At 36.5% G+C, this 144,179-nt stretch overlaps 1 protein-coding gene and 2 pseudogenes across 2 annotated transcripts; 1 reads left to right on the top strand and 2 right to left on the bottom strand.

The window, feature by feature from the left end:
• Positions 1-31,544: 31,544 nt before the first annotated feature.
• On the bottom strand, positions 31,545-123,537 carry LOC111167557 (guanylate cyclase soluble subunit alpha-2). Of its 2 annotated transcripts, XM_089915484.1 has the most exons (5): positions 122,767-123,535; positions 89,273-89,334; positions 81,504-81,625; positions 40,676-41,394; positions 31,545-39,233 (listed from the first exon to the last, which is right to left on the bottom strand). In XM_089915484.1, the coding sequence occupies exons 1-5, from the start codon at positions 123,049-123,051 to the stop codon at positions 39,222-39,224; spliced, it is 1,200 nt and encodes a 399-aa protein (XP_089771610.1). In that variant the 5' UTR covers positions 123,052-123,535; the 3' UTR covers positions 31,545-39,221. The 2 variants fall into 2 exon arrangements, with proteins under 2 accessions (XP_089771610.1, XP_022416222.2); XM_022560514.3 differs by having other exon boundaries at positions 31,545-41,394; positions 122,767-123,537.
• On the bottom strand, positions 51,417-68,707 carry LOC149748798 (palmitoyltransferase ZDHHC7 pseudogene; annotated as a pseudogene).
• On the top strand, positions 95,580-97,833 carry LOC111167559 (large ribosomal subunit protein uL30-like; annotated as a pseudogene).
• Positions 123,538-144,179: the final 20,642 nt, after the last annotated feature.

Below are 144,179 nucleotides of genomic sequence, written 5' to 3'. Positions count from 1 at the left end.
GTAGCAATTCTCATATCAGACAAAATAGACTTTAAAATAAAGTCTATTAGGAGAGACAAAGAAGGACATTACATACTGATCAAGGGATCGATCCAAGAAGAAGATATAACAATTGTAAATATTTATGCACCCAACATAGCAGCACCTCAAAACATAAGGCAAATCCTAACAGCCATAAAAGGGGAAATCGACAGTAACTCATTCATAGTAGGGGACTTTAACACCCCACTTTCACCAATGGAGAGATCATCCAAAATGAAAATAAATAAGGAAACACAAGCTTTAAATGATACATTTAACAAGATGGACTTAATTGATATTTATAGGACATTCCATCCAAAAACAACAGAATACACATTTTTCTCAAGTGCTTATGGAACATTCTCCAGCATAGATCATATCTTGGGTCACAAATCAAGCCTTGGTAAATTTAAGAAAATTGAAATAGTATCAAGTATCTTTTCTGACAACAACGCTATGACTCTAGATATCAATTACAGGAAAAGATCTGTAAAAAATACAAACACATGGAGCCTAAACAATACACTACTTCATAAGCAAGTGATCACTGAAGAAATCAAAGATGAAATCAAAATATACCTAGAAACAAATGAAAATGGAGACACGATGACCCAAAACCTATGGGATGCAGCAAAACCAGTTCTAAGAGGGAAGTTTATAGCAATACAATACTACCGTAAGAAATAGGAAACATCTCGAAAAAACAACCAAACCTTGCACCTACAGCAATTAGAGAAAGAACAACAAAAAACCCCCAAAGTTAGCAGAAATCATAAAAATCAGATCAGAAATAAATGAAAAAGAAATGAAGGAAACGATAGCAAAGATCAATAAAACTAAAAGCTGGTTCTTTGAGAAGATAAACAAAATTGATAAACCATTAGCCAGACTCATCAATAAAAAAACGGAGAAGATTCAAATCAGTAGAATTAGAAATGAAAAAGAAGAAGTAACAACTAACACTGCAGAAATACAAAAGATCATGAGAGATTACTACAAGTGACTCTATGCCAATAAAATGGACAACCTGGAAGAAATGGACAAATTCTTAGAAATGCACAACCGGCCAAGACCGAATCAGGAAGAAATAGAAAATATGAACAGACCAATCACAAGCACTGAAATTGGAACTGTGATTAAAAATCTTGCAACAAAAAAAGCCCAGGACCAGATGGCTTCAAAGGCGAATTCTATCAAACATTTAGAGAAGAGCTAACACCTATCCTTCTCAAACTCTTGCAAAATATAGCAGAGGGAGGAACACTCCCAAACTCGTTCTACGAGGCCACCATCACCCTGATACCAAAAGCAGACAAGGATGTCACAAAGAAAGAAAACTACAGGCCAATATCACTGATGAACATAGATGCAAAAATCCTCAACAAAATACTAGCAAACAGAATCCAACAGCACATTAAAAGGATCATACACCATGATCAAGTGGGGTTTATTCCAGGAATACAAGGATTCTTCAATATACGCAAATCAATCAACGTGACACACCATATTAACAAATTGAAGGAGAAAAACCATATGATCATCTCAATAGATGCAGAGAAAGCTTTCGACAAAATTCAACACCCATTTATGATAAAAAACCTGCAGAAAGTGGGTATAGAGGGAATTTTCCTCAACATTATAAAGGCCATATATGACAAACCCACAGCCAACATCATCCTCAATGGTGAAAAACTGAAAGCATTTCCACTAAGATCAGGAGCAAGACAAGGTTGCCCACTCTCACCACTCTTATTCAACATAGTTTTGGAAGTTTTAGCCACAGCAATCAGAGAATAAAGGGAAATAAAAGGAATCCAAATCGGAAAAGAAGAATTAAAGTTGCCACTGTTTGCAGATGACATGACACTATACATAGAGAATCCTAAAGATGCTACCAGAAAACTACTAGCTGATCAATGAATTTGGTAAAGTAGCAGGATACAAAATTAATGCACAGATATCTCTGGCATTTCTATACATTAATGATGAAAAATCTGAAAGTGAAATCAAGAAAACACTCCCATTTACCAATGCAACAAAAAGAATACAATATCTAGGAATAAACCTACCTAAGGAGACAAAAGACCTGTATGTAGAAAATTATAAGATACTGATGAAAGAAATTAAAGATGATACAAATAGATGGAGAGATATACCATGTTTTTGGATTGGAGGAATCAACATTGTGAAAATGACTCTACTACCCAAAGCAATCTACAGATTCAATGCAATCCCGATCAAACTACCACTGGCATTTTTGACAGAAGTAGAACAAAAAATTTCAAAATTTGTATGGAAACACAAAAGACCCCGAATAGCCAAAGCAATCTAGAGAACAAAAAATGGAGCTGGAGGAATCAGGCTCCCTGACTTCAGACTATACTACAAAGCTACAGTAATCAAGACAGTCTGGTACTGGCACAAAAACAGAAAGATAGATCAATGGGACAGGATAGAAAGCCCAGAGATAAACCCATGCACACATATGGTCACCTTATCTTTGATAAAGGAGGCAGGAATGTATAGTGGAGAAAGGACAGCCTCTTCAATAAGTGGTGCTGGGAAAACTGGACAGGTACATGTAAAAGTATGAGATTAGATCACTCCCTAACACCATACACAAAAATAAGCTCCGAGTGGATTAAAGACCTAAATGTAAGGCCAGACACTATAAAACTCTTAGAGGAAAACATAGGCAGAACACTCTAAGACATAACTCACAGCAAGATCCTTTTTGACCCACATCCTAGAGAAGTGGAAATAAAAACAGAAATAAACAAATGGGACCTAATGAAACGTCAAAGCTTTTGCACAGCAAAGGAAACCATAAACGAGACCAAAAGACAACCCTCAGAATGGGAGAAAATATTTGCAAATGAAGCAACTGACAAAGGATTAATCTCCAAAATTTATAAGCAGCTCATGCAGTTTAATAACAAAAAAACAAACAACCCAATCCAAAAATGGACAGAAAACCTAAATAGACATTTCTCCAGAGAAGATATACAGACTGCCAAAAAACACATGAAAGAATGCTCAACATCATTAATCATTAGAGAAATGCAAATCAAAACTACAATGAGATATCATCTCACACCAGTCAGAATGATCATCATCAAAAAATCTAGAAACAATAAATGCTGGAGAGGGTGTGTAGAAAAGGGAACACTCTTGCACTGCTGGTGGGAATGTGAATTGGTACAGCCACTATGGAGAACAGTATGGAGGTTCCTTAAAAAACTAAAAATAGAACTACCATATGACCCAGCAATCCCACTACTGGGCATATACCCTGAGAAAAGCATAATTCAAAAAGTGTCATGTACCAAAATGTTCATTGTAGCTCTATTTTCAGTAGCCCAGAGATGGAAACAACCTAAGTATCCATCATCAGATGAATGGATAAAGAAGATGTGGCACATATATAGAATAGAATATTACTCAGCCACAAAAAGAAACGAAATTGAGCTATTTGTAATGAGGTGGATGGACCTAGAGTCTGTCATACAGAGTGAAGTAAGTCAGAAAGAGAAAAACAAATACCGTATGCTAATAAATATATATGGAATTTAAGAAACAAAAATGTCATGAAGAACCTAGGGGTAAAACATGAATAAAGAGACAGACCTACTAGAGAATGGACTTGAGGATATGGGGAGGGGTAAGTGTAAGCTGTGAGAAAGCGAGAGAGTGGCATGGACATAAGACAAGCAAAATCTAAGAGAAGTTAGGACCACAAAACGAGCATTACAACAAATGCTAAAAGAACTTCTATAGGCAGGAAACACAAGAGAAGGAAAAGACCTACAAAAACAAACCCAAACTAATTAAGAAAATGGTAATAGGAACATACATATCTATAATCACCTTAAATGTAAATGTATTAAATGCTCCAACCAAAAGACATAGACTGGCTGAATGGATACAAAAACAAGACGTGTATATATGCTGTCTACAAAAGACCCATTTCAGACCTAAGGATACAGACTGAAAGTGAGGGGATGGAAAAACATAGTCCATGCAAATGGAAATAAAAGAAAGCTGGAGAAACAATTCTCATATCAGACAAAATAGACTTTAAAATAAAGACTATTACAAGAGACAAAGAAGGACACTCCATAATGATCAACAATCAATCCAAGAAAAAGATATAGCAAATGCAAATATTTATGCACCCAATATACAAACACCTCAATACATAAGGCAAATACTAACAGCCATAAAAGGGGAAATCAACAGTAACACAATCATACTAGGGGACTTTAACACCCCACTCTCACCAATGGACAGATCATCCAAAACGAAAATAATTAAGGAAACACAAACTTTAAATGATACATTAAACAAGATGGACTTAATTGATATTTATAGGACATTCCATCCAAAAACAACAGAATACACTTCTCAAGTGCTCATGGACATTCTGCAGGATAGATCATATCTTGGTTCACAAATCAAGCCTTGGCAAATTTAAGATAATTGAAATTGTATCAAGTATCTTTTCCGAACACAACACTATGAGACTATATATCAATTACAGGAAAAAATCTGTAAAAACTACAAATGCATGGAGGCTATACAATACACTACTAAATAACCAGGAGATCACTGAAGAAATCAAAGAGGAAATCAAAAAACACCTAGAAACAAATGACAATGAAAATATGATGACCCAAAACCTATGGGATGCAGCAAAAGCAGTTCAAAGAGGGAAGTTAATAGCAATACAATCCTACCTCAAGAAATAAGAAAAACCTCAAAAAACAACCTAAACTTACACCTAAAACAATTAGAGAAAGAAGAACCAAAAAAACAGAAAGTTAGTGGAAGGAAAGAAATCATAAAGATCAGATCAGAAATAAACGAAAAAGAAATGAAAGAAACAATAGCAAAGACCAACAGAACTAAAAGCCTGTTCTTTGAGAAGATACACAATTGATAAACCATTATCCAGACCCATCAAGAAAAAAAGGGAGAAGACTCAAATCAATAGAATTAGAAAGGAAAAAGGAGAAGTAACAACTGACACTGCAGAAATACAAAGGATCATGAGAGATTACGACAAGCAATGATACGTCAATAAAATGGACAACCTGGAAGAAACAGACAAATTCTTAGAAAAGCATAACCTTCTGAGACTGAACCAGGAGGAAATAGAAAATATAAACAGACCAATCACAAGCACTGAAATTAAAACTGTGATTAAAAATTTTCAACAAACAAAAGCCCAGGACCAGATGGCTTCACAGGCGAATTTTATCAAACATTTAGAGAAGAGCTAATACTTATCCTTCACAAACTCTTCCAAAATATATCAGAGGGAGGAAGACTCCCAAACTCACTCCACGAGGCCACCATCACCCTGATACCAAAACCAGACAAAGATGTCACAAAGAAAGAAAACTACAGGCCAATATCACTGATGAACATAGATGCAAAAATCCTCAACAAAATGCTAGCAAATAGAATCCAACAGCACATTAAAAGGATCATACACCATGATGAAGTGGGGTTTATCCCAGGAATGCAAGGATTCTTCAAAATACACAAATCAATCAGTGTGATAAACCATATTAACAAATTGAAGGAGAAAAACCATATAATCATCTCAATAAATGCAGAAAAAGCTTTCAACAATATTCAACACTCCTTTATGATAAAAACCCTCCAGAAAGTAGGAATGGAGGGAACTTACCTCAACATAATAAAGGCCATATATGAGAAACCCACAGCCAACATCATTCTAAATGGTGAAAAACTGAAACCATTTCCTCTACGATCAGGAACAAGACAAGGTTGTCCACTCTCACCATTATTATTGAACATAGTTATGGAAGTTTTAGCCACAGCAATCAGAGAAGGAAAAGAAATAAAAGGAATCCAAATCAGAAAAGAAGTAAAGCTGTCATTGTTTGCAGATGACATGATACTATACATAGAGAATCCTAAAGATGCTACCAGAAAACTTCTAGAGCTAATCAATGAATTTGGTAAAGCAGCAAGATACAAAATTAATGCATAGAAATATCTGGCATTCCTATACACTAATGATGAAAAATCAGAAAGAGAAATTAAGGAAACACTCCCATTTACCATTGCAAAGAAAACAATAGAATACCTAGGAATAAACCTACCTAAGGAGACAAAAGACATGTATGCAGAAAACTATAAGACACTGATGAAAGAAATTAAAGATGATACAAATAGATGGAGAGCTATACCATGTTCTTGGATTGGAGGAATCAATATTGTGAAAATGACTATACTACCCAAAGCAATCTACAAATTCAATGCAATCCCTATCAAACTACCAATGGCATTTTCCACAGAATTAGAACAACAAATTTCACAATTTGTATGGAAATACAAAAGACCCTGAATAGCCAAAGCAATTTTGAAAAAGAAAAATGGAGCTGGAGGAATCGGGCTCCCTGACTTCAGATTATACTACAAAGCTACAATAATAAAGACAGTCTGGTACTGGCACAAAAACAGAAATATAGATCAATGGAACAGGATAGAAAGCCCAGAGATAAACCCACACACCTATGGTCACCTTATTTTTGATGAAGGAGGTAAGAGTATACAGTGGAGAAAAGACAGCATCTTCAATAAGTGGTGCTGGGAAAACTGGACAGCTACATGTAAAAGAATGAAATTAGAACACTCCCTAACACCATACACAAAAATAAACTCAAAATGGATTAAAGACCTAAATGTACGACCAGACACTATAAAAACCCTAGGGTAAAACATAGGCAGAACAGTCTATGACATAAATCATAGCAAGATCCTTTTGGAACCATCTCCTAGAGAAATGGAAATAAAAACAAAAATAAACAAATGGGACCTAATGCAACTTAAAAGCTTTTGCACAGCAAAGGAAACCATAAACAAGATGAAAAGACAGCCATCAGAATGCGAGAAAATATTTGTAAATGAAGCCACTGACAAAGGATAATCTCCAAAATTTACAAGCAGCTCATGCAGCTCAATATCAAAAAAAAACTAAACAACCCAATCCAAAAATGGGCAGAAGATCTAAATAGGCATTTCTCCAAAGAAGATATACATATTGCCCACAAACACATTAAAGGAAGCTCAACATCACAAATTATTAGAGAAATGCAAATCAAAACTGCAACGAAGTATCATCTCATACTGGTCAGAATGGCCATCATCAAACTATCTACAAACAATAAATGCTGAAGAGGGTGTGGAGAAAAGGGAACCCTCTTGCACTGTTGGTGGGAATGTAAATTGATACAGCCACTATGCAGAACAGTACAGAGGTTCCTTGAAAAACTAAAAATAGAACTAAAGTACGAATCAGTAATCCCACTATTGGGTATATACCCTGAGAAAACCATAATACAAAAAGAGTCGTGTACCACAATGTTCATTGCAGCTCTATTTACAATAGCCAGGACATCTAAGCAACCTAAGTGTCCATCGACAGATGAATGGATAAAGAAAATGTGGCACATATATACAATATCTTTTTATGGCTGAATATTACTCAGCCATAAAAAGAAACAAAATTGAGTTATTTGTAGTGAGGTGGATGGACCTAGAGTCTGTCATACAGAGTGAAGTAAGTCAGAAAGAGAAAAACAAATACTGTATGCTAATAAATATATATGGAATCTAAATAAGAAAAAAGAAAAAATTGGTTCTGAATAACCTAGGGGCAAGAATAAAGATGCAGACGTAGAGAATGGACTTGAGGACACGGGGAGGGGTAAGGTTAAGCTGGGACGAAGAGAGTGGCATTGACATATATACACTACCAAATGTAAAACAGATCGCTAGTGGGAAGCAGCCGCATAGTACAGGGAGATCAGCTTGTGCTCTATGACCACCTAGAGGGGTGGGATAGGGAGGATGGGAGGGAGACGTAATAGGGAGGAGTAATGGGGATATCTGTATATGTATAGCTGATTCACTTTTTTAGAAAGCAGAAACTAATGCACCATTGTAAAGCAATTATAGTCCAATAAAGATGTTGAAAAAAAGGAATATCATTAGAAAATATACAAACAAAAAACATTTAAATACACAATGACAAGATAATGAATCTATACAATGAAAAGCTGACTCATTCAAAATGCATTTTTAAATTAAACTTCACTGCATTTCCGAAAAGAGTTTGAATTAAACAATATAATCTAGAAGAATATATTTTTAAATATAAAAGCGGAAATGTCCTGCATGTGGAAAATTTAGTAGTAGCCCAAAGCATGCTGTTTCATGGAGCAATAAATAGAAGAATTGTAGGTGAATGTCATGTATTATAAATTAATTCAGACAATTAAAGGACTTGTGCTTTGTCTACATAATAGCAAATTAATAGTTACAGAGAGATATTTCAAGTAACCAGTTGTTTATCTTGTGTTAAAAATATTTTCCTCCCCATTGAATTGAAATAAAGTATTTGTAGCCAATTCCATAAACACAGAATAATGAGTACTTCTACGAAAACCTTCTGATAATCTGATAGACCTTCAGCCCACAAAATTAACTGTGTACCAGATTTTTCGTATTAGTAATTCAGGGGGTTCATGGAGCTCCTGAAATACATCTGTACGTGCAAATTAAGAACCTATGATATATGTAGTCAATCAATGTATGATATCTGGTAACTAATGTAATGTTTTGATAAAAACCAAGCATAATCATCTATTAATCTATTAGCCATAATTACATGACTCAATTTAGCAAAGATAGTAATAATAAAATATTTATGTTCAAATAAACATATAATATCTATCTTAAATCAGAAGGACTCTGGTGTTTCTAAGACTAAGCTTCTTTTTTTTGAATAATTTATGAAAACATCTGCTATATCTTCAGATTTTCTGTATTCTTCCACAGCACATTTTAAGAAAAGGCATGAAATTTATTTTCATCACCAATTTTAAAAAAATCATTGTTTATTCTTACCCTTAATCGAAACACCATGCAAGTAATATCTTTCCAAAAAGCTACTGTAATTCTTCTAAAGGAGACAACTGGAAATCTTAACATTAATGAAAATAAATAAATACTCTTAGTGCTATGGAATTTAGGGACTTTTCAAACAAGAAAGTTGCACTTTCAAGATCAAACAGAAGGAACAGCTAAACAAAAAGAGCACATCCTCTTTTTTCCTTGGATATCCTAGGCCTAGAGATCTCATACTTAAAATATGGTCCTCAGACCTCCAGGAATTTTAGAAATCATGTCAAGGAATCCATAACATCAAAACTGTTTTCAAAAATAATATCAAGAATGACTTGTGTTTTTCACTGTGCTGACATTTTCACAAACATTGCAAAGGCAATGATGGATCAAACTACTGGCACCTTAACACATATCTAGGAAGTGGCCCCAAACAGGCATCCAGGAGTGTCAGTTTTCCCTTATAGTCATGAAAGCATTTACATATATCTTTCTTATGAATCTATGACCTGCAAAGACTGTTCAAATATAAAAACTAACACAACTTCTAACATGTGTCCAATGACTTATTCTGTCCTAAAACTCTAATATCATTCTTTAGAGTGTAAACTTTCAAAGGAGAAAAAAATAAATTTTAATTTATTGTATAATATTAAATAGATGTGGCCAAAGTCCCAAGCACAAGAGAGTACTAAATAAATATTATTTAATAATTATGACATTCATTGAAATTATAAAAAATTTCCATTACCAATTTCTGAAGCTTTTCACACCCAGAGTCAGTTCATTCTTTTCTCTAATGCTGTCTGACCATATCCAATTTTCTCAGTTCACTTGCACTGCCTCCCTATCTTGATTCAATCTAACTTTGACCCTTAGTGAACTGTCTCTAGAGAAACAATAATATGGAATTTCTCTGTATTACATTTCAGCTTACATGACCTATTATGGCATTATATTGCACTGAAACATAAAGGCAAGGCCACCAGTAACCCTTAAGGATTTCCCTTGGAGGCCAGTATATTTCTCTTTACACCAAAGTATTTTTTTCCTATAGCTTTCTCAAAATCAATTTGGATTTAACCAGAACCAAACTTCCTTTACAGACAAAACTATGAATCCTTGGTCAGGGTTCATTTTAAACTATCATATTTCTCAGGCCCTGGTGGAATTTGTAGCTAACTACCCAAAGGCAAGAGAGGTTTTTATGACTTAGCTAGCTAGTTTGAAATTGCTAGATACCACTCAAATGAAGATTTGCGACTTTTCTGACTTATTTTTAGAGAAGTTTTAGGTTCACAGTAAAATTGAGCGGAAGATACAGAGATTTTCCACATATCTCCTGCCCCACTGATGCATAGCATCCTCCATTATTAACATCTCTTACCAAAATGGTACATTTATTATAGCTGATGAATCTACATTGACACATACATTGACACATAATACTCAAGTCCATAGTTTACATTACAATTCACTTGGTGTTGTACATTCTATAGGTTTTGACAAATGCACAGTGACATGTATCCATGATTATCGTTTCATACAGAGTATTTTCACTTCCCTAAAAATTCTCTGAGCTCTACCTGTTTATCACTCCCTCCATCCTCCACCCCCAGCTCCTGGCAACCACTGCTCTGTCTCCATAATTTTGCCTTTTCCAGAATGTCATATAGTTGGAGTCTTACAGTATGTAGCCTTTTCAGATGGGTTTCTTTCACTTAGTAGTATGCATTTAAGATTTCTCCATGTCTTGTCATGGCTTGATAGCTCATTTCTTTTTATTGCTGAATAACATTCCATTGCCTGGGTGTACCTCAGTTTATTTATCCATTCACCTGCAGAAGGACATCTTGATTGCTACTACATTTCAGCAATTACAAAGGAAGCTGCTATAAACATCTGTGTGCAGGCTTATGTGTGAATATAAGTTTCAACTCCTTTGGGTAAATACCAAGGAGTGTGATTGCTGGATCAATGGTGTGTCAAAATTATGTTTAGTTTATGTAAGAAACCTTCAAAGTGTCTTCCAAAGAGACAGTACCATTTTACATTCCCACCAGCAATAAATGAGAATAGAATTTTTTAAATAAAAATTCTGATTATCTATTGTTATCTAAATAACAAAGGAGACAAAGAAACTGCCAAGGGCAGGGAAGATGCTAGAAAATGACAAAGGGCTTTCTATGAAGTGTATTACTTCTCTTCTAAATTACCATCAAACTAGAGTATGGTCACAATTGGGTAAAACTGTCTATAATTTCTCGCAAGCCTTTTTGTAAGGATACTCACAACACGGTACACCATAATTCCCAGCTAATAATGTAGAGATGGCATAGCTAACATGGAACATTTTCTTAGAGGATAAGAAGCATTTTTCTAATCCAGCTCTAAGCCCTTTTTTATATTACAAACTTGACAAAATAATGGAATCGAAAGTAACCAGAATTATTTTCTCCTTCACTAGACAGAAAACTATCAAGTAACTGTCAAGTTACTCACAGCTATCATAGTTTAAACCTAAGGTTATTTCTAAGCAATCAAACTTAGTTGATACTGAACAAAAAGCCAGAACTACATTTTAAAAGCTAAACAAACTATCCTGCACTTGACCTACACCATCCTCAGAGCAAAGCAGTAGTAACATTTTCACAATGTAGAGTGGAACTCTGCAGGACTTTACCTGCATCTCATCCAAAATGGAGATGAGTAATATCCTGAAAGTGTTTACCACAAAATTTTCACTGCTTTCCTTACCTCCAATGATAATGGAAGTGTTTAAATTACTATAATATTATCTCAATATTCCATCATGTTGACTAAATAAATGTTTAGAATGTGTAACCATTGATTATTTTGTTAGTAAACATGTCTATCCCAGTAACTCAGAAGTTTTCATGAACCCCTTTGGAGAAGTTTATCATAATTATTATTTGAGAAGCACTTTAAAAATCAATTTCACAATGTTTCAAATTCTTACATAAATTAATTTTGATATGAAGGAGTCTTTTTTAGTTGTTTTATGATGTATAACAAATATCTACCCATCTGTTGTCCTAATATGTTTCAAGCACTGAGGCAGGTGTTAAAGATAAATAAATATAAAATTTCTTTTCCATACTTATGACAAAGCCTACCTTTTATATAAGCCCCAAATCTACTAAAAATTTAGTATATTCAATCTGAGAATTAAGTCTCAAATATAGATATGAGAAACCATCAGATTGCTACGACATATCCCCTTGACGAAAAAACATGTATGATGCTGATTGATTTGGAAAGAAAGTGCAATTATCTAATTTTCTAGGTGACTCTGACTCCTTAAATGGCCCCTGCATTAAAATATATATATATTAAGATGCATAAGCAATACTATTTTGGATTTCAGACACCTAGCTTACTAAGTGTCTCAGGTGTCCTAATTGAATTATATAGTGAAATAATTTTATATCCTGATATCAGAAAAAACAGGAAATGATACATAAAGCCTAACCATCTTATAAGGCACTGGCTAGAAAAAGAGCAGCTATTACTTCATAAAGTAGTTCATTAGTAGTCAGAAAACATGGAAAGATATGACCAATGTCTCATTTACTCTAATGCCGAAACAACCTACTAGAAGAATAGACTGTTATAAAATGATTTCTAATGGAAAGCTGACTTATAACTTTATCTGGCAGAGCATTAATTAATATGGCAATCACTCTGATGTCAGACTTAGTGACTTAGTCAGCTCAGGCTGCCATAACAAAACACCATAGACTGGGTGGTTTAAACAATAGAAATTTATTTTCTCATAGTTCTGGAGGTTGGAAGTTTGAAATCAGGGTGCCAACATGGCCACGTGTTGGTTAAGGCTCTTTTTCTGTCCTGCAGGCAGCTGCATTCTTGCTGTGTGGTTCATATGAGCAGAGAGAGCAGAGCAGAGCAGTTCAGAGCAGAGAGAGAGCTCTGGTGTCTGGCTTCTAGTTCTTGTAAGTGCACTAGCTTTATAACTCTAAACTCTACTCTTATCACTTCACTTAACTATAATCACCTCCTTAAAGACCCAATCTCCAATACAGTCACATGAGGGGTTAGGACTTCAATATATTAATTCAGGGTGTGGGACATAATTAATTATAACATAGCACATAGAGAAATAAGATCAAGCAGACATCACTGGCAAAATGAAGTCCAAATAAGCTAAGACCCATTTGTTTGGGACTATTCCAGCTACAGCTAAGACACACAAATGGTTATCTTTATGCAAATAAGTTTATCCACACAATTTCAAGAAGGTGTAAATTGGATTTCAAATCCTTTTGTCAGGCTTCTACAATTGAAAATTACACAATACAATAATAAGGGAACATTTATAAGTATTATAACAGAAATCTATGCATTAGTATTATGATAACGACCTAAGTATTAGTTCATGTACAGTAGTATGCACCAAAAATGCAACAAAAATAATTAAAGCATGAAAACTAAAAACATCATCAAAGAGACATTAGGCAAATAACACCAGGTTCCCTTGTTAAAATCTCAGGAGAGGAAAGAGACATACACACTATCAAGTAAATTATCTATCACTTAGACCTTTCCTTACAAGGAACGCACTAAACACAGTGAAGAGCTCAATTTTTTCTCAAATTAATCTAAAAATTCAGTGTAATTCTAACAAAGATTCAAGTTAACTACTTTAAAGAATGTCATAAACTCCTACTCAAATTTATATGGAATACCAGAGATCCACAAATAATTATTTTATTTAAACAGATATATGACATAAATAGCACAATAATGTTGATGTAAATGTGAAAAACACACAAAATGCTACACATTTAATAAGGATACACCTATACATAAAAGAGAAAACAAACATGGAATGTGGAGTAGGGGAGTATGAGCCCGTTATAAAGAACCAAACAAAAAGAAAAATGAAAAGAAGGTCCTGGCATAGAGTGATGATGGACAAGTGTTATAAACAGAGGATGCAAGGAATATCATTAACTCATTTCTCCCATTTAGAGCAATTTGAAAAAAAAAAAAGTAACTAGGAGGAGACCTTCAAGATGGTGGAAGAGTAAGACGTGGAGATCACCTTCCTCCCCACAAATACATCAAAGATACACCTACATGTGGAACAGTTCCTACAGAACACCTACTGAACGCTGGCAGAAGACCTCAGACCTTCCAAAAGGCAAGAGAATCCCCACATACCTGGGTAGGGCAAAAGAAAAAAGAAAAAACATGGCTTCCCTGGTGGTGCAGTGGTTGAGAGTCCGCCTGCCAATGCAGGGGACATGGGTTCGTGCCCCGGTCCGGGAAGATCCCACATGCTGCGGAGCAGCTAGGCCCGTGAACCATGGCCACAGAGCCTGCGCGTCCGGAGCCTGTGCTCTGTAACGGGAGAGGTCACAACAGTGAGAGCCCCGTGTACTGCCAAAAAAAAAAGAAAAGAAAAGACAGAGACAACAGTATAGGGATATGACCTACACCACTGGGAGGGAGCTGTGAAGGATGAAAATTTTTGACATACTAGGAAGCCCCTTCACTGGCAGAGATGGTGGGGGGTGGGGGGAGGGAAAGCTTTGGAGCCACAGAGAAAAGCAGAGCAACAGGAGTGCAGAAGGCAAAGCGGAGAGATTCCCACACAGAGGATTAGTGCCGACCAGCACTCACCAGCCTGAGAGGCTTCTCTGCTCACCTACCAGGACAGGTGGGAGCAGGGAGCTGAGGCTCCGGCTTCGGATTTCAGATCCCAGAGAGAGGACTGGGGTTGGCTGCGTGAACACAGCCTGAAAGGGGCTAGTGCACCACAGCTAGCTGGGAGGGAGTCCGGGAAAATGTCTGGAACTGCCTAAGAGGCAAGAGACCATTGTTTCAAGGTGCGTGAGGAGACGGGATTCAGAGCACGGCCTAAACGAGCTCCAGAGATGGGCGCAAGCTGCGGCTATCAGCGCAGACCCCAGAGACGAGCATGAGACGCTAAGGCTGCTCCTGCAGCCAAGAAGCCTGTGTGCAAGCACAGGTCACTATCCACACCTCCCCTCCTGGGAGCCTGTGCAGCCTGCCACTTCCAGGGTCCCATGATCCAGGAATAACTTCCACAGGAGAACACACAGTGAGCCTCAGTCTGGTGCAATGTCATGTTGGCCTCTGCCACCACAGGCTCACCCAGCGTTCTGTACCCCTCCCTCCCCCTGGCCTGAGTGAGCAAGAGCCCCCAAATCAGCTGCTCCTTCAACCCCATCCTGTATGAGTGAAGAACAGATGCCCTCAGGTGACCTAAACACAGAGGCAGGGACAAATCCAAAGCTGAACACCAGGAGCTGTGAGAACAAAGAAGAGAAAGGGAAATCTCTCCCAGCAGCCTCAGGAGCAGCAGATTAAATCTCCACAATCAACTTGATGTACCCTGCATCTGTGGAATACCTGAATAGACAATGAATCATCCCAAATTGAGGAGGTGGATGTTGGGAGCAAAGATATATATATATATTTTTTTTCCTTTTTCTCTTTTGCTGAGTGTGTATGTGTATGCTTCTCTCTGTGATTTTATCTGTATAGCTATGCTTTTACCATTTGTCCTAGGGTTCTGTCTGTCAGGGGTTTTTTGTTTGTTTTGTTTTGTTTTTTTCGTACAGTTTTTAGAGCTTGTTATCATTGGTGGATTTGTTTTTTGGTTTGGTTGCTCTCTTATTTCTTTTTTTCTTTCCTTTTATATTACTTTTTAATTTATTTTAATAATTATGTTTTATTTTTTATTACAATAACTTTATTTTATATTTCTTTCTTTCATTCCTTCTTTCTTTCTTTTGTTCTCCCTTTTACCCTGAGCTGTGTGGATGACAGGGTCTTGGTGCTCCAGCCCAGTGTCAGGCATGTGCCTCGGAGGTGGGAGAGCCAAGTTCAGGACATTGGTCCACAAGAGACCTCCCAGCTCCAGGTAATATCAAACAGTGAAAATCTCCCAGAGATCTCCATCTCAATGGCAAGACCCGGCTCCACTCAACAACCAGCAAGGTACAGTGCTAGACAACCTATGCCAAACAACTAGCAAGGCAGTAACACAACCCCACCACCCACTAGCAGAAAGGCTGCCTAAAATCATAATAAGGTCACAGACCCCAAAACACACCACAGGACATGGAACTGCCCACCAGAAAGACAAGATTTGGCCTCATACACCAGAACACAGGAATTAGTCTCCTCCACCAGGAAGCACACATGACCCAGTGAACCAACCTAAGCCATTGGGGGCAGACACCAAAAAACAACAGGAAGTATGAACTTACACCCTGCAAACAGGAGACCCAAACACAGTAAGTTAAGCAAAATGAGAAGACAGAGAAACACACAGCAGATGAAGGAGCAACGTAAAAATACACCAGAACAAACAAATGAAGAGGAAATAGGCGTTTACCTGAAAAAGAATTCACAGTAATGATGGTAAAGATGATCCCAAATCTTGGAACTACATTGGAGAAAATAAACGAAACGTTTAAGGACCTAGAAGAACTAAAGAGCAAACAAACAATGATGAACAACACAATAAATGAAATGAAAAATACTCTAGATGGGATCAGTAGCAGAATAACTGAGGCAGAAGGACGGATAAGTGACCTGGAAGATAAAATAGTGGAAATAACTATCTCAGAACAGAATAAAGAAAAAAGAATGAAAAGAATTGAGGACAGTCTCAGAGACCTCTGGGAAAACATTAAACACACCAACATTCGCATTATATGGGTCCAGAAGAAGAGGAGAAAAAGGAAGGGCCTGAGAAAATATTTGAAGAGATTATATTTGAAAACATCCCTAATATGTGAAATGAAATAGTTAATCAAGTCCAGGAAGCCCAGAGAGTCCCATACAGGATAAATCCAAGGAGAAACACTCCAAGACACATATTAATCAAACTATCAAAAATTAAATACAAAGAAAAAATATTAAAAGCAGCAAGGGAAAAAACCCAAATAACATACAATGGAATCCCCATAAGGTTAACAGCTGATCTTTCACCAGAAACTCTACAAGCCAAAAGGGAGTGTAAGGACATATTTAATGTGATGAAAGGGAAAAACCTACAACAAAGATTACTCTACCCAGCAAGGATCTCATTCAGATTCGATGGAGAAATTAAAACCTTTATAGACAAACAAAAGATGAGAGAATTCAGCACCACAAAACCAGCTTTACAACAAATGCTAAAGGAACTTCTCTAGGCAGGAAACAAAAGAGAAGGAAAAGACCTACAATAACAAACCTAAAACAGTTTTTAAAAATGTAATAGGAACATACATATTGATAATTACCTTAATTGTAAATGAATTGAATGCTCCAACCAAAAAATATAGACTGGCTGAATAGATACAAAAACAAGATCCATATATATGCTGTGTACAAGAGACCCACATCAGACCTAGGGACACAAACAGACTGAAAGTGAAGGGATGGAAAAAGATATTCCATGCAAATGGAAATCAAAAGAAAGCTGGAGCAACAATTCTCATATCAGACAAAATTGACTTTAAAATAAAGACTATTACAAGAGACAAAGAAGGACACTCCATAATGATCAAGGGATAGATCCAAGAAGAAGAAATAACACTTGCAGATATTTATGTAACCAACATAAGAGCACCACAATACATAAGGCAAATGCTAGCAGCCATAAAAGGTGAAATCGACAGTAACACAATGATAGTAGCGTACTTGAACACCCCACTTTCAGCAATGGACAGATCGTCCAAAATGAAAATAATTAAGAAAACAAAAGCTTTAAATGATACATTAAACAAGATGGACTTAATTGATATTTATAAGACATTCCATCCAAAAACAACACAATACACCTTCTGCTCAAGAGGTCATGAAACATTCCCCAGGATACATAATATCTTGGGTCACAAATCAAGCGTTGGTAAAGTTAAGAAAATTGAAAAGGTATCAAGTAACTTTTCGAACCACAATGCTATGAGACTAGATATCATTTATAGGAAAATATCTAAAAAATACAAATGCATGGAGGCTAAACAATACACTACTAAATAACCAAGAGATCACTGAAGAAATAAAAACGGAAATAAAAAAATGCCTAGAAACAATTGTCAATGAAAACACGATGACCCAAATTCTATGGGATGCAGCAAAAGCAGTTCAAAGAGGGAAGTTTATAGCAATTCAATCCTACCTCAAGAAACAAGAAAAATGTTAAATAAACAACCTTATTGTACACCTAAAGCACTAGAGAAAGAAGAACATAAAAAAAAAAAACCCAAAGTTAGCAGAAGGAAATAAATCATAAAGATCATATCAGAAATAAATGAAACAGAAATGAAGGAAACAATAGCAAAGATCAATAAAACTAAAAGCTGGTTCTTTGAGAAGATAAACAAAATTGATAAACCATTAGCCAGACTCATCAAGAAAAAAACGGAGAAGACTCAAATCAGTAGAATTAGAAATGAAAAAGAAGAAGTAACAACTAACACTGAAGAAATACAAAAGATCGTGAGAGATTACTATAAGCAACTCTATGCCAATAAAATGGACAACCTGGAAGAAATGGACAAATTCTTAGAAATGCACAACCTGCCAAGACTGAATCAGGAAGAAATAGAAAATATGAACAGACCAATCACAAGCACTGAAATTGAAACTGTGATTAAAAACCTTGCAACAAAAAAAGCCCAGGACCAGATGGCTTCACAGGCAAATTCTATCAAACATTTAGAGAAGAGCTAACACCTATCCTTCTCAAACTCTTGCAAAATATAGCAGAGGTAGGAACACTCCCAAACTCATTCTACAAGGTCACTATCACCCTGATACCAATACCAGACAAAGCTGTCACAAAAAAAAGAAAACTACAGGTCAATATCACTGAAGAACATAGATGCAAAAATTCTCAACAAAATACTAGCAAGCAGAGTCCAACAGCACATTAAAGGATCATAAACCATGATCAAGTGGGGTTTATTCCAGGAACGCAAGGATTCTTCAATATATGCAAATCAATCAATGTGATACACCATATTAACAAATTAAAGAATAAAACCATATGATCTATACAATGGAATATTACTAAGCCATAAAAAGCAACGAAATTGGGTTATCTGTTGAGACGTGAATGGATCTAGAGACTGTCATACAGAGTGAAGTATGTCAGAAAGACAAAAACAAATATCGTATATTAACCCATATATGTGGAACCTAGAAAAATCGTACAGATGAACTGGTTTGCAGGGCAGAAATTGAGACATAGATGTAGAGAACAAATGTATGGACACCAAGGGGGGAAAGTGGTGGGCGGGTGGAGGTGGGGGTGGGGCTGTGATGAGTTGGGCGATTGGGATTGACATGTATACACTGATGTGTATAAAATTGATAACTAATAAGAACCTGTGTATAAAAAAATAAATAAAATGGGCTTCCCTGGTGGCGCAGTGGTTGGGAGTCTGCCTGCCGATGCAGGGGACACGGGTTTGTGCCCCGGTCCGGGAAGATCACACATGCCGCAGAGCGGCTCGGCCCGTGAGCCATGGCCACTGAGCCTGCGTGTCTGGAGCCTGTGCTCTGCAACAGGACAGGCCACAACAGTGAGAGGCCTGCATACTGCAAAAGAAAGAAAGAAAGAAAGAAAATAAATAAAACTCAAAAAAAAAACCCCACCATATGATCAAGTCAATACATGCAGAAAAGCTTTCAACAGAATTCAACACCCATTTAAGATAAAAACCCTGCAGAAAGTAGGCATACAGGGAACTTTCCTCAACATAATAAAGGCCATATATGACAAACCCACAGCCAACATCATTCTCAATGGGGAAAAACTGAAAACATTTCCACTAAGATCACGAAGAAGACAAGGTTGCCAACTCTCACCACTATTATTTAACATAGTTTTGGAAGTTTTAGCCACAGCAATCAGAGAAGAAAAGGAAATAAAAGGAATCCAAACCGGAAAAGAAGAAGTAAAGCTGTCACTGTTTGCAGATGACATGATGCTACACATAAAGAATCCTAAACATGGTACAGGAAAACTACTAGAGCTAATCAAACAATATGGTAATGTAGCAGGATGTAAAATTAATGCACAGAAATCTCTTGCATTCCTATACACTAATGATGAAAAATCTGAAAGAGAAACTAAGAAAAAACTCCCATTAACTTTTCAAGTAAAAGTATAAAATACCTAGGAATAAACCTACCTAAGGAGACAAAAGACCTGTATGCAGAAAATTATAAGACACTGATGAAAGAAATTAAAGATGATACAAATAGATGGAGAGATATACCATGTTCTTGGACAGGAAGACTCAACACTGTGAAAATGACTATACTACCTAAAGCAATCTACAGATTGAATGCAATCCCTATCAAACTACCAATGGCATTTTTCACAGAACAAGAACAAAAAATTTCAAAATTTGTATTGAAACACAAAAGACCCCGAATAGCCAAAGTAATCTTGAGAAAGAAAAGTGAAGCTGGAAGAAGCAGGCTCCCTGACTTCAGACTATATTACAAAGCTACAGTAATCAAGACAGTATGGTACTGGCACAGAAATAGATCAATGGAACTGGATAGAAAGCCCTGAGAGAAACCCACGCACATATGGTCCCCTTATTTTTGATAAAGGAGGCAAGAATATACAATGGAGAAAAGACAGCCTCTTCAATAAGTGGTGCTGGGAAAACGGGACAGCTACATATTAAAGAATGAAATTAGGGGCTTCCCTGGTGGCGCAGTGGTTGAGAGTCCGCCTGCCGATGCAGGGGACGTGGGTTCATGCCCCGGTCCGGGAGAGTCCCACATGCTGTGGAGTGGCTGGGCCTGCGAGCCATGTCCACTGGGCCTGCGTGTCCAGAGCCTGTGCTCCGCAGTGGGAGAGACCACAGCAGTGAGAGACCCGTGTACCACAAAAAAAAAAAAAAAAAAAAAGAATGAAATTAGAACACTCCCTAACACCATACATAAAAATAAAGTCAAAATGGATTAAAGACCTAAATGTAAGGCCAGATACTATAAAACCCTTAGAGTAAAACATAGGCAGAACACTCTATGGCATAAATCACAGCAAGATCCTTTTTGACCCACCTCCTAGAGAAATGGAAATTAAAACAAAATAAACAAATGGGACCTAATAAAACTTAAAGGGTTTTGCACAGCAAAGGAAACCATAAATAAGACGAAAAAACAACCCTCAGAATGGGAGAAAATATTTGCAAATTAAGCAACTGACAAAGGATTAATCTCCAAAATTTATAAGCAGCTCATGCAGCTCAATATCAAAAAAACAAACAACCCAATCCAAAAATGGGCAGAAGACCTAAACAGACTTTTCTCCAAAGAAGATATACAGATTGCCAACAAACACATGAAGGGAAGTTCAACATTACTAATCATTAGAGATTTGCAAATCAAAACTACAATGAGGTATCAACTCACAGTAGTCAGAATTTAAAAATCTACAAACAATAAATGCTGGAGAGGGTGTGGAGAAAAGGGAACCCTATTGCACTCTTAGTGGTAATGCAAATTGATACAGCCACTATGGAGAACACTATGCAGATTGTTTAAACAATTAAAAATAGAACTACCGTATGACCCAGCAATCCCATAATTCAAAAAGTGTCATGTACCACAATGTTCATTGCAGCTCTGTTTACAATAGCCAGGACATGGAAGCAACCTAAGTATCCATCACCAGATGAATGGATAAAGAAGATGTGGCACATATATGCAATGGAATATTAGCCATAAAAAGAAACGAAATTGAGTTATTTGTAGTGAGGTGGATGGACCTAGAGTCTGTCATGCAGAGTGAAGTAAGTCTGAAAGAGAAAAACAAATAAGGTATGCTAACACATATATATGGAATCTAAAAAATATATATATATTCAGAAGAACTTGGGGGCAGGATGGGAATAAAGATGCAGACCTACTAGAGAATGGACTTGAGGACACGGGGAGGGGGAAGGGTAAGCTGGGAAGAACTGAGAGAGTGGCATGGACTTATATGTACTACCAATTGTAAAACAGATAGCTAGTGGGAAGTAGCCACATAGCACAGGGAGATCAGCTGGGTGCTTTGTGACCACCTAGAGGGGTGGGATAGGGAGGGTGGGAGGGAGGGAGATACAAGAGGGAATAGATATGGGTATATATTTATATGTATACCTGATTAATTTTGTTATAAAGCAGAAAGTAACACACCATTGTAAAGCAATTATACTCCAATAAAGATGTTAAAAAATAAATAAATGTCAATAAAGATGAAAATAAAAATCATCCATAATTTTTTTAAAAAGTAAAATCAGTATCTTTTTTGATAAGAGAACACTTTTAACAGCATTTCTTACTGACCTCCAGCATACAAATCAGTTCACTATGCACTAATACAACCAGTGCTAAACTAGTAGTCCTTTGGTAATTACACTATAGTTGAAGAAAACAAAAACAAAAATTTAAAAATCAGGCTTAGGTCAGAGCTACCGTAGAGATACATCAGTGAAAGATGTGTGATCATGTCCAAACAAAATGGCTAGAGGATAAATAAATATTTTTGTAATTGCGATACATATTGCACTGCAAAAATTACTAAAACATAAAAGAAGAATATGGGGGCAGGGAAACAAGGAAACGTTTCAGCTGTATACTGAATGAATACCTATTGGCTAGTAATAGTAGAAAGAAAGGGACAATTTCCTAATTATATTACAGAAAAGTCATCAAAGAACACAACTTTTATTATATAGAAATTACTAAAGCTACATGATAAATTTCATACATCATTGTTTTTAATAAAACGTTTTATTTTGAGATGATTGTAGATTAATATTCAGTTGTAAAAAATAATAGAGATCTCATATGTCCTTTACCCAGTTTCCCCAGTGTTAACATCTTGCAAAATTACAGCACAATATCACAAAATAAATACTGACATTGATACAATCCACCACCAGTCTTGCACTAAAGATCTCCCAACTTGGATTCAATGATGTGTGTATTTAGTTCTATGCAATTTTATCACATGTATATAGGTTTGTGTATCCACCACCAGTCAAGATGCAGAATAGTTCCATCCTCACAAGGATTCCTTGTGTGGTCCCTTTATAACCATATTTGGCGCTGCTTGCCCCTCCCCTATCCTTAAACCAAGGCAACTACTAAGCTATTCATTTTTTTTTCTCACTTCAAAAATTCATATAAATGGAATCATGCAACATTTTATCTTTTGGGGTTGTCATATTCACTCAGCATAATTCTTTGAAGATTCATCCAAGTTTTGCACTTATCAACAGTGTCATCCTTTTTATTCCATGATATGGATAGACCACAGGTTGTTTAACCTTTTGCTCATTAAAGGACACCTAGCTTGTTTCCAGTTTTTAGCTACTATGAATAAATTCTCTATTAAAATTCCTGTATAGGGCTTCCCTGGTGGCGCAGTGATTGAGAGTCTGCCTGCCGATTCAGGGGACACGGGTTCATGCCCCGGTCTGGGAAGATACCACATGCTGCAGAGAGGCTGGGCCCATGAGCCATGGCTGCTGAGCCTGCACGTCCGGAGCCTGTGTTCCACAATGGGAGAGGCCACAACAGTGAGAGGCCCGCATACCTCAAAAAAAAAAAAAAATTCCTGTATAGGTGTTTGTATGAGGATAATTCTTTGTTTCTCTGGGATAATATTCAAGAGTGCAAATGCTGGGTCATCTGGCACAATTATTACTGACATTGGGAAGGTATATTGGTAAAACTTCTTTGAAATAAAATTAACAATATATATTAAGAACCTTAAATATATCCATACCCTTGAGTCACCAAGTTTACTAAGATAATAAACAGAAAGGCAGGCACGGATCCATGTATAAAAGTTATTCACCAAAAAAATAATAAAAATGGAAATATCTTCAACTCCATCGATAAAAGAATGATTAAATAAATAACGGTGAATTCTTATGATAAAAATCAATACCGATGGGATCAGCACTGTGAGCAGCATGAGGGGTGGAACCTCAGACACTCCAGTATCCTGACGAGTTGTGGCAGGAAAGGGGAAGATGGGGGCCACAGCTGCTACTTCTAGATGCCAGGAAATGCAGCTGGACCTGGATCCAAAGCAGTCTCTCCATATCAACCAGGACTGGAGGACAATGCCTGGCAGGAGGACAATGCCCGGCAGGAGGACTGAGCAGAGTGCAGAAGTCTGGCCACCCTGTGCCTTTGGATTGGAGAATTTAACTCATTTACATGTAAGCCATGTGGCTGACAGGATCTTGGTGCTCTGGCCGGTGCCAGGCCAGAGTATCTGAGGTGGGAGAGCCAAGTACTGCACCTTGGACCAACAGGGACCTAGGAGCCCGACGTAATATCAATCGGTGAGAGCTCTCCCAGAGATCTCCATCTCAACATTAAGACCCACCTCCACTCAAAGACAAACAAGCTCCAGTGCTGGACATCCCATGCCAAACAACCAGCAAGAAAGGAACACAGCCACACCCATTAGCAGAGAGGCTGCCTAAAATCATAATAAGTTCACAGGCACCCCAAAACACACCAGCGGACATGGTCCTGTCAGACACAAAGACAAGATGCAGCCTCATCCACCAGAACACAGGCACCACTCTCCTCCCCCAGGAAGCCCGCACAACCCACAGAACCAACCATACCCACTGGAAGCAGACACCAAAAACAATGGCAATTGCAAGCCTGCAGGCTGTGAAAAGGAGACCCCAAACACAGTAAGTTAAACAAAATGAGAAGACAGAGAAATACACAGCAGATGAAGGAGCAAAGTAAAAACCCATGAGGCCAAACAAATGAAGAGGAAATAGGCAGTCTACCTGAAAAAGAATTCACAGTAATGATAGTAAAAATGATCCAAAAGCTCAAAAATAGAATGAAGAAAATACAAGAAATGTTTAACAAGGACCTAGAAGAACTAAAGAGCAAACAAACAATGATAAAAAACACAATATACGAAATTAAAAATTCTCTAGAAGGAATCAATGGCAGAAAGACTGAGGAAGAAGAACGGATAAATGATCTGGAAGATAAAATAGTGGAAATAACTACCACAGAGCAGAATAAAGAAAAAAGAATGAAAAGAAATGATGACAATCTCAGAGACCTCTGGGACAACATTAAATGCACAACATTCTAATTATAGGGGTCCCAGAAGAAGAAGAGAAAAAGAAAGGGGCTGAGAAAATATTTGAAGAGATTATACTTGAAAACGTCCCTAACATGGGAAAGGAAATAGTCAGTCAAGTCCAGGAAGCACAGAGAGTCCCAGACAGGACAGATCCAAGGAAAAACATGCCAAGACACATTAATCAAACAATGAAAAATTAAGTACAAAGAAAAAATATTAAAAGCAGCAAGGAAAAAGCAACAAATAACATACAACGGATTCCCCTTAAGGTTAACAGCTGATCTTTCACCAGAAACTCTGCAAGCCAGAAGAGAGTGGCAGGACATATTTAAAGTGATGAAAAGGAAAAACTTATAACCAAGATTACTCGACCCAGCAAGAATCTCATTCAGATTCGATGGAGAAATTAAAATCTTTACAGACAAACAAAAGCTAAGGGAATTCAGCACCAACAAACCAGCTTTAAAAAAAATACTAAAGGAACTTCTCTATGCCGGAAACACAAGAGAAGGAAAAGACACACAATAACAAACTCAAAACAATTAAGAAAATGGTAATAGGAACATACATATTGATAATTACCTTAATGTAAATGGTTAAATGCCAACCAAAAAACACAGACTAGCTGAATGGATACAAAAACAAGACCCATATATGCGCTGTCTACAAGAGACCCAAATCAGACCTAGGGACACATATAGATTGAAAGTGAGGGGTTGGAAAAAGATATTCCATGCAAATGGAAATCAAAGGAATTCTGGAGTAGCCATTCTCATATCAGACAAAACAGACATTAAAGACTATTAAAAGAGACAAAGAAGGACACTATATAGTGATCAATGGATCAATGCAGGAAGAAGATATAACAATTGTAAATACTTATGCACCCAACATAGGAGCCCCTCAATACATAAGACAAATGCTAACAACCATAAAGGGGAAATCGACAGTAACACAATCATAGTAGAAGACTTTAATAACCCACTTTCAGCAATGGACAGATCATCCAAAATGAAACTAAATACGAAAACACAAGCTTTAAATAACACATTAAACAAGATGGACTTAATTGATATTTACAGGACATTCCAACCAAAAACAACAGAATACACTCTCCTCTCAAGGGCTCATGAAACATCCTCCAGGATAAATCATATCTTGGGTCACAAATCATGTCTTGGTAAATTTAAGAAACTTGAAATCGTATCAAGTATCTTTTCCAACCACAATGCAATGACACTATATATCAATTACAGGAAAAAAAACTGTAAAAAATACAAAGACATGGAGCCTAAACCATATGCTACTAAATAACCAATAGATCACTGAAGAAAACAAAGAGTAAATGAAAAAATACCTAGAAGCAAATGATAATCAAAACACGACAACCTAAAACCTATGGGATGGAGCAAAAGCAGTTCTAAGAGGGAAGTTTATGGCAATACAATCCTACCTTTAGAAACAGGAAACACCTCAAATAAACAACCTAACCTTACACATAAAGCCATTAGAGAAATAGCAACAAAAAAACCCAAAGTTAGAAGAAGGAAAGAAATCATAAAGATCAGGTCAGAAATAAATGAAAAAGTAATGAAGGAAACAATAGTGAAGATCAATAAAACTAAAAGCTGGTTATTTGAGAAGATAAACAAAATTAATAAACCATTTGCCAGACTCATCAAGAAAAAAAGGGAAAAGACTCAAATCAACAGTAGTAGAAATGAAAAGGGAGAAGTAACAACTTACACTGCAGAAATACAAAGGGTTGTGAGAGATTACTACCAGCAACTATATGGCAATAAAATGGACAACCTGGAAGAAATGGACAAATTCTTAGAAAGGCACAACATTCTGAGAGTGAACCAGGAAGAAGTAGAAAATATAAAAAGACCAATCACAAGCACTGAAATTGAGACTGTGATTAAAAATCTTCCAACAAACAAAAGCCCAGGACCAGATGGCTTCACAGGCAAATTCTATCAAACATTTAGAGAAGAGCTAACACATATCCTTCTCAAACTCTTCCAAAATATAGCAGAAGGAGGAACACTTCCAAACTCATCCTATGATGCCACCGTCACCCTGATACCAAACCAGACAAAGATGTCATAAAAAAAAGAAAACTACAGGGCAATATCACTGATGAACACAGAAACAAAAATCCTCAACAGAATACTAGCAGGCAGAATCCAACAGCACATTAAAAGGATCATACACCATGATCAAGTGGGGTTTATCCCAGCAATGCAAAGATTCTTCAATATATACAAATCAATCAATGGGATACAACACATTAACAAACTGAAGGATAAAAAACATACTATAAGCTCAATAGATGAAGAAAAAGCTTTCAACAAAATTAAACACCCATTTATGATAAAAAAAAACCCTCCAGAAAGTAGGCATAGAGGGAACTTACCTCAACATAATAAAGGGCATATATGACAAACCCACAGCCAACATGGTTCTCAATGGTGAAAAACTGAAAACATTTCCACTAAGGTCAGGAACAATACAAGACTGCCCACTCTCACCACTATTATTCAACATAGTTTTGGGTGTTTTAGTCATGTCAATCAGAGAATAAAAAGAAAAAAAAGGAATCCAAATCGGAAAAGAAGAAGTATAACTGTCATTGTTTCCAGATAACATGACACTTTACATACAGAATCATAAAGAGCCTACCAGAAAACTACTAGAGCTAATCAATGAATTTGGAAAAGTAGCAGGATACAAAATTAATGCACAGAAATCTCTTGCATTTCTATACACTAATGATGAAAAATCTGAAAGAGAAATTAAGGAAACACTCCCATTTACCTTTGCAACAAAATGAATACAATACCTAGGGATAAAATTACCTAAAGAGACAAAAGACCTGTATGCAGAAAACTATAAGACACTGATGAAAGAAATTAAAGTTGATACAAACATATTGAGAGATATACCATGTTCTTGGATTGCAAGAATCAACATTGTGAAAATAACTATACTACCCAAGACAATCTACAGATTCAATGCAAGCCCTATCAAACTACCAATGGTATTATTCACAGTACTAGAACAAAAAATTTCCTAATTTGTATGGAAGCACAAAAGACCCTGAATAGTCAAAGCAATGTTGAGAAAGAAAAACGGAGTTGGAGGAATCAGGCTCCCTGACTTCAGACTATACTACAAACCTACAATAATGAAGACAGTACGGTACTGGCACAAAAACAGAAAATATAGATCAATTGAAGAGGATAGAAAGCCCAGAGATAAACGCATGCACATATGGTCACCTTATCTTTGATAAAGGAGGCAAGAATATACAAAGGAGAAAAGACAGCCTCTTCAATAAGTGGTGAAGGGAAAACTGGACGGCTACATGCAAAAGAATGAAATTGGGACACTCCCTAACACCATACACAAAAATAAACTCAAAATGGATGAAAGGGCTTCCCTGGTGGCGCAGTGGTTGAGAGTCCACCTGCTGATGCAGGGGACACAGATTCATTCCCTGGTCCAGGAAGATCCCACATGCCGTGGAGGGGCTGGGACCGTGAGCCATGGCCACTGAGCCTGCATGTCCAGAGCCTGTGCTCTGCAACGAGAGAGGCCACAACAGTGATAGGCCCATGTACCGCAAAAAAAAAAAAGGATTAAAGACCTAAATGTAAGGCCAGAAACTATCAAACCCTTAGAGGAAAACATAGGCAGAACACTGTTTCACATAAATCACAGCAAGATGCTTTTTGACCCACCTCCTAGAGAAATGGAAACAAAAACAAAAATAAACAAATGGGACCTATGAAACCCAAAACTTTTGCACATCAAAAGAAACCATAAACAAGCCAAAAAGACAACCCTCAGAATGGTAGAAAATATTTGCAAATGAAGCAACTGACAAAGGATTAATCTCCAAAATTTACAAGCAACTCGTGAAGCTCAATATCAAAAAAACAAAAAGCCAATCCAAAAATGGGCAGAACACCTAAATAGACATTTCTCCAAAGAAGATACACAGATTGCCAACAAACACATTAAAGGAAGTTCAACATCACTAATCATTAGAGAAATGCAAATGAAAACTACAATGAAGTATCACCTCACACCAGTCAGAACAGCCATCATCAAAAACTCTACAAACAATAAATGCTGGAGAGGGTGTGGAGAAAAGGGAACACTCTTGCACTGTTGGTGGGAATGTAAATTGATATAGCCACTATGGAGAACAATATGGAGGTTCCTTAAACAACGAAAAATAGAACTACCACACATCCCAGTAATCCCACTACTGGGCATATAACCTGAGAAAACCATAATTCAAAAAGAGTCATGTACCATAGTGTTCATTGTAGCACTATTTACAATAGCCAGGTCATGGAAGCAATGTAAGTGTTCATCGACAGGTGAATGGATAAAGAAGATGTGGCACATATATACAATGGAATATTACTCAGCCATAAAAGGAAATGAAATTGAGTTATTTATAGTGAGGTGGATGGACCTAGAGTCTGTCATACAGAGTGAAGTACATCAGAAAGTGAAAAACAAATATCATATCCTAACACATATATATGGAATCTAAAAAAAAAAAAAAAAACGGTTCCGATGAACCTCGGGGCAGGACAGGAATAAAGATGTAGATGTAGAGAGTGTACTGAGGACATGGCAAGGGGGAAGGTTAAGCTGAGACGAAGTGAGAGAGTGGCATTGACATATATACACTACCAAATATAAAATAGATAGCTAGTGGGAAGCAGCCACATAGCACAGGGAGATCAGCTCATGCTTTGTGACCACCTAGAGGGGTGGGATAGGGAGGGTGGAAGGGAGACGCCAGACGGAGGGGATATGGGTATATATGTATACGTATAGCTGGTTCACTTCGTTATACAGCAGCAACTAACAGAACAATGTAAAGCAGTTATACTCCAATAAAGATGTTAAAAAATAAATAAAATGAAATAAAACTGTACACTCTCAAAAAAAATACAATTCAATAATAGGGAGACAAAAACCACAATTAACAATGAACTAAAGGGCTTCCCTGGTGGCGCAGTGGTTGAGAGTCCGCCTGCCGATGCAGGTGACACGGGTTTGTTCCCCAGTCTGGGAAGATCCCACATGCCACGGAGCGGCTAGGCCAGTAAGCCGCCGCTGCTGAGCCCATGTGTCCGGAGCCTGTGCTCCGCAACGGGAGAGGCCACAACAGTGAGAGGCCTGCGTGCCACAAAAAAAAAAAAAAAATTAACAAAATATTTGACTAGACATACAACAACAATAAAATATACCACTAGCTAATAAGCACAAGAAAAGATGCTTAACATCATTAATCATTGGGGAAATGTACATTAAACACCCATCACTCAGCACCCAATAGGATGCTTATGATCAAAAAGAGTGACAATATGAAGAGTTGGTGAGGATGTGAAGAAACTTAAACCCCCATACATTGCTGTTCAAATGTGAAATGGCACAGCCTCTTTGTTAAACAGTGTAGAAATTTCTTTAAAAAGTTAAACATATATTTATCATATGACATAGTAATTCCTCTGCTAGGAATTGTCCCAAGAGAATGTAAATGTATGGAAGAAAAACTCTTGCATGCATTGCAACAGTACTCATAATAGCCAAAATGTGAAAACAATCCAGTGTCTATCAACTAATAAATGGGTAAACAAAGTGTTGTATATCTATGCAATGGAATACTGTTCAGTACCAAAGAGGAACAAATTGTTCATACATGCTATGACATGAATAAACCTCAAAAACATTATGCCAGGGCTTCCCTGGTGGCGCAGTGGTTGAGAGTCCACCTGCTGATGCGGGGGACGCGGGTTCGTGCCCAGGTCTGGGAGGATCCTGCGTGCCGCGGAGCAGCTGGGCCCGTGGGCCATGGCCGCTGAGCCTGCGCGTTCAGAACCTGTGCTCCGCGGCGGGGGAGGCCGCAGCAGTGAGAGGCCCACGTACCGAAAAGAAAAAAAAACATTATGCCAGACAAAAAAGACTACATATTTGTATGATATATTTATTAGAAATGATATCTTATAGAGATGAAAGTAGACCGGTGGTTGCCTGGGGTTGGGAGTTAGAGCAGGGATTGACTGCAAATGGGCACAGGATACTTTGGGGTGATAAAGTGTTCTAAAACTGAATTGTTGTGATAGTTGCACAATTATGTATATTTACTAAAAATAATTGCACTGTTTACTTATAAAAAATGTTAATATAAATAAAGAGAGCACCATTAAAAATTGGGAGGTAGACAACACACTCAAAATAGCTCTTCAGATTTTAATTTACTGAATCTGAAAGCTACCAGCTAAAAAAAATTCTAAGTTAATTATAAAAGGAACAATTAAAGAAAGATTCTGAACAAGTTTTAATGAAAGGGGCTAATTTCCCACTCATCAGAACCTACACTAGAACTAAATAATGTCTGATCTACAGTAGGGTCACTTTCTTTTGTAAGTTCAGAGTTGCAGTCTTTCCTGCTAACAAAAATAAAAACATGGCAAAATGTACACTTTAAACATGAGGATTACTGTAAGGAATATATTATTGACCATGTAATCATCTACCCTGTCCTTTATATATACAGAATACAGTAACTGTATAGTAACAAAACACTTACTCTACAGTAATTTTAACATTACAGGCATTAAAAAAATCAAGAAAGAAAGCCAGCATGAACCTCAGTAATATCTGCATCAGAATCTCAATTTGGAAGCAGTGAGATCAAGATGACAGAGTAAGAGGATGTGGAGTTCACCTCTCCCCACAAACACATCTAAAGTAAATATATATGTGGACCAATTCTCACTGAAAACTAACTGGAAACTAGCAGAAAGACTCCTGTTCAACCAAGACTGTAAGCAAGAAACATATAATTGGGTAGGAAGGGAAGAATAGCAATTGGGTTGGGACCTGTGTCCTTGAGAGGGGACTCAGAGGAAAAGGCAATTACTTGAACAGACACTCAGGTGAGTACCCTGGGGAGTGAGCAGGCAGAGCCACAGACTGGGCGTTCCAGTCCTGGGGCCTATGTGGAGAAGACACACCCCCTTGTATAGTTGGAGGTCCACTGCAACAAATAGAAGGGTAGGGAAAAGACTGGGCTCAGCTCCTGAAAAGTGAACATATGCTGGCTAGCCCCAGAGGCAGGTCAGAGACAGGTCTGCTCTGGCAGCTGCTGGGGATCCTGCAACTGCCTCTCAGCATGCCCCAGCATGAGTCAAGTGAACACCCAGCCCCACTTACTCCATGCCATGGCATGGCACTGCATCTAAGGTGGGAAGGACCAGAGAAGACTTGACCATGGGACACAGAGGCAACCCAGTCCCAGGGGGAGCTCAGGTGGGGCAGAGGTGGCCATTTTGGCACTTACTCAAGCAGCACCTCAGAAGCAGCCCAGGTATCTGATGGCCTCCACTCAACCACAGCTAACCTTCCAGCACACACCAGGAATCTACCCAGGACCCCATCAGCCCAGGAGAGAAGCTTCACACAGGATGGGGGTGGTGGAAGCAGAGGACAATGACCACCTGTGAGTGACAAAGGGGGCTTGCAGCTGAGGCTGCATCTCAGTAGAGCTGTAGACACCTACACATGCTGCGCATCAGACCTCTGCCCCTGGACCCTACTACTTCGGCTCCTCTGAGGCAAAAGTCCCTGGGCAGAGAGAGGGAAAAAATACACACTTAAAAGGAACAGAGCCAGCTCAAGGTCAACCCTCAGGGCTTCTGCTCCAGGAACTTGAGATCAGACCCCCACCTCTGACAGGGCAGTGATGGCCACTGAGCAGAGAAGAAGTCCCACCTCATGTCCAGTGCTGGCTCTAGCCCCTCTACCTGGATCCCCATCCACTGTCAAGGTGATAGTTACCAGCACACACTGAGGAAAGACGTAATTGTTGTCCATGTCAAGTCCAGCCCTCCCATCAAAGGCCTTGGGCACACATAGTCTGCATAAAGATGATTCCACATAAGAAAATCCCTAAATCCCTTCAAGACTGAAATAGGTAACTGTTTCAACTAAATTCATAGGAGTAGAGAAAGTTAACTAAAATGAAAAGGCAGAGGAACTACTCTCAATTGAAAGAGCAAGAGAAAACCATTGAAAAAATAAATAATGAAACAGAAATAAACAATTCACCAGATAAAAAATTCAAAACATTGGTAATAAAAATGTTAACTGTATTAAGGAGAAGAAATTTTCTAAACAAGGAACTAGGAAATATAAAAAGACCCAATCAGAAATGAATAATTCAATAGCTCAAATAAAAAACACACTACAAGAATGAGTAGCAGACTAATTGATACAGAAGAACACATAAGTGATCTGGAAAATAGAATAATAGAAATCACCCAATGAGAACAGCAGAGAGAAAAACTAATCCAAAAATAAAAAAATCAATTTAAGAGATCTTTAAAATAACATTAAGCATTCCAAAATTTGCATTACAGGTGTCCAGAAAAGGAAAACAGGGAGAAGGGGATTGAAAATGTATTTGAAGAAATTATGGCTGAAAACTTCCCAAACCTAAAGAAGGAAACAGACATCCAGATGCAGGAATCACAGAGAGTTCCAAACATGCTGAACCCAAAGAGACCTACACCAAGACATATCATAATTAAAATAGCAAAAGTTAAAGATAGAGAATTCCAAAGATAGCAAGAGAAAAACAAAGAATTATATACAATGAAACCCTCATAAGTCTATCAGCTAATTTCTCTGCAGAAATTTTAAAGACCATAAGGTGTAGCAGGATATATTCAAAGTCCTGAAAGGGAAAAATCTGCAACCTGGGATACTCTACCCAGCAAGATTATCATTTAGAATAGGAGAAATTGAAAAAAAAAAAAACAAAAAAACTTCATATAAAAGCAAAAACGAAAAGAATTCATCAATACTAAACTTACCCTAAAAAAAAGTTGAAGGGTATTCCCTAAATGGAAAAGAAAGAATCTATAGGAAAGGGAAAATCCCACTAGGAAAGACAAATATACTGTACAAATTGAAGATCAACCACTTAAATAAGCCAGTATTTAGATTAAAAGACAAAAAATTGTAAAAGCAACTATAACTACAATGAGCAGTTAAGGGATAAGCATGAAGGTGTAAAATGTAACATCAAAAACACAAAATTGGGGGAAGGGAATAAAAAAATGTAGATTTTTAAAAATGTGTTTGAGCTTAAATGACTACCAGTTTAAAACAAGTAAATATAATTATTGGTCAATATATGTGAATCTCATGATAACAACAAATTAAAAACCTACAATTACATATACCAAAATCAAAAAGAAACACAAGCATGTTGCTAAAAAAAAATCATCAAACCACAAGGGGAGGAAACAAACAGAAGAAATGAACAAGGAAGAACTACAAAAACTACCAAAAAACAAGTAATAAAATAGCAATAATTACATACTGTCAATAATTACTTTATGTATCAATGGTCTAAAACCTCCATTCAAAAGACACAGGGTGGCTGACTGGATTGAAAACAAGATCCTTCAATATACTGCCTACAATAGTCACTTCAGGGTGAAAGACACACACTGAACTGGAAGTGAAGGGATGGAAAAAGTTATTTCATGTAAATGGAAATGACAAGGAAGCAGGGATGGCAATACTCATATCAGACAAAATAGACTTAAAACAAGGGCTATAATAAAAGACAAAGAAGTGCATTATATAATGATAATGGGATTGATGCAAGAAGAAGATATTACACTCATTAACATATATGCACCCAATACAGGAACACCTAAATATAGAAAGCAAATACTAACAGTCATAAAAAGGAGAAATTGACAATAATACAATAAGAGTAGGGCACTTTAACACCCCACTGACATCAATAGACAGATCATCTAGATGGAAAATCCATAAGGAAAAAGTGTTCTTAAATGACACACTAGGCCATTTGGACTCTATAACTATAGGACATTACATCCAAAAACAGCAGAATACACACTCTTTTCAAGTGAACATGGAATGTTCTCCAGGATAGATCACAAGCTAGGCCACAAAACCAGTCTCAACAAATTTAAGAATAGAAATTATATCAAGTAATTTTTTCTGACCATAAAGGTATGAAACTAGAAATCAATTACAGGAAGAAAAATGGGAAAAACACAAACATGTAGAGATTAAACAACATGTAACTAAAAAGCTACTAGGTCAATGAAGAAATCTAAGAGGAAGTAAAAAGATAGCTCAAGACAAAGGACAATGGAAACACAACACTTCAAAACCTATGGGAACAATTCAGGAAAAAGACAAGGATGCCCACTCTGACCACTTCTATTTAACACAGTATCAGAAGTCCTAGTGACACAATCAGACAAGGAAAATAAATAAAAGGAATGCAAATTAGAAGGTAAAAAATTAAAACTGTCCCTATTTGCATATGATATGATTCTTTACATAGAACACCCTTAAGACTCCACCTAAAAACTATTAGAACTAATAAACTCAACAAAGTTACAGGATACAAGAGCAACATACCGAAATCTGTTGCATTATATACACTAACAATGAAAGATCAGAAAGAGAAAGTTAAAAAAAAAAATCCCACTTAAAATTGCAGCAAAAAGAATAAAATAGCTAGGAATAAACTTAACCAAGGAGCTGAACAACTTATAGTATGAAAACTATAAAACATTAATGAAGGAAACTGAAGATGATACAAAGAAGTGGAACGATATCCCATGCTCTTGGATTAGAAGAATTAATATTGTTAAAATGGCCATACTACCCAAAGCAATCTACAGATTTAACATAATCCCTAACAAAATACCTATGATATTTTCACAGAATTAGAACAAATGATTCTAAAATTCATGTGGAACCAAAAAAGACCCCAAATCTCCAAGGCAATCTTCAGAAATAAAGAACAGACCTGGAGATATCACCCTCCCAGGCTTCAGATTATACTACAAAGCTACAGTAGTCAAAACAGCATACTACTAGCACAAAAACAGACACATAGATCAACTGAATAGACAGCCCAGAAATAAACCCACACTATGACAGTCAATCAATCTATGACAAAGGAGGTAAGAATATACAATGGAGAAAAGACAGACTCTTCAACAAGTTGGTGTTGAAAAAACATGTAAAACAATGACATTAGAACATTTCCTCATACCATATACAAAAATAAACTCCAAAAATGAATTAAAGACCTAAATGTGAGACTGGAAACCATAAAACTCCTAGAAGAAAACATAGGCAGAACACTGACATAAATCGAGCAATATTTTTCTGTATCTGTTCCCTAAGACCAAAGAAATAAAAGCAAAAATAAACAAATGGGACCTAATAAAACTTAAAATTTTTTGTACAGCAAAGGAAACCATCAACAAAATGAAAATACGACCTACAGAATTAGAGGAAATATTTGCAAATTATATGACCATCAAGGGGTTAATATCTAAAATATATAGACAGCTCATACATCTCAGTATCTAAAAATCAAGCAGCCCAATGAAAAACTGGGCAGAAAACCTGAAAAGACATTTTTTCTGAGAAGACATACAGATGGCCAATGGGACATGAAAAGATGCTCAACGTCACTACTTATTAGAGAAATGCAAATCAAAATGACAGCAAGATATCACCTCACACCTATCAGAATGGCTATCATCAAAAAGTCTACAAATAACAAATTTTGGAGAGGATGTGGAGAAAAGGGAACCATTGTAAACCATTGGTGGTAATGTAAATTGGTGCAACCACTATGGAAAACAGTCTGGAGGTTGCTCAAAAAACTAAAAGTAGAATTATCATATGATCCACAATTCCACTCCTAAGTATATAAAAATGAAAACACTAATTTGAACAGATACATGCACCCCAATGTTCATAGCAGCGCAATTTACAATAGCTAAGATATGGAAGCAGTTCAAGTGCCCATGAATAGAAGAATGGATAAAGAAGATATATACAGTGGAATATTACTCAGCCATTTAAAAATAAAATAAAATTCTGCCATTTGCAGCAATGTGGATGGACCTAGAGAATATTATGCTTAGTGAAATAAGTCAGACAAAGAAAGACAAATACTACATATCTCCTATATGTGGAGTCTAAAAAATACTACAAACAAATGTATATGCAAATGAAAATAGACTCACGCAGAAGGAAAAGAAACTAGTGGTTACCAAATGGGAGAGGGAAAGGGGAGTGGCAAATTGGGGGTACGGGATTAAGAGATACAAACTACTATGTATAAAATAGATAAGCACCAAGGATATATTTTATAGCACAGGGAATTATAGCCATTACCTTGTAATAACTTTTAATGGCATATAATCATAAAAATACTGAATCACTATGCTGTACACCTAAAACCAATATAATACTGTAAATCAACTATACTTCAATTTAAAAGAATCTAAATTTGTCTAACCTACTTTAAAAGGTAGTTTATGGTCAGGGAGAAATTCTAGAGAAAATAAACATAAAAATTAAAATTAAATATCTCATTTATAATTATAAGAGCAAAGAAAACTCCAGATAATTTTGATCGAAGTTATTGCACATCTATGTTCTATAGTGCTCATTTATAGAAAAAGTCCTAGTGTCATTTTGTCCATCACTAAAATATTGTTCAGTATTTGAAATTCTCTAATAGAATATTATGATCTGAACAGAGAAGGAATGCTCACATTTTCCCAAATTAAATTAATTTTAAGTTGAAGTCAAATAATGTATTCTTAACAACTGGATGAAATTTGTCTCTCAACAGCGTCATCATGGATTGGTAAGATTAATAAATATATTTTAAACTTTTCAATCACCATGTCAGAAAAATAATGGGCACATGTCTAGAAAAGATAAAGGAGCATTTTGGAAACCGATTTGACCACAGAAAATCAGAGGTTAAGTCTTCCTTTAGTCTTTTAAAATTATCTCCTGATATTTGTTTTGCAGCTTCTAATTAATAAGGCAAAATGTGATGATATTTCTGGGGATTGAAAAAGAAATGTGTTGTTGTTATTATGCTTTTCCTAAGTTCTAACCTTGAGAACAAAAGTGAAGATGAATAGCATGCCATTGCTGTATCATAGGGATGATGTATTTCAAATGCTGGACTCCTTCCACAATGTTCTTTGAAACATTGCTACTAAGGAAAAAAAATGTTAAAGGAACTCATTTATTGATTCTCAAATCCATTGCTGTTTCAGGTTTTGCCTAAGCTAACCAGTCCATTTTATTTTGGAAGCCACTGACACAACAAAGTGCTGTAACAAGTGAACATAAAATATATTAATAGACACAGGTAATAAAAACTTGATTCCAAACTTTAGTGAATTTGAAAAAGAGACTAGGGGTTTTAAAACAATGATAGCCTATAAATAAAAAAGCAGATTCAAACAAAGCTCCTACAGGATTTGTGACAAATGGTCTTCTAGTCATTATTAAGAAGACAAACCCAAGTCGTATTTTGTGAAGATGTTAGGTAGAGTTGATATTTCTCTAAAATTATTCAACCTACTGATTTCAGTACTAACTTCCATAAGGCAAGAAGAGAGGATAGGAGGAATGTGACAAGGGGAAAGGAACAATAATAATAATAATAGTGGTAGAAGTAACAATAATGAACATTTATTCAACACTTAACCCTGAAGCCAAAGATATAATAAGAATTTTACATGGATTGTGTCATTTAATCTTCACAAATAACCTTCCGAGGTAGGCAGCCTAATTTGTTAGAGAATTATTCTAACTTAGTATTGATAAAAGGATGAGATTTTCATGGTTGAAAACTCAGATTCCCCTTTGCCTCTCTTTGAAAATGCATCAGATGCCTCTCAATGATATTTTTGCTTCTGGTAACAAACACTTATGTCTTTATAACTCATTACTGCAGAATCGAGATGTAAATTCTTTGAAACTAGGATGATGGCTACCTCACCAAATTGCTTACAAGAGTGTTCTACCTCTAGTTATATAGTTAACACTACTGACAACACAAAATGACAAAGATCATGGTTTAGCAAAAGCATTACAGTTCACTCTGCAAATGATTTACCATCATTCAGCTGTATGATTAGCTCTTGTTTTTGTTGTTTTTCTTTTTGATGGCAGGGGTGGTAGTCCATTGGTATTAAGTGCAGAGCTAAAATAGTTAAAGTAAAATGAAAGCCTTCACTGTAGACTAAAGAATAAATATCTTACATTATTGAAAATTAGAACTTTCTTATCAAAGCCCAATACAAAATTAGAAACTTCAGATAACATGGAGTTATTAACAAGACCAGCAATTATGGGAAAAATAATGAATATCAAGGTCAAATTTATCAACAGGATCATAATTTTTAACCCTTATTTTCTTCTTTCCATGTTTTAGGAAACTATAAATTTGGAATTTGGAACATAACAATTCAAAAATATTACTCATCTGGTTAAGATTCCATGCCATAACTTTACTTTATTGATTATAATTTTATTTGGGCTAAACTGTAGCCTCCCAAATGTCCCATTCTGGCAAACCCAGGTGAATAAGCAGAAATGCACAGAGAATGAGAGGATTTCCATCCCTATTCTAACTAAAAATCCTGCCTATTGCTTTATTTTTAAACTGCCACTAACATGTTTAAATTATAATTGCATCTTCTCAATGAGCACAGTTCCTTATTATTGGGGGCCTTGACATCTGAGTCATCATTTCACTGTGTCTATTTCTTACTGTGGTATACAAATTAAATAGACATACAAGATGAAATATAGGGGGAAAAATCTGAAGCAGTAACTTTAAATTGAATTAATTGTTGTCAAATCTACAAAATATATAAAGCAATCAACATTGGTAATAATATATTCTACTTCAGGCACATTTTCAATAATATTAACTTCAATTCTAAGGCCAAAAATGCTTCAAACACTTCTAGCCAAATATTGTACTTCTATAAATCAAAACCAATAGCTTTAATATTCCCTAAATTTAAAAGAATAATTCCAGTGTCTTCTCTCAAGAAGTGAACATGTTCTAAAGAAATGTCTCTTTTTTCAACACTAAAATTTAATTAGAAGAGGCCTTGAGATAGTCACTTGATACATTATTCTGCATATTAAGAAAATAATAGGATGTAAACCAGATGTTCCTAGATTATGAAATTTAAAACATAACATATTCAAAATGTAGCTAGCTTTTTATCTATATTTATGGAATATTTAAGAATAAGGCAAGCGATCCCCACAATGTTGAAATCAGTCTTACTATTTCTCTCATAGTTTGAGTTCAAACAGTGGAAATAGTCATGGGTTTACAGTATCCAGTTTTTAGTGAGTCTTATCATTTTTGCAATTACTATGGGTAGTATTAATAAATGTCTTCTTTTTATATGATGAAATAAATTAATGAAAGAGGCAGACACTATGCAAAATGGCTGGGAATAAGGCCAAATCTTTTTACATATATCCAGGGACAAGTAATTTTCTAAATGACACTCTAGGTTATCTCGCCTAAATAATGACAAGTACTGCCATCATGTAATTTACTAAAATAATTATGTAAATCTCCTAGTTCCCATCACCCATATCTAGTCCATAGCCACTTACCTTGTCTTTATTCTCAGTGCCAGAAGCCTCAGGCTTGGTCCTAATCACAAATGGCGTGGACAGTCGCAGCAGAACCCTTTCGAAGGTGGCATTAACCTTTGGAGAAACAATCTCGAAGCAGTCCTCAAACCTGAGCACTTTGTGAGTGTCACATCGGAGCTGCTTCCTTAGGCCTTCCCCCAGCTGAAGGACTGTCATGTGGGGGTCAAACATCAAATGGAAAGGGAAGGCTCTGCAGAAGGTGTTGATGCTAATTCTGAGGTCCGCAGGAACTTGGGAGGCTCCCTGTGGAAGGTTCTTCGTGATACTAGTATTTTCACATTGTTTGATAAGGAAAGTAAGACCACTACAATTGCCTGGGTTTGAACCATAAGAGCACAGTTTCTCATTTGCAACCTGGTCCACTTCTACATCCAGCTGATAGATTTTCTTTCCTGCAGCCTTAATCATTCCAAGCATTGCAAACCCCACAATGTGGTGAGGGTGGAAGTAGTGGAGCATAAGATTACCTTCAGGGAGCTCTTTGCATAGGAATGATGGTGACTCCAGAGTGGCCTGTTTTCCAAAAGAAGTTCTAATGTGTTCCAACAAAGCATCAAAGCCATTAAAAAAGTCCTGCAACGTGCCACCTACAGCTCGAAGGACTCTCTCATTCTCATCAAAGCATATATTAAAGAACTCCTCACCAAATCTTTCTTGAATTTCCTCAAACTTCAAACCTAGAGGTAAATGGAAGCAAATGTTAATAAAGTATAATACAAATAATTGAATTCACAGCTTTTTTAATGCTTACCAGAAGAGGCAGCTAGTGAGAGAAGCAAGAGAGGTATTTCCCTTGGGTACACAAATTTCCCAAATAGGTTAAGTCATTCATTTTGAGTTAAAGAAAGTAAATTTCAGTTCATTTTCTGGACGCTTCTAAGATGTTAATGAGCATAAACTTTTTGTTGTTGTTTTAAAATAGATTTTATTAGTGCAATTTTAGATTCATAGCAAAACTGAGCAGAATATAAAGATATTTTCCATGTACCCCCTGCCCCCCACACACACAACCCCCTCCCCTGGCAACTATCGATATTGTGCACTACAGTGGTACATTTGTTACAATCAATGAACCTACACTGACATAATATTATCACCCAAAGTTCATAGTTTACATTAGGGTTCATTCTTCGTGTTGTATATACTTGAGTTTTGACAAATGTATAGTAACATGTGCCCACCATTATAGTATCATACAGAATAGTTTTGCTGCCCTAAAAATCCTCTGTGTGCCACCTATTCATTCCTCCCTCCCCTCAAACCCTGGAGCATGAAGTTTTTAAATGCTGCTAATCTAGCTGTTCTCTTTTCTTTTCAATACTATACTCCATTTGCTGTAATTATCATGAATAATATATTTTCCTTAACAATTTCCCTGATCGTTAAAGAATTTTAAGAGGCTATTATAAAGTTGTTTATTATGTCCATTCAATATTACTATTTTACTTATCACAATTCACTTGTTAAGTAGAAAATATAACCAGAGAGGGAATCTATGGTACATGAGCAGAGAAAGGCATCAGGTTATCTTGCATAAACAGAAGTGCTTAAATTAGTAATCTCCAAGAAAATCATGCAGGTCAGCTAGACCCCAGGAAGTGAGAGACAAAACAAGGAATTAAAACTGTGGAATGATTTGCATTCACTCTTTCACTCACAAAAATGAGAGCAGACAAAAGTAGAGTAGGAATCTGACCAGACAGAGTTAAAAGTCTTTAAGTTTTCTCGGTTCATACTTATTCCAAGATGCTATGGCAAAAGGAAATCTACCTTATAATAATGGTTATAATAAATAAATAAATAAACACACACACACACACACACACACACACACACACACACACACACAATGCATTATATAGTAATTAGAAGCAGAATCACACATAATCTAGTTAGATCCACCCTTGAGGAAGAGTACAGCACAGATAAGAGTTGAGTCTGTATCCTAAAGAAAGCTTCTATGTAGAGTCACCCTAGTGCTTCTCTGACTTTGGCTGAAATTAGTACATGTAGTTTACATATTCATATTTTATTTCGTTATCTATCTCATCTTATAAGGAGGTCCTGAAAATCAGACAGGAAAAGACAGGTCACTTTGTTAGTGTCCTGTTAGAATGCAAAGTAGTCTAGGCTGTCTATGGCTTAGTTTGCTACTCCTACTTATTCCCTATGAGTTCTCCCCATCCAGAAGTGAGGGGATAAAACAGAGTCAATAATATTGTTTTAAAATAGAGTCCAAACACATCAAATATTTTTTGAGAACTTACCATAGAGTCTAAATATTGTGGAAGCCAAGTTAAGAAGTTAGTTTGACAAAGAAGTTCTTAAAATCCATGTGAAATGAGAAGTAGAAAATTTAAGTGAAAATCAGTCCCATTATTAAGAAGCATTTCACATTAATTTTAGTTTCATAGATCTGATGTTCAAGAGAAGCTGAGAAAGTCACCTACTAGGATAAAAACATCACTACTCATCTCACATTGTAATGTTACAAGATTGAACTTCAACATATGTTGCATTCACTAACAATAATGCCAGCCAGAATTGATTATAATAGCAGTTTTCTAACTAGTTCCCTGGTGTGAAAGAGAGAAAACAAGATAGATGATATCCACTGCAATTTGGCTCCTGTTCCAACTGCTCCATTAAAACTGCTTTTGTAATTATTTACACCAATATATCCTGTTTTGTCATATTACTTAACTTTTTTTTTTTCCTTTAGTTTTATAGTGTTCATCAACTCTTCCTCCTAAATTGCTCTTCTCTCTTGGATTATAAACCATTCTCTCCTGGTTTAATTACTAGCTGTCTGAAAAGCCCTTCACTAAAACATCTTTCCATACAAAATCCTTACATCACCATCACTATACTGTAACTAAAAATTTCTAATACATACAAATTAAACTTATGTCCCTTCAATGGCAAAATTATTTGCTGCTATTAATTTTTAATTATGAAATTCTTATTAAAAACTAAGTTCAGAATAAATTAAAATTCCTATAATTTGACTATATTTGCTGAACAACAAAATTCCACATGCCACTGAAAATGTTCCATGGATTGCTTCTATACTTTGCAGAGTTGTGTCTTAAAGGACTTAGGGTCTTTATGCACAGATGAGAAAAAGAGAATTTCTTCTAACTTGCATTTTTCATAACATTAAAAATGCCCTCACAGTTATTAAGAACACAGATATAATACAGTAAGCTTATGTCCTATTTCCAAATGTCATAATCCCAAAGAATCATACAGAAAATAACAAGTAAGTAAATTCACCAGAGGCAACAAAATTAAAACTACTTGTGAGTACAGCAGTCTATCAATCCTTGCTGCTTTAAAAAGCACTTCTGTACCTAAGATACAATGGTTATTAAGTCTCAAATGATAATGCTAAAGCCTACCAGGGTGCTAAAGTAACTTGTATCAATAAAGAAAAACTAAATTATTTTTAATATTATATGCAAATACTATACATGGCAATTCTATATACACCACAGTATTCAATTAACTAATAAATATTTTTGGTCTCACAATTGTTAAACTGTGCAAGCTGAGAAAATAAAAAAATTCTTAGAGCTTGAAAAATTAGAACTAGGGAATGATCACTTCAACTTCTGCAAATATGCTATGCATCAATACCCAAGACTTGCACTTTAAACATCTCAAAATTTAGAAAGCACAGAGAAAGTAGTTTAGCTCAGTCTCACTCCCAAGGTTCCACTTATAATTGATGCAAACCCCCTACTTCCTGTAAATCACCTGAAACATAGAAACAATGCTCATCTGCTCTTATCACAAGAAGCTTGACGTTTGGGTATATAAAAATACATTTCTTAAAGAGGCAAAACTTACAATAAAACTGCTTTCATTAGCAGGTAAATTAAAGGAATTTTAAATTACTATTAATTCATCCCTTCAAAAAAATGAATAGCTTAAATTCTGACATCCTTTAACTGAAAATGAAATAGTGTGTTAATTCATGACATGAATCTTTTGTCCCTTATCCAACTTTACACTGTGCACCTCTTGAGGGCATATATGTCTGCATACCTATCCCTAGCATAATGCCCAGCACATGGAGACTAAGTATTCATTCATAGAAACTAAACATTCATCTAGAATCAATTTTAAAGCTACAGTTGTGCCACATCAAAGGATACCAAGGCAACTAGACACATCCTTTTCTCTCATGGGCCCCCACAGATAATTAAATTACAGATGATTGGGCTATAACAGAGGCATACAGGAGCTATGACAGTATGGGAAAAAGAATGTCTGACTTTCTCCTCAGGGAGATAAAGTTTGAAAGATAATTTTAAGAAAAAGCAGGTGTTCAAAAAGCCAACAAGGAAGGAAGGAGCACTCTAACAGATGGACAGTAATGAAATATGAATGAAGCAGGGAGGTGAAAGAGCCCAGCAGAATCAGGGAAGAGCAAGTAGTAAGTGTATAATGGCTGTGGAGCAGGGGTGGTGGGATGAGCTGCTAATTAATCAGCAATGTAGAAGTTGGACTTAAGTGTGACAAGACCAGAGTCAAAGATAGCAGCCAAAGAGATGCTGCAGTGTCTCTATAAGGTTATATTGATTGAATTAGGTAGTTCCAGTAAGAATGGAGAAATTAGTGCCAAGCAGTATGCCAAACATTTTCGTATATTACTTTAACATTTTAAAAATTCCTATCAAGTGGATATTTTTAATTGCACCCATTTTAAAGGTGAAGAGTGTTAAGAAATTTGCCTATGTTCACCCAATTGTAGGTAGCAGAGCCAGGTCTCAAAGTGAAGTCTGTCTAATACTAGATCTTGTGTAATAAATATTGTGTGATAATGTGCACTGTATTAAATGAGTAAAACATCTGCGTGGGGGAAAAATGCATGTCTTGCCCATTGAAATATCATCAATGCCTAACACTCTGCCTGACATTTATGGGCGCTCAATAAATAATAGCTAGATGTCAGGTGAATTAATGCATCACTGAAGTCAATAGAAAGGAGCTACAAGGAGCAGTCAATGGCTATCAAATGCCACAGAGAGGTCAAGGAAGAAAACTTTAAATTGGATTGGTCAGAACTTCGGGGACCTTTGACAGAGCAATTTCAGTGGGGAGGTGGAGGCAAAAGACTGAGTATAATGGGTTGAGGAGGGTGGGACAAATGAAGAAACAGAATATTAGTTTTCAGCTGTATCAATAATATTATTGGAAGGCTAAAATTACTTATTTTATAAAATTGTTTTTAAAAAAATCTGGCCTCCATGCTTGGAAAGGGAAATGTTGCCTTCATTGAGAACTGAGTGAATAGAGAAACGTATGACATGAAAGATATAGCATTGAATGGGGTCCTGGATCCTCTGGGGGAAGATTTATTAATAAAAGAGGGAAATTTGTGTCTTTCTAGGTCCAGAGACCATCCTTATCACCCAGCAAATGTATCAGTCTCCACTAACATGGGAAAATACCAAAGCGGAAGGTATTTCTTCAAGTTGCTTAAACTTCAACCAAGGAGCTGAATACCTACCAGCTTATCACTTCTGTGAATTGTGGACCTCCATAATTACTTTTTGATTAATTACTTAGGTTTCATCAACCTAATATCTAAGTAATATAACTCAATCACAACAGTATCTCAAGTCCAAAAGATTTCAACATTTTAAGTAAACAATTATCCTTTTAGACAAACAATTATTTTTCCAGCTTTACTGAGATATAACATGGTGTAAGTTTAAGGTACACAATGTGTTGATTTGATACACTTAAATATTGCAAAATGATTAGCATCATACCATTAGTTTACATCTCCATCACTTCACATGATTACCATTTCTTTTGTTGTGGTAAGAATATTCAAACTCTGCTCTTAACTTTCAAAGTATAATGCACAATTGTTAACTATAATCACAAGGCAGTGCATTAGATCTCCAGAAATTAGTCATCTTCTAACTGGAAGTTAGAACATTTCCCTATTTCCCCCAGCCCCAGGTAACCACCATTCTACTCTCTATGAGTTTGGCTTTTTCAGATTCCACATATGAGTGACACCACACAGTATTTGTCAAGAAAAAATTATTTTATCTAGCAAGATGATAAGATGTTTCTCAACTATGTTTGAAACCCAGATGACACTTTTATAAGAATATAATTCTAGTGCCATGCCAATCTACAAATAAAGTTAGTCTCTGCATCCAGAGATTTAAGGGTAAATATTACATATGTCTAAATAATAACAAAGAAGAAAGCCTGGAAAGAAATCCCACTGCCCAAATCGTAATTTTAAGGGAAATTGTTTTGAATCTGAGCTATCAATACAGTCTCATTTGCATCTTGGTGAGGTGAGATAAGACGTTTGTAGTTAAGAGTACTTTAGTTAAATAAGTAAAACTGTTCGGATAACAGTAAAAAGAAAGAGTCTTAGCAATTTTGCTCTTAATCTATGAAGGGTTAAACTGCAATTTTCTACCATTTTAGAGGCATTTAATTCTCCTTCTTTTATTGCATTTGTGGCATCCTGTCCCTCTCCAAAAAAGAACACAGAATAAGCCATATATTTATTTTTAAGTGTAGGTGAACTAAATTAAATTTTCCTTAATATTTAAAAATTTTTATTATATAATTAAAAATAGCAAGACACATATTCAGATTTTAAAAACAGGGTTTTAACATCTTTGAGCTAACAAAGAATTTGCTAAGCATAGCATTAGAGGAAACCCTCTAACATATTTAAGATTAATTCTTGAATACCCAAAGGAATATTTATTATTATAAGTGTAGTAAGTGCTTCAGGCACAAAAATATTTGTGATGGTTAAGTTTACAGTTTGTAATTTTGAGACTATGCCAAGGTACGCTTTAAAATATACACAGGACAAAAAAATAAATTAAATAAAATAATAAAGTAAACAGAGGCCAAAAATTTTAAGTTAGAAACATGGCATAATGGAGATGATGCCAAACCCTGAGTACTGGGAGTACTTTTTTACCCAGAAACTATATCTAAAAAGCAGAGCATCATAAAAGTACACTCCAACAGTATCAGTTAGTACTCCTTGCTTTCAAACAGCAGAGCACATGTTTGTGCCTTTCTTGTAAAATACCAGCTATTCCCTTGTATTATAAATATTTGTCTATGATTCTTCTGTTGACCATAAACAGATTTAGTAGGGCAACTGGTGAAATGTATGATCCCTAGAAACAGTGTGATCTAGAAAAAGAAACCAATGGAGGAAGGACTATAACTAAAACAATAATAGAATTTTCCCTGAACTGTAGAAGATTGTGAATCAACTGATAGAAAAGGCACAAGCTCCAGCCAAGACTGGTAAGAAAACACACACACATACACACACGCAAAAATCTAAGCACATCTGGTTAAATTCCTGAAATACAAGAGATAAAATCTTTTAAGTTGCAGGAAAGAACAAGTAATTTTCAAAAAACTTAAAAAAAAATGTTCTTCTTATTTGCAATTCTGTAAGCTAGATGATGGTGGAATAATATATGTGGAATACTGAGAGAATTTAAATCTAAGAATTCATTATCCAGCCAAGATATCTGGCAGATTCAGAAACAATATGACTCAGTGAAACACCTGAGGAAAATAATTGAAAAAACACTTTAACCAAACAACAAATGAAACAGAGGAGTCCTGGTAAGAGAAAATGGGAAAAGTAAAAACATCAAGGAGCAATGAACCTTGCAACACACACATACACAGGTGTGTGTGTGTGTGCGTATGTGTCAATGACAGATTTTTTTTTGCAAATTTGTAATATAAATCTAAATAAAATTACTGAAATAGAGAGAAAGGGAAACTATTGACAACTGCAAGGTAAATTTTATTGACAATCTGGAACTAAACAATCTCAGCAAAACCCAAGATTTAGGAGGTTAGGGAGAAACAGTGGGGAGGGGGAAAGGAGAAAATGTTCTAACAGCACTCTAAAGGTCTCTTCCAAATGGGATATGGCAATTAGAGAAAAAAATACATTCTTAGTAAGGAAATAAGTGATATTTTGTTTTAAAATAATGAAAAAACACATGGACCTAATTTTAGTAACAAGAAAGGGAAGCTAAGCAATAATGAAATGGGAAAGTAGAAGAGAACTTTCAAACTACAAAGGTTAAAAAAATTTTATATTCAACATGATCAAAATAGCAAAAATAAGAAAAAGAAAAAACAATGTAAAATGAATAATTATCATAAATCAAGTTGGAAGAAAGAAAATCAGTAAATTATGCATTTCATTAAGTGTAAACAAATAAATACCATCAAATATCAGAAATTCTCACTCCATATATAAGAACTGCATATCTATAAAACAACTTATAAAAGGTGATTTAAAAAAAAACGTTTGAAAATAAATGTTAGGCAAAAATTTCCAAGAAACTACAAGAAGAAAAAAAGCAAGGAAGGAGTAGTATTAATATCAAATAAGGTGGAATTAAGATTAAAAGTGCTAATCAGGATAAAGAGAGACATTATATAAAAAAAAAATCACAATTTACAAAGAAGACCTAAGAGACATGAACCTGCAACACTGTAGCTAAATATACAAAGTATTAGTAATTAGAAATTGATGGCTAATGAGCAAGGGATTTCTTTATGGAGTGATAAAAAATGTTCTAAAATTGATCATAGTGATAGTTGCACAACTTTATGAATACTCTAAAAACACACTGAGGTGTGCACTTTAAATGGGTGAACTGTATGGTATATGAATTATGTTTCAATATGCTTGTTACACATTTTACAAGCTAATAAAAAATTGAATTTTACTCTAATGAAAAAACTCTAGACATTTATAGAGGAAATTATAGTAGGATTATAATGGGAAACTTTAATATATCTCTCTCAGAATCAGATGGATCTGACAGACAAAAAAAAGCAAAGTCATAGAGAAATTAAATAAAAACAACAAAACAACAAAAGAAAAATGTAATAAAAAATGTCATTAGTAAATATTAATGTACTTTTTTCAGAATCAAAATATCAAAGATTAAAAAAGCAAAGTCATAAATAAAATAAATCTCAACAGCAATAAAAATAAAAAATTCAGAGGAAAAATGAAATTAAAATAAATAAAATTTAATAACAAAGGCAATAAATGTACACATGTGTATATGTATATACACATGCATGCATGTTTATAGTATATGAAGATATTACAAAAATTGCTCAAGTACTTAGCCACAAAATTTCCATAATATGTTTTTAAGGAAGGATTTTGCAGATCACATTTTTCTAATAATAATACAAATAATAATAACACTACAGCTACATGTAAAAGAATGAAATTAGAACACTCCCTAACACCATACACAAAAATAAACTCAAAATGGATTAAAGACCTAAATGTAAAGCCAGAAACTATAAAACTCTTAGAGGAAAACATAGGCAGAACACTCTATGACATAAATCACAGCAAGATCCTTTTTGACCCACCTCCTAGAGAAATGGAAATAAAAACAAAAATAAACAAAGGGGACTTAATGAAACTTAAAATGTTTTGCACAGCAAAGGAAACCATAAACGAGACCAAAAGACAACCCTCAGAATGGGATAAAATATTTGCAAATGAAGCCACTGACAAAGGATTAGTCTCTAAAATTTACAAGCAGCTCATGCAGCTCAATATCAAAAACACAACCCAGTCCAAAAACGGGCAGAAGACCTAAATAAACATTTCTCGAAAGAAGATATACAGATATCCAACAAACACATGAAAGGATGCTCAACATCATTAATCATTAGAGAAATGCAAATCAAAACCACAATTAGGTATCACCTCACACCAGTCAGAATGGCCATCATCAAAAGATCTACAAACAAAAAATGCTGGAGAGAATGTGGAGAAAAGGGAACCCTCTTGCACTGTTGGTGGGAATGTAAATTGGTACAGCCACTATGTAGAACAGTATGGAGGTTCCCTAAAAAACTGAAAATAAAACTACCATACGACCCAGCAATCCCACTACTAGGCATATACTCTGAGAAAACTATAATTCAAAGAGTCATGTACCACAATGTTCACTGCAGCTCTATTTACAATAGCCAGGACATGGAAGCAACCTAAATGTCCATCAGTAGATGAATGGATAAAGAAGATGTGGCACATATGTACAATGGGATATTTCTCAGCCATAAAAATAAACAAAATCGAGTTATTTGTAGTGAGGTGGATGAACCTAGAGTCTGTCATACAGAGTGAAGTAAGTCAGAAAGAGAAAAACAAATACCATATGCTAACACCACATATATATGGAGTCTAAAAAAAAAAAAAAAAAAGAAAAAAACGTTCTGAAGAACCTAGGGGCAGGACAGGAATAAAGACGCAGGCGTAGAGAATGGACTTGACACGGGGAGGGAGAAGGGTAAGCTGAGACGAAGTGAGAGAATGGCATGGACTTATATATACTACCAAATGTAAAATAGATAGCTAGTGGGAAGCAGCCACATAGCACAGGGAGATCAGCTCAGTGCTTTGTGACCACCTAGAGGGGTGGGATAGGGAGGGTGGGAGGGAAACACAACAGGGAGGAGATATGGGGTTATATGTATATGGATAGCTGATTCACTTTTTTATAAAGCAAAAACTAACACACCATTGTAAAGCAATTATACTCCAATAAAGATGTTAAAAAATAATAATAATGAACACATATGTGAGAAAAAGGTAACCAAAAATTTATCTATTTAGAAGTTAAACAGTACCCTTCCTTGTATTAAAAAGAAAACATTGAAATTATAACTTCTAGAAATCAATGAAAAGGAAACTAATTCATTCAAAATCCTATGAGGCACAACAAAAACTGTATTCAAACAAAAATATATGTCATAGATACTTTCAGCAACAAAATAATAAGTAAATAAAAACTTTCAATTAAGAAAATTAAGTTGTTTAAAATTAAACTATAAAAGCTGAAATTAGTAGATTAGAACTAAATTAGGAGTGAGAAAGAAGACATAGTATATATTAAGGAGAAACAGAGGAATCAAAATAGAACCATACAACGTTCTGCCAACAAATGTGTAAATGTAATATAAATGGATAATTTTTCATCAAAACATAAATGACAAAAATTGACCCAAGAAGAAATGGGTTTTGGACAGCCTTTAAGAAAATTGATAATTCCAAAGTGATTTAAATACTTCCAGGCCGCCATAGAAAACAATTAAAACTACTCAATTCTTTTTATTAAGCCCACATAACTTTAATGCCAAAACTTGATACAGTATACTAAGACCATTTTCTCTTATGAATATTTGCTAAAATAGTAGCAAATGGAGTCTAGCTATTTATAAAAGAGTAATACTTAATGACCAAGTACTGTTCATGTCAGAAAAGAAAAAGTAGTTCAATAGTAGAAAATCTATCAGCGTAAAGTATGACGTTTATAAAATTAAATGAGAAAATAATATTGTTTTATCAGTAGATTCTGAAAAGTCTGAAATTGAACAGCTTTAATAAAAATTTTGAGCAAAACAGGGATATAGAGAAGCTGCTCAAACATAATAAATTCTGCTCTTCAAAAACCAGAAGCAAAGCTTATTCTAAATGGTAAAATACTAAGAACATTTCAACTAAAATCAGAAATTAGGTAAATAAGCTTGTTATCACCATTGTTATTCAATATTATCTTGGAGGTTCTAGCAGATGCTATGAGATATAAGGAACAATAAAATTATCTCTTTTTGCTAATGAAGATTGTACACTTAGAAAACCTAGAAAGCCTTTTAATTTCAAGGCTCTTTCTTGCTTTTTTTTGGTGCACAAAACACAACATTATTTTATAGAAAAAAATACCTACTAGAATTAATAAGAAAACATTGTAAATAACTGAATATAAAATAAACATAGAATCAATAGCTTTTCTCTATATTAGCAGTAAGGATCAAGAAGTAGAAATGGGGAAATATTCTATTCAAAGTAGCAATGAAAATTATAAAATCATAGGAATACACTAATAAGAAAGGCATAGAACTTATATTAAGAAAACTATTAAATCTTAACACAGAAAACAGAAACTGAACAAATGGAAAAAGGTTCCAAATTTCAAGATGCAAAGGCCTTACATTATAAAAATATCAATTCCCCCAAATTAATATGAGTTTAATGCATTTCTAATTATAGTCTCAACATGTTTTCTTATTAATACAGTAATTTTAAGATTCATATGGGAGAATAAATTCTTAGAATAGCCCAAAAATTCATGAATAAGAAGACTACTGAGTAAGAACCAGATATTGGAATAAATGAAATGCACTGTAATTACAATTTTTATTTCTATAGAAACAAACGAAGAGATTATTAGGTCAGAATAGAGAATTCAGAATCAAATCTGTGTATATAATTTTTAACGTACCACAAAAGAGTATTTTAATTCAATGGGGAAAGAATGGTTTATTTAATACATGGCGCTAGCCATCTGGAAAACAATAAAATTAAATCCCATCTCACAACACACACACAAAAAAATCAAATTCAAGTTCAATTAAAAATTTAAAATGTAAAAGACAAAACAATAAATATTTTAGAAGAAAATCTAGGGGACTTTATGTATGCCTTAACCAAAACTGGCAAACAAACATACAAAAAGACATAAAGACATATTTGATTTTGTATGATAAAAAGCTAAGCTAAAACTGTCAGAATAAAATATAGAATACAATTTTATTTTAGTAAAAATATAAGTATGTGTGTGTGCATGTGCGTGTGTGTGTGTGTGTGTGTGTGGTACGTCTCCCCTGACATTCTGCTAGCCTCTCTATCTTAAATACAACTAATTTGTTTCAGACCACCACTATCAACCATCTAGAATTATTTCAACAGCTTCCTAATCACTCTGCTTTCTAATCTCTCTGCAATCCATTCTGTATGCGTCTTTTCAATATCATAAATCTTATCATATAATTTCTCTACTTAAAGCCCTCCAATGATTATCCTTTGGCCTCAGAATAAAGTCCAAACTCAGCAGGGCTTGATCCAGCCCTTACTTACAGACCCAACCTCATCTCTCCCAATTTCCTCACTTCAAATCTCTGTATAAGCCACTATGACCCACTTGAAGTTTCCTGAACATGCTCAACAATGTCTCTCTGACAGGTTTCTGTCCATGCTACTTTTGTGCTTCGTTTTGCTCTGTTTTGTGTTTTAATAGAATTCTGTTCTCCCACCTACTCCACTTAAGTAGTTATCTGCTTACACTCATCTTGCAGATCCTTACACCTAAATTCCTCCAGAATACTTTCCTTGACTCTCAAAGACTAAGATGGATGCTTCTACTTCTTCAGTTTCCAAAGCACTTTGTGAATACCCCCATCCTAGCATTTGTCACACAACAGTTGCTGGCTTGTCCACCCCTTCAATCTGACTTAATCTCTTTGAAAACAAAGGTTATATCCTCTTCACCATTCATTCAATTATTATTTTTTAAAAATGAGAATACCTGCTCTGTATCAGTCTCAGTGCTGAGCACTAGGGAAACTATCATGATCAGAATAGATGTGGGTCTTACCCTTATTGAGCTATGTGAAAGATAGTCTAATCCAGTAGTTGTACACATAATCCAACAACTGTACATAGAAACCACATGATGATAGGTGTTGGAATGATAAGTTGCAGAATGATATGAGAGCATATAACAGGGACCTAATGTAATCTACTGGGTCAAAGAAAGCTTCCTTTAAAAAGTGACACATATGAAAGATAAGTAAAAGTCAACTAGGCAGCCAAGAAGGAGGAAAGAAAGGCCATTCCAGACCAAAGGAACATGTATGCGAAAGTCCTGGAAGAGAAACTAAAATGAAGCTTTTGAGAAACTAAATGAAGACCACTATTGTAATCCTAATCCCTGGCACAGTGCCTGTTTGTAGTAAATTTTTTGAATGGATAGATAAAAGAATCAATCAATGAATGAACAAATAAATACGTCTGTGTATGACTGACCACATGTCTGTATAATATATATATATCATATACAATGTATATATTATATAATACTTACACTGGATATATCAATAGATGCTTGTATGGGCGCATATGTATAGGTTTTCCATTGCTGTTTTTCACGTCCTTCAATATTCACTGGCAGGTCTTTTTACACAAGTGGGCTAGTTATGCTAAAAGACTAATTTAATAGGTGTGAAGCTTACTATTTGACAAATTCTTTTTCCTTTGCCAACAAATAGCCACAGGTGAGAACTAAGAAATGGACAGACTCAGGGCAGCACATGTATAATCAGGCAGCATTATCAGGGCTCTGTGCTATGCTTGCTATCAGAAACTGCCCACCTGTCAGGTGACTAAGGGCTCATCACATTTCCCAGTCTTCCTTCCCCAGCACCCTGACATGTTGTTGTGTAAGACACTAAGCCAAGAGCCCCACAGCAGTGTGGTACATTCAAAGAATGCATAAAGATGAGCTAATTAAAAAGAGGAACTGCAGGAGCACCTGCCTCAGCCTTGTACCCACACTTGGCCCCTGCTTCTGAAATGCAAGCTGCCACATTGTGAAAATGTGTCAATGTCTCACAGGCTTCGGAATCTCCCTACAGAGATGTACTCTCATCATTTCTCATGCCTGCACTTTTTAGCAGTCTTTTATATGTTGGCTAAGAATTTAAGGAAGAGAATTACTATGCAAATGCATAGATTCCTGTGTCTGCTGATGATAACTGGCCCAGTTTAAATCAGAGGCCACAAAAGTGGCAGAAGAAGAGCATAATTTCCAGAACGAAGCCTTCTCAGAGGGTTTACTCAGAGCTGTTAATCACTGCTAATGCCTCTTTAATTGCTATGCTTTTTACAATCACTAAATTGTGATCCACCCTCCTCAACTGCTCCAACCAAGTTTTGGAAGCTATGCCTCTATGCAATTTGTACAGAGAGGATTAACTTTTGGAATAAAAGTTGTGTTGCTGTAAATAAATAAAATTGATGGGAATCTGAATTTTTTTTACAACTTCAAACTGGTTTTCAGTATCATATTTGATTTATTTGCCCTGCTTGAATCACATTTTTCATAACCAATTCCCTTTTGATCACACATATAAGATATTGGGCTGAGTAAGAAAGTAATTTAAAGCTGTGAAAAAAATATCAGTGGCATATATAGGGACTGAACCCCTAACCACTGCTTCTTTTGCCTCATAGGTGAGGTCACCCTAGGAATGGTTGAAGCTAGCACCCGAAGCAGAGCAACTGTTCATATGTGTTACTATCTTAAAGTGAATCTGACAGGAACACTGAGCTATGTTTGTCATACCACACCTGAAGATATTCCACAAATAGAACACAAGGGAAAGCCTGAGATATGCAATAACTAACAAAAATGGTAATCTTTTAAAATGGGGAGAGGAGACAACATACACCTGAGTTCTTCCAATATTGTAATGGAAACTACAATATTTTTGGTTTCATGGCTTATTTGATAAAAAGTTATGTTCTTATGAATTCTTTCACATTTTTTTTGGCCACGCTACATGGCATGCAGGATTTTAATTCTCCGACCAGGATGGAACCCATGCCCCCTGCAGTGAAAGTGCGGAGTCCTAACCACTGGGCTGCCTCTTTCACTTTTCTAATACAGCATTTTGTATTACAGTTCATTTTTCTGTCCCTTCCCAATTTTTGTACATACTCACACATATATTACAGTTGAATTCATAATAATGTACACAAAACATTTTTGCCTTTTTTCTTTTTGTGTAATATTTCATCTCTAGTGGATGCTGGGAGTGTGTGAAGCTATCAGCTCTAGGCTGAGTCTTGCTCTGGTAACGGCTTTTAGCTGAAGACAGCTGCTTGGCGCAATGGCAGGATTCAGGCCCCAGGGCAGCCTGAATCCAAAGGTTAGTTTGGGAGGTGGTGAGCTGTAATACAAAGGCAAGGCATCCTTGCTTCAGTGGGGGGCAATTCTGGAGAGATCAGCTGAGACATTTGTTGTGACTGCACCTAGGCATAGCAGTTCAACTTCTCTCTCATTTTACTTTCTTCACATCCTTACAGGGCAATAGTCTGCTAAGTTGCAAACACGGGCTTTCTTTCATGAAAAAGGATGACTCAGACTGTGGAGCTATTAACCACAAAGGACTATTCTCAGGCCTTGAAATCTACTGTGGTTTGCCTGGTTGGGTCATTGATCCTGAGAGCAGTATCCAGTAGCATTCCTGAGAACAGATCTCCACCTCAGAGCCTGTTTCCTGGGGAAACAGAGCTATGATAACATTATAAACATTTTCCCATGCTGTAGCATAATCTTTCCACATAGTTCTCAATGAAACAGCTGTTTAATGTTCTTGTAAGCAGATTATCACATTTTAATTGACTATTTCCTTGTAGTTGGACTATTGGTTGTTGCCAATATTTTGTCAGTATAAAGAGCATACAGAGAACAGGATCAAGCCACTTTTGATGTTTCTTCTTGTTGTTTTAAACTATTTCTTAAAAAAATCTGAAGTGTGGGCTATTATTAAGATAAAGATATGAAGGCTTTCATTCTATCGATATTAAGGATTTATAGATCATAGCATTGCAAACGTAAGTCCAATAGCAAAATATAACACCAGAATACTAAGGAATTGGGACAGATTATTTTATATATTATTGTTTCTTTAACCCAAGACTCAGAATAGGATGCTTGAGAGGCCCAAAGAGAAAAAGAGAACAGAATGGTCTACAATTAACTTCTGCAGCTAATTATACCGTACTTGGCTGAGTAAATCTGAATCTACACAATGCTAGCACCCAGTATATAATAAATATTTCTTGAATACATGTATGTATGAGTGAATAAATAAATATTCAGGTTGCTTTAAATTTTAATTGAAATTCAAGAAAGCTCATTAATGTAGAAATGTAGAAAATGTATGTAATGTAGAAAATATGGACAGGATACTGAGAAGCCCTTAGCTTTAAGTTCTTAAATTGTTCCCATTCCAAACCAAAAGTGATGGTGTTGGTAACAGTAATAGCATATGTGGTATGCAGAAGCTAGCAGAGGGACTAAGATGGAAGAGTTAAGGAGGAATAAAATACAGTTATAACTAGTAAAGGTACTCAGAGTCAACCAGAAAACAGTAAGCAAAGTTTGTTATTGCACCAGGACACATGCCACAAATTCATGGAAAGAAGTGCCAGAGACTGGAAAATATTAATGGAAATTCACATTTTAAATTTGGGGCAGATGAGGAACGAGGGCATGGTATATCTCGTGAGATGCACTGACAATCCTATAGACATATCGTAAGATTTATCCCCAGTTCTTGTCTCTTAAAATGCCTCAACAAGAATCATTTCTCAAATCAGGCTGTCTCTTCAATGATTCGTGAACATACCTTGCTCATTCCAACGTGTGTCCTGTCACTCACAGTGCCTCTCCCGGAATCCCCAAAAGAGAGCATCCCTCACTGGACTGGCATAAACAAGGGGACAAAGAGGAGAGGAATCCACTCCTTAGGAAGGAGAGGGAGGAAAAAATACATCACAGTAGGAGGCAAAGAATACCAAAAAACAGAAGCAGGAGAAAGGAAACTGCACCAAAGGCTTAGTTTATTTTTATAGAGATATTAATAGGTAAGCCTGGGGCTAACTTACCCAAAAGAGATATAAAACAAAAATGTCTGAATTTAGAGCTTTTCTTTTTCCCATAAACTTTTATCACTTCCCCACAACTCTTTAAGTCCTAAGAAAACAAAAGGTTATATGGGAGATCTTTCTTAACATCTGAAAGCAAACGAAAACACATTATCCAAAAGGTCAACCACAACCAGCACTTGACAGGAAAAAGATATTACAAAGTTGTAAGATCTTGAACTCACACTCAGTGATAAACACCACACTCTTTTCAAAGCACTTCTTTAGTACACTGCAGAAAAGAGTCATAATTAAAAGTCAAAAAACATGCTGACTTTTCTCTTCTTAGGCCACTCCCAAGCCTTGCCAGAATATTGCTGCTATTTCCTTTCTAGCTTCCAGAAGAATGTCAAAGGTCAACATTGTTTTGTCTATCCAACTAACAGTGAAATGGTTGGCCTGATGGCCTAGAAAGTAAATACACATTTGAGATTTTTTTAGCCTTGCGACCATGTTAACCTTGCTCTAAGTGCAAATCTTATAATGTAGGCAATCTTCTTTTTAAACAGTGAGCCAAATTTAAACTCCACTGTCTGCAGAACCTATACTACAGTAACTCTTACTACTAATATCCCTGTTTCACAAATCAGAAATACCCAAGGACTTATATAAATGAGCTAAGAATGAAGACACGTGAAGTCAAGTTCCCATGTGGCAATACTAAGATTTGCTCTATCTCACAAATCCCTCCGATTTGCCTAACATTTCTACTAAGGTGAAAGCAGGGACATTGGTTTGTGAATACTACTGTTACTTGATGTTTGCCTCCCACTGGCAATTAGATTCATCCCATCATTTAATTAAAAATTTTGTCACCACAAAATCAAGATTGTGAGGTTCATAACAGCATGAAAGTGTGTATGTGAGTGTAGGGCTTGAGGGGGTTGGGGGAGGGAAGTTAAGGAGACCTTAGACATAAGTAAGACCTGAGATGACATCTACGTGCCTCATATGTTTGCTTATGGTCATAATAAATTTGAAATTTGAGTATAATTCACTTAAATCCCATTATTTCTATATAACAATTAAGGTTTTAAAGAATTAAATAGATATGTATCAAAAATGAACACCATTTACAAAAATACTTTGTCTATTCCAACAAGAGGGGAAGTGAATATCTAGTATGTGCTGGATTCTCTGACCTGTTATTAATTTAAAAATCTGGGCCGTGGTAGTAATTTTAACCAAATATAGTTGTAGTCACAGGGTTTTCCATCATCTTCTAAATAGTTTGCTTTAAACTCCTATTAGCTCATTTTAAAAAACTAAACAGCTACTTGGTGTGATATCTTGCTTCAGATGAAGATTCTATTTAACTAATTGTACAAACAGTTACATAGAGATGCAGAAAGCACTGTTATTAAATATAGAAACACTTTTATAGCACAGTGCAATATTATCTAATGACTGATGACAGACTGTGAATAATAATTTACTCTGGGTACTTAAAATGTCAGGGAAGCAATAAAAAAGAAAATCAGAGTCTATAGAAAAGATGTCAACGATGTCATAACATCTTTGTTATAACAAAAATGTCATAACATAACAGTAAGAGGATTACAAGCAGAAAGATACAGGTCCTAGTATAGACGCCACTCACTGTAGTATCAAAAAATAAAATAGATAACTTGAGCAGAATTAGTCAGCAGTTTTGTCACTAAGTCAGGTTATAAGGCCACAAAACTTGAGGAAAATAATATCCATAGATGAGCTCCAATTTGGACACTGATTACATAGAATTTGATGTTTTCACTGATGATATTAGGAACAGCAAAATATACTTAAGTATAAAAATAGACTACAAAAGCTCTTAAACTCATTTATGTTTGTTATTTTAGTTTAGTTTTGGATTTTTTTTAATTGGTGCTAAAACCAAATAGAAATAGAAGGTCCCTTTGGATCAATGATCTAGTTTAAATATAATTTTATTCAATAGTTTTTAGAAATGTTTTATTTTGATATAATTTTAAACTTAGAGGAAAGTTGCAAGATTAGTTCAAAAGCTTCCATATTCTTTTACCAAGATTCACCAATTTGTTAAAAACTTACCCCATTTGCTTTATTATGCGCTCTCTCTCTCTCACGCGTACACACATACACACACACACACACCATTTAAGAGTAAGTAGCAGACACCATGTCCCTTTACCACTAAATACTTCACTGTGTATTTCCTTAGAACAAGAATGCTCCTTTACAAAAACACATAAAAAAAATCATAAAGATAAGGAAACTTAACACTGGTACAATACTATTACCTAAAACACAGTCCAAATTCAAGTTTTCCTTACTGTCCCAACAATATTCTTTACAGCTACTTTTTTTTTCTAGTCCAGGATCCAATGAAGGATCATATATTGCATTTGTATGTCTTGTGTCTTTCGTTTTCCCTCCTCTAGAACAATTCCTCAGTCTTTCTTTGTCTTTCAAACAATATTTCTCAGATACTTACCCTTCCAGACACTCTTCCTTGTTGGTGTGGTTACAAAAGATTGAACATAGCACCTAACCACTTGGTACCTACAGTCAAGTCGAAGAGAAAGATATATAGACCAATAGGAAGCACATCATGAAAGTATAAGCTGGAGCCTCCCCATTTTGATCAGCTCAAAACCATTGCTTTCTTTATCTTTTTTCTATCTCCCATTTGGGAACAGGAAAATAATTCTATAGTCAGAATCATCATTGGTAAAAGTTATTTATAAAATAACTTTTAATTCAAGGAGTTATCTGAAGTAATATAGAGTACTATACAACAGTATGCAGTAAAATCGTATACATACACAAACATGCACGCACAGAGGTTTGTGGGGGAGGGGAGTTTTTTTTCTTTTTTTTAAGAAATAGGCATGTTTCTTCTAAATGGAAGATGTGTTACAATTTCCATTTATTTTCAGAAATAGAGAAAAATTGGACATGGTGAAAAGAACTGTGCTCCCTTTCTGAAGTTGAAGCTATATTCAAATCTAACCTCAATCATTTATTAGCTAAGTGATCTTAGGAAAGTCACTTAAAATCTGGGCCTTAATTACTTCATCTGTAAAATCAGATAACAATAGTTAACTATAGACTTTAACGGGTAACAAAAGAACATATGTGAAAATTTTTCATAAAAAGTAAAGCACTGTAATATATATATACATGTATATATGCATGTACACATATATATGTGCGTCTATAGATGTAGTGATATATATAGGTGTATGTGTGTATGTACATGCACGTGTGGACAGACAGAGAATGACAGTGAGAGAAAGCTTAAGGATGTATTTGATTTGAATTTTTTTCCTGACAGGGTCCTCCCTCTCACCACTTAGAAGAGTGTTGAATCCCAAATTTCTCAGTTTGAGCGTGGGCCTCCCACTTTTCTTGGGATGGCTGTCTTCCAGTGGCCACACTCGAGCAGCATTGCATTCTGTCCACTAAGTACAGAAGTTCTATTCCTCCTGTCACGTGGCCTTTCCATGAGCTTCTAAACTGGCAGTGTTAAGAGGGCAGAGATTATGCCTGGTATTATCCCTTTCCCTTACTCACTGTCAAGTCTCTAGAATCAACACAGTCCTGGGTACACAGAGGGTACCCAACAAATATTTGTGGAATGGTGAACACCAGCTGAGATTTTTCCAGCCCAAAATACTATGACACAGCATCACTGGCTCCTTCTAGAGGTATTTGCTACTCAAACAACAGCGGGGAAACCAGAACTTACATCAACCTCCTCCATATTAGGATAAATGATGTTTAAAAAGAAAAAGTTCATTCCTGGAACTCTGAATCAGCATAAACACTATAGTCATGTACAAATCCTATTAGAATTGTGTAAATGAATTAAAAATGATTATCATTAACGTATTAATTATTTAAGCCCTTCCCCACTCTCTTTTACATTCCATTGCCTTATTTTTCTTCATAGCACATCACTCTGAAGTTATCATTTTTGTTATTTGTGGGGGTTTTTTGTTGTTGTCTGCCTCTCCACTTTCTGTTTTTCTCCCTGCTAGTCACCAGCACCTAGAACAATACTGAAAAAAGTAGCTACTCAATAAATATTTGTATTGATGGAAAAAGTACTTGAAAATTGTTTCTTTAATGAGGTAAACATTTTCTATATTATTATATACACATATCACTGGATTAATAAACCTTTTCCTGTAGTTAGTACAACAATAAACTTTAGCTCAGCTAAAGCCCTGGTGATCATTTAAAACAAACTAAGGAAGTTTACAGATTTGCAACAAGGTAGAGTCTCTTGATTACTAATTTTGCCATCTAAAAAATTAAGCTTAAATATAGCACAAAAGCAGAAAACTAATGACAAATTAAAGGAAGCAAACTTCTAAATGCTTGGCAGATTTGCATCTTCCTTTTTATTAATATGAAGGATTGAGTATCCAAATAATGAAAAAGAAAGGGTATGAAAACAAAAACAGAGGTAAATAAAAAACAGTCCTAAATACTAAAAGTGAATGAAGAGGAAAAAGAGGTGTCAGAATGTTGTAGGAAGTACAAAGAATCAGGAAAAACAGAACAAAAAGTAGAAAAAAGATAGCAATCAGGTATTTTCAGTCAAAATTTTTTTGTGCACTAATCACTCAGTGGAGTAACTCACAAAAATCAGGCTCATTTGTCACCGCTATGCTTGATCTCTGGCTGAAATCCCTCTTGATCTCTTGTTTTATGAAAGCTCACAGACAAGTAAAAACTTCCCTTTCCCAGAGCAGCTGCAAACTCACTCTATTGCCCACTCTATTTATATTTCCCCACCTAGGCTAAATTTGTCCTCTGGTGATTAATGGGATTTCTGGTCCAAGTAGTGGTGGAGAGAAAAATGTTACTAAAGCCAGCATTTTACTAAAACTATGTGTGACCCACTCTTTCTGACATTTGCTGAAGAACAACCTACCATACATCTGTGCAAAGTTAATGACGTAGGATGAAGAAAGTGAGGGACTGACTCAGAACTAGTATGCCCACTTATGCAAAGACAGGAGAAAATCAGAAAAAAATATGATATAAATGTGTGGTACAGACAGTGGCAGTCTAAGCCAGCATTCCTCAGCATTAAGGAGACTTGGCAAAGAGATAAAGAGATGGGGGGAGGGGGGAGGGGGAAGGCATCACTAGAGCACATGGCATCTAGCAGGAGGCATTAAACCTGCAGCCAGAAGACAAAGGGCAATGAGTGGAAGCAGGGCTCCAGTTCCTGTTTAGAGATCAAAAGCAGAACTAAAAGTCCTGAAAAGAAACAGAATAAGTGAAAAGAACTGAGTGGTGTACAAGGAAGCAACCCCCTCTCAGAAATAAGACAGAGAGATAAACCCAGATTCTAGAACCTCTAGTACCAGAAAGTATAACTTGGTACTAAATTCTCTAAGAATTAAACTAGAGCTTACTAGGCATCCTTGCCAAAGAGCAGGGTTAGCCTTGGAGTTAAGGTGTCAAGTTATGGCTGCATGCCAGAACTATCAGGGGAGCTTTTTTTTCTTCCAGTTTTATTGAGATATAATTGACACACAGCACTGTGTAAGCTTAAGGTGTACAGCATAATAATTTGACTTACATACATCATGAAATGATTATCACAATAAGTTTAGTGAACATCCATTATCTCACACAGATACAAAATTAAAGATACAGAGAAAAGAAATTTTTCCTTGTGATGAGAATTCTTTCATGTATAACATATAGCAGTATTAATTATAATGATCATGTTGTACATTACATCCCTAGTACATATTTATCTTATAACTAGAAATATGTACTTTTTTACCATCTTCATCCAACTCACTCTCCTACAAACCCCCGCCTCTGGTCTGATCCACAAATCTGATCTTTTTTTCCTATGAGTTTGAGTTAGAAGTATAATTGACCTACAACACTATGTTAGTTTCTGTTATGCAAGATAGTGATTCAATATTTCTATATATTTCAAAATGATCACTGCATTAAATCTAGCTATGATATGTCACCAAACATAGGAATTACATAGTTATTAACTATATTCCCCACACTGTATATTTCATACCTATGACACATCTATTTTGTAACTAGAAGTTTGTACCTCTCAATCTCCCTCATCTATTTCTTTCCTCCCCACAACATCTCTGGCAACCATCTGTTAGTTCTTTGTATCTATAACTCTGTTTTTATTTTATGTTTGTTTGGTTTGTTTTTCAGATTCCACATATAAGTGATATCATACATTATTTATCTTTCTCTGTTGGACTCATTTCACTTAGCATAATATCCCTAGGTCCATCCGTGTTATTGGAAATGGCAAGATTTCATTCTTCTTTATGGCTGAGTGATATTCCACTGTGTGTGTGTGTGTGTGTGTGTGTGTGTATCTTGCATCTTTATTCATCTATTGATGGACAATACTGTCGTGGAGAATACTTCAATAAATATAGGGGTGCATATATATTTTTAATATATTTTTAAGTACTGTTTTTCTTTTTCCTTTGGATATATTTTTTCTTTGGATATATTGCTGAATCATACAGTAGTTCTGCTTTTAATTTTTTGAGGACTCTCCATACTGTTTTCCATAGTGGCCACAAAAGTTTACATTCCCAACAACAGAGAACAAGGGTTCCCTTTCCTCCACATCCTCACCAACAATTGTTATTTGTTTTCTATTTGAGAATAGCCATTTTGACAGGTGTGAGGTGATATCTCATTGCTGTTTGGATTTGCATTTCCCTGATGATAGTGATGTTGAGCATCTTTTCATGTGCCAGTTGGCCATCTATATGTCTTCTTTGGAAAAATGCCTATATATATCCTCTGCCCATTTTTAATGTTTGTTTGTTTGATGTTGAATTGTATAAGTTCTTTGCATATTTTGGATTTTAACCCCTTATCAGATATATCATTTGCAAAGATCTTTTCCCATTCAGTACGTGGCTTTTTTGTTTTGTTGATAGTTTCCTTTGCTGTGAAAATGCTTTTTGTTTGATGTAGCCCCATTTATTTATTTATGCTTTTGTTTCCCTTGCCTAAGGAGACATATCCAAAAAAATATTAAGACTGATGTCAAAGCACATACTGCTTATGTTTTCTTCTAGAAGTTTTATGTTTTCAAGCCTTAAATTTTAGTCTTTACTACATTATGAGTTGACTTTTGTGCACAGTATGAGTAGTCCAGTTTGATTTTTTGAACATAGTTGTCCAGTTTTCCCAACACCATTTATTAAAGAGGCTGTCTTTTTCTCATTGTATATTTTTGCCTCCTTTGTCATAGATTAATTGCTCATGTAAGTGTGGGTGCATTTCTGGGCTGTCTATTATGTTCCATTGATCTATGTATCTGCTTTGTGCAAGTACCATACTGCTTTGATGACTGTAGCTTTGTAGTATAGTTTGAAATCAGGGAGTATGATACCTGTAGCTTTGTTTTTCTTTCTCAAGTTTGTTTTGGCTATTCTGGGTCTTTTGTGTTGTTATACAAAATTTTTATTTATTTGTTTCCATTTGCATGGAATACCTTTTGCTATACTGTTGCATTCAGTGTGTTCTTTAGCTCTGAAATGAGTCTCTTATAGGCAGCATATTGATAAGCCTTGTTTTTTATCCATTCAGCCACTCTGTCTTTTAATTGTATCATTTAGTCCATTTACATTTGAAATAGGTATGTAGTTACTGCATTTGGTTAATTGTTTTGGGGTTGTTTTATAGTTATTTTTCCTTTCTTTCATCTTCTTTTGTTCACTTCCCTTGTGATTTGATGACTATCTTTAATATTACGTTTGGATTCCTTTCTCCTTTTTGTGTGTATTTATTATAGATTTTTGGCTTGTGGTTACCATGAGACAGATAGATAGACAAACAGAAAGACAGGTAGGTAGATAGATAGACAGATAGATAGGGATATATGATAGATAGGTAGATAGATAGATAGACAGACAGATAGATAGATAGATAGGGATAGATGATAGATAGGTAGATAAATAAACAGATAGATAGATGATAGATAAAGAAATAGATGATAGATAGACAGATAGATAGGGGTAGATGATAGATAGATGATAGATAAGGATAGATGTTAGATAGATAGATGATAGATAGATAGATAGGGATAGATGATAGATAGATAGATGATAGACAGATAGGGATAGATGACAGATAGATAGATAGATAGATAGATATAGTTGATAGATGATAGATAGATAGATAATTCTAGGTTGTTGATCTCTTAAGTCCATTTTAACAACCCTGCATTTTTACTCTCCACTACCACATTTACTGTTTTGGACAGCATATTTTACATCATTTCATTTTGTTTATCTCTTAACCACTTATTGTGGATATAGATGATTTTACTCCTTTTGTCTTTTAACCTTCCTACTAGCTTTATACATGGTTGATTTACTACCTTTATGTATATTTGCCTTTACCAATTAGATTTGTCCTTTTGTAATTTTCATGTTTCTAGTTGTGGCCTTTTCTTTTCCTTTTGTTTGTTTGACTGTTTGTTTTTTCTGGCACACAGAATTTTAATAACCCTTGTAATACCCCACACACCTTCTTAGAAAATGCCAAGTATGTTAACAAAACTCCTAACTGTACAGGAAGATAATAACATTTGGCTCCTTCATGTGGCCACATCCCTTCGTTACTGGACGATGACACTGGTCAGAGTGCCACCCAGTTACCAGTGTGGGAAATCCCTATCTGTGACAATAAATATATAAATTCTGCTTGCTGTAACACCTGGTTTGTGTAGGTTCCATTTGCCCTATTGCTCACAAATGAGCTGTTGATACCATTTCTGACCCCAAATAAAGTCCATTAACAAGTTGCAGCATGATGAGAGGGCCTCATGTAGAGAACTTGGGCCCCTTTTTCTGAGTATTATCTGCAGTCACCTGAATCAGAAGCCAACGAAGGGGTTCATCCAGAGCAGCAAGGGGGAGCCTCCCAAAGACTGACTTCATCCCTTCCCACTGCAGCCTCTGCTCCCACTCAGGCTTCTTACTCTTCAGCCTCTCAACCTCCGTTTCATCATTGCATACGGAGTGGATCTGAGTGCCAAACATCACTGCAGTGAAACTGAAAAACAGCAGACCCTCAAGGCACAGGAAGATCAACAGAATTACAGTGACTACAGATGAACAATCACTGCATTCAGTCCACTGCCCTTGGATGCAGGGGATGAACTGCAGCCCTCAGAGCACAAGTGTGTACATGAATGCCAGCACGAAGTACATAGTGAAGAGCACAAAAAAATCTCTGATTCTTTTCTCCAACACAATTGTTCAGCCATGGCAGGGATGATCCATTTTTCAAATACATCTTTTGCAAATACTGCAGTTGTGGGTGTGCTCAGGCTTGATACAGCAGCACTTGGGGTACTTGTAGATCACTTCTTCTGCAAACTCTTCAGTTTGCAGGCTTCAGCTGCAAACTCTCCATGTATTCTTTAATAGCATTGCCTTTAGGTACTGCTCCAGGGCCAGTGAGCATAGTCCTCAGGTAAGACGACAGGGCAAGCATCACCAGGCAGATAAAAACGACCCTGTTGACCACAGAGTACCAGAAGTCTTTAGAAGGCAGCAGCACAACTAACATCACCACGAAGTCCAAGTACATAACCAGAAGCCACATCATGATGGTGCAGATCATGCCACTGCTGTCACAGATGAACTAGAGGAGGATGAAAAGTCGTAGTTGTCATTTTCAGTCAGGAGAGGATGATGTTTGACATCCCAGAGCCAGTGTCCTGATGATGGCATGGTTTCCCTCACAATTTATTTCTAAACATTTCTTGTGCCTTTTCTTCAGAATCTTAAGGTGCATACTGTCCCATGTGATAGAATGCGAGGCCCAGGTGGGGTCGCCCAGCACCTTGACTCCTCCTGGCCTGCGGCAGCGGCAACATCAACTGCAGCAGTGGAGGCAGGGACACATTGTACAGCAGTGCTCATGTTCAGGCCAGAGCCGCCCACAGCTCCGCTCAGCTGGGTCCCACGGGCTAGTGAGAGGGAGGCTGCCACTGACCACACGTGAGAGCCAGAACCCACCCTGGAGAGCTGGCCTTTTCTTTTTTATGTAGAGAAGTCCTTTTAACATTTCTTGTAAGGCTGATTTGATGGTGCTGAATTATTTTAGCTTTTGCTTATCTGTAAAACATTTGATCTCTCCATCAAATCTGAATGAAAGCCTTGACAGGTAGAGTATTCTTGGTTGGAGGTGTTTCTCTTTCATCCCTTTGAATATATCAAGTCACTCCTTTCTGGCCTGCAGAGTTTCTGTGGAAAAGTCAGATGATTTCCTTATGAGAGTTCCCTTACACCTAACATTTTGCTTTTCCCTTGATGCTTTTAATATTCTCTCATTATCTTTAATTTTTGCCATTTTAACTACAATGTGTCTCGGTGTGTTCCTTTTTGGAACACACCGAGACACATTGTAATTAAAATGTTGTTTTTGCCTAAATTGCTGTAACCCTTTTTGGGTTGATCCAGTTTAGGATACTCTGTGCTTCCTGGGCCTGGATATTTCCTTTCTCAGGTTAGGGAAATTTTCAGCCATTATGTCTTCAAATATGTTCTCTGACTCTTTCCCTCTCTCTTCTCTTTATGGGACCCCTATAATGCAAATAGTACTATTGATGCAGTCCCAGAAATCTCTCAAACTTCCTTATTTCTTTGTATTCTTTTTTTTCTTTTTTCTGTTCAGCTTCAGTGATTTCTACTACTCTGTCTTCCAGCTCGCTGATCTGTTCCTCTGTATCATCTAATCTATTCTTGATTCCTTCTAGTGTATTTTTTATTTCAGTTATTGTATTCTGCAGCTCTGCTTGGTTCTTTATATTTTCTAACTCTGTTATAAACTTCTAACTTCTCACTCTGTTCATCCAGTCTTCTCCAGAATTCTTTGAGCATCTTTACAATCATAACCTTGAAATCTTTATCAGGTAGATTGCTTATCTTCACTGCACTTAGTTCCTCTTCTGAGGTTTTATCTTATTCTTTCATTTGGAACATACTCCTCTCTTGCCTTATTTTGCCTAAATTGCTGTTCTTATTTCTGTGTATTTGGTAGGTTGTTATATTTCCTGACCTTTAAGAAGTGACCTTTTATAGGAGAAGTCCTACGCATTCCAACAGTGCACTCCTTCCTGGTCACCAGAGCTATAGGTTCTAGGGTATCCCCTATGTTGGCTGCATAGGTCCTTCTGTTGTAGCAGGCTGACTACTATGGGCAAGTCTGGTAGGCATGGCTAGCCCTCAGTTGGGTTGTTTGTCAGGCCCTGCCTTGTACAGAGGCTGCTGGCCACTGGCAGGTGTGGCTGGGTCACAAGGTGACTGGCCGCAGAGCCCCAGATGGTCCCAGGGCTGGTGCTGGTCAACTGGTGGGCTGAGCCACATCTGGCAAGGGTGGTTGTGGGGACAAGGTTCCAAGATATAGTGTCAGCCTGCTGATGGGTGGGGCTGATCCCTGACACAGCTGACTGTAGGGTCCATGGAGCCCAAAGCTGGTGTCAGCCCACTGGTGATTGATTACTTTAGGGTTAGTGTCAGTGCACTGGTATGCAGGGGCAGGTCTTGGGCCCATTAGTGGGCAGGGTCCCAGGGTGGCTGTGGGTGCAGAGAGTCTGGGGTTGAGTTCCTGTCAAGGTAGCTACTTAGCTTGAGGGTCGCAGTACTGGCACTAACAGGCTAGTGGGCAAGGCCAGTTCCCAGTGCTAATAATCTATAGGAAGGATTCCAAAATGGCACTTGCCAGCACCAGTGTCCTCATGGTAGAATAAGCGCCCCAAAATGGCTGACGTCAATATGTCCCCAGGGTGAATTCCAGTTTCCTCCTGCCTCTTTAGGAGACTCCCCAAGATCAGCAGGTGTGTCTGACCCAGGCTCCTTTCAAATAACTGCTTCTGCCCTGGGTCGCAGAGCATGTGAGATTTTGTGTGCACCATTTAAGACTGGAGTCTCTATTTCCCACAGCCTTGTGTGTCTCCTGAAAGTAAGCCCAGCTGGCCTTCAAAGTCAAACATTCTGAGACTTGTCTTCCTGGTACAGGACCCCCAAGACTGGGGAGTCCAATGTAGGGCTTGGACCCCTCAGTCTTTGGGAAGAAACTTTACAATTGTAATTATCCTCCCATTTGTGGGTCACCCACTAAGGGGTATGGGTCTTGTCTATACTGCATCTTAGCCCCTACTGCCCATCATGTTGTGGTTCCTTCTTTACATCTTTAATTGTACAAGATTTTTTTCTACTAGTCTCTTGTCTTTCTTATCAATAGTGCTCATTAAATGGTTGTAATTTTGGTGTGCCCATGGAAGGAGGAAAGCTCAGGATCTCGGTCATTCCCCGTGGGGAACTTATCTTTAACATACAAGTTTTCAGTCCCAATTCTAGATATGATGAATCAGAATATTTGGATATAGTGTTTACGAGCCTGTTTTTAAAAATTTCTCCAGATGATCCTACTGTACAATCACTAGTGGAATCTACTCTTCTAGAGTCTGGAGTAGAGACAATTACTTCTGGGATTAGAATTCAAAGCAATAATGCAAAAGATATCTCTCTAGGAAGGGCAAAAGCATAAATTCATAAATGTTAAAATAAATATACATATATTCAGAGTTGGATTTTCCTCCTTTTTTCCTCGTGTAGCTCTGGAAAATGTTCAATCCTGACCAGTATGTATGAGTCAGGAATTATTTCAGCATCCTTGCTTATGAATATCACACGTGTTTTTTTCTTCAACTGGTTGCTATATGTGCTCCATTGGTTTCTTTTCACATCTATCAAAAACACTCCCCTTACATCAAATAACATTCTATCTCATACCATCAATGATTCATCTCTTCTGTGGGGACTCACAACTGGTTCTTCTGACTCCTCTTTTCTACATGGGAAGTGAAGCTCAATCCTTCATATCTCCAACCATTCTCTATCTCCCAACAATCTACTCCAACCAAGTCGGACCACAACAATGGGGAATAAGAATATAGAAGCTGGGCTTCCCTGGTGGTGCAGTGCTTGAGAGTCTGCCTGCCGATGCAGGGGACACGGGTTCGTGCCCTGATCTGGGAAGATCCCACATGCCGCAGAGCGGCTTGGCCACTGAGCCATGGCCACTGAGCCTGCGCGTCTGGAGCCTGTGCTCCGCAACAGGAGGGGCCACAGCAGTGAGAGGCCCGCATACTGCAAAAAAAAAAAGAATATAGAAGCTGCCCACAAATGTTACAATAAAATTCACATGTATCACAGGGAAAAATTCTGACTAATATTTCCAAATCTACATCTCCTTTCTTCACAAAGGAAAATTACCATTTCTTATTGTAAAGTTAAGATCAGACTTGGTTGAAAAGCAGGATAGGCCAGGAATTGGAAGTTTGGGCTCAATCATACTACATTTGAAATGAATCTCTTATCTCGCTTTAACTACCTACCATTATGGGTAACAGAAATAGGGAAAGAGAACTCCAAAACACCTATAAAAATCATCCATAATACATAATCATAGCTCCCCAAATGGAAAATAAAACATATGAGAATCTTTAACAGAACAGGCTCATAAAAAACAAATACAAAGATCCATATTTTTGTTTTTGAAAATAGACTGTGAGATAATAAAGGGAATACATCATATAACAAGCCTTAATTTGAATAACATCTTTATTCTGACTCATAAAGTTCTGTTCATCAAATTAATTTAAATAAATGGTGATAGAAATGCTGTCAAAACACTTAAAATTGACTGAACATCTAAACCCAAAGTTAATAAGAATGAAAACTCATCTAGCATAGAACCTAGGATATTTGAATTTAACTCTAATCTTACTTAAAATTTTCATTAATTTTCAAGATAATTAACTAGTTATTAAAATTTATAGCCCAGTCAAAGTTAGAGATTTGTAGCAAAGAGCAATAAAATCAGAGAATATAAAGGACCAAAAAACAAAAAGTAGACCTAAGATAAAAATAATTAATTTAATGAATAAAAGGCATAAAATAAAAAGGGAAAAGAGAGGGGAGGAGAGAAGGTGGTGTGTTCATTTGAGCTAAAAGATTCAAGAGGAGTGAACACAAACATATGGTATTTAAATTTAAAAAGTAAATATGCCAAATCACTATGAATTTGTTCCAAGAGATGGTAAAAAAATGACCTATGAGTTTCACATAGGAAGTGGTATGGGCCCACATCATCTTTCTCACATAGTAAGGAAAGAATAAACTTCTTGCTAACTGAGAGAAAAAACAAAAATTATTCTTTTGTAATAGAAGCAGTAGAGAGGTCAATTAAGTATTGCAGCAGACTCTTACATCACAGCCTCATAGTCTTCCTGCCTTCCCCACAAGCCCACATAAAAAGGCTGACCTAACTGTGCTTTCATTTCTTCTAAGTCACAGGTAATTTTTCCATGTTAGGAATTTTGCAGATATTAAGTGTAAATTATACTGTTTCCTGAGAAAAGAGCAATGGGAGATTGTTTAAGAGGCTTACAAAACCTGCTTATGAAAATGAACTGAGTAAAAGAAGGTTTCGTTAAGCGAGTTTGACTCACTGGCCATTGATAGTGTTGAAAGGAATTCAAACTACATTAATCTGAAGATGAGGGGAGCATAAGCATATTAACAAAGACTGATATTTTGAACATCTTCAATAAATAGGATAAGTTATATCACTTAGAAGTTATACCTAAATACATAAAATATTTCATTTTCCACTATATAACAGTGGCTGACTCCATTCCAGGGGCTTATTTTTACCAAATCAAAGAGAAATATTCTGCCTGTTAGCACCATGGATAATTTCTGGTATGATTTTTAATCATACCAGAAATAATTTTTTAAACAGTTTCTAAATCAGTCATAAAATCTTGGAAAAGCATTCATAATGACAAAACAGGAAAACAATATTAACTATAGTTTGTATATGTTGAAATTATAAGGAGATAGCAGGTGCTGTTTTTGTTTATTAAAACTTCAAGGGAAAAGGCACATCTATTAGAATGACTAAAATCAAAACAATCTGACAAACCAGTTTCTGGAGAGAATGAGGAATAAGTGATAACAGCCATTTTGGAAGACATTTTGGTAGTTTCTTACAAAGCTAAACAAAGTGCAGCAATAACACTCCTAGGTGCTTACCTAACTGATTCAAAAACATGTCTACATAAAAATCTGCAGGTGTATGTTTGTAGCAGTTTTATCCATAATCACCAAAAACAGAAGTAACCAGCTGTCTTTCAATAGGTGAATGGATAAGCAAACTGTAGTACATTATTATGATGGAATACTATTCAGAGAGAAAAAAGGAATGAGCTATCAAACCACACAAAGATATGTACTAAACCTAAATGCACACTGCTAAGCAAAAAAACAAACAAACAAAAAAACCAGAAAAAATGTGAAAAAGCTACATGCTATTATAATTCCACTTATATAACATTCTGGAAAAGGCAAAGCTATAGAGTGGCAAACAGATTAGTATTTTCTAGGGATTTGTTGGGGGGAAAGAGGTAGGGTTAAAAAGGTGAAGTACAGAGGAATTTTAAGGCAGTAAAAGTATTTCATATGATACTATAATGGTGGATACATGACACTATGCACTTATCAAACTCATAGAATTATACAGCACAAAAAGTGAACTTTACAGTATGCAAATTTTAAATATATATATATAGAAAAAAAATTTTTTTATATAAATATATTTATATATATACATATGTATATCCCAGAAATGGAATGTAAGATCCCAGAGTGGAATGAATTAGCTATCAAGTCACACAAAGAATATAACTGTATTACAAACTTTTTTACAAGTACAAAAAGAAACTTCACTGAAGGTAGTAGAGTAGAAAGGTGCTGACCTAAATAACCTTGGAAATGAGTGGAGTCTGTAAAACTTCATACATAAATCCATACTCTGAAATTGCACACAAACACTGTACTCTAGTTGATAAAAATCATTTCCCATAGGAGCATGTAATAACAATTCTGAAACAACAATACTCCTACACTGCAATTGAACAATTATGTAGCCAATGGCTAAACAGAACAAAGTTTCTCACTGCTGGAGTAGGAGGTTACAGTAAGCAAGGGGGAAAGGTCAGAATGATCCATACGATAATGGGTTAGAGTTGAAGACATCAGTATGAACTCATATTTAGCATAATACAGAAATATTTAGAGACAGGCATATATATATATAGCAGTTAATATACACATATATATTTCCTTGCTCTGTCAACTGAGAGAGCCTAGAAGCAGCAACACCCCAATAGCAATGAGTACACCGAGTACCCAGATTTTGGTTTCCAACACCATTCTCCAACAAAAGGAATCAGGACTCCATTGAGACTCCTTTAAGAAATGACTTTGAGAAATGACTGAGGCAGAAAATATACAAGATGAGTCTGGAGCATCTTATAATACAAGATAGTAGGGAAGTGCTCAAAACACACACACAATAATGATGGACATATGTCAAAGTACACAGCAGACAACTGAAAGCAAGCTGACTAGTACTCTTCAAAACCATCAAGGTCATCAAATAAAGGAAAGAATGAAAAATTGTCACAGCCAAGAGGAGTCTAAGGAGACCTAACAACTAAATGGAATATATCCTGAGTGGGATGCTGGAACAGAAAAAGGACAGGTAACAACTAAAGATATCTAAATAAAGCTTGAAATTTAGTTAATAATAATGTATCAATACTGGTTCATTAATTGGGACCAAAGTACCATATTACTGTAAGCTGTCAATAATAGGGGAAATAGGTGTGGAATGTATGAGAACCTTGTACTTTCTTCACACCTTTTCTGTAAATCTGAAACTATACTAAAATTAAAAGTTTACTTTTTAAAAACTTAAAGGGAAAAGAAAAGTAAAAACCTACCTACTAAAAAATTCAGAAAAGAGAACAATAGGCAGTGTGAAGAATTTAGGATGTGAGAGGTTGCTCTCCCACATAAAGAAGAGGTCCAGGACAGAAAGCTGCTAGTGATAGGGCAATAACACATTAGATATAAACAAAGAAGATCAAAAAAATAAGAAAGAAAAATGACTGTCATGTTTTTTCAGTAAAGAAGAGAAGCTTAGTGCGGAGAAATTTAGCAGGATAAATGGGAAAAGGCTTGTCATAAGATTCAGAAGAAAATGCTCCCAAGAGAAAAAAATATCTAGGGGAGTAAAGAAAGCCCTCTACATTTCTTCTCAATATACTTGTATCTTCTAAAGCTGGTCTGCATAATTTAAGGATCAGTTTTTATTTAAATGTTTTATAATTTTACACATATTGGAGGCAGTGAGACACTCAGTGGTCTCATTCCTTTTCAGGCCTACCTACTACATCTAATCACTTCAGAAAAAAGTATTCAAGCAGAGAGTAGAAAACAGAAGTTATTTTTAATTTACATAGAATAACTACTCAATTCTCTACTAGGAATTATTAAATTCCTAAATTTAATAATTTAGGAATTATTAAATTCCTATTTAATATTTTTAATAATTTTATAATTATTAAATTCCTAAATTTAATAATGCCTAAATTATTAAATTCCTAAATGAGATACTTTGACAATATTCCTAAGCTTAACCATTAAAAACAAAATCAATGGCACTGTAAATACAGCCTTTTGCAAGGTTTGTGCTAGGCCAATGACATCTAACATATTAAATTAAGCCACCAAATCAGCTTGAAATCTTGTGGCCAACAGAATTGGCATAGGGTTTACTACAGCATAACTATGAAATCATGTTTGTGTCATGAGCCAAACACTGTCACCCTTAATTTGCACTGTCAACATCTGAAATCTGAAAAAAAAATCTAACCGGTAAATGATTCAAATTACAAGGAAACTGCATTCTCCTTAATACCAATGATAAGTAACCAAACTTTTTTGATACTATCCTTATGCAAGCAAGTTTCCCTAGTACACTTTCAAGTAGTAATGAACTAAGTAAAATGCAATACAATGACAACTTTCATAATTCAGAGAACTGGAAAGACTTGTGTAATTAGCATTGGAGGTGTGATGTAGTCAGTCTTAGTCCAATGATCCTTGAAGGCAGCATGAAGCAGGGAAAGGTTTGGAGTCAGACTGACCTGGTTTTAAATCCTGCTTTTGTGGCTTGTCAGCACTGACAAAGGAACTTAACAAGTTACTGTATCAAAATATGTTTCCTCATCTATAAAAGGGAGAATATTGACCTCCCAGTTCTGATGCAAACATTATTTTGTGAATATTCAATAATAGGAGCAAACACTTCAGCATTTGTTATTTATCAGGCTGCTGTAAATACTTTATATAAATTAACTTATTTAATCTTCCTAACAACTCTAGAAGGTATGTAATTATATTATCCCCATTTTACAAATGAGAAATATCTAGTATGGAAAGATTAAGTAACTTATTCCAGTTCATACAGTGAGTAAGTATGTTTTCATAACTAAGTAATCTGGCTCTAGTTTTTGCTCTAAATTACTACATTATAATATCATTATTAAATCAGTTAATAAATCAGTTCCCTTCCAGCCACCCTAACTCCAATTCATCTCATTAAAACACTGACACTATTTACTTTTAATTTACTTTTAATGAAAGAGAAAACTGATCCGTTACCAAGTTACAGTAATAAGAACTATATTGAACTATGTTCAATATCCTATGATAAACCATAATGGAAAAGAATGTTAAAAAAAGAATATATGTATATGTATAACTGAATCACTTTGCTGTACAGCAGTAATTAACACAACATTGTAACTCAACTATACTTCAATAAAAACATAAATAAAACACCATTTGTCTCCCCCAAAAAAGAACTATATTGGCAGAATTTATTTATTGCTATCAATATTAATTCATCTATAAAAATAAGTGGTTTTTGTACCAACTAGTTCTCCAATATGCTAAATATGTTAAATATATTCTAATTCACTAAAAAATTACATGTTTTAGAGTTATTCTAAGGAAACCCTCAGGTAACCTTAACCCTAAAGTAAGGCTAACTAACTCTTCACAGTTTTATGGCCAATTACAAGGCTGTCAAGTGCACATTCAAAATCACAATAAAAGCAGAAAAGTACATACAAGTCAACATGTAAGCAATAAACTATTGCTTATATAAAAACAAGTGGCAACAAAAAGTTCCATACCAGCTAATGATTCTGGAATCAGTGGCACTTTATAGGGAGCTCAGGTTTCACAGTATTTCACAAAAATATTGTGAGGTATATGCACCAAAGGTCATCCACTCCATTCTCCTCACTAGCATTTTCCCAACAAATAATCCTATGAAAACATTACTCTGACACTGACTTTAAATGCTGACTTTTTGGAGACAATAAAGCCCCACTCTAACAGAAGACCTTTAAAACAGAAAATAACTTTAATGAAGATTTTTTCACAATTCATGTCCTTCACCAATTATTTTGAGACAAAATGCACTTTAGCCAAGGCAGTATAAAACTATACTTTGTTAATACTTAGTAAATAACTGACGCTTATTAAAATAGTAAACCTCTGTTTGCTATAATTCATCAGTAGATGAATTACCTTAGATCTCTCATTTCTATATGATTTCTCTCCTACTGTGGAATGATTTTATCCTACACCATCTATATCTTATGGCTTTTGATGAAACACCCACAACCCCTTTAACAGTATCAAAACCTGTTAAAACTGAAATCGTCATAATCCTCATTTATTTTAAATTGTATTACGCAAAGGGAGCTAAGCAATATATCATCCTTCTCCCTTAAGTCTCCCTATTCAATTCTGTCTTCCTTTCCCCAACATTACCTAAATCCAAGATACAGGATCAGGTGGCAACACTTCAGCAGAAAACACAGTATACACCCTTTAATGTTTTAGCATAGATGCTTCATTGTACCAATCAACTGTTACAATTTCCAAGAAAATACTCAATGTTGTACCTCATAAGACTATAAACACATATTTTTACTTAATTGGAGCTAAAAATGAGCTTTGCAGATTATGCCTGGAAAAGGCTTACATTTTTCAAACAACTAAAATTAGAAGATCATTTTGGTATGCACAAGATGTACTAAATAAAGCAGTACGTTTAACACTAAAAGCCTCCAGTAGGGAGGGCATTGTTCACAACTATCTCTCTTTGTATATCCTTTTTTCCAGAGTTTAAAAACCTCCTTAGAGTACTGTACTGCATTATCACAGTGAATGCCAGAGCACCAAAATAAGGAATAATCTGTACTTAATATCCCTAATTTGTAAATAATGAGACAATATAACAACTGGTTTCTAAGCCAACAAAAGAAAATCAATGACAAAAATGTTGATGTCTAGAAATAGTTCTTTACCATTACTACAGAGGGCATAAACCACTCTGTAATGTGCACATGTTTCCAGGGAGTCCTAAGGAAGAGACAATGGAACAAATGCATGACAGAAGCATGACTGGTCTTCTGCAACAAGCTTTCTCCTTCTCTTCAGGTTTCTCTTTTTATTCCATGCCAACCACTTAACTCAAACTTCAACCTGCAGAGCTGGTAAACGATCAAACTATCTAGAGTTTATACTAAGTAGAGATGGTCATTTTGAAAGGAGAAAAATTTGTTACTCTGATCATATTTTCTGACCTATGACTTTAAATATTTTTTGATGATAGGTGAAATATAAATAACATTCGGATGAGTGAACAAACACAATTCTAGTCTTTACTATAACCTTGTAATATGTTAAGAAGGTGAGAGAAATATGTATCCCTCAAATCCAATCCACCAATATTCTAACCACACCACCCAAAGCTGGTAAATATAAATCATAGAGTTGGAAAACTGCCCTCTGGCATCCACAGACAGGGCTTCCAGGCATCAACATTTTCCTTAAACTTGTTGAAACTCTATTTCTCCATGCTAAACTCCCCAACTCAGAACAGGTCCTCTTTCTTTACGGTGTTTTTCTTTTCAGAGTTAATCAATTTTTGTATTTGCATAAATGATTGCACAGAAGACTTTAAATGTAATTCTTTGTAAAAGGTGAGATCTAAGCAAACCAAGATTAATCATACTTCAGTGACTTGTTAAAAATAGAAATAAAGCTTACATTGAATATGACTAGTAAAGCTGTCCTCTTTGTCCTCAGTCTATATTTCAAGAATTATGATAGGACATAAATTAAGAGAACAGCTACGTCCTAGGCACATAATCACCTGTTGGATACATGCCAGCGTCTTGTGAACAGGAGGCAGTCATTTACAAGATTGTGCTTTTTACATTTTGAGAACAACCCATCATCATTTACAGGGAAAAAAATTAGACCTAATATCTGTTTTCCAGAAAAATTTAATATTTATGGAAATCTAAACCCTGTTATACAGTCCCCTTCTAAATTATAAGTACTTATTTAAAAACTACTCTTTCCCTAATACCATCAGGTAGCATACTGCCTGCTGTTCTTTTTACTCACTAACTTAATCTATCAACTAAGCTATGCTGGGCCAACAGTATCACCTGGTGTTTACTATATAAAATTGTCTGACCTAGAGTTTCTTGTAGGAATTGTGTACACTTATTCTCAAGTCACAGTTCAGAAAAAGTCTTTAGTACTTCTTACATATTCATCATCTTGTACACCTCTTACTCCCTCTAACTCAGCGATTCTCAAAGTAGGCAGCATAAGGAAAGGAAAGGAAAGGAGATGTGAGGGGCAGGGAATCATTTAGAAAATTAGTAATTAAAGAGAAGTTTTTCAATATATTAAAAATCCCTTGGCCAAGATTCTGATACATCCGTCTTAGTGGAACATCATCTCACCTCACCCTTTCAAAAATCACAATGCGTCAAAAGAAATAGATATCACTTATGAGAGAGTCCTGGGAAATACAAAATCAGAAAACTATAAACAGTTCTTGGGTAATGCCCAACCCCACCCCACCTTTACTCTCACCCCTTATCTTCTCCAATAATGTTGACTTGTGTAGTATGACATCCATGCAGTTGTACTAAGATTGAGGTAAGTACATCTTTTCACTGCCCATTATTGTCTTAGACAAACCACTTACATCTATATGCCTCCCTTCACAAAAGGTCCATGTTCTTATTATAATATTTTATGCTTAAAAACGTTACCTAGGAAGAAAATGTAGTCAATGTCTAGCTGGAGTTCCAGCTTGAGTGTTAAAGCCAGGTCTGCCTCTGGGAGTCAGATATGTTTAGAAAAATCCAGTAAACTCATGCATTGAGGTCACCTGGAATCTGTTTATAGGAGGGACTCAGGTGTCTCCAGGGAAAGTACTTACCCTAAAGGGAAAGAAAGGGGAACAAGTTTTTCCTAGTCTCCAAAATCTGATTCTGAGAGAGGTAATTCTGAGTTTTGTATGGAGTCAGTGACTAAGATTTGCTGTTCCCCTGCCACCACTCCCCAGAACTCCATGGATTTCTGTCTGAGTTCTGAGGCAAAAAGAAGATTCCAAAAAAATTGAAAGAGGTATCTTTCCCAAAAAACTATGTAAGACAATAGAGCAAAAAATATTCCTGGTATGGTATCTACTTTGTGTATAATACAATGTACCTCTCACACACCAAGAACTTCAGATCATAAGATAGGACATCTCATTTATGGTACTTTATAGCTGCATGATTCAGTGCAGTTTATAACAGTATCCCTTACCATGTTGGGAACATCTAAAAACAGCCCTTTGCCAGAAATACTAGTATTTTCAAGGTAGACACCCCCCTATAAACAGGGTGCAGAGACTTCCATAGATGACCTACCTCACTGCCTTTGTAGAGTCCACTATGAGTACATGTGAGCCACCCTCCAGCCCCAACCAGGCATTCCAGAAATAGTAGAATAAATAATAATAAAGCATGGACTTTGAGAAAAGAGGAAGATCCCCAATTTTAACTGACAGTAAGAGCCAGAGAAATATGGATTACAGGAGACTAATAATACTCAGATATGAATATTTAGAAAAGTTTGCCTGGAATGTAATGTTTTCCAATCTCCAACTAAATGGCATGCATGTAATTTCCATTTAAACATCATCAGAAGTATTGAAACTAAGTCACTTGAAGACAAGGTCTTGGTCTCAATTCACCATAGTCTCCAAATCTCTCTCTGGTAGAAAATGAAACATTTACTCTTTTTTACTTTTCCCCCTTCCCCTTACTCATTCTCTCTCAACCTTATAAATATATAGTTACTATACCGAGTACGTTAGCAGTACACTGAAGAATTCCTGAGACATCTTCAATGTCTTCTTTGTTGGAATGGTCTGCATAGGAGCATCTGTTAGAAATATTGTAGAAATTCTTTTCTACATCCCTATAACTAAGAAGAAAACAAAATTAGTATATGGAGAAGTTTTTAAAAGACTCTGCAAATGCACTCATATACATACACAAAAGCATGTGTTTATGCTCTTAGCATAATGACATTTTCAAACAACTGAAGCTTTAAGACATAATTTCTGGCATAACCCATCACTAACATCAGAATAAGCAATGTGGACCTGGAACTGGAAGCAATCATTAACAAGAAAGCAATGTGTGAAAAAAATAAATGATAAGAACCAGAAAATACATCAGTTTGTATAGCTAATGTTTCTTTACTTGAGTGCTTCATAACTACTGGTAATTTGTTTCTATAATGAATTTGCCTAGAAAAAGAATAATTAACGGTGCTAATTCGGTGCGTTAGCACTAACTGTGTTGAAAGTAAACACATCTTAACTTCTATTACAGTCAAGAAATTAGCATGGATAACAAATAAGCAAATAAAGCATTTGGTGTCTGACAGAATTTGAATCATGGTCTTACCTTTTTGTATCTGTGAGACTTTGGTCAAGTAATCTAATCTCTGTTAGTCTAACCTTCCTCCCTCATGAAATGGAGATACCTCCTAGAGTTCTTACGAGGACTTAAAGATAAAATGCCTGTGTTGACTGAAACTTTTCCAGTTTCCTCTGAATTAGAGCTAAGGCACCAAAGCTGCAGAAAATAAAGGTCAAATGCTTCCATGTTTCAAAAGAGTAGCCAAGAAGACCAGACATCGCCTTCAGAACTTAAGAAATGACTAAATAGTCACTGCCATTGTCACCTCACCACCAGCATACATAAGCCAAGGAACAGGAAAATTTTGCAAGAAAATAATAAGAAGAATGAGTTATTGGCCTAGGAGGAGAGCACTGTTGTTATCTCCCCCCACCCACACACACATACAAACACAAGTAAAAGAGAGAAGGGGAATATTCCCTACAGAGGACCAGTTGGTGAAAGAGGGATCTAGTCTGATAGAGACTGAGGCTTAGGTATCTCATTCCTCCATGAATATCTGCTGAGGTGGTGGAATTCCTGATCATCCCTCTATACCTGACTGAATGGAAGAAGATTCCAGGGAGTGTTATTAACAGGGAAAATAAATAAAGCCAAATTGGAACTGGCCTACAGTCCTACTATTTGGCAAGGCAAAAACTATGGGTTTCCCATGGGAAAATTCATATTTAGTGATATGGAGATATCACTAAAGAAAGGTGAGCTGGGGGTGTCCCATCCTATTGCTTTCCCTATCTAGAGGCTGCAGCCAGGGGCAGGGATTACACTAGCAAAACTGTGGAGTGAAATTCACAGAGCCAGAAGCTGAGGCATCTGAAGCAGTAAAAGCAGAGCCTGTACATGCACCTTGCTGAGGGCATCACAGCCAAGAGAGGATTATTACAACCACCAGTGAAGTAAACGAGGCTTCTACTATTTCCCATTTTATTCATGCCTGATATAACACATCAGAAGAGAAAGTAATCAGAAAGGACTGGCCTAAAGAAGAGGAGTCAATAATAAATGATACCACCACTACATTGCATTCCAAGCTCCTCAGGCCAAGGTGTAACCCAGGCAGAGAGGGACAGTGAATAAGATTGGATATGAGATTGAAGATTTGAATTGGTCTGGAGTGGACTTTATACTCCCTGAAAGTACTTGGAATACAGTGCAATCTGCCCAACCTAGTATCAAAGAGGGCTCATCATAGCATGTTTGAAATGACTGGGGAGAAAAAAGTAAAAGGGTTTCATGTTTGTAAGATTAGACTCCAATAAACCAGTTAAGCAAAATGCTTACTACAGTTTCTAGAATGCAGGAATCACTCAGTAAAAGGTGGAATGGGGAGCACAGTCATTAAACACAGACAAGTACAGGTTTATTTTTAAATCAAGCTCCACCATTTTAATCAGAGTGACCTTAAACAAAATATTCTTTCTCACAGTCTCAATCTCCTCATCTGTAAAAATTAGCTTAATACAGTGATCCTATGAAATAGATTGTTAGTATTAAATAAAATAACAGATATGAAGTGCCCAGTATATTACCTCAAAAACAGAGAGCAATCAATAGCTATTAGATTTTATCTAACTTGTTTTTATTCAGTAAGATAGATATTATATGTAAATATATCCAAAAAAAGCTACATCACTTTTTAGACAAAATAATTTACAGCCACAAAATCTGACCACGACAGCATAAGTAATATCACTGAAGCCTGTTTCCCAGAATAAGCAGGGTTAACCCACTCCTAATTTCACTTCTAACGTTCTATTGAAATTATTCTAGCTTAATCCTTATTCAGCTGTCAAAATAAAAAGAGAACAGAGGTTGGCTGTATAAAACAAACACAGAGCCCACAGTGATAAATGGAGTAATAATATACCTTTAGATGACTATAGGAAACGGTGTCCCAGACCAATATGAGTTTGGCAGCAGTCCTACCTGCGATATTAGCACAACGATGCTCATTCTGGCAAAAAGTATAAAATGAATGGCATGATACTGAATACATATTTTTCTATACTTTGATGTTTAAAATATATAATGAATTAAAATTACATCTCAGAAAGATGATCATGTTATTTTCTAATCATAGTTTTAAAGAAACCTCTGCTTTGTCTTCCCTACCATAGCAATCCGTTTTTGTGAGCTAAAGACCAGTAGGAGTGGTGTAGTATAAACATGAGTGAGAGCAGTTAGATTAGGCACTCTGGAGGAAGAAATTTAGATTTTAAAAAATCCAAATTCTCTGTAAGAAGAAAGCTGTAGCTGGAACATGAACTGGGCATATTTAACTCCTGATGCTAAACAAATGATTGCAGAGTTTTTTCTTTTCTTTTTTTTTTTTTTGCGGTACACAGGCCTCTCACTGTTGTGGCCTCTCCCGTTGCGGAGCACAGGCTCCAGACGCGCAGGCTCAGCGGCCATGGCTCACGGGCCCAGCCGCTCCGCGGCATGTGGGATCTTCCCAGACCGGGGCACGAACTCGTGTCCCCTGCATCGGCAGGCGGACTCTCAACCACTGCGCCACCAGGGAAGCCCGACTGCAGAGTTTTAAAGGCTCAAGGAGGACAGGTAAAGGATACAGCAAGAGGAGAAAGGGAAAGACAATCAACAAAAATTAAGGTGCAAAAGAGTCAGATACAATAGTGGTAATTATAATTCAACAAACATACTGATTACCTATGTATACCAAGCTGATTATATGACTTACCACATTATTATCATTAATATTTCATTTAAACATCACCCCTACCGTGCTATTATTCCCATGTTTAAAAATGAGAAAACTGAGACTCAGGAGGTTAAGTAATCTGCCCATGATCATTCAAAGGTACAACCTGACTTTAAATCTAGTAAATCTGGTATGTCTACTTCCAAGCACATTTTCGCAGTCCCTTGCTCTATACTACACAATAAAAGTGCACAGAGAGAAGGGCACAAGATAATGACAAGAATGACATCAGAAAAAATTGTCACCATAAACCAGATTTTCCTCAATCCTGAGTTCCTTTTGATTCCTAAGGTAAACACTGCCTGCCTCCTACTTACCACTTTTGCTTCTCACTATTCTTCCCACCCCACACTGCCCCAAAAGCTAGTCCATTCCCTAGAAGCTTGAGTTAAAGAAAGGCTAACATAAAGATGAACAGTCAGGGCCCTCTTTTCTCATTTTAGATTGAGGGAAGAAGACTGCATATGCAGAGTTTACACAGCAATCAAAATTTACCACAAAGTCAATCTGACACATTGTAGCAGAACATTAAGCATAAATGGAAAATTATGCAAATAAATGAGTATAATTTATGCCATAAAAAGAAGGATTTTGGATACTAGAACTATAGATTTTAGAACTATAATGGACCCTAGGGATTACTCATTTTACACCCCCTTCCGAAGCATAATTTACTCTTTTATCCACTATATACATACCTCTGTGTACATACCTCTAGGGTACAATGTATTCATTTATTCGCACTCCTCCCTCCCCCAAAAAAACTGTTAGTTCCTCCTATGTACCAAGCATTTACAAAGACACAATAATGTAAGAGTAAATAAGATAACCAAATAAGAAAATAAACAAGATAATATAAGCTAATGATAAGTACTATGAAGAGAGATAATAGAGACTAATGTAGCAGAAAATCACTGTGGTTGGAGATTGAGGTAGGGGATTGAAGATTACTTTAGGTGGGTGTCATACCTTCCTGAGGATATGACATTTTAACAAAGACTTAACTGTATAAAAGAATAATCCATGCAAACATCTGGGGACAGAGCATTCCAGGTATATGAAATAGTATGTGCAAAAGCCTTGAGGCTAAGCAAGCTTTGGTATAGTTGAGAAACCAACAGAAGGCTGGAGTGGCTGGAGTGGAGTGAAAAGTGGGGAGTGGAAGAGGATGAAATCAGAGAGGTAAGCAGAGGCCAGATCACAGGAATAGCTCAGATTTTATTCTATTACAGTAACTTATTATATGGTTTTAAACAGGGATTTCAAAGCATGATCCCTGGACCAGTAGAATCAGCAGTATCTGGGAACTCCTTAGAAATGCCAATTCTTGAGCCCCACCCAGACATACATGATCAGAAACTACAGGAGTAGAAGCCAGAAAACTAGATTGGAATCTCTATCTGAGAGACCATGGTGACAGTGGAGATGAAGAGATGAAGATTTATCATACCTCACGAATAAATTATTTAAGCACTTATTTTCCCAGCTTGAATGATCTCTATGAATAAATAAATGGACAAGTGAATGGATAAGTTAAGGAACAGAATAAATGTTTAAAGATAAAGTTGCTGAAGTACAGAGAGGCTATCTTACTTCCTAACAAGAGGCTCCATCGGCTACTCCCTCCCAATCCTCCATCTGTCTGATCCTTTCAACAGCTGCTCACTTCATTCAAGTCTAGGTCTTGGAGACTAAAAAAAGCCTCAGAGAGTTTCTATGGGCCACTGGTATAAAAATTAATTAAGGCGCAAGACTATATAATCCTGGAGCTCTGATAAATAATGCAGATCCAAAGGCAGAGTACCAAAACAGAGGAAAGGGAAGATGGGAAGGTTAGCAGTTGGAGGCTGAATTATGAAATTAAAAAGAAAAAGGCTAGCTCCTACTCTCTGTTACCCATTCTGATTCATCATCCAACCCTAGACACCTAAAAGCTGAATTATTTCAAGACAAGCTTTAGGCAAAGCCCAATTTCAGGGATTAGGAAAAGCACCTCTTTCCCACCCTCACCTCCCCAGAAACATGTAAAATAAACTTTCCAGCACTTGCTTGCAATTGCCTGAAATCCCTTTAACTGTAAGAAACACATTCCTTTTCACAGTTAGAGATAACATTGTGTTTTCTTAAGAGGAACAACACATATGAGTGAATACATTTTAATCCAAGTGTTAGCAATCATAGATGCTCTCCTTTTTCAGTATTGAAAAAAGAAATTGAAAGCAGAAAGATGGACTCTAAAAAGGCAAAGAGGACACTGGACAGGGAAACCATGGCCCTTTTTATCTTCATCAGCATGAGCACAGAAAAAGACAGTGAGCAAAGGCACTTCAAACCCTCAGAAGGTAGCCAACACCCAAGCAAAAATATGCTACTAGGTCTTAGAACCAGTAGGACATTAAGACACCTCTTTATATGAAAGTCCTATACCCTGTCTGTTCTTTAAATAGTGTCTGCAATAAACAGAACTAGGGAAAGACTATTTAGGCAATGAACAAAGAAATACCACAGGCTATGTCTACAGAGATTGAGAGGAGAGTTGAGGCAGTTATTTAGATGAAAGAGAACTCCATCCTACTAATGGAAAAAACAATTTTCTGCTGATTATAGTAATACAGTTTAGTTATCTAGTTTGATCATATTTATAAGATTCCCACTCTGACTTGCCATGAAGACATAATTTAGTTCACAAATAAGACTATTTCATCAGTCATTATTTGATTTCAAAACGGAGAGGGCACTCATAATTCCAGAAATAATTTGCATTTCATTACTGGTATTGTCATTAAAATCTTAAAAATAATGATGATAATGAATATGAGTAAACAAGCATGTGGTGCTTACCACATATCAGGAATTGTTCTAAATACATTGACTAGTTTAATCCAAACACCATATTTGAAAGCAGCAAATCCAATGAGTGATTAAGTTTTATTTTAGAGTATGTGGGAAGAGATTAACTTGACATTATTTATCTCCCTTAAAATAAACCATTTAAAACTACAAATAGCCTCAAATTAAAAACCATCTCATGAGTTTAAATAATATGTTTTTTCTAGCACTGTACTCTTGAGGATTGATATGACAAAGTTTCAGGGCAATTCCCTTTGAAATGACAGTTAACATAGTCATCAAGCACTTAAAGTATATGGCATTCTACTTGGTACTGAGATTATTTTTCCACTAAGTTTTCCTCCCTTTTGTTTTATAAAAAAAAAAAATTCACACTATATCCTAATAGCCAAAAATATGTTCTTGATCTCCATGGTAATGACTATTACCCATAAATGTTAAATGATTCCCCATAGCTTTTCAAGAGGTACCAGGGTTTGAAACTTGACTCCTCATAAGTTCTTAAACTTCTACAAAGATAAATAGCTGTAGTATATTGTACATTTAATTTAAATAGCTAGACTGCATCAGAAAGTGAATTTAGGCTTTTGTATTTGCCAACTGCTTTCTGCCGTACCCAATCAAGGATATACCTTACACTTATTTGGAGCTTCCTGTTTACTTCCATTAAAATTACCTCATTTAATAATGACATATAATCCTTGATTTAGTTGTTACCATCATCATCACCCTTTAAAAGAGATAAAGTTACTTTAAAGTTCTATGTCCTGGTGAGGCCTTGAATTCCTGTCTTTTGACCTCAAATCTTCTTACTTTACATCATACCACAACCATTTCAGGAAATGGGGGATAAATAAAGGAAATATGTAGCATGTGACTTTAACTAAACAAACACTTCTCACTGAACTGTGTTAAGCTTGTAGTGAATTTGATTAAACTTTACTGAAGGATCCTAAAATCACATTTAAAGCCTCTTGGTTGGTACTAATAAACCTTATGATATTACTAAGGCAAAATATGAGATTCAGTGGATGAGAATGAGAGGGTAAGAGCACAAGAAGGAAGAAAAAGGAAAGCACTAGCAAAAGGGATTTTACTTAAAAGGATTCAACACAAATAAACTAAAGGAAATCACTCCATGGGGCTCCTATGAGCTCCCACTTCACACTGAGATCATAATCATTATGCAATAAGCTTGACTTGGTTGCCCACGTGTTCAACAGCTATGTTTGAGTAACTCATTTTTTAAAATTGGAGTATAGTTGATTTACAATGTTGTGTTAACTTTTGTTGTACAGCAAATTGATTCAGTTATACATATCTACATTCTTTTTATATATATTCTTTTCCATTATGGTTTATCATAGGATATTGACTATAGTTCCCTGTGCTATACAGTAGGACCTTGCTGTTTATCCATTCTATATATAATAGCTTACATCTGTTAACCCCAACCTCCCACTCCATCCCTCCCCCAACCCTTTCCCCCACCACTTGGCAACCACAGGTCTGTTCTCTATGTAGTAATTATCTTTAATTTGTCCCCAATAATAGCCAAAATCCATTTTTACTTACCCAGTAAATTGGTGCTCATAATACTGCAATGTCCTCTTGAGAGTTTGCTGTATCATCTGGGGCTACAGAATAATAATAATAATACATTATCAGCAAATCAGTGTCATTCCCATTCTGAGTATCATAAGCAGATATGTAGCATCTGATTCATCTCATAAGAGTTTTCATTTTACAATATAAACCCATCATGAATTCTGCCATGTATTTTCCCCACAAGAACTAATAATATGAGGCACTCAGCAATTACCAGAATTTCCCAATTTCAAATATGACAGCATTTCCTAGCCATATTTTCCCCAATGCTTTTGTACTAGCTATTAAGTTCAACAAAATACTCATTGGCTGCCCACAATAAACCTAGACATTGGGGGCAGTGGAGAGGGGTGTACTAAACAAGATGAGTAATGCCCAAGTCAAGCCTGACTTCCTCAAGAGATTTCAAGCAAGGGTTCTAGAGTGTCCCAGAGGGGCCACAGTGTTTGGGGCAACAAATGGGATCTGCAGAAAATACCTAAGCAGCTCATGACTGAATTTTATAATCCTCTCCTCTCCATGACAGCTAAAGACAGAGTTTCTTAATCCCAGAGCAAGAATTATTCTAGACTTATTTATGCAACAGAGCCTCATCTTGGAGTCTCAGACCTAGGGAGGCATGAAAGTGACTCAAAGATCTTAAAACACAGATTTTATTAACAAATTATAATAAGAACCAAATTCTCAGTGGCAAGGGTGTGATTTTTTTTTTTTTTTTGCGGTACGCAGGCCTCTCACTGTTGTGGCCTCTCCCGTTGCGGAGCACAGGCTCCGGATGCGCAGGCTCAGCGGCCATGGCTCACGGGCCCAGCTGCTCCACAGCATGTGGGATCTTCCCGGACCGGGGCACAAACCCGTGTCTCCTGCATCGGCAGGCAGACTCTCAACCACTGCACCACCAGGGAAGCCCTGAATTTTTTAAATAATAAAAACTTCTAATCAAGCAAGAAAAAAAAAGCTTATCAAAACATTGATCTATTATAGCCATGGATGAATTTTGGGGGGTTATAATGACTCTGACACAGACCCTTCAAGATGTGAGAGCAGCACGGTAGTTTGGTAATCTTGTGGGCTGTCACTAATTAACCACACAAACCTATATAAATCTAAAAAGCTTATCTGCAGAAAGCATCTAGCACAATGCTTCTACCTAAGAAGCAGTTAATAAATCAGTTTATTTCCCATCCCTAATCCTTCAAAGAGATTGTCTTAAAGATATGTAATTTAAAGGAGACTACAGAGATTGTTGTCAGGGTTCACTTGAACCTCTTCCATGTTTACCTCTCTATGAAAAATGTCCAGGATAGATGTAAAAATCTCCCTACCTAATACTTTCAACATCCTCCTTGGTTGGAAATGGCTATTTTAAAGCGTGAGGAAACTGAGCTTCAATTAAATCAAGGGCATCCACTGAGAACTATTCTACGCTACCATTTAGGAGAACATCTTCACTGAGCAAATCTAAGAGCTTAGATATATTCTTCACTTTAGCCAAGCCATTTCAGAAATTAATTTTAGGAGAAATCAGCCTCCAGTGTTCAAAGAAAGAGATACAGGGCAACTTCTTTCAACAGCTGTTTTTCCTTTATACTGGGTTAAAAAGATGAACATGAGGCCTCAAACTGGTACAGATGTTTCTGTTCATAAGAATAGAATCAAAGTAGAATAGCATGCCTAGGAAAGGAAAATCATTCCTGACCGAAGAAGCAATGAGTCTGTTGAAAAATCTGAAGAGGGTGAAGCAGACACAGCAAACCTAGCACACATAAAAAGTGTGCTTTAAAAATCCAACCCATGGCCAACCTAAATCAAGTCATTATCAGTCACTGGCTCAGTACCCCTGGGATCTGAGCCTTCTGAACTGCTTTGGCAGTTTCTGAGCCAAGATAACTTTCTCTTTGGCAACATGCCCTAAAAGCAGTGAAAATCCACAGAGGGATTATCCTTCCAATAACCTCTGGTGACAAAATATGGAACAGAAAACAGGAACTAGAGTGCATAGGGTCAGTCCAGAATGACCTCCTTTGTACCAAAGGACATTTTACTTTCCTGTACCAGGAATTTCCCAGTCATTAAAAAAAGCAAATGTTTGTGAAAGGAGTTAAGCCATTTAAAGAACTGACTTTTTTCTTTTCTGAAGCAATTACTTTTACTCCCCAGCGGGAATTATATTTATAGTTTCCAAATACATTAAATGGAAAATGTTCTCTGGGCACATTCAACAAAGCTTCAACTTCATAAAGATTTATATACTTCCTACTGCTTGCCAAATCCAGTGGGCACATTCTGGTGGTCTGAACTGTAAGCATAGAGGCTGACTGCAGAGTATCCCCTGATCTTCAGAAAGCCAAGGCTGACTTCAATACAGACCTGACTCCTCACCATGGACTATCACCACAGATTCACTCCAATCTTCTTCAGAGTTTGCCTGATTCTGAGACATCCTCACATAATCTGAGCCTCTCTGACATGAATAAAAAGCACAAAGTGAAGACCTGCACATGGGCCAAAGCCTTCCGAAGGGGTGACTTCTGCCTTGAGGGTTGTAGGGTCCATTTACTAAATGTCAATGTACACCAGTGATGCAAGTCAGTGTAGATTAGTAGGAAAAGCAAGGGCTCTGAAGATCTGCAGATCTTCTCTCCTTTTCTTTAAGAATGAAACTCCATACCAGTTCCATCCAACCTTCAACAGACCAAAATCCCATCCCTCTTATCTATATCTCTCCTTTTCTTTAAGAAGGAGTTTGGAAAGATGATTTAGAAAAGAGGATTTAAGATCAAACTGAGTTCAAAATCCAACTCTTACTCACGAACTAGACGACCTTGGGCAGTTTACTTAAGCTATCTGAAATGATTCCTTATGTGTACATTATTTTTATGGGAATTAATTGAAATAATTAAATCGAAGTCACTAGTACATAGTAGGTGCATAATAAATGATAGTTATGACTATGTTCACTGGGTTCCTACCCTCAAGAGTCTCAAAATCTAGTGGAGTACAAAGTTTATGTTAGAACACCCACCCCACAAGTGTAATGTTTCAAGATCCTCATCAGCTAAAACAATCAATAGACTTACCACTAATACTAATAATGAGAAGATGGTGCCTATTCCAGCTGAGGGGAAAATAGGAAAATGGTAGCTGAATTTATAAATATTTCCAATGAAACCTTCAGATCAGTCCAGAGAGATGGTGATAAAAGCAGAAATCTCAGAAGATTGAGAATAGACCTAAATCCAGGCCTGTAGGTGGGAAGGACATTGATGCACCATAGCTAAGATGAATACTTCAAGCATTATACTTTATAACTAATTAGAAACAACCCGTGAACCTCCTTCTTATGACATAAACAATGTGCAACAGGAGAGCTGGATGATGTAATATGTTTATAGCCATATGCTACAGGATCTGAAAGACAAGGGTTGGGAAGAAGACAAAATCCACTGTCCCTATCATACAAAAGAAAATCAAAGAAGTCTGTAATTTTTTCTCTCCTTCCCCCAAACTAAGATAGAGATAGTAGCTTCCTACTGTCTCTACTCAACACAAAGAAGCAATGGACAGGAAGACAGCTGGAAAGAGAAAGCAGCCATCTGTGTCCTGCACATGTATTGTCTAAGGCTCAAAGAGGAAGTACCCAAAGCTTCCATCATGTGGCAACAAGAAGCCATCTTCATCTCTAGTCTCATTAACAGCTTCACTCTACTTAGCAGTGACTGACCCCCACAGACTAAATGTTATGCTCATGAAAAGTCATGGGATCCAAACAGCCAGCCATGAAATAATCCAAAAAGAGCCAGAGAAATGATCCCTGAGTAGTGGGAGGAAGCAGTTCTCAGCAACTGGCCCTTCAAGCTCAGACAGCCCTGCAGAGGCTCCCACACAGTCTCTGCTCTAGATATCTGCACCAGATGGTATGGGGATCAGGCAGGAGTCAGGGAGTCAAGATGTGCGTGTGTGTGTGTGTATCACATGAAATGCAGTTGTCATCGTACAAAGTACACATACATCTCAATTCTACAGAGATGAAGTTGTGGCTCAGACTGATTAAGTAAGTAGCCCAAGATCATATAGCTCGTAAGTGAATCAGTCACTGCAAGCCAGGACTGGCTTCAAAGTGTGCAATATTTTTACTAGATGCTTTGAGGGTCCCTCTCACCTTTACTATTCTGTGATCCTATATATTTTTAAAATATATACAGCCTTCATCATGCCAAAAACAAACAAACTCCACAGATAATTTTAAAATAAACTTCTCATTTCTGCTTTATAACACAAAACCACAAGCTACAGAATTAATGGAAACAATAGGTCTGCCTTTAAAGAAACATCCATAAATAGCCATGTCATTTTATTTATTTAAGTATGAAAAAAATATACTTCAGTGTCAGAAACTAAATGATATGGATATATAATTAATTACTATTGCTCTAGGCCAGTGATTTTCAACTCTGCCTACAATTAAAATCCCCTGGGGAGCTTTTAAAAAATACCAATGCCTGAGTGCCACCCCCAAACTTTCCAATACAACTGGCGGACCCATTTGCTTCTAATGTTAGTCAGGGTTTCGAAAACCTTTCATATAAGATATAAACATGATGATCAAGACCAATACTCTATAAAAGTTACCTGAATAAGTCAGCATTAATGAGAGTAGTTTCTTTACTCAAATATCAAAAGAAGAAAGCTTCTGAAAGATGTTCACACATAACTGCTAAATCAACACAGTTCCACTAACAGCTCATAGTTAAATATGATTTGTTAGGTAAACAGAGAACTATATTGCTTGAAGCATTTCCAAGTAATTCACTCCCATGCACTTATGTCAGTATTCAATTTTGTACTGACATATACATAACAATGCAACAATTAATACGATTGTTGCATTTAATCTATGCAAGGCACTGCTTTAAGCCCATTACATATATTAACTCCTTTGATCTTCACATTAACATTATGAGATAGGTTATTATTTTACAGATTAGAAAACTGAGACACAGAAAGTTTAAGTTGTCCTATGTCAAACAGGTAAAAAGAGACAAAGCCAGGGTTGAAACTCAGGTAGTCTGTTCCAGAATCCAAGCACTTAATCTCCAACCTGTACTGCACATAATTTTTAACACCCTGTATTTGGTTCAGCACTTTACATTTCATGTTTTTAATGCATATTATCCCAATCGATCTTTGCACCAATCCAATGACATAGATTGATATTATCACCATTTGACTAAAAAAGAATCAAAGTTAGAGAGATTAGAAGCCCTCCTTTACAAAAAGAGCATCTTTTCCCCTAGGAAACTTCCATAATAAGAAAGCATTTTTTTAACATCAACGTAAAAATGAAGAATCACATGGTTTCAAATTAATTGTTTGCTTCTTGACAACACACTTAATGTTCTTTAAACATATGTACACAAACAAGACCATAAGCAAAAATCATGAATATCTTGTCTTAGATACACTTTCACTTTCCCATCCTTAGCTTTCCCTCACCCTCTTCCCTACCCTCTGAGTGTCCAGTTTAGTTACACTGCATTCTGATAGGACAAATCCCCACCACCATCATCTAAACTCCCAGAATAGGTCTCCAAAAATCATCATTGCATATTCTCTTTCCTTCCTTCAACAAAATTTGAAATCCTCTTAGTACCCTGACCCCAGATGGTACTCAGGAGGAATCCTACTTAAAAAACTTGATCCTCAATCCTTACTAAGGTAAATGATGGTATAAATGGGCTTTCCTACTTCATATAAGATGGTCTGAACCACTAAAGGTGGAATTTTGGTAAATAGGAGGGTCAGTGAGAGATAAATTAGGGAGCAAGGAACCTTTTAATCATCCTCCAAATCACAATCCAAAGATCTCTACTTTCTTCATAACATAAGAGCATTTTGCTTATAAGGATATGATATGCCAAATTTCTTCACTTAAAGTGATCAAAATTATAATGTTAGATACCCTATCTTTATGGGTAGGCCTGTAGACACCAATGGATCAAATTATATGATTGGTATTTTTAACAAAACTAGTCAAAATAATAAGTCACGTCAAATAACCAGCATAGGTACTTCTGAAAGACGTGTAATTGTAGTAATTGTCAGTCTTGCTAAAGATCCAGGCATAATATGAATTTTCCCAGCCTTTGACTAAACTTACTATATATAAGCCAAAAAGGAAAAAAACACCACAAATTAAATATAGAACTTTGAGTCAGGACCGCTGTATTTCAAGCCCAGCTGTGCTACTGACCTTTTTATAAAATTAGCCAAAATCTCTTCACCTGGGAGTAAAATACCTTGGGAAAAAAATGCCTCCATTTTCCCATCTAAAAAACACATATAAGAAGTTCATAGTTCTCAGGGTCATTTGAAGTAAAGCATTGCAAAGTTAGCACTTGTAAACAGAGGGTCAGAATGTACCAGAGATTAAACCACCTTTCAGGAAACTTGGAATATCATCTGTGAACTACACCAGTAATTTCCTAAACAAAATTGGTAGTCCAGATAATTAACTACAAAAAGCAAAAATGGGGCTTCCCTGGTGGCACAGTGGTTGGGAATCTGCCTGCCAATGCAGGGGACACGGGTTTGAGCCCTGGTCTGGGAGGATCCCACATGCCGCGGAGCAACTAAGACCGTAAGCCACAACTGCTGAGCCTGCGCGTCTGGAGCCTGTGCTCCACAACGGGAGAGGCCGCGACAGTGAGAAGCCCGTGCACCGCGATGAAGAGTGGCCCTCGCTTGCCACAACTAAAGAAAGCCCTCACACAGAAACGAAGACCCAACACAGCCAAAAATAAATAAATAAATTTAAAAACAGAGTATTACACCTTTAAAAAAAAAAAAAAGCAAAAATGATAAGTATGCTAAAAGAAAAAAATAAAAGTTGGAGATACATTATAATATATAGTTCTATATATACTGGTTGAAAATCTGCATGATTTCGTCCAATCTCCACTTTTATTTTCCTTGTGAACATAGGTACACATTTGAGTGACCTCATGAAAGCTTAGGGTGAAGGCTGATATTATGCTAATGGACCCACAATGGGATTCAAACTGATAACCTTGGCCTTATTAGAAGTAAGTTCTAGAGTTGGAAAGATGGTGGAGGAAGAGCCAAGAAAAAAGATCCCTTTGGTTCCAAAAAATCTCCTGAAAAAGAGGAAGGCTTATCAAGCCCTGAAAGCCACCTAGGCAAAGCAGGTTCTTTTGCAAAGGAAGGCACAGAGGAAAGGAAAAGAAGATCAAGTTTAAGCGACTAGAATGGTTCCTACATGATTCCTGGTGGCAACTACGTGACAGGGTGCAACTCAGACGACTAGAAGTGAAACCTCATGGCTTGGAAGTGCCAGATAAACATTCCTTGGCCTTTGTTTTATGCATCAAAAGGATTAATGGGGGGCTTCCCTGGTGGCGCAGTGGTTGAGAGTCTGCCTGCTGATGCAGGGGACACCGGTTCGTGCCCCGGTCCGGGGAGATCCCACATGCCGCAGAGAGGCTGGGCCCGTGGGCCATGGCCGCTGAGCCTGCGTGTCCAGAGCCTGTGCTCCGCAACGGGAGAGGCCACAACAGTGAGAGGCCCACGTAACACAAAAAAAAAAAAAAAAAAAAAAAGGATTAATGGGGTGAGTTTACTGGTGCAGAGGACCATTGCAAGACTTAGCCTGAATAAGATTTTCAATGGTGTCTTTATGCAAGTAACTCCTCAAACCATAAAAACGCTTCGTATAGTGGAACCTTATGTGACCTGGGGATTTCCAAATTTGAAGTCAGTTCGGGAACTCATCTTGAAACGTGGACAAGCCAAGGTCAAGAATAAAATCATCCCTTTGACAGACAACACAGTGATTGAGGAGCACCTGGGGAAGTTTTGCGTCATTTGCTTGGAAGACCTCATTCACGAAATTGCCTTCCCAGGGAAGAATTTTCAGGTGATCTCAGGGTTCTTGCACCCTTCCCAACTCTGAGTGGCCCGTCACGCTACCAAGAATAGAGTGGGCTTCCTCAAGGAAGTGGGCTCACCTGGCTATCGAGGTGAACGCATCAATCAGCTCATCCGGCAGCTGAACTAAACCCAGCATATCGGAAAGCACAGTGCATTGGAAGCATGTGTTTTTGTTTTATGGAATTGTTGCCCAGTATCTTCAAGCAAGATTATTTTCTGCTGTTATCTTCAGAAACTGGAGGGGAAGGGTCAGGGAAAAGATGGTGATGTTCAAGGCAGGCACTTTTTATCCCACTTCAGTTCCAAGAGAAAGTTCCTGTGTGTTTTCTGCAAAGACCGCCATCCACCTCTGAAACCAGCAAAGGACTTGGGCCATGGAGGAGGGAGTCCTGTTTTATCACACCTATCCTGGGATTTAATGTTGGTGAACGAATGAACACCCACACATGAATACAAGACAGCAGTGGACCAGGCCCAGGGGCATATTGAACCTGGGGTATCCAAGGGCCTTGCTTTGGAAAGAACTTGAAATACAATTAGAAAGAAGCGCACAAAAGCAATGCTCGGTTGTCTGCTGTGAAAAAAAAAAAAGTTCGTTCTAATTAGCAGAGCACAGTGTTCATTACCATTTAATTATTGATTTTAAACTGAATATATTTAACATATACTCAATGTGATAATTAAGTCTTTCTATACAAAATATCTTTGCTTTCCAAATATCTTCCCCTTTGTTATTTTTTAATGCCCTTCCAAAAAAGCAATTGAATTTCAGTTTGACAAGACCTAACACCATCAATACTGATTTAATCTGAAAACATATATTCTTTGAACTGAAACAGATTCAAAGGGCTATTTATTAGTTCTTCTCCACCTCAGGCAAGAGCACATTTAAGTAATCCAAGAATTTCTGTTTTCAATGAACACCAGAAAATAATACCACCACCTTCAGTTTGTATAACACTTCACAGTTTACGAATCACTTTCTTTTCCTTCATCTCATTATATATTCACAACCTTGTAAGTCTCAGATATAATTATCCACATTTTACAGATGAAAATGCTGAGATTCAGAGAGGTTAAGGTGTTTTGCCTCAGCTACATACTGGAAAGAGATGTCAACTAGACAAGAACTTAGGTCTCCTATGCTATTTCTTCCACAAGCTGCTGCCTCCATTGGTAATTTATCTCACTTTGGTGACCATTAGTAAGTTATTCCATGTACCTAACTGAAATCCCTTATTTCCTTTTATTTTTTTCTGTAATAGATATGAAAACAATGTTGAAAATTGTTTCCTCAAATTTGTAAATGTTGTTATTTAAATAGTTCTGGTAGGATCATTAACTTCTTAATAGAGAAACTTCAGGAGAAACATACTTTCCTGGTCACCATCTTGGCCAACTTGGCTGTCTGAATAAAAATCCTGACTATGAGACAAGATGATACCACTTCTAGACATCTCAGGAAAATTGATATTGCTTTATTGCAGACCTTTGGAGAAACATGACTTCAGTCCTAAACCCTTAAACCAAACAGGACCTCACAGATGGCACAGGGCTGACTCAGTCTGCAAACTGAAATAAGAGTAAGCTTTCTGGATTCAACGCTATAATAGAAGTTGAGTGCTAAGTGTCAAACAACTGGTCCAACAAGTTACATGCCCCAACTCATTTAATCCTCCAAAAATCCTGTAGGAGAGGAAACAGTCTTACCCCAGTTTTATAAATGTGAAAATTGAACCCAGAGAAGTTAAAAAAACTTGCCCGAAGTCACTTAGGTAGTAAGTATCTAAGTCTATTAAGTGTCTGATCTATACCTGACTGCCTCCAAAAGCCAAGCTTTTAATCTTCTCCTCTAAACTGAAATACAATGTTCTACATTTACCAAGGCAGAAAAGGTTATAGTTGAAAGGGATAATTAAGTCTTAGCTAGACTGTATAATTCTGGATACAGCATTTATTTTTCTGGATCGCTATTACCTATATTATAAAATAGGGGAATTCCTAGCATAACTGTTTCTCCGGGTTGGTGTAAGCACCAAATGAAATAAAACTATGAAGTAGTATACAAATATGTGTTATATGTTAATTCTATGCAAAAATATGTTGATGAGGAGCTAGTCAAAAAATTATTAAATTGAACTAAACTGACTATGTCTAACACCTAGGACTGTTGCTAAGCATGCCTCATAGCCCAAAGATGCCAATTATATGCTGCCAAGCTAATTAGTGCCATTTCAAGTCAGGTTTAGCAATGACCTTCATGTCAGGAAATAATTTCTAGCCTTTTAAAATATCTTTGCAGCCTCCACTTGAGCATTTCCAAAGAATTCCCTATTGTTTCCAGTACCTAGAAGTTACAATGAGGTGTTTTCCAACAAGAGCCTGGAAATGAGGGAAGTGATATTTCTCTTTGACAGTTAAGTTATAAAATTAGCTCATAAAACAGGGAAATGTTTTGTTAACCCTAAATGCACCAGCTTAAACAACAGTTTGTAAATGAGTGACTGGGAATTACCTTCAAATACCAGCCATGGTATAGCTCCAAAGTAGGCTACTGAGCAATAGAAAGTGGGTGAAATTAGAGAGGGCAACCCATAGGAAAGAGAAGGGAGAATAGTTTATGAAACACTACCTCTAATACTGTTCAAGGGCATACTGGTCCTCTATCACATTGAGATAAATTATTCTTAAGGTAAGGAAAATTCTTCAACCATTTAACTAAAATGAGAGTCTCATGAATGAATATGGAGTATCAGGTCTCATTGTCAAGGCCTTCCCTACAACCAGATAGACCCTTAAACTGGATTAAAGAATTTGGCATGAAATTCATTTTGCTCTGGCTCTCCATGGATTAAAGCAAACTTTTGGTTATGACTTGGCTCTTCATGTAGCCTGAATAGGTAAGAAAAGTGCTGACCATGCAGACTTTGAGTACTAAGCTTCATTTCACAGTTATTGCTCACTTTGAAAAAGTAAACTGTCATTCAGACGCCAACCAAAGTGCCATGGGCATTTTGTTTATCCAGTCAGTGGCTAAGAGTCTGATTATTTCAGGACTCAGACAAGCCCAAGTCCTTGGAGCTTAAAAGTTTCAGATGCTGAAATATGCCGAAACCATCAAAATACTACCCAGGGATTGTCCTGTTCGGCTCTACTGCTTCAACCTCTCTTGGAAGATAAAACTCAACAAGGGTCTAAATATAATCAGATCTAGTGCTGACTATAATCTGATGATCCAAACAGATATGAAATCTGCTTACTAGGCAGATGTTTGGCAGATAATGACTGCCATGTCATCAATGTTTATGATGAACTACATTCCTAAGCTAGAGGTATAGAATAATCACACTTCTTTCTGGAAAAAACATGCAAGTCAAAGAATACTAATACTGCATGACATGAAAAGTGTTATTTTTTTCATTTAACTCTACCTGAGCACATTTTTTAACCTAGGTATCACTCCATTATATAATATCTATTATATTGCTTCCTCATTCCTTCTAGTAAATTATTTAATTACAGCATAATTATGTATGTATACCCTTACGAACATAACTATTTCTATGATAATCATGACTTCCTTCATATTTGGAAATCATATGACTAGCAATGTCTTTGCTGTTCCCAGACTCTGCAGCATAAGTTAAGCTGTTGGCAGTGAGGATGGCTCACTCCGTTCATAGCTGCCTCACCCATGGGAGCCTGGAGCATACAAACATTGACAGTGGACAGGCAAACTAGGTCAGCCTAGAGACAGAACCCTGATGAAGAAATAACACTTTGTCATTTCTAACACAGGTCTATATTATATGAACTCACAGCACAGTCAGGAACTAAACAATTGGTGACAGGAGGTAAGGTTCAAGAAAACCAACAGGAAATTGCTATCAGCCACCACTTACAAGCCACAAAGTACGAAACATATGGAAAGCAAAATAGGAAATAGGGAATCTATGTGAACAACATTGTATATTGCTAAATTGCTTTATTGAACAATTCATGGACATGTTGAAAGACACATCATAGTGAAAAGAGCTTAGGACCTGAAACAGGAAAACCAGACACTAAAATAGGTGATTACAAGCTTCTTGACTTTAGGCAAGTTACTACTGTTCCCCTCTGAGCTTTGATTTTCCCATCCTTAAATTGGACCTCCTTACTTCATACATTTCCTGAGTGAATTAGGGTGACGAAATGAGTATTATAAAGCATGCTTTGTAAGCTCTAAATAGATATCACTTATTTCTTGTGGTTTTTCTGTATGGAAAGTATAGATTAGCACATCATTCTCTCATAGTCCTGAAGTGGGGAAAATCAAGAAGAAAAAAAATGATGTCACTAATGTTTCGTGTTTTTAGCTGTTAAAAAATGCATCTGGTGAAAGCCCCTGGTTTTTCAAAATTCTCTTCAAATCTGCTCACACTAAAAACTAATCAAAATAAGCCATTTATTACAAAATTGGTTTTAATAATGTGAATTGATATAGAGGTCATTGCAGAAGACCTCCAGCAAAGAACATTAAACTTGCTCACATTAGAACCAAATTTTTATCTATGTAGTATTTCTTAGCCATTTGTTTGTCTTACCTACCTAACAGAAGATTAGGGGAAAAGGGGCAGAGAGTAAAATGATGTAAGAACAGTTGCCTACAGAAGAAGGGAAATGTTTCTGGCACAGTATTTTTTTTCTCAAATTCTTTCTAGAATACTACAAAAGTTTTAAGTATCTTGCTCTGGCATTCAGCTATACAAATATCAAATGCTGACCCACACAAATCATGTACACACATTCACACCAAACCACAGAGAGTTTTAATGATATGATGCTTAGGAACAAGGTACTAATTAGCTATCATTCACTATTTTTCAGTCTTAAAAAATCATTTTAATTTCCTTGCATGCATAAGGGCTCTTAATTGGAATTTCCAAGGCAAATTCAGTGCAGGGGCATCCATAATTGGCATAATGCATATTAATCCATAAATTATTCATTTAAGTAACAAGTCTCTATAATCTCTAGGCATTATAAAATATAAGAACAACATATGCCACATAATCAAAGGTTCTATATGTTATTATTTGTTTTTATCCACCAATATATCTACATCATTCATACAGACCAAAAATATTAAATAATTTACTGTGTCTACAGAGATCTTCATATGACTGTGTAAGACGTGCCCAGATATACACATTTCCATATAGTCGTCAATATATGTCACAGCATTGTGGAGCCAGACACCAAATTTGATTTTAGGAGCACCAAGAGAGCTATCCCCATCCTATCCATCCCCTCAAGGCTTCCTCCAAAACTTACTTTTCACTCCTGCAAAGGCGCTTAAAATAAAAAAAAAAAAAGAAGTGCTTTTCAATTAATAATTTAATGTAAGGTACGTAAAATGCACATAGTCCAATTTGTCTGGTGGGAGAGACTCATAGCAGATTTTTGTGGCAAGGGGTTTTGCTATAGGAATCAAGAGAGAAAGAGATAAGAGATAGAGAAAGAGATAGAGATAGAGATAGATAGAGATAGAGATAGAGATGGGGAGGGGGGAGAGAGAGATTGAGAATAAGGACTACCAAAAGTAAATACTTTACAATTTTTTCTCAAACTTAATTCATATCAGAGTTTACACTAGTATAAAATGCCAAGGCAGAAACTGTGATATGCTTGACATTGATATGATTTTGCTTTTGTTTCTACTAGTTACTCTGGAAGAGCAAAATAATAAACTTTGTTACTTAGGTTTTTAAGATGTTTCTAGACAGTCATATCTTGATTTGACTTATAGATCACATAAAGTGGCTGAATACGTTATCTAATGGCTAAAAATTGTTGTTCTGATCTAATTTTAGATTCATATTTTATAGTTTTATAACTGTAACATTTTAATTGACCTGTATTTGAAAGTGTATTCTTTGAAAAATGAAAGTGTATTCTTTGAAAACTTATGTCTCTTGGGGTAACTTGTAGTAAAATGCTTTTTCCAACTACATATCCAACGGAATTGTTCATTTCATTACAGTCATCATTAATGCCATTGATTAATATATCCCATTGCTATAATCAAAATAACTGGGTATCTATGTTAACTATGTATTTGAGACTGAGATATTTCTCAGTAGTCAAGAATGCTAAGTTAATGGTGGAAAATTACATTTACAACTTAAAGTAGTATTTTATTTCCTCCATCCTCCCCCACTCCCATCCCAAGAATGCAGCTGAATAAGGAGACAACTGCCTAAGTGCATCAAGAACCAGCAGGCAGCACACACCACAATTCTCACAGTTAGCCCCTTGCAAGCTGTGGAAGAAGCTCACCCATTCTCTTTCAGCAGGAAAGTTACGTTTGTACTTTGCAAGCACACTTTTGGAGAAAGAACAATTCAGAGCAAAAGGAAAGATTGGTTTTCTTTGAAATGTGTTTATAATGGCAATGAGTTAACATAAGAGGGGGAAAAAAAAGGGAGGCTTTATAGCTTGCAAATGATGTCATGTCTACAAAGTGTTTATTGATCTTTATATCAGGAGGAAACAATAAATCGTTCTTCACCAGCAACCACACTAGAAACTTCCTCATATCTGCCTGAAGTTTCAAATGGAATTACAGTATTATGCAGCTAAAATTTATTCTTTCCCTCAGTCTGTTCCATTACAACATAATCATCTCATCATTATCACTGCTTACAATAAATGCCTTTGGAGGCAAATTCTTTGTTAAGGAGGCAAAAGACATTTTCACTACTGTGGCAATTTTTTTAAAAAGACACAATGAGAGTAAGTATACCTACTCCAGATTTCTACTTAATTAAATTTTTAAATTCAGAATCAGACAGAGTCATTTCTTTTCTGACCTATATAATCAATAATAGATAGATCAATAGATAAACATATAGATTTCAAAAATGCTATTAAAGTAAACTCAGGTTTATATCTGTAAATATATGATAAAAATACAATTTGTAAGGGTCTCTGCATTCTTTCCTTTCTGAAAACAAATAAATTCCTTAAGTTAGAAACCAAATATTTGTAACACAATATTCAAAAATCAAATTATCTCCCATACGCAAATTAAACCAATCACACAAGGAAAAAATGAAATTGGAAGACAGGCTCAGAGAAACACTGCACTGAGAATTTGGTCAACAGGCTTTAAAAGAGATATATTTTTCTTTTGTTGAGATCTACAGAAGAAAGATAAAATCTTTCTTAAATTTTATCCCTGAAATGTTTGCAACAGAATCACAAGAAAAAATGGTAAGGGGGGAGAGGAGGGCAGTGGGGAGCACAGATTATATTTATTTTCTATAATTGAGACATCTCAAATTCCTGGCACAGAAAAGGCCAACGACAAATATCTGTTTAATAAACTAATGTTAGTTTTTAAAAATATATATATTTAGATCATGTAGAAAAAATGTATTCTTACTTGCTAATATATAATGTAAATCGACTAGTGTAGCATATTACAAGAGTATTTAAGGAAAATCCAGTAAAATACTGGATAAAAATCCAATAAAATACTTTTATTTTTTAACCCTGCAGATGACTAGAGCCATTTTGTGCTCCATAGATCTTATGTTTTGGCTCAGGACACAATAAAGTCAAGCATGTATAGACGATGTATAGTAAATATATGATGAAGGAATAAAGGATAATAGGATATAATAATTATTTACATTTGTATAATATGTTTTGTCTATTTTGTTGTTCATGTTACTGATTTTACTTTTCTAAAGTGCATTTGTTTTTATCATCCTACTTCTTTCTTATTTGTGTAGTATAGTTAGTATAGTTGTGTAGTATAGTTAGAATAAATATCTTTATATTCACTCTAAATTTAATCATTTAACAAATACTTACTGATCAGCTACCACATGCCAGGCACTAGTAGACTTGGGATTTGGAAGTATATAAAAATAGACAAAAATCCTTGCTTGCTGAAATTGAGTAAAATTCCCCCAGGAATGAAAAGGGAGAGGGCCAAGAAGCGCCGTTTGATTGTGTATGTCTTGTTTGGCCTTATTTTGCCTTCCACACCACCTTTCAACTGTATAAAATATATTCAGTATAACAACAAAGTCGAGTCCTATTCACTTGGCTCCTAATACCTCAAGAGTTCCTTCCTTTAGAGACCTTTTCATCAATGTCAAAAAGAGGTCCAATGCTAAACAAAGTCATATCAGACACAGAGATGGTAAGAATATGGTTTATATACATAAAATATGTATCTCAAATTACCTTTAAAACTAAAAGAGAACAAGCTAGTACAAGCATAAATCAATTTACAAAGTCTTATCTTTAGAAGAATAAGAGTAAATCTGAAGTTTTCAAAAAGTGATTTACAATGGAATATACCCAAAAATGTACACTTCATGGTTTAAATACAAAATTTCTGAAGAATGAATTACTAACATTTCAGACCTCACTTGACATCCTATGGTCAGTGTAGCTACAACAGCTAAGGTATACCTAGAGAACTGCAATTTAAATTTGACAAAATTACTGACCAATGAGTTACAATGATAAAATCAAGATAAGATCGTGATAAATTAGGTGTAAATAAAACCAAAATCTGATAGCTGTCTTTGCACTATACTCCTACTATGCCATATTGTATTCCCCTTGGGTACAGAGAAATAAGTATCCTTACTTTTGGCAAAGGAGCTACAGAATGGCTCTAAATCAACTCTATCCTTTCCCAAAACCTATTTATCTCATCCATCTATAGCTTTTTTGACTACTCTGTTACCTTCAAACATGAATTTCCATTTCTTTAATAAACTTTGATTTGGCCTCACAGGCCCTGACAATTACCTCTCCTTACTTGTATTGCCAAATGTCTTGGAAGACAAATTTATGCCCATGATATCCTTTGTTTACTCATCATATATTCTCTCTTTAAATCTCAATAAACAGGTTTCCTTCTCAGTTGCACGACTGACATCACTTCTGAAGGCCATCAGAAACCTCATTCGTACTGGGTTTGAAAGTACCAGTCTTAAATTCACATCATTTTTCAAATATCAACCATTACAACACTTGCTTCCAGCTGCTCTCCAGTCACCTCCCACCACACAACCAAACAAAAATGCATCCTAGCACCTACATTCTTCTGATTCCCTTTTCTATACTGCTTTTCAATTCTCTACTGTTCTTATTTTTCCTCTCTTTCAATAAGACAGCTTGTCAATTTTCAAGATATTTGCTATTACCTCCATGAACTGTCCCCCAAACTCCAATGCTAAATCTTTAATGGTCTATTTATTGAGTCTTCTGCCTACAGTATGAGAGGCACTGTGCTGAGGCTGGTGAACCAATAACACAAAGCTCACAAAGAACTCACAGTCCGGAGCCAACCATTTGCGCCTAAATTCAAAAAATCCAAATCCAAAGTTATCATTATATTCCTTCCAAATACCTCCTTCCCATTGCTGATTTTTGCACTTTTATTAATGCCATCACAATTCTCAAACACACTATTGTAGGCAGGGTTCCCTGGGAAGCAGACTCTGAGAAGATTAGAATGCAGAAAGCTTATTAAGGGGTACTCTGGGGATCAATACCCATGAAAGAGGAAGAAGTTGGACTGTGATGCTATCTCAGTGGAGACCACCGCTGACCCTACGTGGAGTTCTACCTTCAAAGTTGGCTGAATTAGGTCAAAAGGGGCAAGTCTTCATATCCATATGCTGATTAGTCACTGGAATGGGGAATGACGTTGGGCAAGGCATCTCTTTTCAGTCCAGGCAATACGTATAGGAGACTGACAGTTGAGGGTCACTGTCAGCAGCACTCCTAGCATCTAGGGAAGTAAGTCCATCATTACTAAAGTAGGGGCATCTAGGCAGTACATCACAATGTCCACCACACTCAGAGGGGGTGAAATATACAAATGTGGAAGAAATAGAGTTTGGAGCTAAACAGACCAAGATTCTAATCTTATTTTCCATCAGTAAGTAATTAACTGTGATCACAGGCAAGTCACTCAACTTCTCTCAATCTCTCATAAGACTATTTTGAAAATTCAATGATACATATTATGAAAACACTTAATGTTGGATACCCAGTAGTTGCCTAACACATGTTAATTCTTCTTCTTCTACCCTGTTAAGTTTTTTTTTTAACTATGCTCTTTCTTTTCTAGGTACTAAGACTTCTTTCAAAATGATGTTTATTCAGTCAATAAAGAGGTACTGAGAACATGCTTTTAGCCAGGACTATTCTAGGCACTACAAAGACCACTATGAACAACTCAGACAAGGTTTCTGCCCTTGCACAGCTTAAATTACAGTGAGGGAAGACAATAAATAAGTGAGTAAGTAATAAAAAGATAACTTCTGATAGTGAGTGCTGGTCGAAGTAAACAATGATGTTAAAGAGAATGGCTAGTGGGGGAGAGCTGCCGTCTGATGAGGTGACACTGAGCTGAAATCTGAAAGCCAAGAAAAGGCCAATCATGTGGAGAACTGGACTGAGGGGGTATTTCTGAGACAGGGGATATAGAATACAAGTCCTGAGGCAAGATAATACTTTCCTGGAATGTTCAAGGAGTGTACTATAGAGCCGTAAGTGTAGATTACAGTTCATGAGGTGAGGTCAGAGAGGTAGTCTCTTGGTACTTGTAGATCATAGTAAGGCATCACTCCTGCATTACTGTTGTGAGTATGAAAATAGAATAAAATGTGTAGAGCATTTAGTACAGTGCCCAGCACATTGTAAATGAGCAGTTATTATTACTAGCATCATCATCTTCATTACAGTTTCAACTGATCTTTTACATACAGACCCTTCGTTTGTCCATATGTCCTCCATATGTCCATATGCCAAATAAGGAAAGGTTGGGATAGGATGAAAAAGAGGGGCAAAAATAGCTGTCATGCACATTATTTGGTAATTTTTAAAAAGCAGTTTTACATTTTTTAAATCCAAATGGATCATATCAAATTTCTGTCTGAATGCCCCACTTCTTCTGTGTGTTTAATGCATATTGAGTGCATGCTAATGAGTCAACAAGTACTCATTTGCTAAATAAATGCTGTATGAATGAATGAATGTGAGGGGTAAGGTGACCAGTAAGAATACATTTATTTTTAAGATTTCTGGGAAGGAATTTCTGGGAGATTTCATAACTCTGAAATGTACACCCAAGATAGTTAAAAAATATTTCCCATAAAAAGCATGAGAATGCTGAGCAACAACCATAAAGAAGGAAATTTCTATATGTTTTGGAAAAGATGTGGCTGGAGGTAACTCAAGTTACCAGGAGATGTGATTTACAATATACAGGTCAGTAAGATGCTGATAGAAGCAGTTAATAAAAGCCACCAAAATTAATTGATCATTTACTGTATTCCAATTACTGTGTACACATTATACTTTTAATCTTCATAATCCTATAAATTATTACCTTCATTTTATAAAGAAAATGAGCCTTATAGAGGATTATCCAAGAATTCACAATATAATGACCAGGGTTAGTGTCTGACTCTAAAACTTGTGCTTTTCCCAGAATGTAGAGAGTGAAGGAATCTGAAACAATGCCTTAGTCCTCAAGCAATCAGCATAGCAGCATGACAAAGCAACTAATAACAGACACATTGTCTTCAGTTCACTATTCACATTTTACTACATATTTACTCTTGAATGAGAAATTAGTCTTATTACATATGATTTCAGAGATGGGAAACAGAGCCAGAAAAGTTATTTCCCCGAAGTAAAATTAAAATAAAAAACAGAAGGCAGCATTAATTGTGTTGTAGCCTCTGTCCACCAGTGCCCTTCTCCCCACCCATCCTGCACACACACATACACTAACAGGCATTTTTCAAGAAAAAACAAGACAAGCACACTAACCAAATTATACACAGAACTCTAAAAGTTAAAAAAACAAAACAAAACCTTTTTTTTCAAATCATGCCTAATTTGTCTCCCACTGCCTGAGACTCCCTGGTGGAAGAGGAGAAACTGAGCACGCATATTAACTCTTTCAGACCGCAAGGACCATTTAGTTCTTTAGTGCTTCTATGTAGAGGAAATTTCATATTGTAAAGCATTTGATTATCTAAAACACTCCACTTACATGGTAACTAGCCTTATCATGATGATCATTTTTAAATGTATAGAAATATCGAATCACTAAGAAACAAACAAGTACTAGGGACGTAATGTACAATGTGATAAATATAATTAGCACTGCTGTGTGTTACATATGAAAGTTGTTAAGAGAGTAAATCCTAAGAGTTCTCATCGTAAGGAAAAATTATTTTTTTCTATTTCTTTAATTTTGTATCCATATGAGATGATGGATATTCACTAAACTTATTGTGGTAATAATTTCATGATGTATATAAGTTAAATCACTATGCTGTACACCTTAAACTTATACAGTGCTGTATGTCCATTATATCTCAAAAAAAACTGGAGGAAAAAAATAATGAAAAAATCAATCAGTCAATCACTCCAGTTACCAGGATGTCCACACATCTATAGCTCAGTGATAATTGACTCATAATGATGACACTGAGGCACTGAAACACACAGGAGAGTCTTTGGGACTATCAAAGACTGATTAACAAAATGAAAATTGTTTAACTCTTAAGGGTACTTTATTGAACTTCATCTACTCATGAATTGATACTGCATATGTTTTATTTAGACTGTTTATTTAGACTGATTCACTGGAACTAATTTTTACCTTTTCAGATAAAAAAAAAATCTGCTATGTTCTCCAATACATTAGGAAATGTTTTGGTAGCCACCCATTACTCTAAATCCCATAGGCTCTCATACTCAAGAAGCAATGTACCAAGTCTGAGCCATGGAAACTTTATTGTGTAACAACTAGGGCCCATAAATAATACATTGAATGATGTAATTGAATGTTCTTATTTTTCAAGTATTAGTTCTAACTTTTAAAACATAATGTATATAGTAATCAAGAAGCTAGATCTGAGTTTCTCAAAGACCAACTAGTTACCAGTCATCAGTCTGGTAGACAGGGACCTGCGGTACCAATCATCTATTCTGTGAGAAAGAATAGTGAAAGAACAGGACCCAGATATATATTAAATAAGCTTAACATCAGATCTCTGTCCAACACAAGAAGGCTAGAAATGCCTTTGAGTATTACAATCTGCCCCATTTGACATTCACTCTCATTATTTCCCAAGACATAACCCTAACCCTCCTCCATTAAATTGTCCCCTAACAGCTCAAACTCAATCTGACATATAGGCCTTTTAATATACAATAAATACTTTCACCATTTTATACCTCTACAAGTCATACTCATCCTCTCAGTTTAGGCTACAAATTCATCATCTCCAACCTCAGCTGGGCCCTCAAAAAACAGCCAATAATATGTTCCAAGTCATACTAATCCTCTCAGTTTAGACTACAAATTCATTATTGTCACCCTCAGCTCGACCCTCAAGAAATACCCAATAATACATTAACCTGTTCCTGTTCAGTTTTCTCCCCCATTCCTTAAATCAATAATTTCTAACTTTACCACTTTTCTCAAGGACTCTAACCCTCCAGTAACATCATTATGTCTATAATGATATCTGAAGGATAGATATGTGGATGTGCTGGTTTGTAGAGATTTTTAATACAATGTTTGGTAACACAATAAAATACCCAATAAGGGAGTTTTTTTTAAAATCTTAAAGCATTCTAAAACAAATGCTTTAACTATCTTTACACTTATTTGTGTCTGAAAAAAATCTACAAACAAAGCAGTTACAATAATCAACTAAAATATGACAGCACAAAATCACTGTAGCCTACAGAGCATTACCAGATACACCACAATCTACACAAGAATTTATGCAATCTTTTATTCATTATCTTAACAAACATTGATTGAGTGCCTTTATAAATCAGACTCTCTGCTAGGCATGGGCATGCACAGATCTCTGTCTTAAGGAGGCAGAATAAACCAAAATCACCTGTCAACACAATAAGTCCCACTATTCAGGTCTGAGCAATAACTTAGTATTCTATAGGGAAGAAATGCAGCAACAGAAAACAGGACAGATGTATCTGGGTATGTGTGTGTCTGTGTTTGTGTATGCACAAAACTAATCAGGAAAGCCATGCTCTCCCAATATTAAGTTGAAGGGTCCATGCATGAAGAAGCAGAGGTATAAAGCAGCAAGGAATGGAAGCATTTTTTTTAGAACATATTAAGTTCCTCCACTGGGCACAGCAGACTCACACGTCACAAATATAGTACGATGAATGGAAAAGGAGTCAAGTGGATTCAAGGCCTTGCAACTGGGGTAACCTCAGGACTTCCACACAGACAGCCTCCTCTCATAATAGGTTGGTTCTAGAGCTCTCTGCAAATGCAAATTTCTTCAAATGTTGGACCACCATTTATTTGGAGACTTCAACTAGACCCCTACCCATCTTAGCCACTGAATGAGGGAAAGACTAATTCGCTAAGGATGTAGAGTTTAGCAACCATTGTTATATTTGTCATATTTTGGAAGGGTTTGAGAGGTGGTTCTATAATCTGATATCTGAACCTCCTATTGCTTCCTTTCTAGGCAAAAAAATTCTTCTCCATCTAGATGTTTCTTTCTCTCTTCACCTTTTTAAAAAAAATTTCATTGGCACGTGAACAAGTCATTGCTTCAAAATGAACCACTTGATGGCACATTTGTGAAATGTCATGTCAATCTTGCTCTAAAAAACACAGATATGGATAATAATGTCAGATTGACCATCACAACAGCCCTTCTTCTCCCTTCTCTATCAGCCCCAACATTTTTGAATAGCTGTTTCTTTATTTTGAGTAAAGAGGCCACAGGACACATACATCAATGACTTGTGACCTACTAAACATAAACTTAGGGGAGAATACTCAGGAAAAATGGGAAGAGTCCACAAATAATTAAAACTACAAATGGTTAAACCTCAAATATTTTCCAACACAGAGCTAACAAAATTATTTTGAACACAAAGGATACAGCAATAAGGTGTGTCTCCAAGACACCTCCTCTATTCTGTTCCTATTAAGACAATAATTGCCTGGGATACAATCATTCCAAAGGAGCCACTTCCAGGATCATTCTACCCAAAAAATGAGTCTACAGCGCTCACTGAGCCTAGATCAATGATCCTGGAGGTATGGAATTCAGTAACCTTTAAGCACAACTTTGGTGGGCCTAGCAATCACCTGGATTTTTGTTTAGAATACAGAGTCCTGGCCTCTTCCTAGAGTTATTAAACTAGACCCTCTGAACACAACCATACAAAAATCTATGGAATGCAGCAAAAGCAATTCTTACAGGGAAGTTTGTAACAATACAGTCCTTCCTCAAAAAACAAGAAAAATCTCAAATAAACAACATAACTTACCACCTAAAAGAATTCAAAAAAAAAAAAACAGAACAAACAAAGCCTAAAGTCAGCAGAAGAAAGGAAATAATAAAGATCAGAGAGGAAATAAATAAAATGGAGATTAAAAAAATAGAAAAAAATCAATAAAACCAAGACCTGGTTCTTTGAAAGTATAAACAAAAATGACAAACCTCTGGCCAGGCTGACCAAGAAGAAAAGAGACAGGACCCAAATAAACAAAATAAGAAATGAAAAAGGAGAAATAACAACCAATACCACAGAAATACAAATAACCATAAGAGAATACTATGAACAATTATATGCCAACAAATTTGAACACCTAGAAGAAATGGAAAAGTTTCTAGAAACATACAGCCCAACAAAATTGAATCAAGAAGAAATAGATAATTTGAACAGACCAATCACTAGAAGTGAAATAGAATCTGTAATAATAATAATTTTTAAAACTCCCTATAAACAAAAGTTCAGGACCAGATGGCTTCACAGGTGAATTCTATGAAACACACAAAGAAGAACTTATACCAATCCTTCTCAAACTCTTCCAAAACATTAAAGAGAAGGGAACACTCCCAAAGACATTCTATGAAGCCACCAGCACCCTGATACCAAAACCAGACAAAGACACTACCAAAAGAGAAAATTACAGGCCAATATCTTTGATGAATATAGATGAAAAAATTCTCAACAAAATATTAGTAACCCAAATCAAACAACATATAAACGACCATACACCACAACCAAGTTGGATTCATCCCAGGTTCACAAGGTTCGTTCAACATACACAAATCAGTTAATGTGATACACCACATCAACAAAAGAAAAGACAAAAACCACATGATCATCTCAATAGATACAGAAAAAGCATTTGATAAAATTCAACATCTATTCATGATAAAAACTCTCACCATAGTGGGTACAGAGGGAACATATCTCAGCATAATAAAACCACATATGACAAACCCACAGCTAAATTAATACTCAACATTGAAAAGCTGGAAGCCTTCCTGCTAAATTCTGGAACAAAACAAGGATGACACTCTCACCACTTCTATTCAACATAGTAGTGGAAGTCCTAGACAGAGCAATCAGACAGGGAAAAGGAATAAAATGTATCCAAATTTGAAGGGAAGAGGTAAAACTGTCATTATATGCAGATGATATGATACACTTTATAGAAAACCATAAAGACTCCACACAAACAGTACTAAAACTGACAAATGAATTCAGCAAGGTAGCAGGATACAAGATTAACATACAGAAATCGGCTGTATTCCTTTACACTAACAATGAAATATTGGAAAAGGAATGTAAAAAAAAAATCTATTTTAAGACTTGCATCCAAAAGATCAAATACTTAGGAATAAACCTGATCAAGGAGGTGAAAGACTTGCTGAGAACTATAAAACATTAATAAAGGAAACTGAAGATGATTCGAAGAAATGGAAAGATATGCTCTTGGATGCTCTTGGATTAGAAGAATTACTATTATTAAAATGGTCATACTATCCAAAGCAATCTACAGATTTAATGTGATCCTTATCAAATTACCCATGACATTCTGTACAGAACTAGAACAAATAATCCTAAAATTTATATGGAACCATAAAAAAAACAGCATTGTCAAAGCAATCCTGAGGAAAAGAAAACAAAGCTGGAGACATAAGCCTCCCAGACTTCAGACAGTAGTACTAAGCTACAGAAATCAATACAGTGTATTATTGGCACAAAAACAGACATATGGATCAATGGAAGCGAATAGAGAGCGCAGAAATAAACCCACACACCTACGGTCAATTAATCTTCAACAAAGGAGGCAAGAATATACAATGGGAAAAAGACAGTCTCTTCAGCAAGTGGTGTTGGGAAAGTTAGCTTCATGTAAATAAATGAAGTTAGAACACACCCTCACACCCTATACAAAACTAAACTCAAAATGGCTTAAAGACTTAAAAATAAGACATGACACCATACAACTCCTAGAAGAGAACACAGGCAAAACATTTTCTGACATAAATAGTACCAATGTTTTCTTAGGTGAGTCTCCCAAGGCAATAGAAATAAAAGCAAAAAAACCCCAAATGGGACCAAATCAAACTTACAAGCTTTTGCACAGCAAAGGAAACCATAAACAAAACAAAAAGACAATCTACAGAATGGGAGAAAATATTCGCAAAAGATGCAACCAACAAGGGATTAATTTCCATAATATACAAACAGCTCACACAACTCAACAACTAAAAAAACAAATAACCCAATCAAAAAATGAGCAGAAGACCTAAACAGTCATTTCTCCAAAGAAGACATACAGATGGCCAACAGGCACATGAAATGATTCTCAACATCGCTATTTATTAGAGAATGCAAATCAGAACTACAATGAGATAACACCTCACAGCAGTCAGAATGGCCATCAGTAAAAATGTCTACAAATAACAAATGCTGGAGAGGGTGTGGAGTAAAGGCAACTTTCCTACACTGTTGGTAGGAACGTAAGTTGGTGCAGCCACTATGGAAAACACTATAGAGTTCTTCAAAAAACTAAAAATAGAGTTGCCATATGATCCAGCATTCCCACTCCCGGGCATATACTCAGACAAAACTATAATTTTTAAAAAAACTATAATTCAAAAAGATACATGCACCCTTATGTTCACAGCAGCACTATTCACAATAGCCAGGACATGGAAACAACCTAACTGAACATCAGCAAATGAACAGATAAAGAAGATTTGGTACATATATACAATGGAATACTACTCAGCCATAAAAAGGAATGAAATAGTGTCATTTGCAACAACATGGATGGACCTAGAGATTATCATACTAAGTGAAGTAAGTCAGAAAGAGAAAGACAAATACCATATGATATCACTTATATGTGGAATCTAAAATATGACACAGAGGAACTTATCTACAAAACAGAAGCTGACTCACAGACATAGAGAACAGACATGTGGCTACCAAGGAGGAGGGAAGGTGAGGGAGGGATGGAGGGGGAGTTTGGGGTTAGCAGATGCAAACTAGTATATATAGAATGGATAAATAACAAGGTCCTACTGTATAGCACAGTGAACTATGCTAGGAACCTACATTCTAATGATTTCCTTTAGGTATTTCTTATGTTCACTGAAGTTTGATAACCACTAGTTCAGATGAAGAACTGTTTAATATGCCTCAGATAAAGCCTGTACAGGAAGTGATTTCTCACTGTTCTATTTATAAGAATGTTCACTCTTTCTCAGTTCCCCACAACAGCCACAACAAATCTCCAGCCTTCAAAGAGACTTCCAGCTCCCCTACTTCCTAAATTACTCTAAGCTGGAATTTTCAACTTTATGAGATGCTCATAATTCTAGATATTCAGATCCTGTCCTGAAGTGATATTTGAGGAGCAAGATTTTTCATTCCATCTCCCAGCAGTGCATTTTTGGCGACAGTAGCCCACTTGCTGACAAACATTTCTCACCGGAGAGAGAACTGTACAGAAAATATAAGCAGACTTATACTGGAGATGGGAGGAGAGTTGTTACATTTACCTAACTTCTTAAAATATAAATAGGCCACTCAAGGAGTTCCAGGAGAAGAATACTTTTCCATCTGCTCTCTTTTTAACACAACTTTATTCTGAAGTTTTGCTTCAGATGGCAGGTGTAAGTAAAATTCAAACAGGTTTGCATACTTGAAAGTATCTCTCACAGGCTGGGTATGAAATCTAAATATTTTGTTTGAACCAAATATAACACAGAAAAAAAATCAAACAAAAAAAGAAATAATATAATTGGATAATTAAATAAGAACATCCATTCATTCATTCTGAGCATTTTATTGAAAATCCATTAAGTATCAGGTACCATGCTAAATACAAGATAAACATAAGAGTACCAAGATTAGAGTAAGAAATTAAATAGAGGAACTTTGAATTTTGACCTGATCACTGGTTCATGCATCAAATAAGGGTCTGCAAAGAAAACCTAGTCAGCCCTTGTAAACATTCTCCCTACTTATGCCACTTAATTTTTTTTCTTCCTAGATGTGTGTGAAATTCACAGTTAACAATGTCTATATCTAGAGATCACCCACTTATTTTACTATCATATTCAATAAAACATGTAAGTTTTTAAACTTTTACCTTCAGCTCCCTATGACAGAGGCAACAAGATAAAACAAAAGTGAATGAAAACAGCAATGATGATATAGAAGGGAAAAAAACACATAATAGCCCTCAGGTACTCTTCCCACACATCTCAGAAAACTTCAAGGTAGATAAATTATATACTAAAAAGGAATATATAATCACATCACCTCTACCTACAGACTAATAATCACTGATGTCATTTCCCATAGTCAAAATTTATCTTTAAAATGAAGGGCTAACAATTGAGCTTGTAGCCAAACAAGAATAGAGTGCAGTACACAAAATGTAGAAGTCATTAGCTGCATAATTCATTTTTTAATTTTTTTTATTTTTAAAATAATTTTTATTGGAGTATAGTACTGTATAGCAAAGGGAATCAGCTATACATATACATACATTCCCTCTCTTTTGGATTTTCTTCCCATTTAGGTCACCACAGAGCATCGAGTAGAGCTCTGTGTGCTATAGTGTAGGTTCTCATTAGTTATCTATTTTATATGTACCATCAATAATGTTTATATGTCAATCTCAATCTCCCAATTCCCCCCACCCCCCCTTTCCACCTTGGTATCCATACATTTGTTCTCTACATCTGTGTCTCTACTTCTTTTTTTTTCTTTTTTTTTAACATCTTTATTGGAGTATAATTGCTTTACAATGGTGTGTTAGTTTCTGCTTTATAACAAAGTGAATCAATTATACATATACATATGTTCCCATATCTCTTCCCTCTTGCGTCTCCCTCCCTCCCACCCTCCCTATCCCACCCCTCTAGGTGGTTCTTGCATCTCACAGCATAAACCTTTGAACACTTGTACAAATTACTTTGAAAACAATGATGGGGAACTCTTGAAATTCTCAGGCAAGTGAAATAAGCAGTTTCTCTTTCACCTAAAGTTTTTCCTAATTTATAAGTAATTTGTTGTGAAATACTCATATTCTACCAAATATATATGTTCCAGTATTTTTATAGAATTTATAGTTGTGGTGCTCATACTGCCACATAACATTCAGCAGTTTGATAGAAATGTTTGAATCTGCAATGATTACGTATACTTGTGTACACACATGAGGCATAGCCAGGGAGCCAAAAAGGGAGTCCAGTTTTAATTTTTTTAATGGATTGACTGGACAATGCCAACAAAATTAACTCCTTATCAATTTTTTTTAGGTACATGACATCAGTTAACCTATGAACTCTTTTAATAAGGTTACTAGCAAGTAAATTATTGAGAAAAAATGAAAAATTTTAGATCATTTGGAGGCATTCAAATTTGATTGAAGTTAATGGATCTCAACTTGAAACTGTCATTTATTGAGTTCAAGAAATTTTACAAGGAATATTGCTCCTCTTTCACAACAAATTATAAGGTAGTCATTATTCCTACTTCACAAAATAGAAAACCAAGGCTCTGAGGAGGAAGGAGTTAGCTTTCCCAGGGCCTTACATATAGCAAGGGGCTCAGCAGGGAGTTATTCAATTTTTCTGTCAAACTTCAAATCTTTGTTCTTTCAGTTCTTCCGTGTTGTTTCTGATGACTAGGGATGAGGTAGAAAAAAGCAAAAGATGGCCATTAAATTCTGATTTCAGATGATAGTATCTAATTTCTACAAAAGTGAAAACACTGAACTACTAGAATACATTTTGTTTGATTTTTAATTTTAATGAATCTATTGCTAAGAACTTTATTACCCATATTGAGCCCCAAATGTTTAAAACTTCAATTAAAACACATAAATTTATCAAATATCTAATCTCAAAACTATATGTTATATATTTTTCATTATTTACATGTTAGTTACACTCACAATTTCTAAGGTTTTATTTAAGGCTTTACACATCACAAAGTTAATTTTATTTAATACTAGGAGAGGCTAAATATGTATTTTTTATGTCCTTTCACTTTTTCATAGGCATGTATCAATACAATTTCCTTTCCAAAAATAATGAAGGAGTTTTTGGATTTTTGCTACTTGAATTCAAGCTTCCCTTCCTTTTTCTTTCCTCACTGTTCTTTGTTTCTTGGACTATTCCCTATGTAAGTAGCTTTCCTCCCTTTATATGCCATCCTTCCAGTTCTGTTACTTTTCTCCCTGCCATTCTGCTCTCTATAGCTTCTGAGGTCTTCAAAGCCATCTGTAATGTTATAACAGCTAGTAGTTCTCTGACAAGAAACCTAGGAAAGCCTTGCCCCTGGGTTGGTCTCCTAGAATATCTCCACTGACAGACTGACATTAGCAAACCCAAAACCAATGTCAAAATGAGAGGGGTCTAAGCAACTCTCATTTATAAACATAAAATGTAAATAAATGAGACCCTAAATTCACCCTTGATGTAAAACACCCAACTGTTTTTCCATATGTGTTCCCAAGTAAATTATTTCAAAATAAATAATGTAATAAGTGATATATGCATCTTCAGCCAGGTCTTTAGGATTATTTTTATTTTTATGGCTGCACCCCAGAGATTCATAGTGAACAAAACTAACCAAAGTGGATGATAAATAAAACTTCCCCTAGACATCTCTTCAACAATTGGAGTTCTTATATTTTACCTCAATACAGTTTCCTTAGAATAAAGTCTATAATTAAAGAAGTTCCATGAGGTCAAAGAACGGGAAAGTTTTGTTTGGCATTTGTATCACCAGTGCTTTGCACAATACTTGCTACATTGCAGATGCTCAAATATTTTTTAACAACTAGGTGGAATAAATAGTACTTTGATGCCCTTACTTAAAAAAGTAATTTACTTTCCTCAGTTTTAAAACTCATAGTAATAGGTCCTTGCTTTTTATTTCATATGCCATTGTGACAGTTTATTGAAAGCTTGACAATACAATATGTCTTCGTAGACTGTCAGAACAGGAAGGGACCCTAAATATAATAACTTACAGATGAGTAGGATCCTAGACAGTAAAAGTAATATGCACAATAATATACAAGTATTTAGTTGTCCAAGGCACAATGAATGAGAACGTGGTATCCTGAATTCCAGAATTTTTTCAATTTTATGAATTCAATTTACTTTTATTATTAAAATAGTATGAAAGTATTATAATCTCTATAGCCAACATCAATGCACCTAAAAGTAACTCTTAAAATATCAAAAAACAGAGTTTGAATATTCCATTGATCAAATTACTAGCTGAATTATTTGGCAATATCCTAGTATTTATTAAATTCACTTCTATTTCCCTACTTGCAAATTATCCTGAATAAAAAACAAATAAATCTCCAGTGATTGAGACAATATTCCACGAAGAGACCACTAAGAACACAGGAGCTTCCACAGCAATGCAAGAAGGTTTGCAACACTCAAAACAACTAGAAATTTCCATCTAAGAATGCTCTGGTAATGGCTGTTCTCAGAGGTTTTTGGGGTTTTGTTTGTTTGTTTTAAGTTGTTTAGCTCTAATGAAAGGACATTAGATAGCACGTAAGTGTTTTCAGAGAAGTTTAGAATGCTGACAATGTAGGAGAACGAATCTACTGGAACTTTTTGAAGTAGTGTTCTAGCTTGCCAAACAAAAGAAAATGGGGGTGGAGAACACAGAAATAAGCCGCTGCTTTGAAATATACTGTTTTCCTTGTGTTACCAATTCTATTGGTGACATGATGGTTAGCCAATGAGAATTTGTTTATACATGCCTTATGAAGTTGGAATTGTTTACACTATATTCACATGTATGTTTTCAGCATAACAGCTGAAAGACCTTTTTCAAAATAGAAAAGAGGACTTCCCTGGTGGTGCAGTGGATAAGACTCCACGTTCCCAATGCAGGGGGCCTGGGTTCAATCCCTGGTCAGGGAACTAGATCCCACATTCACGTCACAACTGAGAGTTTGCATGCCACAGCTAAGGAGGCTGCCTGCTGCAACTAAGACCTGGTGCAACCAAATAAATAAATAAAATTTTAAAAAAGAAACAAAATAGAAAAGAATTATAGCATGGAAAGTACATACAGCTGTTGCATATTTTTGATTATCGCAATTATTTTCAATTTCAAACTTCTTATCCTGTACACCATTATCTGATTACATGCTTTTTATCCAGCAAAGAGTCAAAGTCATTCAAATTTTACCTTTATAAAAGGTAAAAATCAGAGACTATTTCCTACCTCTTATTTTGGCAGTAAATACTTGAGCTCAGTTTATTTTATCTACTTCTCACATAAGTTGCTGAGAATAGTCTTATGTTAAAGTGGCATTACTAGAGGCAGTGCCAAAACTTTTTAGAAATTTGTAAATTCTGATTCTTAGGCAAAAAGAAAACTCCAGGATTATATAAACAATTCCCACAAAAAACTAATAATCTTTTGTAAAATCATCATATTAGATATGAATCTGTTATACTGAAGAATTAGTATATTGCACAAACGTTGCTTTGGGTACTGACATAAAACTACAAATGCACAGGATTCCTGGACTCCTTTTATAAAGGCTTATGTTCAACAATTTGCAACATCAAATAGTTCCTAAGATTATGCTTCCTGGTAAATATCTGCATTAAGAATAGCAAACAGTAGCTAACCCATTCTGAGTTTTGTTTCCTAGGTTATCAATGAAAGAAGTGGCTAAAGGTAAATTGAAGGGGAAATGCATAAAAAAAGGAAGATGACCAAAGAGTAGTTTCATTGCTAAAAGGTCATATTCCATTAATGCAATGGCCACAGGATATTTGTAGGATTGCCTGGTACCAGTTCCCAGTCTCTCTGGATCCCATTCTTTCTCAGGTCCGTCCTACCATAAACTATAAGAGTACTTTCAAAAGGGAGACTCAAGAGTAGGCAAACAAGATCAATGTTCCAATTCATTTTGGAAACTTTAAAGAAGTAAAAGTCTCAGAGATGGGTAGGTAAAAGTGCTATCAATAGTTGAAGCCTTTGTAACCAATCAAGGTGAGAATAAAAGGTGGATGGTGATTTGACACTGAGTCTCTTTAGGATTCTGTGTGCAATGGAGTGAATTCCTTCAAAACAGAGCTTACACAGTCAAAGACTAAAACAGAGGTCTGGCATTACTGCAAAGAGTAAAAGTCAAGAGTAGCTGAAATGCCTGAGCAGGAATGAGGCAGAAGTGCTCTGGAAAGATGCCTGGAACCAGGGCGAGTCTGGAGTACACCTGCAACTGCTGATACAGACATCCCTAAATGAGCACAAGTTTAGAGAGAGCTAGGAAGGCATTTATTCATTCAACAGATATTTATGAAGGGCCTAATAAAAGGAAACCATGAAAAAATGAGGGAGAAAGCACTAAAGAGTCCAGGGAAAAGAGAGTGAAGGATGAAGTAGGGGTGTAAGAAATATCAGAGAAACACCAGGGTTACTCACAGAAGAAGGTTGAGCCAATAAATGCCTAGTGACTAAGAAAAAAAGTATATGAAGTAGTGAGAAAACAAGAGATAAGAGGTTTCTTCATCAGAAGACAACTCAAAAAAGTATCTGACAACCAGTTCCCAGAGATTTGAAGAAAGGAATGCAACACAGAATGCAGTTAGCCTGCAGAATTCAAAGATGTCAGAGAAGGTCATGCTAAGAGCAAGAGAGTGTGGGAAAAGAGAGGAAGAGTTTCCTGGAAGGGAGTAAGAGTTCCTTTGGGATACTGGAGACCAGAGATGAAAGACATGGAAATGGAAACTGCGGAACACAGTGCCTGGGAAAGTCGGGGGGAAAGAAAACAGGTGGGCATGAAGGAGGACCTAGGGCCGTCAGGGTGACCGCGACGAAGGAGGGTTCAAGGCTGGAGGTGGGCAGACAGACCTCTGAATCAGGAGACCCCGGAGGAGTGAAGTCTTCCTCCTTTCCCGTACTCCAGTGCCCCCCTCCACCAGAGCCCAAGGTGCGGGTCTTGCCCCGGCCTTTGGGAACTGTAGGCCGGACGTAGCAAGGCCCAGCCGCCCCCCAGCGGCGGGGCTCTTCGCACACGCCCGGGCTAGCGTGGCGCCAACTTGCCCGATCCCCTTCCTCTCTCCTGCGCAGCGGCCCTCCTTCCTCTCCCCGCTCACCGAGGGCGCCGTCAGGCGGCTGATGCTCTCGCCCAGAGAGTCCAGGTTGACCCGCCTCCGGCGCTGCGCTCTCCTGGCCCCAGCCGTGGCGGCGGTGGCGGCGGCGGCTGCCGGGGTCGGGCCGGCGGCGGCCGCCGCGCTGGGCTCGGGCGGCCCGGGCGGGCTCCGGCTGCCGTTCCAGCAGAGCCTAGACAAGGGGCACTCCCCCTCCTCCTCGGGGCTCGTCTCCAGGTAGTCGGAGCCCACGGAGCTGAAGGACTCCGACGAAATCTTCCTTCGAGACATGCTGCTGGCGGCTCTGCGGCGGCCGAAGCGGCGGCGGCGGCGGGGGGAACGCGGGTGGCGGCGGCGGCGGCGGCGTTAGGAGCGTTGGGGCCCCTGGGCGCTGCTGCCGTGCTCGGCTGGGAGTGAGTCCCCAGAGCCGCGGAGCCTCCAGAGCCGACTGCTCATGGCGGGAACTTGGGGCGCCGCGGCACCCGGGGCCCGCGTTTGGCGGTGGCTGCCGCCTCTGCTGCTGCTAGCGCGACGCCACCTCAGCGCCCGCCTCGGCGCTTCGCTGTGGCCGGCCTGCCGCTCGCGGGGAGGCAGCGAGTGTGCGACCGGGAGCAGGGCTGGGAAGCTGTGGCCCGCACGGTCGCGGAGGCAAAGGCTTCTGCCGCCTGCGCGCCTATCTCGCCCCCCTTCCCCTAGCTCCTCCCGCCCTTCTTCTCCCGCCTCTCTCCCATTGCTGCCCGCCTACTTCCTTCTCCCTTTAAGCACCCCCTCCTCCGTGGTCTCTTTCTCTGCCGGCATCATGTGTCGCCATCATACTCATTGGGAGTCTGCCTGGCTTGTCACCACGTTTCAGGAGCAACAAGGGCACTTCGTCGCCGTCCTCTGAGCGCCACCCCAGCTCCCACCGTCCCCTCCTCCTCCGAGGAGCGCACGTTGACATGGATCAGACCAAAGGGCCCCAAATCCAAATGCCCTACCCCTCGTCCACGGAAGAGGCAGCTGAGGAGCAGACTGGCCCTGGTGGGCGCTGGAAGGGAGAGGGGCGCGGGGCCGGGGACGGAAGACCACCCTCTGGAGCCACCTCGGGGAAGCCTCAGAGAGTTGAAGCGGGGGTTTAGGGTCCATAACTGACCTTCCCCTCCGAGTTTATTTAGGAATTTCTGAGGCCAAGGGGAAAGGCCCAGCATTCCAGTCAGCCCATTCCGGAGGAGTCGCTTACAAGGGAAAGGAAGGGTCAACATGTTGGCACCCATCCTGCTGGAGCAGCTTGTGAGGACGAGTGTTCTCCGCCTCGGTCGAGGCTGCGTGGGCTCGTAGCGAGCCCAGAGCCTGAAGGCAGTGAATGAGGACAGCTTCTCTTCAGGGGAGAGTCCTGTTGCTGAACATCAGCCGGCCTGGGCGCGCCGGGGTCCTGGCTCCCGCCGTCTCTGCACTGGTGCTGGACAGCTCCGCTTGCCACCTGCAGCCGCGTTTGCAGGCGTTGCAGACCCAGAGACAGTTCCTCTGCAGACTCCACTACCTAGGACCCGGGGAGTGATCCCCTGTCCATTCTCCCGGCTCTTTGCACCAAATATGCGATCTGTTTGCACTAGGCTACAAACGCTGCTCGGAAAGCTAAGGGGAGTGGAAGACAGGCTTTTCAAAGCCCAAGCCTCGCAAGTTTGCGGTGGAACTGCTTCATTCCAAAGCTTGCCTCTTGGCATACCAACAGCCGCTCTTAGTGCCTCTCCCCACCGCGCTTGCTTTAGCTCCAGGAAAGCCTCGGATTTGTTCTGACATTGAGATGGAGGCAAATAAGGGTCCCTGGCTGATACCCCTGCAGCAAAGCAGATGAGAAGGCTCCCCACCCCTTCTCCGGAAAGAAAAGTTCAGAGCTTTAGTTCCTCAGAGATACAGAAGCAAAATCAGTTTTTCTTTTAAAGGTTCTTCTAAGGTAAAGGGAGATAGGTTTCTGGATTGTATTTATTTCAAATTTAACAGACAAAGCAAAAAACCTTTGCTGTACCACAACACCAACTTGCTTTTAACTCTAAATCTTCCCAATTGTTTATGAGGACCCAAATAAATATAAATGCTGTTTGAAGATTCCATTTACATTTTGGAAAAATGCACTCAAATTGCTTCAGAGATATGCCTTAATCTCAGATTTGAAATAAGTGTTAAAAGATATGAAAAGTGTATATTATCACTCACATACTCCCCTTCAAATACACATATATACTCTTTCTCAGCCTGCTGAGTAAATTGCTAACTGCATAGTTTCTCCTCTTAGCAGAGGAAATTCAGGCCTCTTTTTAAAGATAATAATAATAGTTGATATTTGTAATTATTATTATTTTGATTTTGTGGTGTATCTACTGTTGATTTCCCCATTACTTCACTTAATTCTATACACATGTGTTTCCACTGGAAATTAGACACAAATTATATTATTTATCAGAAAGGATAGTCATCAATTCTGCTAAAAGGTTTCACAGGCCTTTTTTTGTTTTCCTAAAAATTTTTTTTGCAAATTACATTATTCCAACATTGGGAAAACTGTTTAATATTCTTTTTGTGCAGTATCAATCATAGCATAATAAACTGGAATTTTTAGTTCTCTCGTTTAGTAATAATGATATAACTGTCAAGTTCTTTAGAGTCACACAATTTTAGAGCTTCTATTCAGGATACTAAATAGCCTATGCCCTTCGCATCCTTTTAATAACTACTGCGGCACACACTCAACACAAAAGTTCTTTTTTGATAATGGCAAATAACCTTTGCATTGAACTTAAAACCAAAATTCATTCAAACTCTTGTCTCAAAATCAAAATGACTGAGTGCAAAGCAATGAGTATCATTTGTTTCCAAAATTTACAAGAGGCCCAGTGGTCTTCCTGTTTACACTGGCAGTTTATTGCCAGAAAGAATTCTGAACCTATGGGACATTCTTGTTTTGTGTGAATGATTTGAATCAGACTCTTTATAGGATCTAGCCAGATGAAGTGGTCTTACAATTTTCTGTGTAAGTTGATCATGATTTTCCCACTGATTTTTAAACTATAAGTAAATGGAGGCCTAGATATAGACAGTGTATCATCTGCATTACTTTAAAGGGTTTTCTTTGTATTTCTGTAAAGGAGCAAGGTTCAGAAGTTCTCAGTACAAAGAATGCTGTGTTCTATATTTGAATTAACATCTTTAGAAGAGAGCATAACCTATGCTCCATGAAACAAAAAATTTAAAGCCTTAGAGCTAGTAAAAGGAATCCAGATACTCTAGGAAAAGTGTAGTCCACTGAAAATGAAAGATTTGTGCTCTGATTTTAGGGAAAAAAACTTGCATAGACTCATGCCCACAAATCTGGTCCTGCTGGATACATTGTGTTTCAATAAATTCCTTAAACTGCAGTCTCCTATTGGAAAAGGAAAATGCAGAGATGGACTTCCTTTGTTTGTGAAGTCAGTGAGAGCATTTGAGGCCTCACTTCAAATCGATCAAGCATTGGGAAGGACTCTTTAAGAAAGAAAATTCCTCATCTTAATTTAGATGGTGACTATTTCCCCTTTAATCATAAAATAAAATGTTGTGTATATCTTACCTTCATATACAGCTTTGCTATTTTATAAACTCCTTTCACTTACATTGTCTCATTTAATTTGATTTTCACTCTGTCCAGAGAAGTAAAGAAAAATCACCTCTGTCAAGTTCAAAAAAGAATTACCATCAGTCCTTACTCCCCAAATTCTTTGCACTTCAGAACTTCAAACTCTTTCCTAATTTCTTTTCATCCATCTAAGTCTTGGGCAAGAAAACCTGCAACATCTATCTGCATAAGTGTCCCATGGAACAGAGCTTTTGCTTGATATCAGAAGACAGAGGAACTCACTCCCTGTAGCCAATCTTTACATAAATCTGGTAACCCACAGGAACTGTACATGTAATATTAAAGCAAGTTCTTCAAAGAAATATAGTAGCTGGTGAATTCTCAACTAGGACAAGTTTTTCTGTATCACTAACTTAGAAAATTACACACACACATACACTCCACACCTGCAGGTTAACCCTATCTATGTACATGTTCCCTGAATGAGATCTGTCTACCTCTCCCGCTTTCTCATCATCTCTTTTTTATAAGAGGTCAAACATACTTTCTCAGTGAAAGACTGTGAACAAATAAGAGCAGAGATATCATGTGTCATAGTCTGGCATAATTTTATAAGTAAAACTAAATATTAAGGAAAATATCAAAATGAGGAGAACCATCTGCTTTGTTCATATATAAACGGATACATGGAAGAGAGTGCAACCCACCATCCTATGGTTATATTTCATCATAACACCATCAAGAAGTACTTCTTGCTTAAAACAAGAAGAAGGGTGGAGGGGAGGAAATAAAGTCAATGCAACACTTAGTAGATTTGTACCAAAAAGATACTTATGAATTATAAGTGGGATGGCTGCCTCATTTTGATGCCACCATATCCAAGAAAGAAAGAAAAAGGGAAAATAATCATTGTCTATTGGTGCCTCAGACAGACAACACTCTCCTCCTTAAGTGGCTTTAAATGGCTTTGTACTTTCAATCATGCACTGCAGAAATTTATCCTCCTCTGAGGAGAGACCCTATAAGTCAATATCTCCTACAATCTCCAGCCTTTTTGTCTTCAGAATCATTAGCTCTCCACAACCTTTATTTAAGTTGGGATTCTTTTTCAGGTACTAAGCACAAACTATATTGGAAGATTATTATGTCTTTCTCTACATATTTTTATAAATCACAGAATTGTTCTTACATATCTAATAAGAGCAATATTTTGTGCTAAGTGTTTCAACTGTGGTCCTCTGTGTAGCTTTTAATAATTTTCCTAAATACTTCTTTCCACATTGTACCCAAACCTTCTGCCTTTCAAATTATTTCCACACATTTGCCTTCCAAATCTATTTAAGTAAAGATGAATTAACATTTGTTGAGAACCTACTATGGACCAGGGTCTTTTTACCTGTTGCTTCATTTAATCTTTACAATGCCAAAATGAGAAGTATTTTCCCAATTTTACAAATATGAAAAATTTGCACATAGTTTAAATATTTTCCTCAAGGTCATGGAACTGATAAATATTAGTCAGAATTCCAGTCCTGACTCATAAGCCTATGTACTTCCATTGAACCCTGTTTCCTGCCTTCCTCTTGTAATTGACCTCAAATGTCCTAAAAACACAGAGAAAAACAAATCTGATGAATTAAAATCACAATGTAAGTGGTTTATTGCATTACAAATAAATATTACACATTGGAATTATTCCCTGGAACATAATGTCATGGAAAAGCACTGATCTGTGCAGAAGCTCTACTTTCTAGTAGCTGCTCTGCTAATAACTAGTCAAATGACCCAAAAGGAAGTTGCTTAACCACTCTGGGTTACAGACCCCTCATCTCTAAATTAAAAGGGTTGAGTAAAATCTTCAGAGTATCATCAATCCCCAAGTTTTTATAAATTTTCTTCTATTTGTGGAGTCACTCATTTTCTTTCCAGATATGTCCTGTGCCTAGAAAAATTTCCCTTCACGTATTATAAGGTCAGTTCCTCTTTTCCCTCCCTATCACATCCTTTCTGAGAATGCCATTGCTCTGCAAATACCTTCTTTAACTGTCTAAGATCTTCTCCTTATATGAAACTGCCATGAACATGGTCCACAGAATTAAATGGATAAAAAAGAAAAATTTCAACTCAATTTTATTTGGTTAGATGTTAACCATCTCTCTGTCTTTTCATAACCTAATTCTTCTGTCTGCTTTATTATATTATAGAAAGGAATCATATCTTCCTGTCTGCAACTTATTAAGCTTGACAGCTAACGATAATTAGTATGAATTGTCAATGAGTGTCTTTATATAACCTTGTTAATGTTAATAGACATTTACTTAAATATGTTCAATTTGTCATAAGTATGCAATCTGTTATGTAATCATTATTTTAAATTAATGAATCTATTTTAATCCAATTTTTAATATAAATACTAGAATTCTTAAAAGCATTAGCGCTAAGAATGAAATGTTATGCCCTTGTCACTAGATATAAAATAAACATTAGTAAAATATTACTGATAATGATTAAATGGCAATGTACTTACATCCCTTAAAGTAATTAATAGGAAAAAATTTTCTGTTTAAAATTAAGAAACAAATCACAATTTACACTCACTTATGTGACAATCATTTCTGGAAAGCATTTCAGAGTGGATATTGAATTGACTGACCTCACTAATGAATAGATTAGTTCAAGCCTAAAAATAAAGTTAGTGTTAAAATAATTCTAAAATATTTCTCCACCAAAAGACATGAAATTTTAAAATAAAACATGTTTACTCATTTCTGACAGTTCTCCTTTTAATGAGCAATATGAGCATTAATTCCTCTTTTGGTATACAAAAATGGACAAGCATCTGTACCACAACAGTGAACTAAAATTAAAATGTTCCATTTTTCTAATTCACGTGGGGCCTTATTATGGTCACCTAAGTAGAGGAATTCTTGTTTCCAGATAAACAGCATGTAACAGCGTAGACAGTCATACCAAAGCCTCTGCACCAAGACCTCACAAATGACTGTGTTTCCCTCAAGATTATGTAAACATAAGCTGGACCTATCTTTGTCCAATCCAATGTCTTGGCACTTCTATCTCAGAGAAGATCCAAATTTTCTTGGTTTTTAGGTTTTCTAAGTAATTTTTAACAGCACCCTAAACCAAAAGAAATACTTAACAATTCAGTGTACAAGGTAGTTGTACCCAAACAATTTAATAAGGATTTATGTCCTAACAACCTAGTAGCATTTAAAAATACATCTATCTATAAAGTGAATTTTAAAATTTCATTCTTAAATAATTGTAGTTATTTAATTAATTATTTTGCAGTTGGGCACTATACAGCTTCTCAAACCTTGAGATGAGATTGAACATTGCCACCTCATTTCCTGTTCCACACTGAACAGGCACTTCAATAAACCTAGCTTTGCAAGTGTATGAATTGACTGAAACAATGTAGCACAATCAACTGTTAAAACATAAACTACCTCAAGCTAACAGTTTTTTCAGTTTTCAAAAGATATTAAATTTTGCTTTGTTTCCCTCAAAATTTTAAAATCTCCCTCTTCACTCCTGTGCATTCATTACATTGTCTCAGGCACAGTCTTAGTGCACAGTTTGGAAACTACAACTTTGGTTGTTCAGCTATTCCAAAGTTCTCAAGTCTTTTATTTTTATTACAGACTCTGAGTAAATAGACAATAAGAGCTTGCAAATGTGAAATGAAAATTATGCATTTTAATGTCATTTTCTGTTATAATAAATTTGTGTACAGAATACTACCTAAAGTGTAATTTATGTGTAGTATGTTATTCTATAATTTAAATCTGTATAATGTTTTAACTCATTAATCATCTATCAACTAAGCTTTGAATACATAATAAGAAACAAAATAATTTGAAAAGACACATAAAATATTTGCTTTTGATATTTCTTATACATATAATCTTTTTACCAAGGGTTGTATTTGCTGAGAGTATAGAAATCAATATTATTTCATGCAAAATTTTTAAAGATTTTAAAATATTTGTTTCTTTTATAAACTAACCTTGGGGAATTCCCCGGTGGTCTAGTGGTTAGGACTCGGTGCTTCCACTGCAGGGGCCACAGGTTCAATCTCTGTTCAGGGAGCTAAGATCCTGCAAGCCACACGGTGAGGCCAAAAAAACCAAAACCAAAACCAAACAAACAAAAGTTGACCCTGAAATCTTGATAACTATTCTTTGAAAAGAACAGGAAAGACAAAGGTAAGGTTCATTATTCCCTATAACTTCTACTGTATAGCAAAGGAAAGAAGGCACTTCATTGCATTTTGTTGATGGAGAAACAAAGACATCCAAGATTAAGGGAACTGTCCATGGTCCAATGGCACGTAGTTAATTACAGGTAGAGCTCTTAGCATGGCAAAATCTCATTCCATAGTTCTACTGTAGAAGACTGTACCTAAAAACGACAATCCTTTGGGAGGGAAAAAAAAAATGTCTAGCTCATTATTTGTAAAGAATATCATTTGAGTTGTTTTCTCGGGTAGTAAGAATAGATTTGCATTAATCCAATTACACATGACCACCATGGCTAAGTTAATTAATCTATATCCATTCATTACAACACATATTTGAGTAACTAAAAGTTTAGTATTAAACCAAGCACAGCAGATATTATAAAGGTATTATTCCTACTTTTGGAAAATTTACACTCTAATAAGCCTTAGGAAAATTTAAATAACATCAAAAAATAAATGACCATACAATACAGAACCAGATTAGATGTCATATGGAAAACAAGTTATAATATTTTAAAAGAAAAATAAAGGTGAACTCTATTTCTTATGAAGGGAATCAGACTTGAATTGGCCTTTGAAGAATGGGTAAAATTTGAATAGATGAAGATGAATGAATTGGACATGGAGGAGAGAGTAACTTGTGTTTGGAAACACTGTGTATGGCATCCAAACTGGATCAGAGAATAAATACAGAGGAATCATGAGAAGTAGAATAAGAAAATAAAGACCAGATTGAACAAGGCCTTACAATGGACTTTCTCTGGCAGGCATTGAAAAAAATTATTTTAATTTTTTGACCTGGTAAGTGACTTGAAGAGAGTGTTATATAGGTCAAGAAAATCTACCTAGATAAAATTCATCTATACAGTCTATTATTCCCAAGAACATAAGCCAGCAGGTCAGACTGCCTCAGTTGTCCAATAAATCTGTTCCATACCATTAAAACTAAGGTATATGGCCTCTTCATGATTTCCTCCTCTACACACACACACACACATACACACACACACACAGACACACACACACACACACACTTTCTCTATCATTCAAATTGGGGGCACACTTGCTATATATTATATGCTTATGATATTTTCCAAGAATATAATCCAAGTCAGTAAAATATATCACCTCCCTATTTCAGCTTCCTATTGTCTAAAATGGCCAATTTTCAAAGCATATTAGTCATTAAACTGGTAGGAGGAAAGATATCTTCTATAGAAACTTTTTAAAATTGAAGTTTAAAATAAATGCCACTCTGTGTTTGGACCAGTGGTGTGTCTTGTACTTAACAAACAGACCCCTAAATTCTTCATTTTGTGCCCTAAGACAGTCACTTTGTTGACTCAGTGAAGAAGAATCTAAAACAGATTGGTAAAGAAAAAATCATCTCACCTTGACTCATACCAAATATATTGTGCTCTTACATTCAATCTAATACATTTCCTTTTTCTATCAGAGAAGGATTTTAATTAGCTACCTTTGCTTCCAACAACTGAAAGAGAAAGTTTATCCATGAAAATTGAGAAGATTGGCCTTCAGGAATTTCTTGTTAGTTAGTGGACCAGAGCAAATATACACTTTGAAAACATTGTCAGCTAGGTCCAGGAGATATTAAGGCCAAGGGAGAGATTAGAAAAAGAGAGAGAGATGGCTGTAGGATATTCAGGGGAGATATCATGTGTTCAGAAATAAACATAATACTAGAACAAAGACTGTTCAACAGGAATGAGGATGCAGTATTTGAAATGAACAGGCTGGAATGATACTGAAGCATACAAGACAAGTTTGCCAACTGAACACAACATGAAGAATGAAAATTTTAACGAATGGGATCTTTGTTTAGAGATAGCACAACTGAAAGTGCTTACTAATTGTGTATGAGAAAACAAATGAAAAATGGTTTTGAAATCGTCATCTCCAAAATTTCCCATACTCACTGTACATTTTTATGAGGTAGTGGACACAATTTTCAACTTTAAGAGTACCTCAAAAAATTCTTTAAATAATTTGATAAGAGTGTAAATACAAATGTCCCATTCAAATATAACAATTAAATAGTTCTAATATTTTTTTAAAGATAACTAAAGTATTTTGAAATCAAAGTGACATTAAAGTCACCAAAGGAAAATACTCAACTTACTCTCAATCCATAGTTCTTCTCATTTGCTCCTTCATTTCTGTTAGTTTGCATGATGCTTGTATTTTCAGGAGGTTATTTAACAAACCATAATAAAATTAATTGTCTCCAGGCTGATGAGGTCATAGATTATCAGTGTTCTTGATTTCCAATTATTTTAACAGAATTTTTTCCTCAGCTGTTCCATGCTCTCTTTGATGTCCTATTTCAAAAATGCACATCTTCACTTTTTGCTGTTTGCTTTTTGTTGGTAGTTTTCCATTAGCAAAAAACCCAATACCTTATTACTATATTCAAATGACATAATATAATTTCTGGGCAATCTGACTAGATTTTTTAAAGACCAATATTAATCACTAAAAAATAGGGTAAATGTATAAAATAGATTATGATATCTTTCATATACTTGGGAATTAAGTAAGCATGAACATTGCCAAAACTTGACTGTCACTCAAATTCATTGGAATACAGCAATCAATACCAAACTGACAGTCTATCAACTTGTGGCAAGTTCCAATGTTCTAAAACAAAGCTATACATTCTTTTCACAAATAAAAAAAATCTTTTCCCCCAATTTATTGGTACCTGGTTCCTAAGATATAAAACAGATATATTTCTGTTGAGTAAATTGACAATTTGGAACAAGTTATTGGTACTTTCATACTTGAATGAATGCATATACAAACAAGGAAAGATTTCACATCTATCATTAGCTATGAGAAATTTAAATTGTATAGATAAAAGTTTTTTACATTTTCTCTTCTTTATCCCTTCATTTATTTATACTGAAGAGGAAAAACTAGAAAATGCTTTCTTAAGGATAATGAAAGCATTCTTCTTTCTATTAGACATTATTTGATGATTTATTTTATTTTTGTTATTTTGTGTAAAGCAATTGCTTATTAAAACAAGAATCCATATCACAGATGGAATTAGTTTGCTTTTCTTCAGCATGGTAATTACCTCTGCTATGATTATTATCTAAAGACTTAGAGACAATGGCTTCATGCCAAAAACAAAAAGAATGTCCGGTTTTATTAAGAAAAATAATAGAACAAACATATATACATTAATTCATTCCTTCAACCAAAAAGCATTTATTCAGTAGTATTTTGTGCAATCACAGTAATAGGTATTGTGAAGAGAAAGGAGCATAAAACATAGTCTTTTTCTTCAAGGACCAGCAATAGGGTTTAAAAAAATACCTTGGGGGAAAAAACCACACAAACTGATACAGATTTTTAAATGGTAAGTTTAATAATAGAGATACATATAGGGTACAGAGAGACATCAAATACAAACTTAGAAAAAGGGAAGCTTTAAAATGTCTTCTTGGAGGTAAAGATGCCTAAGCTGAGTTTTAAAAATAAATAGAACTTTGAAGACCAAGGGGTTAAGGATAAGGTATTCTAGGCAGCGGATTAGCTAGAGTAAGTAAAGGCGCAAAATTGAGAAACAACAGATATGCATCAAGAAACACGAGGAGTTCAGAATTGCTAAAGTTCGGAGTTAAAGCAAGGCTCAGCAGAATAAAGCAAGACAGGTCCCAGATCACAGAGATATTTCATGGAGGAGTCATGTTTGCATATTAGAAAGATCACGTGACTATGTAAAGAGAAAACTTGAAGAGCCAAAATTCTTAAAAGAGGAAAACAGTTAGAAGGCTGTCTGAGTAACCCAAAAAATGGTATGAGGGATTTAACTAGAGCTGTAGAAGCAGCTGGATGCTGTGTGTAAATCCCAACTCTTCTATGTAACTTTGCACAAGGCCCTGATCTCCCTATGCTTCAATTTCTTTATCTGTAAAGCTGGCATAACAATGCTTACAAGAATTATACAATATCATCCCATTTTGCAAATGAGGAAACTGATAGCTGGAATAAAGATTAATTAGAGGGGACACTTCAGACAAGTATATACAAGTTAAGTTAGCAGGGCTTGGTAACGGATTTAATATGGGAACTGAGAGAGGAGTGAGATTTAAGAATGGCCCCATATTTCAGTTTTGGAGACTATCAACTGATATTGAGAACACAAGAAGAGGAAATGGTTTGGTGAAAGTGATAAGGTCTATATCTTATAATTGAAATTGAAATAGATCCAGATGAAAATATCTAGTAAGAAGTTAGATATATGGATCTTGAATACAGGAGAGAAAGCTAAGTAAGAGATGCAGATGTGGAAATCATCAGCATTTAGGAATTCATCAAAACCATAAGAATAAAGGAGAAGAACAAGAGTATAATGAGGCTGAACAATGACCCCCCCCCAAAGATCTCTACACCTTAATCCCTGAAATTTATATGTTACCATATATGGTAAAAAATAATTTGTAGATGTGAATAAGATAAGGAATTTGAGATGGGGAGATTATCTTGGTAGACCCAATGTAATCACAGGGTCCTTAAAAGAAGAATGCAGGAGGAACCAGAGTTAGAGAAAGAGGTGAAGTTATAACACAATCATAGATTTGAGTGATGTAATCTGAAGATGGATAAAGAGGCCACAAGCCAAAGAATACAGGTTGCCACTAGAAGCTGGAAAAGATAAGAAATGTATTCTCAGAATCTCCAGAAGGAACCAGCCCTTGTGGCACTTTGACTTTACTCCAGTGAAACTGATTTTGGACTCTGACCTCCAGAACTGTAAGAGAATAAATTTGTGTTGTTTTAAGCCACTAAGTTTGTGGTAATTTGTTATATCAGCAATAGGAAACCAAGGCACAGAGAAAATATAGTGAAAATGAAAACAGGCAAAAATACTTGAGCAGCACCAAATTCTAAGGACAGCTCTCAGAGGAGAAAGAGAAAGGGCAGACAAGGACCAGGAAGAATTAGGAGACTTTTATGTCAAAGAATTTTAAGAATGGAGGACTAAATAGGTAAACATGGCAGAATAGTCTACTAAAAACCATTTAAAATGGACAATATTCACTGGATTTAGCAATAAGAAGTTTTGGGGAAGCTTAGAACAATTTCAGCAAAGACTTAGAAACTAGTTTTCAATGAATTGAGCAAAATGAAAAGGAGGAAATGGAGATATCAAGTACTGATCATTTTACCCCTATTTTATATGGAGATATAAATATAAAATATAAATATCAATTGTGATAATAAAAAATAAAGTTCCTGGGTATCCAGTCAAATACTATAGAATAGCAGCAGATTTTGAACATGTGCAAAATAAGAACATGTAGAAGAGGAAAAAAAAATAACAAAGCCCTACAGTATAGACAGATGCATAGAAAGAGACATTAAGACAACTGCAACAACAACAAAAAATTGGTAAGATGTAAGACCTTCAGATACCCAAACTTAACCATGAAAGAAAATGAGGAAAGAGATAAATGCCTTGAAAATATTAATACTAGTAAACATCATTGGGGTAAAGCAAAAAGTACTGGAGCAAGATCAGGGGACTGTAGTCTGGTTTAACCAGCTAGGTTGATAGTTGAAGGAAAGTGGAAAATAGCTTTGGGTATATACGTAAGGTTTTCTTTATAACTTTATTCTCTGGGGGTTTTTTTAAGTGATGAGAATATCAGAATTTATTAAGCAAAGAAAAAATAGTCAAATATGGAAGCTTAAAAGAAGAGATAGCAGTTCCGGGAAGATGGTGGAAGAGTAAGATGCGGAGATCATCTTCCTCCCCACAGATACACCAGAAATACATCTACACGTGGGACAACTCCTACGGAACACCTACTGAACGCTGGCAGAAGACCTCAGACCTCCCAAAAGGCAAGAAAGTCCCCACGTACCTGGGTAGGGCAAAAGAAAAAAGAAAAAACAGAAACAAAAGGATAGGGACGGGACCTGCACCAGTGGGAGGGAGCTGTGAAGGAGGAAAGGTTTCCACACACTAGGAAGCCCCTTCGCAGGCGGAGACTGCAGGTGGCAGAGGGGGAAAGCTTCGGAGCCGTGGAGGAGAGCGCAGCCACAGGGGTGCGGGGGGCAATGCGGAGAGATTCTCGCACAGAGGATCAGGGCCGACCGGCACTCACCAGCCCGAGAGCCTTGTCTGCTCACCCGACGGGGCGGGTGAGGCTGGGAGTTGAGGCTTGGACTTTGGTCAGAGCGCCGGGAGAGGACTGGGGTTGGCGGTGTGAACACAGCCTGCAGGGGTTAGTGCACCACGGCTAGCCGGGAGGGAGTCCAGGGAAAAGTCTGGACCTGCTGAAGAGGCAAGAGACTTTTTCTTCCCTCTTTGTTTCCTGGTGCATGGGGAGAGGGGATTAACAGCGCTGATTAAAGAAGCTGCAGAGACAGGCCCGAGCCACGGCTAAAAGCACGGACCCCAGAGATGGGCATGAGATGCTAAGGCTGCTGCTGCCGCCAACAAGAAGCCTGTGTGCGAGCACAGGTTACCATCCACACACCCCCTTCCAGGGAGCCTGTCCAGCCTGCCACTGCCAGGGTCCCAGGATCCAGGGACAACTTCCCCAGGAGAATGCACGGTGCACCTCAGGCTGGTGCAACGTCACGCTGGCCTCTGCCACCGCAGACTCGCCCCACACTCCGTGCCCCTCCCTCCCCCCGGCCTGAGTGAGCCAGAACCACCGAATCAGCAGCTCCTTTAACTCCGTCCTGTCTGAGCGAAGAACAGACGCCCTCCGGCGACCTACATGCAGAGGCGGGGCCAAATCCAAAGCTGAGCCCCAGGGAGCTGCGAGAACAAAGAAGAGAAAGGGAAATCTCTCCCAGCAGCCTCAGAAGAAGCGGATTAAAGCTCCACAATCAACTTGATGTACCCTGCATCTCTGGAATACATGAATAGAAAATGGATCATCCGAAATTGAGGAGGTGGACTTTGAGAGCAAGATTTATTCTGTATAGCTTTACTTCCACCATTTGTCCTAGGGCTCTATCCATCTGTTTTCGTTTTTAATTTTTTTCTTTTTTTATTAATAATTATTTTTTTATTTTAATAACTTTATTATATTTTACCTTACTTTATTTTACTTTATCTTCTTTCTTTATTTCCTTCCTTCCTCCCTCCCTCCTTTCTTTCTTTCTACTTCTACTAATTCTTTCTTTCTAATTTTTCTCCCTTTTATTCTGAGCCGTGTGGATGAAAGCCTTGTGGTACTGCAGCCAGAAGTCAGTGTTGTGCCTCTGAGGTGGGAGAGCCAACTTCAGGACACTGGTCCACAACAGACCTCCCAGCTCCACATAAAATCAAACGGCGAAAATCTCCCAGAGATCTCCATCTCAACACCAGTACCCAGCTTCACTCAACGACCAGCAAGCTACAGTGCTGGACATCCTACACCAAACAACTAGCAAGACAAGAACACAACCCCACCCATTAGCAGACAGGCTACCTAAAGTCATAATAAGTCCACAGACACCCCAAAACACACCAACAGACGTGGACCTGCCCAGCAGAAAGACAAGATCCAGCCTCATCCACCAGAACACAGGAACTAGTCCCCTCCACCAGGAAGCCTACACAACCCACTGAACCAACCTTAGCCACTGGGGACAGACACCAAAAACAACGGGAACTATGAACGTGCAGCCTGCAAAAAGGAGACCCCAAACACAGTGAGATAAGCCAAATGAGAAGACAGAAAAACGCACAGCAGATGAAGGAGCAAGATAAAAGCCCACCAGACCTAACAAATGAAGAGGAAATAGGCAGTCTACCTGAAAAAGAATTCAGAATAATGATAGTAAAGATGATCCAAAATCTTGGAAATAGAATGGAAAAAATGCAAGAAACATTTAACAAGGACCTAGAAGAACTAAAGATGAAACAAACAACGAAGAACAACACAATAAATGAAATTAAAAATACTCTAGATGGGATCAATAGCAGAATAACTGAGGCAGAAGAACGGATAAGTGACCTGGAAGATAAAATAGTGGAAATAACTACTGCAGAGGAGAATAAAGAAAAAAGAATGAAAAGAACTAAGGACAGTCTCAGAGACCTCTGGGACAACATTAAACACACCAACATTCGAATTATAGGGGTACCAGAAGAAGAAGAGAAAAAGAGAGGGACTGAGAAGATATTTGAAGAGATTATAGTTGAAAACTTCCCTAATATGGGAAAGGAAATAGTTAATCAAGTCCAGGAAGCACAGAGAGTCACATAGATGATAAATCCAAGGAGAAATATGCCAAGATACATATTAATCAAACTGTCAAACATTAAATACTAAGAAAATATATTAAAAGCAGCAAGAGAAAAACAACAAATAACACACAAGAGAATCCCCATAAGGTTAACAGCTGATCTTTCAGTAGAAACTCTGCAAGCCAGAAGGGACTGGCAGGACATATTTAAAGTGATGAAGGACAAAAACCTGCAACCAAGATTACTCTACCCAGCAAGGATCTCATTCAGATTTGATGGAGAAATTAAAACCTTTATAGACAAGCAAAAGCTGAGAGAGTTCAGCACCACCAAACCGCTTTACAACAATTGCTAAAGGAACTTCTCTAGGCAATAAGCACAAGAGAAGGAAAAGACCTACAATAATGAACCCAAAACAATTAAGAAAATGGGAATAGGAACATACATATCAATAATTACGTTGAATGTAAATGGACTAAATACCTCCGCCAAAAGACACAGATTGGCTGAATGGATACAAAAACAAGACCCATATACATGCTGTCAACAAGAGATCCACTTCAGACCTAGAGACACATACAGACTAAAAGTAAGTGGATGGAAAAAGATATTCCATGCAAATGGAAACCAAAAGAAAGCTGGAGTAGCAATTCTCATATCAGACAAAATTGACTTTAAAATAAAGACTATTAGAAGAGACAAAGAAGGACACTACATAATGATCAAGGGATCATTCTTCGAAGAAGATATAACAATTGTAAATATTTATGCACCCAACATAGGAGCACCTCAATATATAAGGCAAATACTAACAGCCATAAAAGGGGAAATCGACAGTAACACATTCATAGTAGGAGATTTTAACACCCCACTTTCACCCATGGACAGATCATCCAAAATGAAAATAAATAAGGAAACACAAGCTTTAACTGATACATTAAACAAGATGGACTTAATTGATATTTATAGGACACTCCATCCAAAAACAACAGAATACACATTTTTCTCAAGTGCTCCTGGAGCATTCTCCAGGATAGATCATATCTTGGGTCACAAATCAAGCCTTGGTAAATTTAAGAAAATTGAAATAGTATCAAGGATCTTTTCCCACCAAAACGCTATGAGACGAGATATCAATTACAGGAAAAGATTTGTAAAAAATACAAACATATGGAGGCTAAACAATACACTATGTAATAACGAAGTGATCCCTGAAGAAATCAAAGAGGAAATAAAAAAATACCTAGAAACAAATGACAATGGAGACACGATGACCCAAAACCTATGGGATGCAGCAAAAGCAGTTCTAACAGGGAAGTTTATAGCAATACAAGCCCACCTTAAGAAACAGGAAACATCTCGAATAAACAACCTAATATTGCACCTAAAGCAATTCGAGAAAGAAGAACAAAAAACCCCCAAAGTTAGCAGAAGGAAAGAAATCATAAAAATCAAATCAGAAATAAATGAAAAAGAAATGAAGGAAACAATAGCAAAGATCAATAAAACTAAAAGCTGGTTCTTTGAGAAGATAAACAAAATAGATAAATCATTAGCCAGACTCATTAAGAAAAAAAGGGAGAAGACTCAAATCAATAGAATTAGTAATGAAAAAGGAGAAGTAAAAACTGACACTGCAGAAATACAACAGATCATGAGACATTACTACAAGCAACTCTATGCCAATAAAATGGACAACCTGGAAGAAATGGACAAATTCTTAGAAATGCACAACCTGCCAAGACTGAATCAGGAAGAAATAGAAAATATGAACAGACCAATCACAAGCACTAAAATTGGAACTGTGATTAAAAATCATCCAACAAACAATAGCCCGGGACCAGATGGCTTCACAGGTGAGTTCTATCAAACGTTTAGAGAAGAGCTAACACCTATCCTTCTCAAACTCTTCCAAAATATAGCAGAGGGAGGAACACTCCCAAATTCGTTCTACAAGACCACCATCACCCTGATACCAAAACCAGACAAGGAGGTCACAAAGAAAGAAAACTACAGGCCAATATCACTGATGAACATAGATGCAAAAATCCTCAACAAAATACTAGCAAACAGAATCCAACAGCACATTAAAAAGATCATACAGCATGATCAACTGGGGTTTATTCCAGGAATGCAAGGATTCTTCAATATACGCAAATCTATCAATGTGATAAACCATATTAACAAATTGAAGGAGGAAAATCATATGATCATCTCAATAGATACAGAGAAAGATTTTGACAAAATTCAACACCCATTTATGATAAAAAACCCTGCAGAAAGTAGGCATAGATGGAACTTTCCTCAACATAATAAAGGCAATATATGACAAACCCACAGACAACATCATCCTCAATGGTGAAAAACTGAAAACATTTCCACTAAGATCAGGAACAAGACAAGGTTGCCCAGTCTCACCACTCTTATTCAACATAGTTTTGGAAGTTTTAGCTGCAGAAATCAGAGAAGAAAAGGAAATAAAAGTAATCCAAATCGGAAAAGAAAAAGTAAAGCTGTCACTGTTTGCAGATCACATGATAGTATACATAGAGAATCCTAAAGATGCTACCAGAAAACTACTAGAGCTAATCAATGAATTTGGTAAAGTAGCAGGGTACAACATTAATGCATAGAAATCTCTGGCATTCCTATACACTAATGATGAAAAATCTGAAAGTGAAATCAAGAAAACACTCCCATTTACCACTGCAACAAAAGAATAAAAAATCTAGGAATAAACCTACCTAAGGAGACAAAAGATCTGTATGCAGAAAATTATAAGACACTAATGAAAGAAATTAAAGATGACACAAATAGATGGAGAGATATATCATGTTCTTGGATTGGAAGAATCAACATTGTGAAAATGACTCTACTACCCAAAGCAATCTACAGATTCAATGCAATCCCTATCAAACTACCACTGGTATTTTTCACAGAACTAGAACAAAAAATTTCACAATTTGTATGGAAACACAAGACCCCAAATAGCCAAAGGAATGTTGAGAACGAAAAACGGAGCTGGAGGAATCAGGCTCCTTGACTTCAGACTATACTACAAAGCTACAATAATCAAGACAGTATGGTACTGGCACAAAAACAGAGAGATCCATGGATCAGGATAGAAAGCCCAGAGTTAAACCCACGCACATATGGTCACCTTATCTTTGATAAAGGAGGCAGGAATTTACAGTGGAGAAAGGACAGCCTCTTCAATAAGTGGTGCTGGGAAAACTGGACAGGTACACATAAAAGTATGAGATTAGATCACTCCCTAACACCATACACAAATATAAGCTCAAGATGGATTAAAGACCTAAATGTAAGGCCAGAAACTATCAAACTCTTATAGGAAAGCATAGGCAGAACACTCTATGACATAAATCACAGCAAGATCCTTTTTGACCCACCTCCTAGAGAAATGGAAATAAAAACAAAAATAAACAAATTGGACCTAATAAAACTTCAAAGTCTTTCCACAGCAAAGGAAACCATAAACAAGACCAAAAGACAACCCTCAGAATGAGAGAAAATATTTGCAAATGAAGCAACTGACAAAGGATTAATCTCCAAAATTTATAGGCAGCTAATGCAGTTCAATAACAAAAAAACAAACAACCCAATCCAAAAAAGGGCAGAAGACCTAAATAGACGTTTCTCCAAAGAAGATATACAGACTGCCAACAAACACATGAAAGGATGCTCAACATCACTAATCATTAGAGAAATGCAAATCAAAACTACAATGAGATATCATCTCACACCAGTCAGAATGGCCATCATCAAAAAATCTAGAAACAATAAATGCTGGAGAGGGTATGGAGAAAAGGGAACCCTCTTGCACTGTTGGTGGGAATGTAAATTGATACAGCCACTATGGAGAACACTATGGAGTTTCCTTAAAAAACTACAAATAGAACTACCATATGACCCAGCAATCCCACTACTGGGCATATACCCTGAGAAAACCATAATTCTAAAAGAGTCATGTACCAAAATGTTCATTGCAGCTCTATTTACAATAGCCCAGAGATGGAAACAACCTAAGTGTCCATCATCGGATAAATGGATAAAGAAGATGTGGCACATGTATACAATGGAAGATTACTCAGCCATAAAAAGAAACGAAATTGAGCTATTTGTAATGAGGTGGATAGACCTACAGTCTGTCATACAGAGTGAAGTAAGTCAGAAAGAGAGAGACAAATACCGTATGCTAACACATATATATGGAATTTAAGAAAAAAAAATGTCATGAAGAACCTAGGGGTAAGACAGGAATAAAGACACAGACCTACTAGAGAATGGACTTGAGGATATGGGGAGGGGAAGGGTAAGCTGTGACAAAGTGAGGGAGAGGCATGGACATATATACACTACCAAACGTAAGGTAGATAGCTAGTGGGAAGCAGCCACATAGCACAGGGAGATCACCTCGGTGCTTTGTGATCACCTGGAGCAGTGGGATAGGGAGGGTGGGAGGGAGGGAGATGCAAGAGGTAAGAAATATTGGAACATTTGTATATGTATAACTGATTCACTTTGTTATAGAGCAGAAACTAACACACCTTTGTAAAGCAATTGTACTCCAATAAAGATGTAAAAAAAAGAGAAAAAAGCGATAGCAAATAAGAATAGCCTGAAGAATTAGTGGGAAAAGTACTAATAGAATAACTGTGACATAGACAGTTTTCAGATTAAAATCTTGAAGGAGGAGGAAGAGAGATTAAAAGTAATGAATTTTGTTTTGAAAAATAAACATCAATATATAATTCAGCCACTTTAAAAATTAGTCTGATGCTCTGTCAGTGATTTGTCAAGCCCATAGTACCCATGTCTACTAGAAGAAGCACTATAGGAGGAATATCTGGCACAGGGTGCACATTTTCTATCACATCTTTTGACTTCCATAATGTTAGTATTTCCTTCTGTATTTCATGCCAAGATATTTTCCAAGCCATTGTAAAACATTCTACTCCTTGAAAAAAGTTCCATAATATAACTTAAATTTCATAGAGAATTTAAAATATGAGTCAGTCCTCAAATTTATGTCTCACTACTCTATCCATGAAAACTGTATTTTGTCTATGAAAATCTCTTGAAAATATAAAGGGTCCCAATATATCATTACAACTTACAACACATAGCAACAGAGAGAAAAATAAGCATTTTTATACAAAAGATGATTGACATAATGAATTTATTTGTAATATAAATGTGTGACATAACCTCACTGAAAGTGGTAGGAAAAAAAAGTTTCCTTAAGTCACTTAGGAAAACGGTGCTTTGACTAAAGACAAAAAAACCCCCCAAAAAACTGTATGTAAGCACAGTATGCTAGTTAGTAA

Source organism: Delphinapterus leucas, chromosome 7 (genome assembly GCF_059928025.1).
Source record: "Delphinapterus leucas isolate spDelLeu-1000000601 "Yukka" chromosome 7, BTC_Dleu_Yukka2, whole genome shotgun sequence".
NCBI classification, from domain to species: domain Eukaryota; kingdom Metazoa; phylum Chordata; class Mammalia; order Artiodactyla; family Monodontidae; genus Delphinapterus; species Delphinapterus leucas.
Note: the sequence above shows the minus strand (reverse complement) of the source record. Positions and strands in the feature narration are given on the sequence as shown.

What these genes read in the sequence shown, in the direction of transcription:
- LOC111167557 (XM_022560514.3), bottom strand. Translation starts at nt 123,051, where the DNA reads ATGTCTCGAAGGAAGATTTCGTCGGAGTCCTTCAGCTCCGTGGGCTCC. An exon ending in GCCGCCTGACGGCGCCCTCG is followed by an intron (nt 89,335 to 122,766) that starts GTGAGCGGGGAG and finishes ATTATTCTGTAG; the next exon opens with CCCCAGATGATACAGCAAAC. An exon ending in TATGAGCACCAATTTACTGG is followed by an intron (nt 81,626 to 89,272) that starts GTAAGTAAAAAT and finishes TTTTCTTCTTAG; the next exon opens with TTATAGGGATGTAGAAAAGA.